Source organism: Mobula birostris, chromosome 1 (assembly GCF_030028105.1).
Source record: "Mobula birostris isolate sMobBir1 chromosome 1, sMobBir1.hap1, whole genome shotgun sequence".
NCBI lineage: Eukaryota > Metazoa > Chordata > Chondrichthyes > Myliobatiformes > Myliobatidae > Mobula > Mobula birostris.
This window is the reverse complement of record NC_092370.1, coordinates 89,476,892-89,598,787: the sequence shown is the minus strand read 5'-3', so window position 1 is coordinate 89,598,787 and position 121,896 is coordinate 89,476,892. Positions and strand designations below refer to the sequence as shown.

The window sequence follows — 121,896 nt, the reverse complement described above, 5'->3', positions numbered from 1 at the left end:
AGTTAGTCCTGACGAAGGGTCTCGGCCTGAAACGTCGACTGCACCTCTTCCTACAGATACTGCCTGGCCTGCTGCGTTCACCAGCAACTTTGATGTGTATATTCTCTTGGATTTGCTTATCTGACTCACGAGGATACTGCCTAGTTTAGAGAACATGTGCTTTCATTAGAGGCTGGACAAACTTGGGTTGTTTTCTCTCGAGCAGCAGAGGCTGCAGAGAGATCCAATAGGGGTTTATAAGATTATGAGAGGCATAGACAGAATAGACAGGGAGTATTCTTTTTCCAGGGTAGAAATTTTTAATATGAGAGGGCATGCAATAAAGGTGCGAGGGATAAGTTCAAAGGGGATGTGAGGGGTGCCTGGAATACGCTGCCTGGTGTGGCGGTGGAGGCAAATACATCACAGGCTTTTAAGAGATGTTTAGATAGGCACGTGTATATGAGAAAGATGAAGGGATATGGACATTGTGTAGGTAGGAGGGATTAGTGTTTTTGATTTTAAAATTTTATTTTTAGCTAGTTCGGCACAAGATTGTGGGCCGAAGGGCCTGTTCCTGCGTTGTACTGTTCTATGTTCTACATAAAGGTGCATACACTAGGATGCTCTTTATTGACTACAGCTTGGCATTCAAAACCATCATCTCCTCAAAACTAATCAATAAGCTTCAGTCCTTGACCTCAATACCTCCTTGTGCGTTTGGATCCTCTACTTCCTCACTTACAGATCCCAGTCACTATGGATTGGTAACATCTCCTCCTCGATCTCCATTAGCATAGGTGCTTAGCCCTCTGCTCTACTCGCTTTACACGTATGACTTTGTGGCTAAGCACTGCTCCAATGCCATATTCAAGTTTGTTGACGACACCACTGTTGTAAGCTGAATCAAAGATGGTGATGAATCAGCATTTCGCAGGGAGATTGAAAATCTGGCTGAGTGGTGCTATAACAACAACCTTTTATTCAATGTCAGCAAGACCAAGGGGCTGATTATTGACTTCAGAAGGAAGAAACCAGAGGTCCATGAGCCAGTTCTCAGCGATGGTTCAGAGCTGGAGAGGATCAGCAACTTAAATTCCTCGATTATGAAGAAAGGATGGCAGCACCTCTGCTTAGGAGTTTGCGAAGATTCAGCATGACATCGAAAACTCTGACAAACTTCTATAGGTGTGTGGTATGAGTACACTGACTGCATCACCATCTGGTTTTGTGGGGGGTGGGGGGGGCTACTGCACAGGATTGAAGTAAGCTGCAGAGAGTTTGTAAACTTAGTCAGACCCATCATGGGCACTAGCCTCCGTAGTATCCAGGTGATCTTCAGGGAACGATGTCTCGAGAAGGCAGTATCCATCATTCAGGACCCCCATCACCCAGGTCATGCCTTGTTCCCATTGCTCCCATACAGAAGCCTGAAGGCGCACACGTAATGATTCAGCTACAGCTTCTTCCCCTCTGCCATCTGGTTTCTGAGTGGACATTGAACCCATGAACACTACCTCACTTGCTCTTTATTTCTATTTTAGCACTACTTATTTAATTTGACTATTTAATATATGTACTTACTGTAATAATGGATTTTCTATTATTATGTATTGCAAAGACAACAAACTTCACGACTTATGCTGGTGATATTAAACTTGATTCTGATCCTGATTGTGGATGTGGCACAGTCCATCACGGGTGAAGCCCTCCCCACCATTGAGCACATCTAAATGAAGTGTTGTTGCAGCAAAGCAGCATCCATCGTCAGAGACCGCCACCACCCAGGACATGCTGTCACTGCTTAATTCAGGAAGGAGGTGCAGGAGCCTCAGAACTCACACCATCAGGTTCAGGAACAGTTATTATCCCTCAACCATCAGGTTCTTGATCCAGAAGGGATAGCTTCACTTGACTTCACTTGCCCCATCATTGAAATATCCTCATAACATAGGGACTCACTTTCAAGGACTCGTCATCTCATATTCTCGATATTTATTGCTTTTTTAGTTATTATTAGTGTTTCTTTATTTTTGTATTTGCACAGTTTGTTGTCTTTCGCATACTGGCTGAATGCCCAAGCTGGTGCACCTGCTTCATTGATTCTACTATGGTTTTAATTTTTATGTGGATTTTTTGATTATACCCACAAGAAGATGAATCTCAGGCTTGTATATGGTGGCGCAGACAGTATGTACTTTGATAATAAATTTACCTCAAACTTTAAAATTAAGCCCATTATCCTTGCTGAATTCCCTGACATCATCTCCCCTGTAAGTTTAATATTCAATGTAAGTTTAATTGGGCCAGTCCCATAAATACCACGGGTGTTAAGGTAGGCCTCCTTGCCATACTTGGCAAACTTCAAGTTAGGATTGTGTTAGCATATTTGTTTCCATGCAGGAATGCAGCTCCAAATATCCTGAAGTAGTCATATCACTATGCAGCAAGGAAATGGGCCGCTCAATCCATCAATTTCAGTCCAAGCGAAAGGCCCTCATCAATGTATGGCCCTGGGCCTGTATTCACTGGAATTCTGAAGAATGAGGGGTGACCTCACTGAAACCTATGGAATGGTGCAAGGCCTTGATAGAGTATATGAGGAGAAGATGTTTCCCAAGGTGGGAGAGTTAAAGATCAGAGGACTTTATAGAGTCCAGAATAGAGGGGTGTCCTTTTAGAACGGAGATGAGGAGGAATTTCTTTAGCCGGAGAGTGGTGAATATGTGGATTTTTTTGCCACAGACAGCTGTGGAGGCCAAATCTTTCTGTCTATTTAAGGCAGAGGTTCATAGATTCTTGATTGGTCAGGGCATGAAGGGATACGGGGAGAAAGCAGGAGATTGAGGAAATTAGAATCAGCCATGATGAATTGGCAGCACAGACTTGATGGGCCAAATAACCAGATTCTGCTCCTGTATCTTATGGTCTTATAGTCTTATAGAATATGGAACAGTACAGCACAGGGTCTGACCCTTCTGCCCACAATGTTGTGCTGAATTTATTGAATAAACAAATGGCTAACTAAATTAATCGCTACACAACGTTCATCTCCGTCCATTTCCCTCACATTCACGTGCCTGTCTAGCACCCTTAAAAATCCCTAATGTACTTGCCTCTACCACCACCCCAGGTGGTGCATTCCAGGCAAACAATTTACTCCTCAATCTCCTTTGGACTTACTCCTGTTCACTTTAAATGCATGCCCTCTGGCATTAGACAGTTTAGCCCTTGAAGCACAATACTGCCTGTCTATCCAACCTCCCTTCCCCTCTTCCTTCTTCTATTCCCCACTTGGCCTCTTACCTTTTCTCTTCACCTCACTTATCTATCAACTCCCTCTGGTGCCCCTCCTCTTCCTTTTTTCTCATGGTCTGTTCTCCTTTGTTATCAGATTCTTTCTTCTCCAGCCCTTTATCTTTCCACCCACCTGGCCTCACCTATCACCGTCCAGCTCGTTCTCCTTCCTCTCCTCTCACTTTTTTATTCTGGTGTCTTTCCCCTTCCCTTCCAGTTCTGAGGAAGGGTATTGGCCTGAAACATTGGTGTTTGTCCAACGCCTGTTATAGCACATGCCTTCTAACCAGGTTTACAACCTTTTCTGCACTTTTTCCCAAGCCTTAACATCCTTCCTATAATGGGGTTACCAGAGTTGTATGCAATACTCCAGATGTGGCTTAACTAGAGTTCTATAAAGCTGCAACATAACTTCTTGACTTTTTAACTCAGTGCTTTGACGAATAAAGGCATGTGCCTTCTTAATCACCCTATCAACCTTTTGGGAAACTGCAAATCTCGTTGGGAGTAGGTCACTGTTTGAAGTAACAAGTGACAGAGACATCTTTCAGGGCAGGAGCCTATTTGAAAACTGCGTGTCTCCTCAGGACTGAGTCACTGTTTGAAGTAGTGAGTGAGAGAGCGACGTCTACCAGGGTGGGAGCCATTTAAAATCTGCATGTCTTGTTGGGAGTGAGTCCTGCTTGAAGTAGTGAGTGGGAGAGCAACATCTTGCAGGGTGGCAGCCATTTGAAAACTGCAAGTCTAGCTGTGAGTCAGTCATTGTTTGAAAGAAGTTGGAAGTGGAGCTGCCACTGTTGGAGTGGGTTAATGTCAGAGTGGTCCAGCTTTAGCTCAACAGGCTTAAGCTAGAGAAGGTTAGGACAAGCACAGATGAGGCTCTAAGTGAGTTTCCAGTATGATTTTTTTCCTGTTAGTACATAACTAGTGCACTGAAAGTAGGTCCAGAGTTAGTGGTATGCTCCTTGTTTGAGATGTGGGAAATTTGGGAATCCAGTCTCCCAGATAACTACATATGCATTAAATACACCGAGCTGCAGCTCCTTAAAGGCTGCGTTAAGGGACTGCGTTAAAGGCTGCGTTAAGGGCAGCCTGATGACCTGTGGCTCATGAGGAGGTGAAAGATGGGAGCTACAGGGAAGGAGTCACCCCTAAGTCGCAGGATGCAGGTTCTTGGGTGACTGTCAGGAGAGGGAAAGGGAATAGACAGCCAGTGCAAAGTACCCTGTGGTTGTTCTCCTCAATAATAAGTATACTGCTTTGGATTCTGTTGGTGAGGGGGCGGGGGGGGGGTGTTGGTGACCTACCAGGGAGGAGCTGCAGTGGTCAGTACTCTGGCCCTGTGGCTCAGAAGGGAATAGTGGGGAGGAAGGGAGCTGAAGTGATAGCAGATTCATTGAAGAGGGAACAGAAAGGAGCTTCTGTGGATGACAACGAGATCCTTGGACGGGTTGTTGCTCCCTAGATGTCAGAGTCAGGAATATCTTAGATTGAGTTCACAGCATTTTTAAGTGGGAGGGTGAGCAGCCAGAGTTCATGGTCCACGTCGGTACCAATGTCATGGGGAGGATGGGTGATGGAGTGAGTTTGGGGAGTTAGATGACAGGATCTCCAGAGCTGTGATCTCAGGTTTCCTACCCACGCCACATGCTAGTGAGGCCAGAAATAAGATCATTCCATTTAACACATGGCTAAGGAGTTGGTGCAGGAGGGAGGGCTTCAGATTTTTGCATTGTTGGGCTCTCTTCCAGGAAGGTGTGACCTGTACAGAAGGGACAGTTTGCACCTGAACTGAAGGAGGACTAACATACTAGTGGGAAGGTTTGCTAGTGGTGCACATGGGTTTAAGCTAGAGTTGCAGGGACATGGGAACTAGAGTGTCTGAACATATAGTAGAATAGTATAGAGAAAGATGCTGTTAAGCCTACATTTAAGGTCAAGAGTCACAAGGCTGAGCACGGTAGGTCTAATGTTCTGAATTGTGTATATTTCAATGCAAAGAGTATTGTAGGAAGGGCAAATGAGCTTAGGGAATGGATCAGCATGTGGAATTATGACATTGTAGCCATTAGTGAGACTTGGTTGCAGGAGGGGCAGGACTGGGAGCTCAATGTTCCAGGGTTCCATTGTCTTAGATGTGATAGAGCGGGATTGATTAAAGGGGGAGGTGTTACTAGTCAGGGAAATTGTCACAACAGTGCTCAGTCAGGCTGGACTGGAAAGCTTGTCTAGTGAGGGTTTATGAGTAGAACTGAGGAATAAGAAATGTATGACCACATTAATAGGCTTTTTTTTTAGATTATGAGTACACTCAGACCTCATTTATTGTCATTTAGAAATTCATGCATTAAAAATGGTACAGTGTTCCTCCGGTATGATATCACAGAAACACAAGACAGACCAAGACTAAAACTGACAAAACCACATAATTATAACATATAGTTACAACAATGCAAAGCAATACCGTAATTTGATAATAGCAGACCATGGGCATGGTAAAAAGAAAAGTCTCAAAGTCCCGATAGCCCCAACATCTCACGCAGATGGTAGAAGGAAGAAACTCTCCCTGCCATGAGCTTCCAGCGCCGCAAACTTGCTGATGCAGCATCTGGTAGCACCCGACCACAGTCCGACTCTGAGTCCGTCCGAAAACTTCGAGCCTCTGACCAGCCCTCCGACACTGAGCACTGAGCACTGAGCACCATCTCTGCTGAGCACTTTGACCCCGGCCCCGGCCGCCATGCAACAGGCAAAGCTGAGGATTCGGGGCTTTCCCCTCTGGAGATTTCAGATCACACAATAGCAACGACAGCGAAGCAGGCATTTCAGAAGTTTCACCAGATGTTCCTCCGTGCTCTCACGTCTGCCTCCATCAAATCAGAATTGTGCATGGCATCCTACTTGACAGATTACAGATATTCATTACCGGCGAGGCCGCGCGCGCTATATGTTATAGAGCATCCAACAGTCCTCAGGAATTAGAGGAGCAAATTTATAGAGAGATTGCTGACTGTTGCAAGAAACATAAGATTGTGATAGTAGGTGATTTTAACTTTCCACGTATTGACTGAGACCCCCATGCTGTAAAAGGGTAAAATAGGAAAGAATTTGTCAAATGTGTTCAGGAAAGTTTCCTTATGCAGTACATAGAAGTCCCAATGAGAGAGTGTGACACTAGATCTCCTGTTAGGGAATGTGACAGGGCAGGTGACAGAAGTTTGTCTAGGATAAGTTTGCATCTAGTGATCATAATGCCATCAGTTTCAATGTAATTATGGAAAAGCATAGGTCTGGTCCTCTGGTTGAGATTCTAAATTAGAGAAAGGCCAGTTTTGGTCGTATCAGGAAGGATGGGATAGGTTGTTTTCTGGCTAAGGTGTACTTGATAAGTGGGAGGCCTTCCAAAGTAAAATATTGAGAGCACACATTTTGTTTGTTCCTGTTAGAATAAAAGGCAAGGATAGCAGGTTTATGGAACCTTGGTTTTCAAGAGATGTTGAGGCCCTGTTTAAGAAAAAGGAGGTGCATCACCGGTATAGGCAGGCAGGAACAAATGAGATGCTTGTAACAAGTGCAAGGGAATTGTGAGGAAACACAAGAAGACATGAAATTGCTCTAGCAGACAAGATAAAGGAGAATCCTAAGAGCTTCTACAGATATATTAAAAGCAAAGGATAGCAAGGGACAAAATTGGTCCTCTGGAAAATCAGAATGGTCATCTAAGCATGGTGCTGAAAGAGATGGGGGAGAAGTTAAGTTGATTTTTCTGAACCTGTGTTTATTTGGGAAATGGATACAGAGTTTATAGATGTGAGGAATGCAGCAACAAGATCATGGACTATATGTAAATTACAGAGGAGGTGCTTGCTGTCTTGAGGTAAATTAGATTAGATTATGAGGACACTCAGTCCTCATTTATTGTCATTTAGAAATGCATGCATTAAGAAATGATACAATGTTCTTCCAGAGTGATATTACAAAAAATCGGGACAAACCAAAGACTAACACTGACAAAACCACATAATTATAACATGAAAGATGAAGTAGTAAATTGGATTAGACATTGGCTTCATGGAAGAAGTCAGAAAGTAGTTGTAGATGGTTGCCTCTCTGACTGGAGGTCTGTGATTAGTGGTGTGCTGCAGGGATCGGTGCTGGGTCTGTTGTTGTTTGTCATCTACTGTGTATCAAAGATCTGGATGATAATATGGTAAACTGGATTAGCAATTTGCAAATAACACCAAGATTAGGAGTGCAATGGATAGCGAGGAAGACTATCAAAGTTTGCAGTGGAAACTGGACCTGCTGAAAAATGTGTTGAAAAATGGCAGATGGAATTTAATGCAGACAAGTGTGAGGGTTTGCACTTTGGGAGGACAAACCAGGGTAGATCTTACATGGTGAGAGGTAGGTACTGAGGAGTGTGGTAGAGCAAAGGGATCTGGGAATACAGGTCCATAATTCATTGAAAGTGGTGTCACAGGTAAATAGGGTCACAAAGAAAGCTTTTGGCACATTTGCGTTCATAAATCAAAGTATTGAGTACAGGAGATGGGATGTTATGTTGAAGTTATGAAATATGTTCCTAAAGCCTAAGTTGGAGTATTGTGTGCTGATTTGGTCACCTACCTGCAGGAAAGATGTCAATAAGATTGAAAGAGCACAGAAAAAATTAACAAGGATGTTGCTGGGACTTGAGGACCTGAGTTATAGGGTAAGGTTGAATAGGTTAGGACTTTATTTGCTAGAACATAGAAGATTGAGAGGAGGTTTGATGGAGGTATACAAAATTATGAATGGTATAGAAATGGTAAATAAAAGCAGGTTTTCTCCTCTGAGGTTGGATGAGACTAGAACTAGAGATTATGGGTTAAGAGTGAAAGGTGAAATGTTTAAGGGGAAGATGAAGGGGAGCTTCTTCACTCAGAAGGTGGTGGGAATATGGAACAAGCTGCCAGTGCAAGTGGTGGATGTTTATTGGATTTCAACATTTAAGAGAAATTTGGATAGGTACATGGATGAGTGGGAAATGGAGGGCTGTGGTCCATGGAGGGAACGTTGATGGGACTTGGCAGATTAATTTGTCTGGGACAGACTAGATGAGCCAAAGGGCCTGTTTCTGTGTTGTAGTGTTTTATGACAATAACCTGTGTTGCCTCTTTCAATGAGCAATGAACTTGGACCCCAAGCTCCCTCTGCTCGTCAACACTGTTAAGGATTTTGCCCTTAACAGTCTACTGTCTCTTTATATATAAACGGCCAGGGTGCAACATTTTACATTTGGCTGGGTTAAACTCCACTACCATTTCTCTGCCAATATACACAATTAATCTATATCTTAGTTGTATTCTTTGCAAATCTTCTCTGCTGTCCACATCACCACCAATCTTTATATCATCTGTAAACTTACTAACCCACCCATGTACATTTTCATCCATGTCATTTATGTACATCATAAACAGAAGAGATCCCCTGCAGAACACCACTAATCATTATTCTACAATCAAATAAATGATTCCAAGTAACTGAGCGCCCTCAGCCTCAGCCTGCTGTCACTAAAGCCGAACCATTCTAACACTGTCCCACTCCAACAATGGCTGCTCTGCTCATACCTCACTTCTTTTTATTGGTGTTTACCAAGAACCTAATTATCAATTATGACTGAAGGCTGCTGAAAAGTCCCAAAAGGCCCCAAGCTCTTTTTAAACCTCATGGCGCCTCTCTGACATGTGAGTACTTATGATAATTGAATGCCACTGAAAAATCCTGAATAAGCCCTGGGCTCTTGTCAAACCTTGCACCAACTCTCCCACAAATGAGTGCTTGTGATGTTTAGGATTCACTGAAAGGGATAAAGGATGAAATTGCATTATCTAGTAGGGAGGCTGTTCTAACCAAGGTATCAAAGACAATCTCTGATGATGTGTTTTAATTTGTCGATGGATGGCAGTACTTTGCTTGCAGCAACGTAAAGAGCATGGCATTACCCTCATCAAATAGACCTGCTGCAATAAATTACAGGATGCATGAATCTTCAAGCATCCTCCTCCCTTGAAAGCTGTCGGGTTTCCCCCAGTTAGAAATTTCAGTAAAAATCATGCCATACTTCACAGGAAAAGGAATACCAGATATCACGGTTTCCTGCAATGCTGACATATTGGTGAAATCCCTATGCTTCCAGGTTCAGGAAGGCGAACAAGATAATTAACTTTACAGCATCGACACAGGGTTACTGAAAATACTGCGGAAGGTTCCAATGCATCATAACGCCTAGATATCATAAAGCCTTGATATTATATTGATAGATATGGCTACTTGTTTTCTTTGGGATGCGCTACTCACAGTCAGTCTTCATATTCACCTTGGGCATCTTCTTGCCACTTGTTCGCAGTCCCAGGTAAAAGCATAAACCCTGCATCTGTTGTAGTTATTCTTATTGCTGTTTTATTTTAACCTGCTACTAATACAATGTACAATGCAACCACAAAGTGAGTGAGCATACTTAAAAATCATCTAATCTCACTACAATACACTTGGCTTCTGTCTTTTTTTCCTGATAGTGCCAATGTGATGACTGATAGATCATCTTTTGGAACTATTTATTATTAAGAATGGCCCAATTTATACTGTTTGCCTTCTACTGGTAGATACCCAATGGAAACCTTTAAAGGAAGGAAGTTCAGATCAATGATAAATTGATAGATTATCAAATCTGAGGTACAGTTTTCTCAATTTTAGCTGCAACAATTGGGAGGAGGTACTGAAAGATACTTCTTCACAAAGGATGAGAGGCAATAATTGATGAAAAATATTCTGCTGGCTGACCACACACATTTGCTGATTGTGATTTAACAACTGTGTTGTCACCATAATTATAATGTAAAATTTATAAATAAAATAAATTTACGATGAAATAGCCCAAATAAAACAAAATCCCATCTATGTGCTCAGAGATAGTTTACATAATATGCACTTGTAGTTGGGAGGGAGATTTGTACAAATCTATCAATTATATTTCTATGCAGGAATGCTGGTGGAGGGGTCAGGGTGGGGTTGTCTCTGACAGGTACAACAGGTAAATATAGGGAAAAGTTATCACTTCCAATTACCCACTAGCTGCTGTCTCCACATTCCACCTACCTGTATCTGCCTCTCACCCCCATCCTTACCTGGATCTAGTTACAGTCAGCTCTACCCCTCCTCTCACTCCTGATTCAGGGTCTCTACAAAAAACATTGATTATCCTTTTGCATCTACAGATGCAGCTCAACTCACTGAGTTCTTCCTGCAATTTTGCCTTTTATTGCAGATTCCTGCATCTGTAATTTCTTGTGTCCTTATTCAGTGGATTCTGGTTAACTGGTCCTTCGGTTAATCAGAGCAAACACTTATTTGAGACAACTCTTAAAGAACAAAAATTAGAGAATAGAGCCGGGATTCATTTATTTGGGACAAGAGACTTTCCGAATAGTTTCTAACTAGTGTCAGTTGCGTGCTCTTGTGTGGCCATTAGATACTACACCATGCTTAGGGCGAACTGTTTTTAAGCAGCATCAGTTATGTGTATTTGTGTTCAAAAACAGTGATTTCTGTCACTGATAGTTAAGCAGTAAGACAATTTAGAATTGTTTTGCTCATTGTGGTTTCCTGTATTAGGGCATGGAAATGCCAGAAATGAGCGGGAGTGAAAAGGAAACAATTTCCCTACTTCAACAAGTTAGGAACTATGAAAAATTTGAAGGTGTCAATAATTATCTTGAATGTTACAATGAAAATGAAGATATGCAGGATTGAATTGTCAAGAACATTGTGTGAAGGCAGTCCATTATTTTCACTAGATGTCTGTGCTAATTTACTTCATTTACAGTCAATCAAAAGAACACAGTAACATGTTCTCTGCTTGACATGTGTGAAACTTGAGTGGGAGAGTTTGTAAAGTGGAAAAGCCATTGCACTGGGACAGTTCCATTCTCTCGACCTCAGAAGTCCAGGTCCAGCGGTACGAATAATCATCACAAACTGGGGGGGGGGGGCGGGCTTTCTTGGTTGCCGTGGATAACCGTGACTTTTTGTATGGTTTATCATGTCCTTCACTCTTCATGAAGTGTTGCAGTATCGCCTTCTTGGCCATTGGATCTCACTTTTGATCTCATCCGCCCAGTCTGCTGGAGCTGACTTCACAGAGAAGTCCCTATTTTACTGGGGTATGAGGCCTGCCAGCTACCCTCACCTGGTTTAGCCCACCTTTTGAAGCGGTGTATCAGGGTGTGTCTGCTGTCACGTGTGAACAGCTACTTGGAACCACACTTTGGTGGGGACCAAAGGTGAGTGAGCTGCCCCAGAATGGACGTGACAAACTATTTCACCAAAGATGCTACCCCTCCCTGGACATCCCATATAATGGAGGAATTCCTCTGTCAATAACTAATAGGAACTAATACACAGTTTTATAATACTGTAGAAGCATTGGCAGTTCTAATTTTCTGTGTATTTTATTCAAATACATAATTTATTATTCAGTTAAACAGTACTTTGTTTTTTTTTATACCTTTTAACTATTTCCATGAAATCTCAGCTAATTGGAGCAGCCACTTAATTGGGCCAAAATGTACTGGTCCTGATGTGTCTGAATTAACTGGAATCCATTGTATTTTGTTTTCTTATATGGCAGCACCTTAAAACTCTTTGTTAAGAAAGTGGGCTGTGATTTCATTTTGCAGTTTTATTCAATGCAGATTAACATTATTCACTCCTACAAAGAGCCCATTAGCCGCTTCTAAAACTTGAAATAATTCATGACATTACATTATTTGGTATTTCATTGGATTAATACTGAGGCCATAATGCATCTTTTAAAATAAGCAGGTGTTTTCTCTCAACATGATACTGTGTGCATTTAAGAACAATTGTCAAGTACCTCAATTTAATTTGAAACTTTTTATATAAGGCAATAATAAACAGACAACTGTGTAAATCAAAATATGTTTAAACCACATTATAATGATTTAGTTATAATCTTATTGCTCAAATGCACTTTTGAAAAATGTGATTTTTAGAATATACATCAAGCATGTACAAAAAATTAATTATGCAAGAGGTTAAGAATACACTAGTAGAAACATCTGGTGCCTTAGAATATAAATAATGCCAAACCTACTTCTAGATTTTCAATAAGGCAACTGAAATCAAGTGCCACACAACATCCAGAGCAGAAACATTACTATTTTTATAGAAATTGGACAATTTTTACTCGTATCCTTATAAGAAAAAATAAAATGAAGAAGTAGTATTTTCAAAACTACCATACTTAACAAGTTTCTTTTTTCTTGCCATCATTTGTTTTTACAGCTCTAGAGTTTGCATGTTGAAACTTCTGATTTTAAATATACAAGTAATTTCTCAATTTTCTATTTAAAATTACCCTCCAGAGTTACCCAAAATACAGTCATCAGGAGGAGAATGCTGCAGATGACGTTACTTGGCAAACTATGTACATTTTTTACAGTGCGAGCTGGATAAAATCTTCCATCGTAATAAAGTGCTGTTACTGTGTGCAGTAGATGCTACTCGTTCCATGCCTGCAATTGACTGGAGGGAGTTCAAAGTGGAAAATTCATACTGACACCTTCAACAGAGGAACAGTATTTAGCCATTGAAGGGTGCCAAGTAAATAAACTGTCTGAATGAAGAAAGAAACTCTATTTACTGAGTTTTCCATTGAAGCCACAGACTGTGCTTAGCTGAAGACGTGCATAACCATGCAAATAAACAGTACTATTACAGCACCTGTAGAATGGTGATATCTCGCTGATCCATTGTTGGACTTTTTGCTTTGATTGCTACCATCCAATCCATCTACAGATACAGCACATTGGACTAAAGGAGCTTGATAAGATGTAGCCCTTTTCTCTGGTCTGTCTGGACTGGATCCATCACTAGGTCTCTGTCCATTGAAGAGCAGGTATCGACCTTTAGTATCCTGCTCCATCTTAAAGAGTTCGTATTCTGTATGGGGAAGACCTATCCCCAGGGCCACACAGCCATTGGTGTGTGTAACGTCTTGCTCTACTCCAATGTGCCATGATCCCTCAGCCCCACACGCATTGCCGCTAAAAACGTTCAAGAGTGATGCAGTAGCTGCGTCCATTGGAGTCACCTTCATGTGGTTCACTGAAACAAGATTTTAAATGGTTATGATGAACATTTACTATTGAACAATATCCCTCCATATTCACACCTGCCCATGTTACATTAGCTGGCAACTCTTCTCAGTGAAGACTTTTCAAATATGTGTTTTTGTGCTCATCAAAATACGGGATTTTAAGTAAGAATTGAAATTCTTTCCTTTACAGGCTGACTCAGTAATGAACATCTGACCTATAGACACCCCATACTTGTGATCAAGATCTTTTCATATCATTAACTTCAAAAATCTCATGTACATTCAATATTATGAATAGAAAACCTACTTTTCCCACACTCTACTTTTAGTAATTTTTCTTTCTTATCAGTCTTATGTGTTTTTGATGCCATTTCTTGCAAAATGTTGAGGTGTGGTTACCTTACAGAGTGATTTTTGTATATTGTTGACATACAGATGACCATCAAACATTTATATAAATGGAACCCATTCCTTACTGGGCTGCATTGAGTCAGCCTCAAGGAATACTATGATTCAGTTTTTGATTAAAATTTTATAGGCAACATCCTAATAATGGCAGTGAAGTGAGAATGCTTTAAATAGGAGGTTTCTCCCCCTCAGGAATGTACGTCCTTGTTCTACATGCAAAGGTCAAAGCAAATGATATTCTGCAGATGGCCAGGAATAAAGGACAGCAGAATGCCTGTCTTTTCAAGCACAGAATGAGCAAACATCTTGTTTTGCTTTTAGAAATATATTGCACTACAGGTAAATTTACGTTGTTAGATTGTGCATTCCTTAGCATTCCTGTGTGCAGACACTCATCAACTATTAAGACAATGACTGACACAGAACAAACTCAAAAGTTGGGAGATGAAATAACACATCTCGGGAGTGCATTAAGAACGTAAAACTTAACAATGCCAAATATAAAAATGGTGTCTTGCACAATTGGACACAAAATGATTTTTTCACTGTAAGTAGGAAAATGGATAAGTTAGTAGTAAAGAATATAAAAACCGCAAATACTGGAAATCTCAAATACAAACAGAGTGCTGAAAAAACAGCTGCTAAATCCATATCTCTGGACAGAGAAACAGTTAATGTTTCACCCAGTAATATTTCATCTCTCTCTCTCTCTTCCTTTCTTTCTTTTCAAGAGGAAGAACCCTGAACTCCCAGCCTCATCACTGTCCAGAAACCTGGGACAGTCCAAACATTCTTCTGAAAGATGTAACTTGGCTGGAACCATGCCTCCATGTTAAGACTAAGCACTTAAGGTCCTGCCCAATACTGGGAATGTTGTGATTGTCTACGTTCAGATAAAACAACAGTTGGCTAGCTGGGATGAATGTCCATGGAGTCTCGGTTTTCCTCTTCACCACAATCTTTTCATTACCTTGTTCAAGGATTCTATCAGAATTCCTCGTGATCTTGATTTTCCATTCAGGCCATCTCAAAAGATATCAATGGGTCCACCTTATTGATGTGTGGATATGGCATCAGCCTTTACAGAGATAGGTGTACTTTTATAAATCTCAGATATTTTCATGATCATCATTAGCTACACTTGTTATTTTACTCCTTTGATTTTTAGAATACCCTCTGCAATGGTTGGATATGAAGTCAAGATACAAAGCCAGTAACAACCAAACCACTCTGCTCCTGAATCCAGCAGAGTGGACCGTTCACCAATTTATAGAACCCAACCTATTTTGAATTGATTTTATGACAGATGGGAAACCAGTTAACTTGTAAAGTGGTAAAAATAAAAAAAACTTAAATCAAAATCTTGGAGGGTATTACTGAGACCTGCTGTTTTGTCTTTTTTCTTAAGTTCATGCAAAGACAGAGGCAAGAGAGCAATAGATGTCTGAAGTAAGTAACCCTGTCTTGGCTGACCTCTATCATCAGTTCAGGACTTTTACGGCCTTGTGTTTGCACATTATGAAGCAATTTAATTCACCAGATTTAGTTTCCTTAATCAAAAAAAATTGTTGCTAGTTATTCAGTTCTGCCTTGATATTTTTAAGTTATTTTAACCAGATCATAGCTGTTTTAATGAAAGATGGAGCAAATAATAACTACATCAAATTGTATATCAAGGATGGAATGGTGACAGCTGTGTCATGAATGGGGGTTCAATGGAATCCATCAATTTCACAGAGCTATCCAGCACAGCAGCAGGCTCTGCGGCCTAGCAGGTACAACCCGACCATCAACATTCATCAATACTAATCCATTCACCAGCACTTGATCCAAAGCCATCCATTCAAATGACAGCTCAAGTGCTTGTCTCAAACAGTTCTTAAGTATAATGAGAGTAGCTGCTTCAAATTACCTTTGAACACAAATTCTGTTCCTCCCATTACTTTTGTAGATGGAATTCCATGGCTGTATCGGCCTTTGGCATAGATGGTGAAAGTTGGGTGCTTGCACACGGGGTCTGAGAAATGATAATAATGTCCTTCCCATGTGTTGTTGTTGTCATGAAATATGAAGTGACGGGTGAGAAAGAGCACCTCAGGTCGCACCTCACAACGCTGACTCACCCAGTGGCCGTGTAGTCCCACAGGCAGGTCTGCCTTTTGGGGTAAGATAGGAGGGTGAAACTCATCTGATCGGTAAATTATGCGACAGGCCACACAGGTATGGTCGTGGTTCTGAGACAAGAGAGAAGCAGAAATGTCAGGCTGCACATTGCGGAACTGAATTATGTATATATTAAATTTCTGTGCACAAATGCAAACAGAAAAATCTGGTAATTTTGAAATAAATCTAAATAAAAAAGAGGGTAGTTAATACTATCCTTGAGACAAATATTGATTGTTTACTATTTGATAAATGCAGATGTTTTATTTCAACGGAATAGCTTTAGTTCATATATATCACATCCTGACAACAGTTCTCTGATATTTTCCAGTAAAAATACAGATAAGACAAGGTTTTTGTTTACTGGGTAGCCTGGGTGTCTACAGAGTATTTGTCCATCAGCTTGTCTTGCTGTAAGAATATACACATTTCAATTTAATCATAGACCCCATGTTTCATAGATGACAGAAGACCATTTGACCAATCAAAATTCTTGCTCTTGTAGCAATCCCAACCATTCTATTCATCCACCCATATCCCTGCAACTTATTCTCTCTCACATGCCACTCTGAATCTGTTGCTGCTCACTTACACCGGGGATAATATACAATAACCAAACTACCTACCAACCAGCTCAAATTTAGGATGGGTGCGTAAAGCAGAGCAGCCTGGGAAATGCATATGGTCTCATAGATAACTTGCAAACTCTATACAGGCAGCATGTTAATTACTGTGCTGCCCTAATGACACTAATGATCTAACAGGGGTTTCCAACCATTTTTATGCCATGGACCCCTACTATTAACCAATGGGTCCATAGACCCCAGGTTGGGAGCCCTGATAGGACAAAAACAAAGGCACAGTATAAAAGCAAAGTAGTCCAATTACAGGAAGCTTGAAATATGGGTATTGGTTTTGATTTATTATTGTCACATGTACCAAGGTTCATACAGCTTGAATACAGTGCATTGCGCAAGAAAAATGTAAAACAATAACAATACAGAATAAAGTGAAAAAGCTGCAGAGAAAGTGCAGTGCACTCAACAATAAAGTGCAAGATTATATTGAGGTTGATTGTGAGGCTAAGAGTCTATCTTATCATACAAGAGGTGTGTTCAAGAGTCAGATAACAGCGGGAGAGAAGCTGTCCTTGAGCCTGGTGGTATGTGCTTTCAGGCTTTTGTATCTATTGCCTGATGGGAGAGAGAAAACATTGGACAAACTTGGGTTCTTTTCTCTGGTCCAATGGAGGCTGTGGGGTGATCTAATAAATGTTTATAATATTATGATATTATAATATAATATGATGCATCGACAAGCAGGAAGGCAGAGGGGGTGGCATTGCTCTGTTCAAAAAATTTAAAACCAAATCATTAGAAAGAGGTGATATAGGGTCGGATGGTGTTGAATCATTGTAGGTAGAGCTAAGGAACAGCAAGGGTAAATAGACCCTGATGGGAGTTGTATACAGACCCCAAAGTAGTTGTAAGGATGTGGCCTACAAATAACAAAGGGAGATAGAAAATGCATGCCAGAAGGGCAATATTACATTAGTCAAGGGGGACTTCAATATGTAGGTAGATGAGAAAATCAGGTTGGTGCTGAATTACAGGAGGGGGAGTTTCTAGAGTACCTACGAGAAGGCTTTTTAGAGCAGCTCATAGTTGAACCCACTGGAGGATCAGCTATTATGGATTGGCTATTCTGCAATGAACCAGAATTGATGAGAGCTTAAGGTAAAAGCACCCTTAGGAGAAAGTGATCATAATATGATCAAATTCATCCTGAAATCTGAGAAGGAGAAGCTAAAGTCTGATGTATTTACAATGCAGTAAAGGGGTTTACAGAGGCATGAGAAAGGAGTTGGCCAGAATTGATTGGTAAAGAATGCTGGCAGGGATGTCAGCAGAGTAGCAATGGTTGGAATTGCTGGAAGCAATTTGAAAGGCACAGGATATATACATCCCAAAGAGGAAGAAGTATTCTAAGGGCAAGATGACACAATCGTGACTAACGAGAGAAGTCAAAGCCTACATAAAAGCCAAAGAGAGGGCATATGATAGAACAAAAATTACCGAGAAGTTAGAGGATGGGAAAGTTTTTAAAAACCAACAAAAGGCAACCAAGAAAGTTGGATAAAGATGGATATGAAAGTAAGCTAGCCAATATTATTAAAGAGGATGCCAAAAGTTTCTTCAAATACATAAAGTGTAAAAGAGAGGCAAGAGTGGATATTGGATTGCTGAAATATGATGCTGGAGAGGTAGTAATGGTGGACAATGAAATGGCAGATGAATTGGATAAGTATTTTGCATCATCTTCACTGTGGAAGACACTATCAGTATGGTAGAAGTTCCAGCTATTAGGGGAATGAAGTGTGTGAAGTTACCATAAGTAGACAGAAGGTTCTTGGGAAACGGAAAGGTCTGAAGGTAGATAAGTCACCTGGACCGGATGGTGTACACCCCAGAGAAATGTGGCTGGAGAGATCATGGAGGCATTAGTAGTGATCTTTGAAAAATCACTAAATGGTTCCGGAAAACTGGATAATTGCAAATGTCACTCTACTCATCAAGAAGGGAGAGAGGCAGAAGAAAGGAAACTATAGGGCAGTTAGTCTGACCTCAGTGGCTGGGAAGATGTTGGAGTTGATCATTAAGGATGTGCTCTCAGGGTACTTGGAGGCACATGATAAAATAGACCATAGTCAGCACGGTTTCCTCAAGGGAAAACCTTGCCTGACATATCTGTTGGAATTCTTTGAAGAAATAACAAGCAGGATAGACACAAGCAACACTCACAATCCAAAATGTCGACTATACTTTTTTCCATAGATGCTGCCTGGCCTGTAGAGTTCCTCCAGCATTTTTTGTGTGTTGCTTGGATTTCCAGCATCTGCAGATTTTCTCTTGTTTGTGAGCAGGATAGACAAGGGAGAATCGGACAATGTTGTGTATTTGGATTATTAGAAGGCCTTTGACAAGGTGCCACACATGAAGCTGCTTAACAAGCTATGAACCCATTGCATTACAGGAAAGATTCTAGAATAGATAAAGCAGGAGGCAAAGACTGGGAATGAAAGGATCCTTTTCTGGCTGCTGCTGGTGACTAGTGGTGTTCCACAGGGGTCTGTGTTGGGACTGATTCTTTGTAAGTTATATGTCAATGATTTAGATGATGGAATTGATGGCTTTGTTGCAAAGTTTGCGGACAATATGAAGATAGGTGGAGGGGCAGGTAGTTTTGAGGAACTAGAGGGGATACAGTACTTAGACAGATTAGGAGAATGGGCAAAGAAATGGCAGATGGAATACAGCGTTGGGAAGTGTATGGTCATGCACTTTGGTAAAAGAAATGAAAGGGTTGACTATTTTGTAAATGGAGAGAAAATACAAAAAACCGAGATGCAAAGGGACTTGGGAGTCCTTGAGCAGGATTCCCTAAAGGTTAATTTGCAGGTTGAGTCTGTGGCGAGGAAAGTAAATATAATGTTAGCACTCATTTCAAGAGCACAAGAATATAAAAGCAAGGATGTAATGTTGAAAGTTTATAAAGCACTGGTGAGGCCTCACTTGGAGTATTGTGAATGGGTTTGCGCACCTTATCTTAGAGAGGATGTTCTAAAAATGGAGAAGGTTCAAAGGAGGTTCATAAAAATGATTCCAGGATTAAACAGCTTGTCATATAAAGACTGTTTGATGGCTCTGGGCTATATTCACTAGAATTCAGAAGAATGAGGGGTGATCTCATTGAGACCTATCGAATGGTGCAAGGCCTTGATAGAGTGGATGTAGAGAGGATGTTTCCTATGGTGGGAGGGTCTAAGACCAGAGGACACAGCCTCAGAATAGAGGGGCGTCCTTTTAGAACATAGTTGAGGATAAATTTCTGTAGCCAGAAAGTGGTAAATCTGTGGAATTCTTTGCCTCAGGTAGCTATGGAGGATGTCTTTATGTATATTTAAGGCAGGGGTTGATAGATTCTTGTTTGGTCAGGGCATGAAGGGATAGGGGATAAGGCAGGAGATTGGGGCAGAGAGAAAAATTAGATCAGCCATGATGAAATGGCAGAACAGATGTGATGGGCCAAATGGCCTAATTCTAATTACTGTCTTATGAAAGGCATAGCCAGAATCTTTGTCCCAAGGCTGAAGTGTCTAAAAGCAAAGGGCATATATTTAAGGTGAGAGGGGGCAGTTTCAAAGGAGATGTGTATGGGGCAAATAGTGTTTTTACACCAAGTGGTGGGTGCCTGGAATGCACTGCCAAAGTTTGTACTGGAGGTAGATATGATGTTTTTAAGAGGTTCTTAGATAGATGAATATGCAGGGAATGGTGGGATAGAGACCATGTGCAAGCAAGAGTATTTAGTGTAATTAGGTGTCATTACCTTAGTTAGTTGGGCACAAGATTAAGGACTGGGGGGCCTGTTCCTGTGCGGTGCTCTTCTATGTTCTACGTCTAATGGCAGCTGGTCAGGCTCCTTCCCGAGCTCATCAGCTGTCAACGCCACCATTGAACGTTACAGATAATTAAAAACGTTGAAGCCAATGTTCCTCATTCATTTTTACATATCAGGTTTAACTTGGAACAGGCCCAGTGCAGCTTGTGAGCTGGAAAACCTGCCGAAGTCTATACTGACCCATGACCAGACCACATATGTAATGAATAAGGATCAAGTTTATTATCACTGACAATGTCATGACATTTGTTGTTTTGTTGCAGCAGTGCAGCACAAGACCTCAGAATTACTATCATTTACAATAAAAAAAATACATAGTGCACAAAATAAATGGTAAGTTAATGTTCATGAGTTCATGGACTGTTCAGAAATCTGCTGGTAGAGGGGAAAAAGCTGTTCCTAAAATACTGAATGTAGATCTTCAGGCTCCTGTACCACCTTCCTGATGTTAGTAATGACAAGCGGGCATGCCCCAGAATGTGAGGATCCTTAATGGCGGATACCGCCGTCCTGAGGCACTGCCATTTGAAGGTGTTCTTGATGGTGGGGAGGCTTACGCCCGTGACGGAGCTGGCTGAGATTACAAGCTTCTGCAGCCTCTGCGATCCTGTGCATTGGAGCCTCTGTTGCAGATGGTGGTGTGACACATCATAATGTTCTCTACTGTACATCTGTGGAATTTTACTAGTATCTTGGTGACATACCAAATCTCCTCAAACTCCTAATGAAGCACAGCTGCTGGCGTGCCTTCCTCATGACCGCCACAATGTGTAGGTCCCAGGGCAGCTCCTCTGAGATGTAATGCAGGAAAAGTTGGCAGGACGGGCGACAGCTCGGAAGATTGCGCCCATGCTTGAAACTGGGCTTCCCTTTAGGAAACGTGGGTGACACCCAGCATTAATTCTCGCATTGCAGAGGAAGACCCTTGGAAATCTGATTGTCCCTCGCCAATTGGAGCCATGATGTTTCCTCAGATACCTTACAAGCAAAGTTAAATACCAATGCAAAAAAAAAATTCCATCTGTTTTAATCTAATGATTCAAATTATCAGTTGAGGCTTTTCACTTAACAAAAGCTGACTTTGCTTAGAAATGTATCGCTGCTGATTGAACCAAACATATGAATGTGGGAGGCAGCTGTGTGAACCTGCCTCCAAAATTAATTTCTATTGAAATCTTTCTCAGCCTACGTACTAAGTGCCACTGCCTGGTTGGATGAATTTGGAGGCAAGTATAACAAACCTAGATGCTATTGAATCACCACCCAACCTCTTCACCCTTCTCCCCCACCCCCAATCTCCGATGTTAATAGACTGTGGGAAACAGCAAGAATCACTGGCTTTGAAGAGTTCTTTTCTTATCTAAGTTAAAGCCTTTTTCTTGGGCACTTATGTTTATAAGAAACATTTTATCACAGGGTCTGCAGTAAACTGGATCTGGGAATGTTAGCATTCCATGTCCATAAGTCACTCTGCTAAAGACCAGACTGACTAATGGCAGAACTTCAAAGTTGTGTGCCGGCAAATGTCAAAAGATTCACATGAGAATTTATGATGTCAGCTATACTTAATGCTCATCCTTTGATTAATTCAGGATTTCCCAAAAGTTTTACTCTTTCTTTATCCAGGTCATTTTCTTTCTATCAGTGAACTGATTGATAATTCAAGCTTATTTCTGAACTTCATTGCACAATGCCCAGTCCTCTGGCAGTTCACCAGATTCTTCTGTGAACGGAACAAAATAAAAATACAAGTAGTGCCACAAAGTCCAGGTTCTTTCACTCAATGAACACAAAGGTGAAAATTTTTACCCCCTAATGCCAGCCTTGTTTGGACCCTAGTATGAGAGCATCTCTAACAAGGCCAGAGTTTATTTCTCACCCTATTTGCTTAGTGAGGGTGCTGGTAGAGGTCACCCTGAATCCTGCAGTTCTGATGAGGCTACTTCCTCGTTATTAATGAAAACACTCAATTCTGGAAGCACTCAACAGGTTAGGTGACACCTGTGGAAAGAGAAAGAGTATTGATATTTCAGGTTGGAGATTCTTTGCTGAAATGACAGTTCTTCAACTTGAAGCCATAGCTCTTCTTTCACAGATGCTGCTTGACCTCCAGCTTTTTCTGTTTTTAGGTCGTCAAGTTTATTGCCATTTCGACCATAAGCTACTGGTACAGTACACAGTAAAAATGAAACAACGTTCATCCAGGACCCTAGTACTACATGAAACAGCACAAAACTACACTAGACTGTGTGAGACAGCACAAGGCTACACTAGACTACGTAAAACAACATAAAAACTGCACTAGACTACAGACCTGCACAGGACTACATAAAGTGCACAAAACAGTGCAGGGCAGTACAATAATTAATAAACAAGACAATAGGCACAGTAGAGGACAAATTACAATATAATAATAAATGATGTAGATGTCAGTCTAGACTCTGAGTATTGAGGAATCTGATGGCTTGGGGGAAGAAACTGTTGCACAGTCTGGTCATGAGAGCCCAGATGCTTTGCTACCTTTTGCCAGATGCCAGAAGGAGGAAGAGTTTGTATGAGGGGTGTATGGGGTCCTTCACAATACTGTTAGCTTTGTGGGTGCAGCGTGTGGTGTAAATGTCGGTAATGGCGGGAAGAGAGACCCCGATGATCTTCTTAGCTGACCTCACTATCCGCTGCAGGGTCTTGTGATCTGAAACAGTGCAATTCCTGAACCAGGCCATGATGCAGCTGCTCAGGATGCTCTCAATACAACCTCTGTAGAACGTGGTGAGGATGGGGGTGTGGGAGATGGACTTTTCTCAGCCTTCGCATAAAGTAGAAGAGACACTGCTGGGCTTTCTTTGCTATGGAGCTGGTGTTGAGGGACCAGGTGAGATTCTCCACCAGGTGAATACCAAGAAATTTGGTGCTCTTAACGATCTCAATAGAGGAGATGTCAATGTTCAGCAGAGAGTGGTCGCTCCATGCTCTCCTGAAGGCAACAACCATCTCTTTTGTTTTGTTCACATTCAGAGACAGGTTGTTGGCTCTGCACCAGTCCATTAGCCGTTGCACCTTCTCTCTGTATGCTGACTCATCGTTCTTGCTGATGAGACCCACCACGGTCGTGTCATCGGTGAACTTGATGATGTGGTTCGAGCTGTGTGTTGCAGCACAGTCGTGGGTCAGCAGAGTGAACAGCAGTGGACTGAGCACACAGCCCTGGGGGGGGCCCCCCGGGCTCAGTGTGGTGGTGTTGGAGATGCCGCTCCCGATCCGGACTGACTGAGGTTTCCCAGTCAGGAAGTCTAGGATCCAGCTGCAGAGGGAGGTGTTTAGGCCCATAGACACAGCTTTCCAATCAGTTTCTGAGGAATGATTGTGTTGAATGCTGAACTGAAGTCTATGAACAGCATTCGAACATACGTGTCTTTTTTGTCCAGGTGGGTGAGGGCCAGGTGTAGGGTACTGGCGATGGCATCGACTGTTGAGCAGTTGGGACGATAAGCGAACTGCAGGGGGTCCAGTGAGGGGGGCAGCAGGGTTTTGATGTGCCTCATGACGAGCCTCTCAAAACACTTCATGATGATGGATGTGAGTGCAATGGGATGGTAGTTATTGAGGCAGGACACTGAAGACTTCTTCGGCATGGGGATGATGGTGACGGCCTTGAAGCACGTTGGAACGACGGCGCTGCTCAGGGAGATGTTGACGATGTCAGTGAGAACATCTGCCAGCTGGTCTGCACATCCCCTGAGCACTCTGCCAGGAATATTGTCTGGTCCAGCAGCCTTCCGTGGGTTGACCCTGCATAGAGTTTTCCTCACATTGGCCACGGTAAGACACAGCACCTGGTCGTTTGGAGGAGGGGTGGTCTTCCTTGCTGCCACGTCATTTTCCGCCTCAAAACGAGCGTAGAAGCTGTTCAACGTATCTGGGAGGGAGGAATCACCAGCACAGTCAGGTGATGTAGTCCTGTAGTTGGTGATATCCTGAATGCCCTTCGACATGCGCCACGTGTCTCCACTGTCCTGGAAGTGGTTGTGGATTCACTGGGTGTGTGCACGCTTTGCCTCTCTGATGGCCCGGGACAGCTTGGCCCTCGCTGTTGTTAGGGCTGCCTTGTCGCCTGCTCTGAAGGTGGAGTCACGGGTCCTCAGCAGCGCACGCACCTCCATGGTCATCCATGGCTTCTGGTTAGCGCGCATAGTGATGGTCTTGGCCACGGTGACATCATCAATGCACTTGCTGATGTAGCTCATCACTGACGCCGTGTACTCCTCTAAGTTGGTAGAGTTGCCATCGGTTGCAGCCTCCCTGAACATGTGCCAGTCAGTGTGCTCAAAGCAGCCTTGAAGAGCAGAGATGGCTCCTGCTGGCCAGGTTTTCACCCGCTTCTGAGCTGGTCTGGAGCATCTGATGAGCGGTCTGTATGCTGGGATTAGCATAACAGAGATGTGGTCTGAGTACCCGAGGTGGGGGCAGGGCTTTGCCCGGTACACGTCGGGAATGTTTGTGTAAAAAGGTCCAACGCGTTCTCCCCTCTCGTCGCAAAGTCCACATACTGATGGAATCTGGGAAGCACTGACTTAAGGTTCGCGTGGTTAAAATTTCCGGTGACAATAAACAGTCCAGCAGTTCACAAATAGCCCCAAACATTTCACCGAGCATCTCCTTAGCATTAGCGCTGGGGGGAATGTACACACCAACTACAAGGACAGTGGTGAATTCCTGTGTTAAATAAAATGGTCTGCATCTAACAGTCACAAACTCCACTGGCGATGAGCAGTAACTAGAGACCAGCACAGAGTTCTTGCACCATTCTGTGTTGATGTAAATACACACGCCCCCACCACAAGTCTTACTGCAGGGAGTTGCATCTCTGTCAGCCTGAAACAAAGCGAGTTCGGCTAGCTGAATGGCGGTGTCCGGAACTCTGTCGCTAAGCCACATTTCGTGAAATTGAAAGCGCAGCAGACTCTGAACTCTCGCCGAGTAGTCTGCTGGAGTTGGATGTAGTCCAACTTATTGTCCAGGGAGCGGACATTGGAGAACAGGATGGACGGGAGAGCTGGCCGGCTAGGGTGTGTTTTTAGCCTAGCATGGACCCCTGCCCGCTTGCTGTGCTTCCGCTTCCTCGCACACCACTTACGACATCCCCACCCCGGCCACCGACATCAGGCGACACCGAGGACTGTAGGCTTGGTCCCCGAAGCAGGCCGAGGTCGCATAGCTTCTCCAGCAGATGCTCGTGAAGGTTTGTTGTTGGGCAATTTCTGTACCGTAGCAGTGTCTGGCAATGGTGGATATGAACACCGGTTGCTCCATTGTCCATGTGCAAATTAAAAAAAAATTGTGCCTTAGTTAATAAATAAACAAATAAATAAATAAAAGTAACACCAGGTCCAGAGAGGCTGTTGCTGCCGCCTGCTCGCTGCCTCATTATTTCAGATCTTTGGCATCTGTAGTGCCAGAAAGTACTGGTGTTGGACAAGGAATCCCAGAACGCAGTCAAGGTGTCGATGAAGGAACAGCAATATTATTACAAGTCCAGATGGTGTGTATGACTACAAGAGAGACGCACACATTATCTGTTGCTCCTGCCCTTCTAGGTGGGGAAGATCATGGGTCTGGAAGAATAAGGAAAGCAATGGATTTTGTTGATGATACACATTATAGCCAGGTAGGGTGGTGTGGGAGTGAACATTGTGCAAGACGAGTGAGTGAATGGAGAGGGACAGTAGTGTAAGCAGTAGAGCTTCTGCCTCATATCTCTAGTGATCCCAGGTTCAATCCGCACTCTGGTAGTGTTTATGTGGAATTCACCATTGTCCTTGTGACTATGTGTGCTCTACCCCCTCGCCCCCACACATCGCAAAGACTTGTGGGTTGGGAGAGGAACTAGTCATTTAAATTGTTCCTAATGTATAGGTAAGTGGTTGAATCTTGGGGAATCAATTAGAATCTGGTGGGAATAAAGGATTCATACAGGATTAATATAAATGGACGCTTGAATTCAATGTGCCAAAAGGCTGTATGGATGACTATATGAATTAGGAACAGGAATTGATCTCTCAAATCCTATGTTTGCCATTTAATGAACTCATGATTTATCTGATTATAATCTAAGGTCCACATTCCTGTAAACCATGATAATATTTCATCCTTGCTTTAAAAACAATCTATGTAACACTGCTTTAAAATATCTAAAGGCATTTGTATCCTCAGAGTTTCTTTTCTCGAGCAAAACTGTCAAATACCAGAGGGCATAGCTTGCAGGTGAGAGAGGAAGGTTTAAGGGAGATAAGCAGGCAAGTTCTTTTACACAAAGCAAAGTAATAATAGTAGTAGTAATGCCACATTCAGGCTTGCTGATGACACCACTGTCATCGGCCGAAGCAAAGGTAGTGACAAATCTGCATGTGGGGGGAGATTGAAAATCTGGATGAGTGGTGCCACAACAACAACCTCTCAGACAATGTCAGCAAGACCAAAGAGCTGATTATTGACTTCAGGAGGAGGAAACCGGAGGTCCAGGAGCCAGTCCTCATCAGGGGATCAGAGGTGGAGGGAGTCAGCAACTTTAAATTCCTTGGTGTTATTATTTCAGAGGACCAGTCTTGGACCCAGCATGTTAGGTCAATTACGAAGAAAGCAAGGTAGTACCTCTACCTCCTTAGAAGTTTGTGAAGATTTGGCATGACATCTAAAACTTTGACAAACTTTTTCAGATATGTGGTGGACAGTATAGTGCGTGGGTGCATCGCCGTCTCGTATGGAAACACCATTACCCTTGAATGGAAAAGCCTACAAAAAAAACAGTGGATACAGCCCAGCACGTCACGAGTAAAGCCCTCCCAACCATTGAGCACATCTGCATGGAGCACTGTTGCATGAAAGCAGCAACCATCAGCAGGGACTCTCTCTACCAAGGTCATGCTCTCTTCTCACTGCTGCCATCAGGAGGAAAGTACAGAAACCTTAGGACCCACACCACCAGATTCAAGAACAGTTATACTACCCCTCAACGATCAGGCTTTTGAACCAGAGGGGATAACTTCTCTCAGGCTATGTCCACACTACGCCGGATAATTTTGAAAACACCAGTTTTGAGTAAAAATGACAGGCGTACACACTAAGTGTTTTTCAAAATATCTCTGTCTACACTAACACAGATATTTGGGGAATCTCCTCTACTGGGCACGCGCAGGACACACAGAAAACAAGCGAAGAGGAATCGGTATACTTAGTGCACATTTGTCCAGTTACAGAGTAGAAAAACTTAAAAGGAATTGCTCTTGGCTCTCGCGCAGGAGGACTTAAAAGTAAAAAAAAACAAATACTGGAGCGTATGGAGGCAACCGACAGGGAGTTCATGATCCGGCTGACGACGAACATTGAAAAACTGACTAACTCTGTTGCATTAATAAAGCACCTTGTTAAATGTATAAAACATGTCTGCATCAGTGTTATCTTGTATTTCCATACAATGTTACATTAGGCTGTTACACATCTATTTTCAGAGAAGTACTTGCATAAGTAGGTAAACCACCTTCTAACAAGCAAGGACAGAAAACAGGGCAAAGTGAGTATACTTATTTATTCAGTAAGCTATGGGTCAAAGTATTTGGTGAGTACATTTCTAACTCTTCTGGCTTCAGTCTTGTTGCTGTCTGTTCTGAAATTGTTAGGTTCTGTGAAGCGCTGAATCAAATATCGCTGTGATGATTGTACGCTCTAGTATCGATTGTTTGGCGACAATATAGTAATAATAAGGAGAAAACAATGAAATGTCGCGCTGCCGCCATCTGTTCCAGCACGTCATGACAGTGGTTTTAAAAAGCTCCGGTTACGATGTCCACACTGCAACGGATATTAGGCATTTTCAGATTTATTCACTCTGGAGACAGTTTTTGAAAATCTCCATTTTTGGGGGCTGAAAATGCCATTTCAGTGTGGATGGAGGGTCAAAACGAAGAGAAAAAGCTTCGTTTTCAAAATTATCCGGCGTAGTGTGGATGTAGCCTCAATTTCACTCGCCCCATCACTGAACTATTCCCACAACCTATGGACTCACTTTCAAAGACTCTTCGTCTCATGTTCTTGATATTCATTGTTTATTTATTTATTATTATTCTTTCTATTTAGTATTTGCACAGTTTGTTGTCTTTTGCACGTTGGTTGCTTGGCTGACTAGTTGGTGCGGTCTTTCATTGAATCTATTATAATTCTTGGATTTACTGAGTATGCTGGCAAGAAAATGAATCTCAGGGCTGTGTATGGTGACATATGTACTTTGGTAATAAATTTACTTTGTGAATTTTGAAGTGGCTGGAATGCGCTGTCATGGATGGTGTAGGAAACAGAGATGATAGAGGTGTTTAACCAGACACATGAACATGAAGGAAAGGCAGGGATATGGATGATGTGCAGGTAGGTGGGATTAGTTTCATTCAATATTGCAGTCAGTGCAGACACTGTGGAATGAAGGGCCTGTTCCATGTCCTAAATTCCTAAATCACATCTCATTTCTATTTTAGCAACAACTTATTTTTAAATACTTACTCTTCATTCTGGCCATCCTCACAATATAAACCACCCTCTCTAGAATGACCCTGTTAAGCCCACTTGGGATCTCATGTGAGTAAATGAAGTCTCTTTACTTTTCTAAATTCTGCTGCTACAAGCCTAGCCATTATTGGTCAACCCTACTTCTCCAGGTGTTTGTCCCTTAGAACCACTTCCAAAGTATTAATATCCTTCTTTAAATAAATGGAACAATATTAAACCCAGTGCTCCTGAAGTGGTCTTATCAATGCACTATATAACTGAAGCTTAATCTTATTTTTGTGTTAATTTCCTCTAGCAATAAATAATAACATTTTGTTAGCTTTCCTCACTGCTTTCCGTAGCCTTTTGCAAATTATGCACCAGGACCCCAATGCCTCTGCATCTCTGAATTCTGCATTCTCTCATCACTTAGATAATATGCTGTTTTACTTTATAACTTATTTTTAAATTTTCATTTGGAATTTCACTTCTATACAAGTTCAGCTGTTGAAAATATGTGGTTTGGTAGCTTCTCTAAGATAACAGGGAGGAATGTTAAATGAAGATATTAGTTTTGGTCTCCCAATCCTTCGCACAGCATAATTTCAAAGCCACTTCTTCATATCTCTTGTAAGTAGAATTAAGAGCCATCACTGTTCACTTTGATGCGTTCACAATATCCTTCATGTACTGATATCCACATTCTTGTTCTTATTTATTTAGGCCTGGTGTGGAACTTTATCTCTTCAAAGCATCAGCGTTTCCTCTTTGATGTCTATGCTTTCCCTTAATTCTTAACTCCTCTGTATGTGAAGAGTATTGTTATATTTGGACAAGCTTCTGGGACACAGCTTGTCTACGGCATAGCGACTAGTCTATGCTTTCCTTAACTCTTAACTCCCCCCCATATGTGAAAAGTATTATTATTTTTGGAAAAGTTTCTGGGATACTGCTTGTCTACTAGAGCAGAGTTGTGCTTTGTTTGTGGGGAGTGTTATACCTTCTGTGCCATATCTATAAAAATATCTCTGAGCTGGCATAGACTTGATAGGCCAGATGTATACATAGCATATACATTACATATGGAAATATGGAACTTTGCTGCTTGTCCAGTTACCCAGCTCGTTATTGCATGTCTTTACATAGCAGTAAAGTTAAATGTAAATTTATTATCAAGGTACATATATGCCATCATATACAACCCTGAGATTCATTTTCTTGCCAGCATACTCAATAAATCCATAAATAGAATAATAACTATAACAGGATCAATGTAAGGCCACACAAATTTAGGCATTGAATCAGTATGCAAAGGACTACAAAGTGCAAACACAAAAAGAAAGAATAATAATAAATAAGCAATAAATATCGACACCATGAGAAAGAAAAGTCCTTCAAAGTGAGTTGGCAGGTTGTAGGAACATTTCAGTGATGGGGCAAGTAAAGTTGAGTGAAGTTATCCTCTTTGGATAACACCAACATTCCTATAGTCCTGATCGATAAGTTATGGAACCCGGGCCTCTGTACCTCCCTCTGCAATTGGATCCTAACTTTGTAACTGGAAGACCACAATCTATGTGTAGTAATATCTCCTTGCTGACGGTCAACACTGGTGCACCTCAGGGGTGTGTGCTTAGCCCACTGCTCTACTCTCTCTATACCCATGACTGTGTGGCTAAGCATAGCTCAAGTGCCATCTATAAATTTGCTGATGATACAACCATTATTCGCAGTATCTCAGATGGAAATGAGAGGGCATATGGGAGCGAGACATATCAGCTAGTTGAGTGGTGTCACAGCAATGACCTTGCACTCAGAGTCAGCAAGATCAAAGAGCTGATTGTGGACTTCAGGAGGGGGAAGACGAGGGAACACAAACCAATCCTCTCAGAGGGATCAGAAATGGAGAGGGTGAGCAATTTCAAGGTCCTGGGTGTTAAGATCTCTGAGGATGTAACCTGGTCCCAACAGATCAATTCAGCTATAAAGAAGGCAAGACAGTGGCTAACAACAGGAATTCTGCAGATGCTGGAAATTCAAGCAACACACATCAAAGTTGCTGGTGAACGCAGCAGGCCAGGCAGCATTTGTAGGAAGAGGTGCAGTCGACGTTTCAGGCCGAGACCCTTCGTCAGGACTAACTGAAGGAAGAGTGAGTAAGGGATTTGAAAGTTGGGGGGGGAGGGGGAGATCCAAAATGATAGGAGAAGACAGGAGGGGGAGGGATAGAGCCAAGAGCTGGACAGGTGATAGGCAAAAGGGGATACGAGAGGATCATGGGACAGGAGGTCCGGGAAGAAAGAAAAAGGGGGGGGGGGACCCAGAGGATGGGCAAGAGGTATATTCAGAGGGACAGAGGGAGAAAAAGGAGAGTGAGAGAAAGAATGTGTGCATAAAAATGAGTAACAGATGGGGTACGAGGGGGAGGTGGGGCCTTAGCGGAAGTTAGAGAAGTCGATGTTCATGCCATCAGGTTGGAGGCTACCCAGACGGAATATAAGGTGTTGTTCCTCCAACCTGAGTGTGGCTTCATCTTTACAGTAGAGGAGGCCGTGGATGGACATGTCAGAATGGGAATGGGATGTGGAATTAAAATGTGTGGCCACTGGGAGATCCTGCTTTCTCTGGCGGACAGAGCGTAGATGTTCAGCAAAGCGGTCTCCCAGTCTGTGTCGGGTCTCGCCAATATATAAAAGGCCACATCGGGAGCACCGGACCCAGTATATCACCCCAGTCGACTCACAGGTGAAGTATTGCCTCACCTGGAAGGGCTGTTTGGGGCCCTGAATGGTGGTAAGGGAGGAAGTGTAAGGGCATGTGTAGCACTTGTTCTGCTTACATGGATAAGTGCCAGGAGGGAGATCAGTGGGGAGGGATGGGGGGAACGAATGGACAAGGGAGTTGTGTAGGGAGTGATCCCTGCGGAATGCAGGGGGGGGGGGGAGGGAAAGATGTGCTTAGTGGTGGGATCCCGTTGGAGGTGGCGGAAGTTACGGAGAATAATATGTTGGACCCGGAGGCTGGTGGGGTGGTAGGTGAGGATCAGGGGAACCCTATTCCTAGTGGGGTGGCGGGAGGATGGAGTGAGAACAACTGTACGTGAAATGGGGGAGATGCGTTTAAGAGCAGAGTTAATGGTGGAGGAAGGGAAGCCCCTTTCTTTAAAAAATGAAGACATCTCCCTCGTCCTAGAATGAAAAGCCTCATCCTGAGAGCAGATGCAGCAGAGACGGAGGAATTGCGAGAAGGGGATGGCGTTTTTGCAAGAGACAGGGTGAGAAGAGGAATAGTCCAGATAGCTGTGAGAGTCAGTAGGTTTATAGTAGACATCAGTGGAAAAGACAGTGGCTAAATTTAATGAGGAGTTTGAAGACATTTGGTTTGTCACTTCAGACACTTGAAAACTTCTACAGAAGTACCATGGAGAGCATTCTGACAGGCTGCATCACTGTCTGGTATGGGGAGGGGCGGTTACTGCACAGGATTGAAAGAAGCTACAGAAAGTTGTAAAATTAGTCAGCTCCATCTTGGGTACTAGCTTCTGTAGTATTCAAGGCAGTGGCGTCCATCATTAAGGACCCACATCACCCAGGACATGCCCTCTTCTCATTGTTCCCGTCAGTACGAAAACTTGAGGCACACACTCAGAAATTCCCCAATGCCATCTGATTCCTAAATGGACATGGAACCCACCAATGCTACCTCACTTTTAAAAAACTATTATTTCTGTTTTTGCACTATTTAACTACTTTATATTATATATATAGTCATAGTCATACTTTATTGATCTCGGGGGAAATTGGTTTTCGTTACAGTTGCACCATAAATAATAAATAGTAATAGAACCATAAATAGTTAAATAGTAATATGTAAATTATGTCAGTAAATTATGAAATAAATCCAGGACCAGCCTATCGGCTCAGGGTGTCTGACCCTCCAAGGGAGGAGTTGTAAAGTTTGATGGCCACAGGCAGGAATGACTTCCTATGATGCTCTGTGCTGCATCTTGGAGGAATGAGTCTCTGGCTGAATGTACTCCTGTGCCCACCCAGTACATTATGTAGTGGATGGGAGACATTGACCAAGATGGCATGCAACTTGGACAGCATCCTCTTTTCAGACACCACCGTGAGAGAGTCCAGTTCCATCCCCACAACATCACTGGCCTTACGAATAAGTTTGTTGATTCTGTTGGTGTCTGCTACCCTCAGCCTGCTGCCCCAGCACACAACAGCAAACATGATCGCACTGGCCACCACAGACTCGTAGAACATCCTCAGCATCGTCTGGCAGATGTTAAAGGACCTCAGTCTCCTCAGGAAATAGAGACGGCTCTGACCCTTCTTGTAGACAGCCTCAGTGTTCTTAGACCAGTCCAGCTTATTGTCATTTCATATCCCTAGGTATTTGTAATCCTCCACCATGTCCACACTGACCCCCTGGATGGAAACAGGGGTCACCGGTCCCTTAGCTCTCCTCAGGTCTACCACCAGCTCCTTAGTCTTTTTCACATTAAGCTGCAGATAATTCTGCTCACACCATGTGACAAAATTTCCTACAGTAGCCCTGTACTCAACCCCATCTCCCTTGTTGATGCATCCAACTATGGCAGAGTCATCCGAAAACTTCTGAAGATGACAAGACTCTGTGCAGTAGTTGAAATCCGAGGTGTAAATGGTGAAGAGAAAGGGAGACAAGACAGTCCCCTGTGGAGCCCCAGTGCTGCTGATCACTCTGTCGGACACACTGTTGCAAGCACATGTACTGTGGTCTGCCAGTCAGGTAATCAAGAATCCATGACACCAGGGAAGCATCCACCTGCATCGCTGTCAGCTTCTCCCCCAGCAGAGCAGGGCGGATGGTGTTGAATGCACTGGAGAAGTCAAAAAACATGACCCTCACAGTGCTCGCTGGCTTGTCCAGGTGGACGTGGACACGGTTCAGCAGGAAGACAATGGCATCCTCAACTCCTAGTCGGGACTGGTAGGCGAACACACACATATATATATATATATATATATATATATATATATATATATATATATACACACACACATACATTTACTGCAACTTAATTTACTTATTTATTTTTCTATATTTTTCATGTATTGCATTGTACTGCTGCCACTAAATTAACAAATTTCGCAACATATGCCGGTGATATTAAATCTGATTCTGATTCTAGTCCAAGAGCCTGATGATTGAGGAGTAGTAACTGTTTCTGAACCTGGTGGTGTGAATCCTCAGCCTCCTGTACCTCTTCCTGATGGCAGCATCGGGAGGAGAGCTTGAACTGGATGGTGGGATCCCTGATGATGGATGCTGCTTTCATGTAGCAGCACTCTGTGAAAATGTGCTCAATGGTGAGGAGGGCTTTACCTGTGATGGACTGCCATATCCACAACTCTTTGTAGGATTTCCCATTGAAGAGCATTGGTGTTTCCATACCAGGCTGTAATGCAGCCAGTCAATATACTCTCTACTACACATTTATAGAAGTTATTCAAAGTTTTAGATGTTAATCAAATCTTTGCAAACTCATAAAGAAGTAGAGATGCTGTCATGCTTTCTTCATAATTGCATTAATGCGCTGAGTCCAGGACTGGTCCTCTGAAAGGATAACCTCGAAGAATTTATAGTTTCTAACCCTCTCCACCTCTGATCCTGTGACGAGGTCTGGTTCATGTACCTCAGATTTCCAAGCTGTTGAGGTTGTTTCATGATGCTTATAACTTGTGGCCTTGAAATACAATTTCTATTGTTGTGATCAATGGGCTGCATATTGAGATGTAGTACTGGGGAGAATGCATCATATGTAAAAAATACTTGCAGCAAATTTGCAATTGCTTTATTTTCATTCAGAAATGATCATTTGTGCAATTTGCTCCGGGTAAAGTCCAAATGGGACTGCCTACCCCTGCAAAAGAAATGGGCATTCAGTGATCCAGGTTTTGGGCTCATAGGGTTGACTATTTTTCTAAGTGGAGAGAAAATTCGAAAAACTGAGGTGCAAAGGGACTTCAAAGTCCTCGTTCGGGATTCCCTAAAGGTTAATTTGCAGGCTGAATCTGTGGTGAAGAAGGCAAATGCAATATTAGCTATCATTTCAAGAGGACTAGAATATAAAAGCAAGAGCGTAATGTTGAAAGTTTATAAAGCACTGGTGAGGCCTCACTTGGGAGTATTGTGAACAGGTTTGGACACCTTATCTTAGAAAGGATGTGTTAAAACTAGAGAGGCTTTGAAGGAAGTTCATGAAAATGATTCCAGGATTGAATGGCTTGTCATTTGAAGAGCTTTTAATGGCTCTGGGCCTGTATATACTAGAATTCAGGAGAATGAAGGGTGACCTCATTGAAACCTTTTGAATGGTGAAAGGCCTTGATAGAGTGGATGTGGAGAGGATGGTGGGAGTCCAAGACCAGAGGACACAGCCTCATAATAGAGGGGTTTCCTTTGAGAACGGAGATGAGGAGGAATTTCTTTAGCCAGAGAGTGGTAAATCCATGGAATTCTTTAACAAAAACAGCTGTGGAGGCCAAGTTTTTATGTATATTTAAGGCAGAGGTTGATAGATTCTTAATGGGGTCAGGGCATGAAGGGATACAGGGGTGAGGCAGGAGACTGGGGCTGAGAGGAAAATTGGATCAGCCATGATGAAATGGTGGAGCAGACTTGATGGTCTAATTCTGCTCCTTCATCTTCTGGTCTTATGGTTGCTTTCAGAGTAACTGTTCTCCAGTATATTCTTCTGCAGCGAACATGTAAATGGGAAGGATGAATCATTTTTGGGCATAGTTCCACAACCATTACCCTCTCCTACTAAACCTTCTTTAAGTGTGAAATTCAATGTTCTGTTCCACAGTGGAGAGGGACGGGTTTGAGTGGAGAAATGGCACATGTTTAATTCTGTCCTGACCGGATATCTGTAAGCATACATTTTCCATGGAGGTAATTAGACAATGCTTAGGAATGAGATGTCTAGTTATTTTCTAATACAAAATCCACAGCTTTGAAGTGTATCCAACTTAGAAGATAATGACAAGCGACCCGTGTATGTTTTCACTGCCAGGGACTTACCGAACAGATGATACATGGAGTCACCACATTCTGTTCTCTGATGTTAGTGGAATCAACTAGCTCATTGAAAAGATCTGAGCTTCTCATTCAATGTTTTGCTCATTATGACTCATAGAATGAATGGCTTTATGGAGGAGAAAATTTCCAATGATCACAAAGCATTTATACCATATGTATTTGTTCTGCTGAATTTGAAAATACCCGTTGCCATGGGGATAGCCTTTGTTTGAATTTTAAACAGAATGACTACAGGCAATGTGAATGCAGTACACCTGTTCACAGAGTGGAAAGAACCTACTTCCTTGAAAGCACTCATAATGTTTCATTTCCAATCTCTGGCCAACATCGGGGAGCTCGGATCTAATTAATGCCATGTCATGTTGATGCTGTTTTCAGATCAAACTTCTACAGTTTTAGGGGCTTTGTAAAACTTATCAGCATTGCAACCATTTATAGAGTCCTTATTCTAGAGTCATATTCCATGGAAACAAGCCCTTCAGCACACACTATTGCCACGATGGTTATCCATAAAACAGAAACAAACAAAGAAAGCAGCTCCAAAAGTGCAAGGAATTGTAGGAAGTTGTAAATAGAACCCACTCAATCACATAAACAAGGCTGCCCTCCATTTACTCCATCTAAACTACTTATGTATTGGGAAAACAGCCAACATAATTAAGGACCCTTTCCCACCCTGACCATTCCCTCTTCTACCCTCTCCTGTTGGGCAGTAGATACAAAATCCTGAAAGCACGAGCCGCTATCCTCAAGGACAGCTTCCATCCTGTTGTTATCAGACTCTTGAATGAACCTTTCATATGTTAGAAGGTGAAACCTTGATCTCCCTTCTACCTCTTCGTGATCCTTGCGCCTGCTTTGCGCTTTCTCTGTGTAAGGGTTTCTTCTTTTATGTTACTGCTAAGGTGAATAAAATGGCTTCTCTGTACTGTTAACTGCTGAGACAGTGGTTCTCTATAGCAGTATGTTTGGGTTATAATTATTGATAATGGGACTTGTATTCATTTGCTAACCAATTGGGATAAGTGTTATTCTTTCTGTCTGTGTGAAAGCTGTTAGTTTGCGCGGGCTATGGTGAGAAGGCGCGAAGAGGATGAAGAGAGAAGACGTGGCTTGAGGAGACAGTTACCGGACCCACTGGGCCTGGGCTCGGGGCGGGAGCCCAGGGGTCGACAACGAGCGAAGGAGGATCAGTGACAGGGAATCCGTGAGCTCCAACGTTTGTGCACTGGACATGTTTATGAGATTATTGGCACCTTTTATTCGTTTTCCTTTTCTTTTGTTTCTCTACTAACCCCATACTTAAATATAAAATCTTACTCGTTTAACCGTACATTGTGGACTGAATGTTATTTCAGGGTACTAATGTTACACAGGGGACACAACACACAGCATCCACCCAAACTTGATTACCCAGTTTGGCGGGGCCGAAGGCTGCTCTCCCCAGATGGAAGTGAGCTGAGCGAGCCTGAGGCTTATCAGGGGGCTACATCTGTAACAGCAACCTAACAGTCTGTATTCTGATTTATTTTAGAATCACAATGTATGGCATAAGTAGTCTGGATGGCACACAAAGCAAAGCCTTTTCACTGCATTTTGCTATACGCGGCAATAGTAGACAAATACCAGATTCTGAAAAGCAGTTCTGAGGACTGTGTAACATATAAACATTGGACGTTTGACTGGGAGTTCCAAAGAGAAAGGGCAATGTTTAAAAGCTCTGTCACCAAAGGTGGGGCAAAGGGTGCATCTGTCTAGATCTAGGAAAATTAAGCATGCAAGGAAGGGGTAAGAAGAGGTGGGACAAGGCTCCTTATTAAATATCCATAATAGGTCTCAAACTGAACAGCTTATTAGGCTGTGCTGTGCTGTGTGTCTAAGGTCACATATACGTATGTTATTCTGGGCAATGTAAGGGTAGCAGTTTCCATAAAGGACATGAATGAAGCAAATGGGCTTTGCACACCCACCTTTTAACTCCAGATTTAATTACATGAATTAAAATTCCCAGCTGTAGTGTAGGGTTCTAAGCTTACCTCTCTGGATCATCATTAGATATTTAGTATACTAATTTTATTGTAATGCTACCCTTCTGGGAGATCAAAGGGTTGATTGTTAATTGTAAATTAGTGTTTCAACTTCAGAACACTTCAGTAGATTATTTGTTGTCAAGGTGATTGTCAGTGAACAATTATACATATAACAGATAATTAGAAACAAGCTAGTCAGCCCAGGAGATCTCTGTCCCTCACCCAGACTGCCTGTAGATGACACCAGACCCTTAACAATGTGGTTGATTCTTATGTATTCTCTGAAATGGCTCTATTAGCCTCTCATTTTAAAAGACAGGCAATAAATGTCTGCTCGCATCCTATAAATTAATTATCACTCCCTTTAAAATAAGGACAAGGCAACTGCATTGGGACATGGAGCTTTGCTAAGGAAATCTCTTGGGGTCTTTAGTGTGTTAAAACATCATGTAGTGTCGTTAACTTGCTGGACTTCAATCAAGATAAAAGGCTTTGTATTAGTTTGAGATTCTACACTGGAATTGGAAGTCAGATGGCAGGAACATAATGTTTGAGTTTGCAGGAAATCCATAGGCCAAATCAAATATTCGTTATAGAGGTTCAAAGCAGAATTCTTGCTCAGTTGTTGCATGTATAACTGACCTCGACAGAAAGAATCCATAGATGTACTCGTCTCTTTATGTATCACACATTTCTAACAAGAGAAATATTAATGAGGAATCCCATATACTGTATTTCCCCAGTCTATTCAGCTATTCCCAAACAAACCCAGATTCAGCTTGATTATATGCCAGGCAAGGAAATTAGAATTTTCCTGTTCTGAAACAAAAGATGCTAAATATGCCCAGCAGGGCAGGCAGCATCTGTGGAGAAGGAAATGGAGTTCACATCTGAGATCCATGACCCTTCATCAGAACTGGATAGGTAAGAAAGCAAGCATACTTTAAGTTGCAGAGAGGGCGAGGGTGGAGGGAACAGAGGGATGCACAGGATAAGGCACTAAGTTACAATTGCTTTGAGAACGCAAACACGAGGAATTCTGCAGATGCTGGAAATTCAAGCAACACACATCAAAGTTGCTGGTGAACGCAGCAGGCCAGGCAGCATCTCTAGGAAGAGGTACAGTCGACGTTTCAGGCCGAGACCCTTTGTCAGGACTAACTAACCTCCCCCTCCCACTTTTATATCTCTTACTAGCTCATTCTTCAGTTAGTCTTGACGAAGGGTCTCGGCCTGAAACGTCAACTGTACCTCTTCCTAGAGATGCTGCCTGGCCTGCTGCGTTCACCAGCAACTTTGATGTGTGTTGCTTTGAAAACATTTCGTTAGGGGGCAGAAGAGATAAAAGCAACAAATTGATACAGAAGGTTACAGCCATGAAGAATGAGAAATAAAAATTCAAAAAGATGACCCTTTAAAACTTAGATGAGGAGGAATGTCTTTAGCCTGAGGGTAGTGAATCTGTGGAATTCATTGCCACAGAAGGATGTGGAGTCCAAGTCATTGGCTGTACTTACAGAGGCAGAGATTGATAGCTTCTTTTCTGGGAAGACTGTGAAGGGTTACAAGAAGATGGCGGAGAATGGGGCTGAAAAAAAATTAGCCATGATTGAATAGCAGTTCAGACTTAATGGGCTAAATCGCCTATTCCTGGTCCTCCATCTATAGCAGGCAAGAAAAAGTTTGCCTGAAATTGTTACATTCAAAATTGGATCCTGAAGGTATCAACATGCCCAGCTGAGAGTTGAGTTGTTGCTTCCCAAGTTCATGCTGGGCATTGCCACAGCCTCAACATAGGAGGCTGAAGAGAGGTCAGAGCAGAGGTAAGTGACAGAAGACTGGAAGCCCAATGCCACCTCTGGGGACCAAAAGGGAATGTCTAGTAAGTAAGTCAGCTACTCTGCTCACTCCAGGACCACTGAATGCAATACGTTTCTCCATAGACATCTTCCTCTTTCATTGTTCTGAGGGGACTGGCTGGTCCACTCACTCATCTCCACGCAGCACCTACCCCTCCAATTGCATATTGCGTTACACTGTGGCCTCCCCTGCACTGAAGGGCAGAGTGTGAATTCGATTACTACTTTGTAGAGTACCACTGTTTAGTCTGTGAAATTGGTCCTGGGCTTCCAGTCACCCATTTGAACTCCCTATTTGACCTTCTACAGTTTTAAGTGGTATCCAATATCAGTTCAAGGACCGCACATTATCTTCTATCTGGGCATGTTACAACGCTCATAAAAATTGCTGGTGAACGCAACAGGCCAGGCAGCATCTCTAGGAAGAGGTACAGTTGACATTTCGGGCCGAGACCCTTTGTCAGGACTAATTGAAAGAAGAGATAGTAAGAGATTTGAAAGTGGGAGGGGGAGGAAATCTCTTACTATCTTTTCTTTCAGTTAGTCCTGACGAAGGGTCTCGGCCTGAAACGTCGACCGTACCTCTTCCTAGAGATGCTGCCTGGCCTGCTGCGTTCACCAGCAACTTTGATGTGTGTTGCTTGAAATTCCAGCATCTGCAGAATTCTTCGTGTTTGCATGTTACAACGTTTGAGACTTAACAATAAATTTAACCATTTCAGATAACTACACTTTTCCTTGTCATCACAGTTGTGGCTGTGCTATTCTGCATCACTGATTACATCAACTTCTGTGTGGACTGCAATGTTCCAACAAGAACTGTCCTTTGTTATTCAAATAACAAGCCACGGGTAACAAAGGACATTAAGGACATCCTGAACGCTAAAAAGAGGGCGTTTAGAGATGGAAATAGGGAGGAGCTGAGGGCAATATAGAGGGACCTGAAAGCCAGGATCAGGGAGGCTAAAGACAGGTACAGGAGGAAGCTTGAGTGGAAACTCCAGCAGAACAACATGAGAGAGGTCTGGAGGGGGATAAGGACCATCACTGGGTTCCGGCAAACTAGCAACAGAGGAGCTGAAGGCAGTGTGGTCAGGGCCAACAAACTTAACCTGTTCTTTAACAGATTTGACATTGTGGCCCCTGCCCATCCCCCACGAGTCATCTGTTGTCGGCCCCCAACCAACACATATTCCACTCTCCCCTCCTACCCCTCCTCACAGTCCCCCATCCTGCTCTCATGACTATATCCCTTCCCCACACGAAACCACCACAGTGGGCTTCACAGCTGAACAGGTGAGAAGACAGCTGAAATGTCTCAACCCAAGCAAGGCTGCAGGACCGGATGGTGTCAGTACCAGGGTGCTCAAAGCCTGTGCCCCTCAGCTATGTAGAGTACTTCGCCATGTCTTCAACCTGAGCCTGAGGCTCTGGAGGGTTCCTGTGCTGTTGAAGACGTCCTGCCTCATCCCTGTGCCGAAGACACCGCGCCCCAGTGGCCTCAATGACTACAGACTGGTGGCATTGACCTCCCACATCATGAAGACCCTGGAGCTGCTCCGGCCTATGGTCAGGCCACACTTAGATCCCTTCCAGTTCGCCTACCAGCCCCAACTAGGAGTTGAGGATGCCATCGTCTACCTGTTGAACCGTGTCTACGCCCACCTGGACAAGCCAGCGAGCACTGTGAGGGTCATGTTTTTTGACCTCTCCAGTGCGTTCAACACCATCCACCCTGCTCTGCTGGGGGAGAAGCTGACAGTGATGCGGGTGGATGCTTCCCTGGTATCATGGATTCTTGATTACCTGACTGGCAGACCACAGTACGTGTGCTTGCAACACTGTGTGTCGGACAGAGTGATCAGCAGCACTGGGGCTCCATAGGGGACTGTCTTGTCTCCCTTTCTCTTCACCATTTACACCTCGGACTTCAACTACTGCACAGAGTCTTGTCATCTTCAGAAGTTTTTTGATGACCCTGCCACCGTTGGATGCATCAGCAGGGGAGATGTGGCTGAGTACAGGGCTACGGTAGGAAACTTTGTCACATGGTGTGAGCAGAATTATCTGCAGCTTAATGTGAAAAAGACTAAGGAGCTGGTGGTAGACCTGAGGAGAGCTAAGGTACTGGTGACCCCTGTTTCCATCCAGGGGGTCAGTGTGGACATGGTGGAGGATTACAAATACCTGGGGATACGAATGGACAATAAACTGGACTGGTCAAAGAACACTGAGGCTGTCTACAAGAAGGGTCAGAGCCGTCTCTATTTCCTGAGGAGACTGAGGTCCTTTAACATCTGCCGGACGATGCTGAGGATGTTCTACGAGTCTGTGGTGGCCAGTGCGATCGTGTTTGCTGTTGTGTGCTGGGGCAGCAGGCTGAGGGTAGCAGACACCAACAGAATCAACAAACTCATTCGTAAGGCCAGTGATGTTGTGGGGATGGAACTGGACTCTCTCACAGTGGTGTCTGAAAGGAGGATGCTGTCTAAGTTGCATGCCATCTTGGTCAATGTCTCCCATCCACTACATAATGTACTGGTTGGGCACAGGAGTACATTCAGCCAGAGACTCATTCCACCGAGATGCAACACAGAGCGTCATAGGAAGTCATTCCTGCCTGTGGCCATCAAACTTTACAACTCCTCCCTTGGAGGTTCAGACACCCTGAGCCAATAGGCTGGTCCTGGACTTATTTCCTGGCATAATTTACATATTACTATTTAATTATTTATGGTGCAACTGTAACGAAAAGTAATTTCCCCGGGGTCAATAAAGTATGACTATGACTATGACTATGTTATTTTTCCTCTTCTGTCTGTTCTGTTTATAAGTGTAATGTTACAACATTGGTCTACATCCAGTCACACACATTCTTCCTGCTGCCTCCCTTTCCTTCTCTGTAAATTAAAACATGCTTGCTGTTTTCCTTTCCAGTTCTGATGAATGATCTTTGACTTGTAATGTTGTCTCTGTTTTTCCCCACATTGATGCCTGATCCGAGTGTTTCTTTTACTTCCTATTTCTATTTTTTATAATTTCCAGCATCTGCAGTTTTTTGCTCCAACTTTCTTGCTCTATATGTCTCACGTAATGGATTTTTCCAATTCAATTATAGATTACAGGTGCCCCTGGAAATATCAGTAGCATCGAGATGCAGAAGGAGATCTGTGTTCTTGAAAGGCTGGAGTACTTGTGGTACGGCTGCTCTCACAGTACCATTTAGGCAGGTAGTTCCAGGATTTGACCCAGTGATGATTAGGGACCAGCAATACATTCCTAGGCAGGATAGAGTGTGATTGTGAGGTGGTGGTCTTCCCATGTACCTGCTGTCCTTACTGTAGGTGCTGGGAATCATGGGTCTGGGAGGTGCTTTCTGAGATGTTAATCTGGCCACAATTACAATTTACTGCTGTCCTTCGGCACCTGACATCTTAAAGGATTATTAGCATGGAAACTGACTAGCAAATGTCGAAATGCTTATTCATGTCAGCAGCAGAAATCCTTTGACTCATTTAACTGGTGATAGAATCTACATGATTAATGCTGCTGAACTTTAGTTAATATTTGCCTAATATGATCCTTAAACCACAATGCCTGTATTGAAGTAAAAGACTGGCACCACCTAACTGTTTAAGAATGGAAAAGTGAGTAAGGAATGTCCTTGTAGTGGAATGCTATACCCTGGGCCAAGACAGGCAAAGTTGGAAATGGAAAGATTCCTGATAATTCATTAGATTTATTTAATTGGCAACATTCGATGCATTATAAGGAAGCTAGAACTTACTGAAATAAATCAGAGACATTACAGTATTAACTAAGCACAAATCATTTGCACAAACACATCAGCTTTTGCCATATATTGAATATTTGGTCAGGGCAACAAATGGAATGTGCAGATGGAGCTGGGCGGTGATGGTGCCGGAAGGAGTATAAAGCAGAGAGGTCTGCAGCTACCTTTGAAAATACAGAAGATGCCTGACATGTGAAGGAAAGCTCAGTTCATGGAGACAGTCACTTTGTACTGGTGGATAAGACTGACTCATAATAGAACACCCACATTTTGTTACTGATTTTCTATTTTCCCCCACACCCTGCACTCCCTCAAATCCTTCCACCTCTTGTCCTCTTCATTTCCTGCCGTCCCCCACCCCCGCCTCCTCTCTCACTCCACTTCTGCCATGACCTCATGCTAATGAACGCCCGACACTTACCTCATGGTAATGCCATATTATAGCGTTCCAAATCTTCGCTCTGACTAATATTTAAAACTGAAGAAAAACGACTAAGGAAGCTAAATTTTCATGATGTATTTTGGAATCACTTTGAGACAGATTTATTTCTATCTTAGAGAGCTGGTTTCCAGCATTACCTGCTTTGAATGTTACCAGGAAGCGAGGTTTACCTTAGCATCCTGCAGTGGGGGCTGATAGCTGGAGGGTCGGCTGTACATCCTCTGCGACCAGTTAGTGTGGATGTCCCCCAGGAACAACTCTTGCACCACTTGCTCGGGATTGTGGTGGAGGTGCTGCTTTTCCACCCGAAGGAGCTGCAGTTCATGCATGGCGAAATTCAGAGCTCGGAAACAATCGCAGCCACCTTCCTCACCCTCCAGGTCATATCGCACGTTGGGCTCCCACGTCTTCTGTCCTGGCAAGAAACCCGGGCACGACCTGTTCAACCTCTGGCTCAGTTCCTCCGCCTTCTCTTTACTATGGCAGATGACCTGGACCCTGTGCAGATGGTAGTCTGCTTCGGTTGCCCCCCGAATGATCCAGGAAGCCTGGCGCAGTCGGAGATTTCCCATGATCACCAGTGTGTAGGTCGGTTGCGTACAGTGATTGTCTCCGTAATTAAACTGATAAGCTTTGAAGGTATTATTGGAGTAAAATCTGTAGGATCTGGTAATGAATTCAGGGCCAGGCCTTACCTCACAGCTGTAGAGAGAGATATTAATTAGCTTCACAATAAAGCTATAATATTTGATTTTGCAACACTAACATAGCTTTTTCCAATCTTTACAGCATGGGATATTTAGATAAAAGTTAGTAAGAAGTCACAAAAATCCTTTATCGGTGCCGTTCACATATACTCTGTTCTTATATCGTTACTTTCCAGCAAACAATCACCTGTTTGAGATGGTGGAAGTTCTGGAGAATTATGTGGTGGATGCGGAGGTTGTTGGGTTGGGTAGGTTAGGAAAAGAGGAGCCCTATCCCTGATAGGCTGGCAGGAGGATGGGGTAAGAGCAGACATGCATGAAATGGAAGAGTTGTGGTTGAGAGCAGCATCGATGGTGGAGGAAGGAAAACTTCTTTCTTTGAAGAAGGAGGACATCTCCTTCATTCTGGAATGAAAGGCCTCATCCTGAGAGCAAATGTGGAGGAAGTGAGAGAAGGGGATGTCGTTTTTACAAGTAACATAGTCCAGGTAGCTGTGAGAGTCTGTGGGTTTATAATAGACATCAGTAGATAAGCTGTCTCCAGAGATGGAGACAGTGAGATGAAAAAGTAGAGGGAGGTGTCAGAAATGGACCAGGTAAATTTGAGGGCAGGGTGAACATTGGAGGCAAAGTTAATGTAGTCGATGAGCTCTGCATGGATGCAGGAAACAGCACCAATGCAGTCATTGATGTAGCATAGGAAGAGTAGGCGATGGACACCAGTGTAGGCTTGGAACATAGACTGTTCCACGTAGCTCACAAAAAGGCAGGCATAGCTGCATAGGGGACCCAAGCGAGTGCCCATAGCTACACCTTTTGTTTGAAGGAAGTGGGAGGAGTCAAAGGAGAAATTATTAAGAGTGAGGACAAGTTCTGCTAGACAGTGGAGAGTGGTGGTGGAGGGGGACTGATTGGGTCTGGTGTCCAGAAAGAAATGGAGAGCTTTGAGGCCTTCCTCATGGAGATAGAGATATATACTGACCGGACATCCATAGTCTCCTTTATTTTCCTGTAGTGAAACATTCTAAGTTTTCTCTTTCCATAGTTCTAGGGTCACCTATTAGGTGCCTCAATTCTATTTCAATAACTCAAGTCATCACAGATTTACACAAGAACATTTTAATTGTTTCAATCAGAATTTCTGGATGCAACTTGTGGTCTGTTCGGAGGACTGTCAAGTTTATTAAGCTTTCTAACATTTTATGTAATTTATTATAATCTGCTTGGATATGGTTGACAAACCCACAGATGTCCCCAATGTGGTCATCAGTCAGTAAGGTTCTTCTAAACAAAGTGTCGCCCCATTGTAAAATTGCAACAGCCACTTTGCACACATCAGATTCCCACAAGCACCAAAAGCACCAGATGATCTGTTTTATTTCCAGTAGGGTTGACAGAGAACTTGTATTAAGCAGAACACCAGAGCTAACTCTCCAGTGTTTCAAAATGGTGCCTTGAGCTCATTCATCTACAAATACGTTTGATGCAAAATGTTGTTTCTGAGCATCGATAGTTTATATTTGTCTGCATTAAACTTGACTTTTGATTTTGCTTCCCACCTGCATATTTTACCAAATAAATTCTACACCCCCTCAGCAGTCCCTTCTGTCTCTTAATGGGTGGTGTTATGTAGCAAGGAGACTGACTTCTGTACTTGTACTTACTCAGGGAATTCTTTGTGTACTAGTAAAGTTGTCAATTGTACAGTTCGTTTCATTTTATTGATAACTGAAAATACCAGGGAACACAGAAAAGGGCAAACGCTATTGAAAGAACTTTTTTTATGTGGCCTTTATAAACATTTTCTTTCTCCATGAATTTGTAACTCTGCTGAGATAGGTCAGGGAGGAATTTGGTGACGGACAATTAAATGGTCCCACAAAGAAATAATTGACAGTTACTTCAACAGAAAGTATTTGGACTTATACTGTTAGAGTAGGATTTTAGTAAAAAATAAATAATAAGACATGCATTGACCAATCCAAAGCACCTCAAAGCCTGTGAATAATTTGTGTACACAGAATTGAAGTGCAATGAACGTAGTAGTCAATTTGCACACACTAATTACTTGAAAATGGCAAATCTGATAATATTGGCGTACTGTATAGCTACTGTATAATATGGGACTACTTTATGTTGTAGGGACACATCGTTGCATGCGCTATTCAGACTGCTGAATGGATCCTGACCCGGATCTGGGCCGTACCCCCCAAATATCTGGACCTGCCTCTCGTTTTTTTTTTGCACTACCTTACTTCCTATTTTTCTATTTTCTATTTATGATTTATAATTTAAATTTTTAATATTTACTAATTTTTACTATTTTTAATATATTTAATATTAAGTATTTGTAATCCAAGGAGTGGAAAGCGCAGAATCAAATATCGCTGTGATGATTGTACATTCTAGTATCAATTGTTTGGTGACAATAAAGTATAAAGTATTAGGCACGTATTGAGCATGCACTATTAGGCAAGTATTGATCTGTACGTGTGTGTTCAGTTCAGTTTCAGTCAGTAAAGAACCCTGTTAACTTAGCTCCCGTCTCCAGCGTTTTTATTTATAGCTTTATTGTGTAACCCGGCCATATACACAACAATTGGCATTGGCTAAGAGACAAATATTAACCAGGATATCTCACCCTCCATCTTCAAAATAGCAACTGGATATTTTATGTTCACCTGAGAGAGGAGACAAGTCCTTGCCTTAACAATTCAAATGAAGAAGGTGCAGTGCCTCCACAGCTTATGAATGCCTGGCTTTGTACAGCCTGTACACATACAGGTAAGCAAGCGTTTGAAAGACCAGCCGCTGTGGGGCTGCAGGCATCTTCTACCATGTAGGAAATTGGTGCAAGATCATGTTTCTGACTTGGGAACTCTTTGTGTTAATAAACATTTCTCACGAAGAGAGCCTTGCCCTAACTTGCAGTCGGCCTAGATTGCCAACAGAGAGCTGCCAGTCTAGATTTTTTGAGAGATGTCTGAAGAGATTTTAACTTAAAAAGCTTCTGAGTCAAGAGGGTTAAATCTGGCACAAACAACATAAATTCAGGTACAGGTAGCTTTGTATAACCTGAGCTGCACGATAAATAGTGAGTGATCCCATCAACTGAACATCCGTATAATGCTGGCCAGGTTCTAAGCTATTCTGAATTATTCTAAATTGGATGAAAGACTACGTGTCCAAATCAACAAGTTTGAAAGAATTAGTGCAAAATCTTCAAAAGCAGCATGTAATCTTAAGACTTAATTGACTGTAAAGGGTAAGAAAAACAGATGCTCAGCAGCTTAAGAGTATTGTAAATAAAGGAATAAGGAATATTAAAGGCAACATTTTGAGGGGATGCTAAAAGAGAGAGATACAATATATTTAGATATTTACAGGACCAGTGGAGGAAGTAATTGATGATAGAGATAATGAACAGTGCTTGGGGACAAGATTATGTTTTTGTTAATCCTCTAGAAATAAAATGGATCGTGAATGGAAAAGGACCACAATATTCATTCACTTAGTAGAAATACTTGATCATCAGATTTTCATATAAACATTATCAACTAGGGCTGTAATTGGTGTTTACTCACCTTGTGGAGACCCAGTGGCTCTCCACTTGGGGTGGCATTTGTACAGTGATCCTAGCTCCATTGTACAGGTGCTTTAACATATGGTGACATTGAAAATCTTTGCTAAACTTCCCAAGGATCTTCTCAATGGGTCTGTTGAGCACTTCCTCCGAGTAGTGTAAAGCTGAAGCATCATACAGTCCTGGAAAGAAACACAATACAATAGATCACAGAAGTGAACCCAGGATGAACATGGCAAATACCAACTTCTTGATTGAATTCTTTAACACACACTCCATGGGGAATCATGAGAGGAGATTCCAGGAATCAATTCAAGTTTACAAATTTAATAAAGAATGCCACAAGCTATTCACAAATAGAATGATTTGGTGCCATAATCTTCTTAATCTGGCCAATTTTCAAGATCTTCAGTTTCAAGTTGTATAAGATCCATTTTTTTTTACTCTAAACTGCTAGACTTTTAAAACGTGTTTAGAAATAAGAAAATAAGAAAAGATCATGATTGACCTTTTACCCCAGTAATACTTTCCTGCAGTTACTCATCTGTGCTGTAACCTTGTGGACTAGTCTATCATGCAGGACCTTGTCAAATGTCTTACTAGTAGAGACATCTCCCACCCTCCCTTCCTCATTCTTAGTTATCTCCCCAGAGAACTCAATCCCATTAGTAAGACATATATCCTTAATATCTTGCTTCATATAGGAGTTGGAAATTTAAAAAATGTATTAAAAGCTATAAAATTAAAATTCTGCTAGTTAGGTATATTCTTAAGAAAAATCTCTTTAGTTGACTCAATAAGCACTATAACAAAACTGATGCAAATATGAAATAAAAACAGAAAATACTGAAAATGCTCAACAAACCAGGCAGTTACTGTGAAAAAAAGAGAAACAGAGTTAACATTTCTGGTCCAATATGCTGGTTAGTCTGCTGAGTTTTATGTAACCTTTTATATATTATCTTTGCTTAGACATGAGCGTTGTTTGCAAGATCAGCATTTATTATCCACCCCTAATAACCCTTGGGAGAGTGATGGAACCACTGCATTCCTGACCCGATGACAAAGGACTGGCGATGGGATGCAGTTCACAGATTGATCTGCAGGTGGCAGCATTCCCATGAAGTCAAGTCAAGTCAAGTCACTTTTTATTGTCATTCTGAATATAACTGCTGGTACAGTACACAGTAAAAACGAGACAACGTTTTTCAGGACCATGGTGCTACATGAACAATACAAAACTACACTGAACTACGTAAAACAACACAAAACTACACTAGACTGCAGTCCTATCCAGGACTGCATAAAGTGCACAAAACAGTCCAGGCATTACAATAAATAATAAACAAGACAATAGGCACAGTAGGGGGCAGTAAGTTGGTGTCCGTCTAGACTCTGGGTATTGAGGAGTCTGATGGCTTGGGGGAAGAAACTGTTACATAGTCTGGTTGTGGGAGCCCGAGTACTTCGTTGCCTTTTGCCAGATGACAGGAGGGAGAAGAGTTTGTCTGAGGGGTGCGTGGGGTCCTTCATAATGCTGTTTGCTTTACGAATGCAGCGTGTGGTGTAAATGTCTGTAATGGCGGGAAGAGAGACCCCGATGATCTCAGCTGACTTCACTATCTGCTGCAGGGTCTTGCGATCAGAGATGGTGCAATTTCTGAACCAGGTCGTGATGCAGCTGCTCAGGATGATCTCAAACAAACTCTGTAGAATGTGGTGAGGATGGGGGAAGTGGGGGAGATGGACTTTTCTCAGCCTTCGCAGAAAGTAGAGACGCTGCTGGGCTTTCTTTGCTATGGAGCTGGTGTTGAGGGACCAGGTGAGATTCTCCGCCAGGTGAACACCAAGAAATTTGGTGCTCTTAACGATCTCTACGGAGTCGTCGTCGATGTTCAGTGGAGAGTGGTCTCTCTGTACTCTCTTGAAGTCAACAACTATCTCTTTTGTTTTGTTCACATTCAGAGACAGGTTGTTGGCTCTGCACCAGTCCATTAGCCGTTGCACCTCCTCTCTGTATGCTGACTCATCATTCTTGCTGATGAGACCCACCATGGTCATGTCATCGGCGAACTTGATGATGTGGTTCGAGCTGTGTGTTGCAGCACAGTCGTGGGTCAGCAGAGTGAACAGCAGTGGACTGAGCACACAGCCCTGCGGGGGGGGGGGGGGCCGTGCTCAGTGTGATGGTATTGGAGATGCTACTTCCAATCCGGACTGACTGAGGTCTCCCAGACAGGAAGCCTAGGATCCAGTTGCAGAGGGAGGAGTTCAGGCCAATTAGACTCAGCTTTCCAATCAGTTTCTGAGGAATGATTGTGTTGAATGCTGAACTGAAGTCTATGAACAGCATTCGAACGTATGTGTCTTTTTTGTCCAGGTGGGTTAGGGCCAGGTGGAGGGTGGTGGCGAAGGCGTCATCTGTTGAGCGGTTGGGATGGTGCGCGAACCGCAGGGGGTCCATTGAGGGGGGCAGCAGGGTCTTGATGTGCCTCATGACGAGCCTCTCGAAACACTTCATGATGATGGGTGTGAATACAACAGGACGGTAGTCGTTGAGGCAGGACACTGAAGACTTCTTCGGCATGGGGACGATGGTGGCGGCCTTGAAGCATGTAGGAATGACGGCGCTGCTCAGGGAGATGTTGAAAATGTCAGTGAGAATCTCTGCTAGCTGATCTGCACATCCTCTAAGCACTCTGCCAGGAATATTGTCTGGTCCAGCAGCCTTTCTTTTGTTAAGCCTGCACAGGGTTCTCCTCACATCGGCCACAGTAAGACACAGTATCTGGTTGTTTGGAGGAGGGGTGGTCTTCCTCACCGCCACGTCATTTTCTGCCTCAAAATGAGCATAGATGTTGTTCAACGCATCTTGGAGAGAGGCATCACCAGCACAGTCAGGTGATGTTGTCTTGTAGTTGGTGATGTCCTGAATGCCCTCCCACATGCGCCGCCTATCGCCACTGTCCTGGAAGTGGTTGTGGATTCACTGGGCATGTGCACGCTTTGCCTCTCTGATGGCCCGGGACAGTTTGGCTCTCGCTGTTGTTAGGGCTGCCTTGTCGCCTGCTCTGAAGGTGGAGTCACAGGTCCTCAGCAGCGCACGCACCTCCATGGTCATCCATGGCTTCTGGTTAGCGCGCATAGTGATGGTCTTGGCCACAGTGACATCATCAATGCACTTGCTGATGTAGCTCGTCACTGACGCCGTGTACTCCTCTAAGTTGGTAAAGTTGCCATCGGTTGCAGCCTCCCTGAACATGTGCCAGTCAGTGTGCTCAAAGCAGTCTTGAAGAGCAGAGATGGCTCCTGCTGGCCAGGTTTTCACCTGCTTCTGAGCTGGTCTGGAGCGTCTGACGAGCGGTCTGTATGCTGGGATTAGCATAACAGAGATGTGGTCTGAGTAACCGAGGTGGGGGCAGGGCTTCGCCCGGTACGCGTCGGGAATGTTTGTGTAAACAAGGTCCAGCGCGTTCTCCCCTCTCGCTGCAAAATCCACATACTGATGGAATTTGGGGAGCACTGACTGAAGGTTCATGTGGTTAAAATCTCTGGCGACAATAAACAGTCCATCAGGGTGTGCATTCTGCAGTTCGCTAATAGCCCCATACAGTTCGCAGAAGCTGTTCCTCTTGACCTTGTTGGTGGAAGAGCTGGGTTCAGTGTTGTGGGAGAAGCTTGGGCAAGTTACAGCAGTGCATCTTGTATATGGCACACACTGCAATCACTTTGCACCGGCAGTGACGGAAGTAATTGTTTGGTGTGATTGATGGGTTTGACAATCAGTGAGCTGCTTTATCCTGAAAGGTGGTGAGGACCTCAAAAAGAGAAACTGCTTGGGTTACATCAAATGGGATATCACAGTATCCCCCAATCACAATGAGCCTGGGAATGGAATTAATTTTTGATAGCTTAATTAACCACCTATTTCCACAATCCAGGACATGCCCTTCTCTCATTAGTGCCATCAGGGAAGAGGTGCAGGAGCCTGAAGACACACACCCCAATGTTTTAGGAGCATCTTCTTCCTGTCTGCCATCAGAATTCTGAAAGCTACCTTACGATTCTACTCTTATTTTACACTACCTATTTATTTATTATATACTTCTTAAATTAGCATAGTTTCTTTATGTCTTGCACTGTACTGCTGCTGCAACACAACAAATTTCATGACAAACGTCAGTGATAATAAGCCTGATTCTGGTTCTAGTAGCACAATTGCCTTCATCTGAGCTCAGAAAGGAAATGCTTTCTCCCCAGATGAACTTGCCTGTTGCTTCTTTTCTAAGTTACCATTGAAAGCACCCTGATAACTGATATCAGTCTCAATGCCTAACCTAATTATCCTCAGCTGACCTTTCCCCCAAACACCTCTGCAACACTGCCTGGCTAGTTCCTTAATGACCTACTTAACTGATTGCTTTCATTCTTCCCACAGGGAAATACTTGCCCCTAATCATTTCCTCAATATGGTAACATTCTGACCACTTTACACTACAACGGTTGGTCCAAGGACTGAATAGTTGAAGCAAGATAGCTGTTCCTGAAGCTGGTGGTGTGGAACGTTAAGCTTCTGTACCTCCTGCCTGATGGTAGCTGTGAGAAGATGGCATGACCCAGAAGGTGTGGATCATTGACGATGGATGTATCCCTCAATCACAGTAGGAAGAATTAACCTAACAACTTGCATGCCATTGGGCTGTGGGGGGAAAGCAAGGCACTTGGTGGAATTGGAATTGGAATTAGTTTATTCTCGTCACATGTACCGAGATACAGAGAAAAGCTTGTCTGGCATATTGTTTTACAGATCAGATCATTACACAGTGCATCGAAATACAACAAGGTAAAACAATAAGAATACAGAATAAAGTGTAACAGCTACAGAGGAAGTGCCACCAAACAATAAGGTGCAATATCATAATGAGATAGTTGTGAGGTCAAGATTCCAACTCATCATACTAGGGAACTGTTCAATAGTCTTATAACAGTAGGGAGAAGCTGTCCTCGAGCCTAGATCTACATTCTTTCACAAGCAAGAGAAAATACGCAGATGCGGAAGCCAAAGCAATACACATCAAATGCTGGAGGAACTCAGCAGGCCAGGCAGCACCTATGGAAAAGTCGACGTTTTGAGAAGGGTCTCGGCCCAAAACATTGACCATTTATTCTCTTTCCATAGATGCTGCCTGGCCTGCTGAATTCCCCAAGTCTCTTTAGTCTCTTGTGGTCCCAAACAGAGCAGTTGCAGACCAGCCATGATGCACCTAGGTAGGTGCTTTCTATGGTCAATCACTGGTAAGGAGTGGTAATACTCGAAAGGGATGTGCCAAATTTGTTTGGCCTCCTGGGGAAGTAGAGGCATTGGCGAACTGTCACAGACAAAGGGAGGGACGTGCAAACTCCACACAGATAATGCCTGCGATCTGGATCGAACCTGGAATGCTGGATCTGTGAGGCAGAACCTCTACCAGCTGTGTCACTGCTGCCTAAATGTGTCAAATGCATATGTCAGGACCTGGAGCGAGAATCAAGCAGCAGGAGCAGCTCAGTGGGTTCGGCAGCATCTCCGGAGGCATTATTGCAAGTTGAGATAATGAATCAGGATTCTTGATGGACTTTATTATTACACAAGTGTTTCAGCACAAGGGCGGATTGACTGAGAGGTTAAAATTGACCGCACTGACAGTGGCAAGGTCCTACTCACTTATTACAGCAGCTAGATTAAGATTACTTCAACTGTGTGATTTAAGTGAAGAAAAGAAAAAGGATTATAAATTTTTAACTGTTTGGAGATGCTCTGCGGCAGCAATGTGGCAATGCCTAATTTTGCAATAATATGTGCTGCCGTGTTTTCTGACAGCATGTAGTGAAATAATCTCAGCAGAATTTCACTCCAAATCCTGCCATACAATGGCTGTTCTGTTCAAGTCAAGTTATTTGATTGTGCGGGTTACTGGTGCATCACTGATGCCGTGGCACTTATTCTGAGCCAGCCAAGAAAAACTGGAGTATAATGGAAGGCAATTAACATTAACCCTTCATAGGCCACAGCGTTTCAAAGCAGTAGTGTAACTTGAGGCAGAAGTGCAAAATAATAAACTCCTTTTTTTCCAAATTCAACTACATAAATGATGTACAACATATTATAAATTGCATCCTACCCACAGGCTTGTCATCCAATTGAAACTAGCTGGTTGCCAGGTGAAGAAGTGAAGATAAAAACCCCCACAATGATTAAACAGGTCACTCAGGAATTTCCTCCATTGCTCCAATATGTTTAATGAAACTGAAGGGACAGGACCCCTCTGTCTCTGCCTCATTGATAGTGAAGGCCAGAGGGAAGAAGGTGATATCTGGTGGGCTGGGGCAGCAAGAGTCAAGCTGAATGATTTTCCGGTTCAAGAGGTTGAAATAATTTCCGCTGCTTTCCATTTGCCTGATCATTTCCTGACAGAGACATTCAAAGGCTTTTAGGAATTGTCGGGCTGATGCTTGAATTCTTGATCTCTCAACCTACCCTGTTATGGTCTTGCATTTCAGCTGTTTACCTGCACTGCACTTTGTAGCTACAATATTATATTTTGTTTTCTTTTTCAACCCTACACAGGACTTTATCCTTTTCCCTCGTCTGGCACAGTTAACGTTGAGAAAATTGATATTATTCTTGCTTCAATCACTAACACTGAGTTCCACAACCTTTGAGGCAATGATGTCTTTTCTGCTTTTTGCTCTAAGCCCCTTTTGGATCTGCTTGCTAAGTCTAGATTCTGAACAAGCAGAACCCCTCAGCTTCAATCAACCCTATCCCAACTATTCAGCATTTTAAACACGTGACAAATAGCCTTATGTTAAAGAGAACTAGCCTCATATTTCAATGTTGTTACTGAGTTATAAAGTTTAAGCAAAAAACAAGAGAAAATCTGCAGATGCTGGAAATCCGAGCAATACACAAAATGCTGGAGGAATTCACCAGGCCAGGCAGCATCTACGGAAAAGAGTACAGTTGAGGTTTCGGGCCAAGATGTCTACTGAACTCTTTTCCATAGATGCTGCCTGGCCTGCTGAGTTCCTCCAGCATTTAATGTATGTTCCTTTTTAACCAATTTATTGCTTATTTATTATTATTATTACTTTCTTTTTGTATTTGCACACTGGTTGTCTGCCCTATTGGTGGAGTCTTTCATTGATTTTATTATGGTTATTGGATTTACTGAGTATGCCTGCAAGAAAATGAATCTCACTGTTGTACTTTGATAATAAATTTAGCCCACCATGTCTATCCTGATATTTAAAGTACCCACTTCGACTAATTCAATTTGCCAGCACTTGCTTGTTTATTATGCCTTGCCAATTCGAGTGTTGTGAGTTTCAGTGCTGACAACCACACCCTGGGTTAAGCAATTATTTCTCAGCCTGCCTCATTTGTATCCTCTAGTTTTAGACCACTCATTAATGGAGTTATTTTTGTTTTCCTGATTACATTTGCTCACATTAGGCATCATCTTATTTATTCGTAGTGCCTTTATAACCTCAATAGCCCTCCACCAGTACTGAGTCTGATCCTGCTAAGAGTACTGTTGGCAAACGGTCTCAGTCTGAAACATCGACTGTACTTTTTTTCCCCCATAGATACTAACTGGTTTGCTGAGGTCCTCCACCATTTTGGATTTCCAGCATCTGCAGATTTTCTTTTGTTTGTGATTACAGTACTCTTGGCTCAAGTCTTGTACAAATTCATTGTTACATTTTGAACATAAGACTTTCCTGCTGGTAACGATGTCTTTAATGCTTTAATAGGAGTTCTCGAGTCAACATGCAAATTAACCTGATGCAATTATCAGAGGAATAAGAACCAAAGAATCTCTTTGGGCTGAGGGTGCAGGAGACATTTTAACTCATTAACTCAACATTAAAAGAAAATGCTAATGATACTCAGCAGGTTGGGTAGCAGCTGCTGGGTTTGTGGTTTGAGCATGTCATCAGAAATGAAAAAGTCATCGCCTAAAACTTTTAACTTCTTCCCTTCTCTTCAGATCTGCTGCTTTACTGAATATTTCTAGCATTCCATCAGGATTTCCAGCATCTTTGGTTGAATATAATTCTGATACTGAGGTGCCAAAAGGTGATATAGCCCTTAGTAATATTTACTCTGAGGCTTTGTAAACTGGGTCTTCAGCCCTTTGGTATCATAGTAATTCTCCCACTGCAGTGTTTCATACAATCCATAATGGGAACAAGGCAAGTCTTATCCTCAGTAATAATAATGTACCTCCACTCCCAAATGAAGAGGCCATCAACTAGATTGGTATTCAAACATGCAACAACAGCTCCAATATTCAATAAATAAGCCTATCAAACGATGAGTCATTTAGAAATTAATCAAATCTCCTGTTAATGAAGTAGCATGCAAACTGGGGTTCTATAGAGGGGTGGGAAGGACAGGTTCAGGACAAAAGCTGATGTTATTTGGGTTTATAAATTATTGCGTGATAATATGTTTATTTAGTTGAAAGCTATTAATCTCAATATGACTCATTGGAACTACTCTCACTGCTAGATTACTTTCAGTGAAGCTCAATTACATTGAATGAATCCTGAAAAAACTGCTTCTAAGTTCCTACCCACCTTCCACTCATTAGCTCTGTAATTGTTTGCAACTGCTCAATGCATTCGTTGAGATACGGTTAAAGTGCGAGTTTACCAATGCTGAACTTGCAGTCACAAGGTGGAGCATAGAGCAAAGTGAAATGAAATTCCCTGGAGACAGTAATCTCACACAGCTTTAGTTTGACATGCATGGGTTGTAAGTTCAGTGTAGCAGCAAACCGACTTATAAAGAGAATTAGAGGATCCACTAGAGCCTTGAGCAAAACTGAAACTTGCTTCACCTCACCTAAAATAATTGGAGAGAAGTGGCTGTCGGCTCTCTGCTTCTAAATATGATTGATGGGTATACGGGTTGTGGAAGTGTGAATTCTCTCTGGTGTATATGTGTCAGCTAGACTGAACTTATGTTAAACTGCAAGCATCAATTTCACATTTATTAAAAGGATTATCAAATATTTTATTCATAACCATGAAGGCAGTTGGCACAGAAGGAAATCATTCAGCTCTGTGTTTAGTTGCACTTTGATGGAATGATCCAAGACTAATTTCACTTCCCTGGCTCTCCCAGCAAAACATTCTGCCTCAGTATTTATCCTCTTCCCTAATGATTTCTGTCACAACCAACCTCCCACTGGTAGAGTATTGCAACAGCCCAAATAAAGACATCTCCCTCTTCCCTTTAGCAACACTGTTTTTGTGATGACTGCTTCATTGCTCCCTCCAGAGACAGAGAAAGAGGAATTATAGAGAGAGCATTATTTTGCTGAGTCTCAGTGCCTGAGGATTCTAATTCACCTGAAGTAATAACATGCATTGACAGTATTTACACTCAAGTATTTGATCAATTTTTGCTGTTTTGTTGGCATTTCCATGAAGTGCTTTGGGATTAACTTTTACTCAAAGTGTGCAACATAGAGCCTTAGAAAAATACAGTAGGAACCAGGCCCTTCAGCCCACCAAGTCCATGCTGACCATCAACCATCCACTTATGTAAAGCAATTCCATTCTTATTGTCTTCCCATCTCCTTCAACTCCCAGCAGGGTCTACCGCGATCTTACATACCAGGGATGTTTCACAGAGGCCAATTTATTTACTTTGGGATGTGGCTGAAAACACGAGTATCCAGAGGAGATCTCTGCGGACACAGACATCACTAAAGGCCACAATAGAACCCAGCTTCATCAGTGACTCTACCAGCTCTGATATTGCGCTGTCCAATATACATTTGAATTGTAGCAGAAGTTGTGAAAGCAAAGATCTGTGCTTGTGTTAAGGTGATATTCCCCGAATGGTGGATGTCAGTGGATGATCTGGATATGTGGAGCAGAAGACATGGCTGGGGACAGAATGGAGCCTGGCAGCATTAAGCACATATCACAACAGATGGCTCGAACCCATAAAAAAGCATCAGTATAGAGTCTCCCATCCCAATTCTTCTGAGGAGATACAAAAGAATGCAGATACTGGAAACTGGAGCAATCTACTCAGCAGGTCAGGTGAATTCTCTGGGATGAAAGTAACTGTCAACATCCCGGTTTGAAACCCCGCATTAGGACTTTGCTCCCATTTCTTCCATGGGCTAAACACCTTAGCAGAGATCACACACATTCTAAACCCCTATCTCATCATTCCCTCTCCTCAGTACTACCATCAGGGAGAAGGTGCAGGAACTCGAAGAGACACTCAATATTTTAAAAACAGTTTCTTCCCTCGGCATTCAGATTTCTGAATGGTCCATGGATGTTACCTTGCTATTCCTCTCTGCACCGTTTATTATTTTTTCATTGAAAGTTATGGTATTTAGTTATACCTACACTGTACTGCTGCTGCAAAACAACACATTTCTCGACGTATGTCAGTGATAGTAAACCTGATTCTGATTCTCAGGAGGCAACACCACGTACACACAGTCCTACTCTATTTTCACTCCATTCTCAAATTAAATCCACCCAAGACAGGAACAAATGGGGAGAAATGTAGGATGGAGTTAGAAGTGAGGGGTCTGGGAGATTGGTAACGGTGGATCAGTGCACTAGAGTCAGGTTTATATTAAAAAAAGATGCACTTATTTATGGAGATGGAGCAGGTCCCAGGAAATCTGTTCTGGCATTAGTCCAACTTCCTGATATCTGGTCAGGGACACCAGTGCACAAATAATCTGTCTAGGGACAAACAGCAGGGGACTGCCAACTGAACTGAAGACCTAATTAAAATTCAAGTGGTGGAGTTTACGAGAAACTGTTCATTGTTTTCCTTGCACAGCTAATATCATCTCACTGAAAGCCTTCTCATTTGCATCCATGTCAGAGATGATTATTCAATGAACTATTTTGCGCACTTGTGTACAATAACGTCAGTTCAATTTTACATAGAATCTAGGACAGGGATAGGCCACGGTGTTAGCGCCGAACATGATGTCAAATTAAGCTAAATCTGTCCTGCCTGCATATACTCCATATCCATATCTATCTGAAAGCAACTTAAAGCTATTATCCTATCTGTTTCCACCACTAACCCGGCAGCCCGTTCCAGGCACATGATAAAAAAAACTTATCCTGCACATCTTTAAACTTTCCACTGGGTGTTGGATTTACTTCGAATCATTAAAGGTACAGGACTGTTGCGTGGGATGCCTCGCCGCACCTTGCTCTTGGACCGAACGAACCAAGTCGGAAACTCTGCATTCTTTTCATCAACCTCAAGGTACAACGCTAGGTCGAGAGAGAGAGAGAGAAAGATGATTTATCATATCAAACAGATGAGGTCTGAACCTCAGTGATTCGCAGCTCCGGGCCGCTAATATCCCAGTAGAACTTTCAGTGCCCTGCATTGAAATCTGTCGTGTTTAGAGGGTTGTCTTTCATGGATGCCGCGGCGCTTGATTAAGTGAACGAAAGAGGCACGATATTGATAATCGGCCGCTGGGTAAAGTTACGGTGCGGTTTAACCAACAGATCTCCAACTTTTAAATTGCTAAATAAAATGTCGACTGTTTAGAACCTGCGCCTCAACATATTTAAATACATTTAAAAATAACTTCAGAAACAGGGTTATTACCACTGATATATGTCGTGAAATTTGCTAGTTGCCGCAGCACCGTGCAAGACATAAAATACTGTAAGTTACAGCAACAATAATAAACCTACAAATAAATAAATAATGCGTAAGAGTACTTCCTGAGTAACTTCATTTCAGCAGGGATTCGGAAAGGTAACATAAACTATATTTCTTTCAGAAACAAAGTCCCCGCACCAATGACCTTCACATTTATCCATGAATTTATTGACCTGCTCCTCGCCACTTGCCTGTCCAGCTTTGATGTTCAGCGCCGAGCTTTCCAATCAGCGCCCGCCGTGCGATCCTGACGATTGGGCCGGGCGCACTGAAACTCGCGGGTACTAATTCTAAGAGGAATGGTCCGTGAAGAAAGCACACGGGCCATTTGCCAAACGCGGTCACCACTTAGAACTACAACCACCTGTGATACAGCATTTCACTGAGAACTCTCAGCATCCCAATGCCACTGAATCCAATCGCACGTGGACAGAATATATAATCAAACCCTCAACGAATTATTATGATGAGGTTATTACAGCATTTTAAAAGAGTGTGCACCCGAAACGCCAACTGTCCACTCCCCTCATAAATCCTGCCAAGTTCCTCCAACAGCTTGCATCTTTTTGGGAAAAAAAGACAGGTGTCCTGTTGCACGGTCTTGACCCTGATTGCTGACGAATCCTTTACCCCCACAGATGCTGCTCGACCCGCTGAGTTCCTCCAGCATTTTGTTGCTCCAGATTCCAGCATCTGTAGTCTCTTGTTATCAACAGGTTTATTAATGTCGATGCACAGTGTTGAGCCATAAGTTTATATCTATGTGTGTAAACGCATTACACACACACACACACACACACACACACACACACACACACACACAGACGCGCGCGCCCGCGCGCGCGCACACGTCGGAGATTGATGGATAACTCACCAGGAAAAAATAGCGTCAGCACCAGGTAAGAGAAGACTGGTTTCAGGAGGTGTAAAGCCACCATTTCCCTTCGGACGCACACCGCAAACTCTGCCGAAACTCTTTCCACCCAACAGATTCAGTTCACGAATCAAGGCCCCGCTTTGAACCGCCTTGAGACAGACTCGTGAAGAGCAAGTTCAGTTCGCATCGGCGTGTGAAGCTAGCAGGCACCCAAGAAGAGGAAGAGAGAGTGGCTTATTCGTGACTTTCCCCTTCCCTTCTGCCCCCTTCCGCAGGCTGAATTTTAGCTTGTTTACTGCGATGATCACTTTCCAGTGGCGGCGCAGTTAAAAGTCCGCGCGAGTTCGTTGAGATAAGACTGTGCGGATGTTCAAAAGAAACAAGAGACGTTTCTGAGAAACTTTCTGTGTGTGATGCAGGATGATTAAAAACTCGCCCCACCCCCTTTGCTTTCTACAAAAGTGTCCTCGTTAAAGCACCACTTGCAGAGACACCGGGAGCCGTGCGAATTCTCCGCGGGCTCGCTGCTACACTCTGCTCAGCTGCCCAGAGTTTGTCAGCGAGTATGTCTGTCGTGGTGCGGGAGGCCTCTCTGTTCCCCAGCGCATCAACACTGGCTGAGGGTCGGGAGGTGGAGACTCGCTGCTTCTTCAGTGCCGCTTCAAAGAGATGCGTTTATGGCCCTCATTCCGGCGTCTCAGGAACAAATAAGAGTGTTCTTTTATTGGTTTTTAAGAGCTTCCAACCTCTGTCGGTACAGAGGAAGATCACGACCACGCCCCTCCCAAAACGTCCCCTCTAGGTACTTCTTGATAAATGAACCATCTCTTCAAAGCAAGTTTTCGCTTTAGATGGGGAAGGGAAATTAGTTTACAAGTCGCTGCCTTATACTTGCTCAGACAGCAGATTAAACTTGCTACTTTAACACATTCCGAATAAAACGAACAATGATCTGTTCACCTGATACTAAATTGCAGCGGCAAACTTACACTGATATCATTATATTTATTGTTCTCTGCGTTGGTATCAGCTTCATATCAACAATAAATGTCATGGTTCACGGAGCTAATAAACTCATCTGCGGCGTCTTTAACCGGCAACAACATGCGTCTCCAATCAATGAGCAGGAATGTACAAATTAATAAGAGGATGGCTACTAAAAGCTTGGCTAAAGAGGTTTAAAGAGTATCTTCAAGGAGCCGTGGTTGGAGGGAGCCCCAAAAACTTGGCAAGGAGCCAGTGGTAGAGCAATTATAACCATGATCAGGTCAGATTCAGAGGAGCAGATTTCAGTCAGGGTTGCAGGTCAGGGAGAGACAAGGAGGGGGTTGACAAGGACAGAGTTTTACAAGGGAGGCATTGTGTATTGGGGAGCCAGAGTACATGATTATAACTTCTTAGAGGATCAGATATAATAAAATGATTTCAGTTTAGTCTGTTAATACAATCCTTATTATCAACATGAGCATGAAAGACTGGATGGCACTGGTGTGCAAGGGTCAATTTCACCTGGTGTGATTTAGGACATAGTTATTCTGCTGCTGTTGATGGTCACCCATGAAGGTCAAAGTTCAAAATAAATTTACTATCAAAATATCACCATGAGATTCATTTTATTGTGGGCATTCTCAGCAATTCAAATAATGGAATCAAGGAAAGGCCTCAGCAGCTGTGCATAAACCAGTGTGCAAAAGGCAAGAAATTGCAAACACAAAAAGAAAGACATAATAACAATAAGTAAGCAATAAGTATTGAGAATATGAGATGAAGAGTCCTTGGGAACATTTTCAGTGATCCAGTGAGTGAAGATATCCCCTTCGGTTCCTGATGGTTGAAGCGTAATACAGTACTTACCCATAAGTGTTTTAATGGAAAACCCAGCATCATACAGGAGCCCATTCCTAATCTGACTCTAATCATACCTAACCAGGGGCAGCTAGTAGAGCCAGTCCCTTCCCACTTCAGTGACCCTGACTCAGCTCTGAGCATGGGTGCTGTCTGTGTGGTGCTTGCACGTTCTGTCTGTGACAGCACGGGCTTGCACTGGGTGCTGGGGTTTCCTTTCACGTCCAAAGCAAGTCCTGGTTGGAAGTTAATTGCCGCGGGTGTGAGGGCAAGAAAAGGAATCTGCAGTGCGTTGACGTGAATGTGGGGAGAATATGAATGGGGATTGAGGTGAATGGTTGGTTGGTGGACAATGTAGTCTCATTGAGCCAAAGGTTCGGTTTCAATGCTGTATCCCTCTGTAACTCCATGACTCTAAAAGCAGGGAATGAGGACCTTTGTTCTATGAAGCATCCTTACATTGGTTTGATTTATAATCTACCAAGTTAATTGCAAAGCTGCTGTACAAAGTTTCTGGAGCACATTGGAATATTCATTGCTTGGATACACAAGACGCATGTCAAGTCCATCAGGAGCTCCATCTGATGATGAATCATTTGCTGGGTGTGGGGATCCTGTCTGACATTAGGTATTGCCAAAGGAAATTTGTCCCAGGATCTCTCAGACCAGTGTTGTGGTGCTTTGTCTTTGGAGCTGCAGAGTAAACATACACTTGTAGAGCCCTTCACGTCCTCCAAACATACTTCGACTTCATTTATACCTTTGCATTGTCTCTAAGGCATGGTTGGTACTGGAGTTAAGTGTCTACCATTAAAGATTTAGATATTTTCTATTACTGGTCCTTCGCGTCCATCTAAGTCTGACACAATGGATCTGACTGACAGTCTTTTTCGGAAACTGCGCTAACAATTTTCAGGTGGTTTCTCAGGCCTTGGTGCTTAAAGCATAAAGTCGTAAAGTCATATAGCACAGAACCAGGCCATTCAGCCTATCATATCTATACAGACCATCAAGTACCCATCTGTACTAATCCCATCATCCAGCACTTGGTCTGTAGCCTTTTAATTCCCTGGCAATTCAAATATTCGTCTGGATGCTTGTTAAATGTTGTGAGAGTCTCTGCTCCCACAACCCTCTCAAGACGTGCACTACAAACTGCAGCCACTCTCTGGGTGAAAAAAAATCTTCTTTAATTCTGTTGTAAATTTGTTACTCCTTACAGATTCAGAGTCGGATTAGTTTACACCAGAGTGAAATGAAATTCCTTGCTTGCATGAAGTTCGGAGAGAAAGCAGGACGGATGGTAATAATAAATTAACAATAACCCCAGCAATGAGCACAAGAACATCAGAACGATGCAAATCTGAAGTAATGCTGAAAAAAATGTAAAAATAACAATAATGAAATAATAAAGGGTACCGACACTGTCCTCTGCCATGGGAAAAAGTTTTCCAGGACCTACCCCATTCTTAAGAATCCTCTTCAAGATTTCAAATCCCTTCATACTCCGAACCCCCTTTTTAAAACCTGCTCCAGTTTGAAATCACTGTGAAATAGCCGTATCTCTCTTGTTCTGGGCAGAGAATATTGATATTAACTGCTCTACATATATAGGCTGTGCCCTATGAAGAGAGCTCTGAAAATTTTGATGAGCTCAAAAAAAAATCAGTATCAAAATGTAACTGTTATATTTGAAGTAAGTGGATTATAATTCATTAAACTACAAATTTTTCAATTTGTTTTATTTTTCATGCAGCTTATTGATGGTTTTCATTTTCTGCCACAATCTTAAGAGTTCCTTTCTTTATTTAGCAGCTTTTTTACAGATTAAAATTGAAAATGGTCTTTTATCAAAGGATCAGTGAAAACTATGTTTTGTTTCCATGCTAGCTTGCTGTCTGGGAACATTCTTTAAAGTGGTTGACTGCTCAGTGAGTTTGAGGACATCTCTGGTGTTGGGTGCCAGGGATCCTGTTGAACATATGTCTGATGCAATTAGAAGCGAGTAAAGAGAATTTCACATTGCAGATCTTTGTGGGAAGCTTCCTTTGGGAGCTGTTGCTTAAACTCTTTACGGTCCTGTTTAAAGGAGTTCACTTGGCATTGATTAACTATCCTTTTATATGACACTCCAGCACAGGATCAAAATGTGATTGATAAGTTTGTGGCCTAAGGTAGAAGGAGTCAATTTTAGAAAACCTAGCACATTTATTTTTCAACATAGTCCCCTCCTACATGTACACACTTAGTCCAGCGATCGTGGAGCATACGGATCCCTCCTTTGTAGAAGTGGTCCACAGCAGGGGTGATTGATAAGTTCGAGACCTAAGGTAGAAGGAGATGAGTTATTAACTTCAAACTTTCTGCATTATCACTCAAAGAGTTGAACTACACGTGCATGTAACAAGAGCATCTTGGACCTCCAGGTGGCCCACAGCAGGGGTGATTGATAAGTTCGTGGCCTAAGGTAGAAGGTGATGAGTTATAGAGCTGTTGTTACATGAGCGTGCAGTTCAACTCTTTGAGCGAAAATGCAGAAATTTTGAAGTTTCTCCTTATCTCCTTCTACTTTAGGCCACAAACTTATCAATCATCCCTGCTGTGGACCACTTCTGGAGGTCCAAGACACCGACTTCTATAAAGAAAGGATCCGTATGCTCCATAACTGCTGGACTAGGTGTGTAAATGTAGGAAAAATAAATGTGCTAGGTTTTCTAAAATGGACTCCTTCTACCTTAGGCCACAAACTTATCAATCAGCCCTCATAGCTATAAAAAGCTGTGGAATATCCTGAGACCACAAAAAAGCTACACTTCAGGTATAAGCTAGAACACCACATATCAGTTCTCACTGATGGGTTAGAAATGGGGAGCGGTAGCCGCTTCAAATCCCAGGGAGTTAGCATCCCAGGCGACCTGACCTGGGTCTGGAACATTCATGCAATCATGAAGAAGGCATGCTATTGTCTCTGTTTACTGAGAACCTTCAGGAGAATTGGCATGTTATCAAATTCTCTAATAGATTCTGCAGATGAACTGCTGAAACTATCCTGACTGGTTGCAACATGGCCTGGTATGGCAATTCTAATACATAGGAACCCGGGAGGCTGCAGAAAGTAGTGGACTCAACCCATTCCTTTACAGGCATAGCCCTCTTCACCACTGAAAACAACCACAGCAGGCAATGCCCTCAAGAAGGTGGCATCTATCACCAAGGAATCCTACTCCCAGTGTTGCTGCTACCATCAGGCAGGAAGTACAAAACTCTGAAACCTCACAGCACTAGGTTCAGGAACAGCTACTTTTCTATCACCACCTGTTTCTTGAACTGACCTGCATAACCCTGGCCTACCTTAGAAATGGAATCCTACGAACTGCCTCTTACACTAACATGGACTGCCTCTGATTGTGTCGTTTTGCACTAAGGTCTTGGTTTTCAGTTTTTTTCCTTCACTATCATAAAGGACGCTCGTCACCCAGGACGTGCTCCCTTCTTACTGCTACCATCAGGGAGGAGGTAGTGCAGCCTGAAGACACGGTCTCAACATTTTAGGAACAGCTTCTTCCCCTCTGCCATCAGATTTATGAATCAACAATGAACCAACCTATGACACTACCTCACCACTTTTGCACCCTTTTTGCACTATTTAATTTAATTTAATTTAATTTAATTTAATTTTTAAAATATGTATATTTCTTAGTGTAATTTATAGTACTTTTTACGTATTGCATTGTTCTGCTGCTGCAAAGCAACACATTTCACAACATATGCCAGTGATGTTAAACCTGACGGATTCTGGTTCATTTATAATTTATGTTCTGTGTGCTGTCTGAATCTAAGTGCCTGTGATGCCACGGCAAACAAGCTTTTCATTGTCTCTGTGTCTCATCGTACTTTTGCACACATGACAACATATGCTCAGCAGCCACTTTATTAGGCACAAGTGTACAACTGCTTGTTAATGCAAATATCTAATCAGCCAATTATGTGGCAGCAACTCAATGCATTAAAGCATTCAGTCATGGTCAAGGGGTTCGGTTGTTGTTGGACCAAACATCAGAATGGGGAAGAAATGTGATCGAAGTGACTTTGACCATGAAATGTTTGTTGCAAGAGGGGGTGGCTTTGGTATTTTAGAAACTCCTGATCTCCAGGGATTTTCATGCATACCAGTCACTAGAGTTTACAGGGGATGGTGAAAGAAACGAAAATAATCTAGTGAGCTGTAATTCTGCGAGCAAAACTACCATGTAAATGAGAGAGGTCAGAAGAGAATGGCCAGACTGGTTCAAGCTGACAGGAAGAAGACAGTAACTCAATTAACCATGTGTTACAACAGTGGTGTGCAGAAGAGCCTCTCTGAATGCATGACCTTCACGCGGATGGCCTACAGCAGCAGAGGACCACGGATACTCCTAATAAAGTGACTACTGTGCGTACTGACCCTGAGCTGACTATTTAACAGCCAGTTACTCATATCGGTGCTGTCCGGGGCGTCAGCACTGGACTGCGAGGCGAGTGGCCCTGGGTTCAAATTTGCATGCTTTCCATTCATGCTGGGTTGAGCATTGAGCTAGCAACTTGGCCTCATAAAAACAAACAGACAATATGCTAAAGAAACAACAAGGTGCACCAGAAAGTATAGAGAGGTGAACATAATGTATTTCATATCGATAAATGTTTTAACATATTCTAATAGAAGAGATAGGCACACAAGGTGAAAGGTGGAAATTCTATTAATCCTGCTTTATCCATCCTGGATGCAATTACTCAAATGAATTCTACTCAAATCGAGAGTGGAACAACCTTTGAATACTCTTTAGCCATGTTCTCAGTTTTACTTGCACAATTTGTCTTTTGCACATTGATTGTTTGTTAGTCTTTGTTTATAAATAACTTTTCTTAAATTCTATAGTGTTTCTTTATTTTCCTGTAAATAACTTCAAGAAAATGAATGTCAAGGTACTGTATGGTAAAGTGCATGCACTTGGATAATAAATTTACTTTGCCTTTGACTTTGAACTACCTGCCCCCATAATATTGCTGTCATTAAAAAAAAACACTTGCATCAGTTTTATAAACATCACTCTCCAAAATTACAGCTTTTGTTTAATTCGCTTTTCCAAACAGACACTACTTTCCTCATCAGTCACATCAAGGGCTACCTCCGAGATATGATGCAAACTTTAGAATAGGAGGTTGAAGAAAGCTACAGGAAGGCGAGCCGCTGCCTCAGATCCCCCGCTGACCTGGGTTCGGCCCTAAGCCCTGGTGCTGCCAGTCTGGAGTTTGTATCTTCTCCCTGGGGGTGCATGGCCTTGCCCTGGGTGCTGCTGTTTCATCCCACATCCGAAAAGCATGAAGGTTGATGGGTTAATTGGTCAGTGTAAATTGCTGCTAGTTGGAATGAGTGATCGAATCTGGGAGGCTGGGCATTACTGGGATATAGGAGAATAAAAAGGGACAGCATTGAATAACAGTGTACGGGTTCAAGTTTTTTGTCATAGACATACAGTACATACACAGGGTATAAATGTGATGTTAATGAGCTTCTTGCTGCAACAGCAGAGTACAAACATAAGTTAACATAAACTTAATTTAACAGTAATTATACTTAATTTAGAATTAGTGTATTGGGTTCTGGATGGTTGGCACAAGCTCAGTGGCTCACACAGCCTGTTTGCGTTCAGTATTTCTTGATGATTAGTCTGTGACTAATTGAAATTCCTCTTTTTGATCATTTAACTGAAAAGGCCCGTTGGAGATACAGAGTAAAGAGAGAGGAGCTAACCGATTCTTATCAAAATAATGAGAAGGGTCGGGTAATTCATGCATGGGAATGGTAATCAGCTGAATTTCTTTCAGTAGAACAGTGAATTGACCTATTCAAGTTACCTTACTATTCATTTGTTGACATCTTTAAGTATCGAGCACATTTGACATCAAATGAAAACTCCAGGCAACGCTTGCAAGTTGGAACGAACAATCTGAAAAAGATGGACATGTTGTTAATGTATGAACGAAAATGACACATTCATATTTTAGGCATATTCCCAGTATCTTCTCATTCCACTTCAGATTTCAAGGACTTACTATGTTCTATTTATTTGAGATAAATAGGACTTCCTCACAGAACTAAGGAAGGAATTGTCTACAATTTACAATCTTTTAACACTTAAACTGTATTAATAGTAATTATTCTGATTTTTTTTTCTGCTTGAATGATTTCACTGTAAGTGACTGCTGGTTAAGGCTTTTCTTTTTGTGCATCACAGTGATACAACTAGTGGAGATGTTGCTTCAGTGCCTCAGTGCTACAGAACCAGTGTTAGTCCTGACCTGTGCCCTGTTGGCATGTAATTTGCTAACAGTACTTTTGGACAGGAGGTACAGAAGCCTGAAGTCTGACTGAGGTCGATCAGTCATCAATTTAGAGTGCTCATATGGTGATCCCATCACCAAAGAGAGTCGGAAGAAGGATGTCACATTAAGGTGATGTCCTCTACTCTCCCACCTCCACTGCTCAACACATTAATCAAAACCCACAATGACGGCCTGGAAAATACCAGTCACCTTCTCTATCCTGAGAGCCATTCCTCAGCTGGGTAGACATAGACAATGAAAGCCATTACTACATCCAGTGCACTAATATAACCTTTAGACAACCAAGAGAAAGAATTTCAAAGACGAGGAGCTCAGATTTCACACTATGGTCCTAGTGTACTAAGGAGCAACGACCCCTCTACAGTCGATACCAAGGCAATGGAGGAGAGGCCATGCAAATCCTCCCTATCTTTCGGCAGGATAGGCAAATGTGTCCACACGTTTCAGGCCAACATCCCAGCATTGAAACTTGATCACACTGAAATACTTCCAATAAGCAGGCTACATCATTAGTAGAATCAGGAACCAGATGCGCTAATCTGGAGCTTGATTCATTGCTCATTGTTTCGTACTTCATACTGTCCTTATGACAAATTATAAGGTTTTTCAGCCCATTGAGCCTATGCCAGATCTCAGAGCCATCCCATCAATCCTGGTCTCCCTCTTATTTCCCACCAACCCATTTTCTTCCACATGTCCAATTACTCCCTATGATTGTCTAGCTACTCACTCACATATAATACCAATTAACCAACCAGCATGACTTTGGGATGAGGGAAGAAACCAGGTCAGTTGGAAGGCTCCTATGTGGTCCCAAGGTAATTGTGAAAACTCCACGGCACGTAGATCTTCAGAGGTCATGGTAAGAGGTTTCCAGAAGGACAGAGAAAATGCTTTAAGGATTTCTCAAATCTTTTTGATTGAAATATAGCAAACTGAGTGACTCAAAGGAATCCCTGGTCCATCACTGCTCAGAATGGAGAAAGAAAATCCAGACCCGAAAACTTGAATTCAGAGCCCAAGAACCAACAATGGAAATAGTGCACAGTGTCCTAAACACCTACCCATCCCATGAAGCAGCACCTATTGTACCTAGATGAAACTTGGACCCACTGTGCCAGCTGCCAGTAGGGCAATCCCCACTCATGTTGTTGTAGCTCTGCAGCTTTGTCTCTCTCCCTCTCTCACACACACACATGCACGTGTGCATATACACATGCACACACATGGGAACATCTGCATGCACACGTACATATGTTCCTCACCTCCCTTTGGATTTTTTTTGCCACAGCTACCTTGCAATAGTGACTTAACTTACCAGTGGCACTATGGGATGTGGAGGAGAACCTGAACACTCGGCTGGAACCACACCATGACAGGGAGAGTGAGCAAGCTCCACACAGATCAGTGCCTTGCCCCCTGAGGTTTGGATTAAACCCTTGTTCTTGAAGCTGTGAACCAGTAACACTAAACCATTTGTACCACTGAACTGCCCACAGACTCAGAGCCCAAGAACAGGAGTGCAAGACCATCAACCCAAAGCACTACCGAAGAAAATTCCCCACAGGAAGTTTATGTGCTATTCTGTTCTGGCATTTCTTTAAATCTACCTTTGGGATGTGGACGTCATGGACAATGCCAGCATCTTTTCCCATTTCTAACTGCCCAGGAACTGACTGGCTACAGAAACCATTTCAGAATGACAATGATGGCTATTTTCCTCTGGAGTGGTGGAGGCTGAGGTGAGCTCTGATAGAGGTTTGTAAAATTATGAAAGTAGACAGCTGATATCTTTTTCCCAGGGTAGAAATGTTTATTGCTAGAGGGCATGCATTTAAGGTGAGAGGGGGAAAATTCAAAGAAGATGTTTGGGCCAGTTTTTTTTTACACAGAGAATGGCAGGTGCCTGGAATACACTGCCAGGATTGGCAGATCCTTTTAGGGGACTCTTAGATAGGCTTCTGAATCTGCGGACAATGTTGTGGGTGGGGGGATATGGGTCATGCATGAGCAGGATGGATTAGATTAATTAGGCTCATAGCTTGATTAGTTTGACACAGCATCACGTGTTGAAAGGTCTGTTCCCATTCTACTTTCTATGCTCTATGCAGTCACATTTGTACAGTACCTGGCCCATTAATTATGAAGGATTTCATAAAATTCCTTCTCTCAATAGGTAATGAATCCTTTTTGGGTAGAGGCTATATTAATAGAAATATTTAAGGTGGAGGTGGATAAATAATTGAAAGACTTTTTTTGAGAGTTAGGAGGTACTGGGGTGGAGGCCTGAAGCAAAGTGACTATGTTCATATTGAACAATGTAACAAGCTTGCTAGGCCTGGCGGCTTGTTGCTACTTTCTTGCGTCCTTGTGCGCTTTGTATTTCATCTTCAAGGGCATTAGTGAATTAAAATGATTATAGACAGTCCTATAATTTCTTGATCAGCATCATCACTCACAGCTTTTTCATTCCAGAATTAAACACGCTTAAATTTCCTGATTGCTCTATTGAGATTTGAACTTCAGCCACTCAGTCCTAAAGCAGTGATATTACTATGCTACTGTACCCCACAACTCATCTTATCTCTCTGTAGGTATAACGAGTCGATTTGACACAGTGGCAGCTCCGAATATGGTTGCTTTTATCAACATGGCAAGGAATGGGTAGAAATGCTATTTTCATAAATTGGCAGGAAAACTAAGTTGTGGAATATGTTCGTAACTCTACAAAGAAAACTTATCACAGCACTGTTGTTTGACAAGTTCTGTACTACAGCTGTAGAAGATCTGTGTATGGCAGATTTACAGTTGCTTGAAGGAAGAAATAGTTCTTGTCATGTTGTTTTCCCACCATCTAATAAATTTCAAGTCAGCATGAAGTAAGTGATTATTATTTTTATGTTCTGGGCCATATGAAACACCTCTGATGAAGATAATGCTGGAGTGTATGGAATGCAGAAAAAATAAACTGTGTGAAGAAATTTGTACGTGCAGCAACAATAAATTTTGTCTATGACTAAAATGACTTAATCTCTGTAAACCCAGGCTAGAGAAAGATATATGCAGAGTGTAGAGCAGAGCAGAAGACAGATTTATGTAATTGATGGGTAACGAAGAATATACTTAAGCTTCACTATAACACCTTTAACCTTCATCAGAGAGGATGGTGCAAAACAGGAGAAAAACGGACTTACTTCTTGTCTCAGTTTTTTATAAAGTAGATGGATAAGAATATTAACTTTTATCTAATGTGAATTCCACACATTTAAGTTAAGTTGGTAAATTGGTTTAGTCTTGTCACATTCACTGAGGTACAGCAACAGTCTTTGTTTTGCATGTCATCCATACTGATCATTTCATCATATTGGTGCATTGTGGTAGTACAGGGGAAAGACAAAACAGAATGCAGAATAAAGTGTTGCAGTTACAGAGAAAGTGCAGTGCAGGCAGACAATAGGTTCAAGGTTATAATGAAGTAGATTGTGAGGTCAAGACCACATCTCATCATGCTAAAGGACTGTTCAATAGTCTTATAACAATGGGATAGAAGCTGTCCTTCAGCTCGGTGGTATATGCTTTCAGTTTTTGTATCTGCTGCTCGATGGGAGGGGGGAGAAAAGAGAATGTTTGGAGTAGGTGTTGTCTTTAACTAAACTAAGCTGGGTTTTTTTTTTATCCAGGCACTATGAAATATAAACAGAATCTGTGGAGTGGAGGCTAGTTTCTGTGATGTGCTAACTTACGTTCACAGCTCACTGCAGTTTCTTGTGGTCTGTTGATATAACTCTGATTTTTTTCAGTTTAAAGCAGTACATTTTGGACATCATAGTAACCAAAGAATAAGAAGATGGAACAGTGATGAAGTGATAAGCAGTGATAATTCTCATTAAAATTTGAGCAGTCTCTAAGGGCTGTAGGCCATACTTATTTCTATAGTTCTCATATATTCTTAGACTCTAGAAAGAATATCTTTATGACATCATGAATAATTTAACTGTTGTGTTTATCTTTCATCAGACTGCTATGTATAATTGTAAGAATAGTTCAGTGGTAATCAAAAGCTCTGCTTCTATCTCCACAGGTACTGCCTAATCTGCTGACTATTTTAAGCATTCTCTGCTTTTATTCCTCATTAAAATATTATAACAAGAACATACAGCACAGTGGTTGTAAAGCAGAATGCAACGTCCTTTACATTTATGGGGATCTTATAATTCACTCCATTTACATTTTTCTCTCCTGAATTTCTCTGTAAGGATGTTGAATCTTTGCTTGGGTGGAGGAGGACTACCATGAGTGCTGTCTATTTGCTGTTTCCCACTGTCTTCATGGCCCTCAAAATAGTAAATTCTGGATCCCTATTTTCCATTGAGAATCTCTCCATGGGCTCAGTCAGTCTTGTGTTTATGCAGATTGTGGAGTGGCATGCTGGAAATGTTGGTAACTAAGAAAGAATGGAATAGGGTTGATAGAAACAGCAGACTTCCTGTCTCATTTAGCAACTTATCTAGGCTAATGGATACTGAGAAACAAATGATTTAGAATAAAGATCAAGGAAACTTTAGGCCAAATTTTGTCTCCTGTTAAAACTTTTCCCCCTACACTCTTCTACTAACTTGGTATAGGAGAAGGCTCCTATCTTCCTGATCCCAGAGTTAGAAGGTGAGATGCAATGATGACTGGGGTTTAGCTGGTGCATTGGGGCTTTACCAAGGATGGCAATAGAAGCCAAATCAATGGGAGCATTCATGAGCTTGTAGAGCAAGTGGACAAGAAGATAGAAGGTAAAGGGTATGGATAAAAACATTTAGAACTATGGATAAAAGCAATTAGAACTGATAGTTTCTGTGAATGCTAACTAGCTTGATTGGACTGACTAGGTTGCTTTTGTGCTTTTTTCATGTTCTGTTTACAAAGCCACATTCTATCTCAGGGACTGTCATCCTCAGCGTTCCTGTGTTCTTATACCCTCTACCAAGGCTCCTAAATTTTACAGGAAGCTATGGTGTCACTCACTTCCTGCATGATTGACCTCTTTCTGTCCTTTTTGAACTTTTCATATCAGTTAAAGCCTCAATATTATTTACCATACTGTGGCTTATCTCTTCAAATTATTCTCTTGATCCTCAGGGAATTTTGTGATGCTGTAAAAATACAAATTTATTTTGGATGTTTTGATGGCAGCTGTGAAGCTTGTGCCCTAACCCTTCCTCACTCCACTCCTCTCTTAGAGTACCATAGACAGAAATGGGCCCTTTAGTCCATTTAGACCATGTTAACATGATCTTCTGCCTTCTCCCATCTACCTGCACCCGGACCATAGCCTTCCATACCTCTCTCATACACGTACCTATCCAAACTTGTCTTAAATATTACAATTGAACCCGCATCTATCACTTCTGCAGGTAGCTCATTCCACACCCACACCAACCTCTGAGTGAAGAATTCCCCCTCAGATCCCTCTTAAGTATTTCACCCTAAACTCATGACATCTAGTTTTAGTCTAACCTGACCTGAGGGAAAAAGCCTGCATGCATTCATCTTATCTATGCTGTATATCTGATTATTTTGTACACGTCCCTAATTCTCATTCTCCTGTGCTTCAGGGAATAAAAGTCCTAACCTATTCAACATTTTCCTGTAATTCAGTTCCTCATGTCCTGGCAGCATCTTAGTAAATATTCTCTGCACTCTTTCAAGCTTATTGATAGCTTCTTTGAATTCACTTCTGGTAACATCTCTTTGACCGAACCCTTGGTCATCTGCTCTAATACCTTTATATGATTAGGTGTCAGATTTTGACTGGTAATTTTTCTGTGAAGTACCCCATGAAGCACTTCTGTTTAAGGGAGCTATTTAAATGAAAGATGATGCTGTTATTGTATGACCAGTGTACAAGAGAGCTTATTCTTCGTAACCACTGTTGTAAACTCTTGCTTTGTACTAATGCAAAGCACTTCAGAAGAATCAGAATCAGGTTATTATCATCGACATGTCATGAAATTTGTTGTTTTGTGGAAATAATTCAGTACAGGACAAAAATTACTATTAAGGTATAAAATTGTATAAATAAATAGTCCAAAAGAGGTAAGACCATAAGACCATAAGACAAAGGAGCAGAAGTCAGCCATTCGGCCCATCGAGTCTGCTCTGCTATTTAATCATGAGCTGATCCATTCTCCCATTTAGTCCCACTCCCCTGCCTTCTCACCATAATCTTTGATGCCCTGGCTACTCAGATACCCATCAATCTCTGCCTTAAATACACCCAATGACTTGGCCTCCACTGCTGCCCGTAGTAACAAATTCCATAGATTCACCACCATCTGGCTAAAAAAATTCCTTCGCATCTCTGTTCTGAATGGGCGCCCTTCAATCCTCAAGGCAGCCCTTTCGTACTAGACCCCCCCCCCATCATGGGAAACAACTTTGCCACATCCACTCTGTCCATGCCTTTCAACATTCAAAATGTTTCTATGAGGTCCCCCCTCATTCTTCTAAACTCCAAGGAATACAGTCCAAGAGTGGACAAACGTTCCTTATATGTTAACCCTCTCATTCCCGGAATCATTCTAGTGAATCTTCTCTGTACCCTTTCCAACGTCAGCAAATCCTTTCTTAAATAAGGAGACCAAAACTGCCCACCGTACTCCAAGTGAGGTCTCACCAGCACCTTATAGAGCCTCAACATCACATCCCTGCTTCTATACTCTATTCCTCTAGAAATGAATGCCAACATTGCATTCACCTTCTTCACCACCGACTCAACCTGGAGGTTAACCTTAAGGGTATCCTGTACGAGGACTCCCAAGTCCTGTTGCATCTCAGAACTTTGAATTCTCTCCCCATTTAAATAATAGTCTGCCCATTTATTTCTTCTGCCAAGGTGCATAACCATACACTATCCAACATCGTATTTCATTTGCCACTTCTTTGCCCATTCTTTCAATCTATCCAAGTCTCTCTGCAGACTTTGTTTCCTCAGCACTACTGGCCCCTCCACCTATCTTCGTATCATCAGCAAACTTAGCCACAAAGCCATCTATTTCATAATCCAAATCGTTGATGTACAATGTAAAAAGAAGTGGCCCTAACATGGACCCCTGTGGAACGCCACTGGTAACCGGCAGCCAACCAGAATAGGATCCCTTTATTCCCACTCTCTGTTTCCTGCCAATCAGCCAACGCTCTATCCACGTATGTAACTTTCCTGTAATTCCATGGGCTCTTATCTTGTTAAGTAGCCTCATGTGTGGCACCTTGTCAAAGGCCTTCTGAAAATCCAAATATACAACATCCACTGCATCTCCCTTGTATAGCCTACTTGTAATTTCTTCAAAAAAATTGTAACAGGTTTGTCAGGCAGGATTTTCCTTTAAAGAAACCATACTGAGTTCTGCCTATCTTGTTATATGCCTCCAGGTACTCTGTAACCTCATCCTTGACAATTGACTCCAACAACTTCCCAACCACTGATGTCAAGCTAACAGGTCTATAATTTCCTTTTTGCTTCCTTGCCCCTTTCTTAAATAGCAGAGTGACATTTGCAATCTTCCAATCCTTCGGAACCATGCCAGAATCTATCAACTTTTGAAAGATCATCGCTAATGCCTCCGCAATCTCCACAGCTACTTCCTTCAGAAAACGAGGGTGCATTCTATCTGGTCTGGGAGATTTATCTACCGTTAGACTATTCAGCTTCCTGAGTACCTTCTTTGTTGTAATTGTAGGAACAATGGGTTCATGAACAATTCAGAAATCTGATGGTAGAGGATAGAAACTGTTCCTAAAACATTGACTGCAGCTCTTCAGGCTCCTGTACCTCCTCCTTGATGGTAGTATTAAGAAGAGGGCTTGCCCCAGTGGTGAAGGTCCTTTATGATCGAGGATTCCTTCTTGAGGTACTGTTGGAGATGCACCTGAATTTCAACATAGACCTAAAGTTATATAAAAGTATTTTACAAATACAGCATAACAATTTATTAGCTCCAGACATATAAGCTACATTACATTACATGCTAATATGAAATTTTAATGCTTGAAGTAGCATGGAAGAAGATACTATGATGACTTTTAAGAAATATCTGCACGCAACCTTGAACAAGAGACAGGAGTTGTAGATAATACTTTCCACTGCTGCTGTTGTGTTATAGATGTTTAGATGGACACGCTAGGGGGAGCTGTGCACAGAATGTCTGCTCCTTGACTGCTGTACACTATGAAAATAAACTCACAATTTGACAAATGGACAATGAAAATTTGAGTACCTTCATTTATGCCATGCACAGTTATGTGGCAGTTTTGTAGAATATGTATTTATCCCTTTAAGGGTGCATAATTTAGGAAAGCATTTGAACAAATTCTTTTCAGGAGCAGTCAGTTTAAAAAAATAATTCCTAGCAGCCATGTTATATACTGCGGAAGTATTGCCGAGGCAGATCTGGTACTGTGGTAGTAAATAGCATGAAAGTTACAGCTGATGCATAACAAACTATTTCATGCTAATGTAAAATTTTAATGTTTGAAGTAGTGGTGGAAGAAGATACTATCATGACATTTAATAAATATCCAAACACATTCTTGAATTGTTAAGGTGTAGAATCTACAGATCTAAAGTGGTAAAAGGGATTCATGTAGATGTGTACTGCAGGTGACTGGACGTGGAAGAAGTGGATATTTTCCTGCTATACAACTCCATAACTCTATACATTCAGCAGAATGTGACTCAGTCAAAGTGAATGACGACTGAATGAAAATATTGTTCAACATTCTCATCATTCAGCTCCGCTGCCAGGGCAACAGAAGGTAACTTCTAGTGACAAAAGTTCATTAATGAAATTTGTTCTAGTATTGGCTGGATTGGAGCATTGTACCTATGGGAAGGATTGGATAGGCTGGGCTAATTTTCCCAGGAGAAGAGAGGCTGAGAGGTGAGCTGAGAGAAGTATGTAAAATTATGAGAGGCACTGGTAGGGTAGATGGTTCAAATCATTTTTCATGTATCAAAAACAATAGGGCACAATTTTAAGGTAGAGGAAGGAGTTTTAAAGGGAATCTGAGGAGAAAGAATTGTACACGGAGAGCGGTTGATATCTAGACCAGGTGCTGGAATCAGATAAAAACACTATGTTTCAGAGGCATTTAGACAGACAGGCTACATCCGGCTTCTGTTTATTAATTACAGTTCAGCTTTCAACACCATCATCCTTCAATACTTCAACAAGCTTCAGAACCTCGGCCTTTGTACCACCCTTTGCAACTGGATCTTTGACTTCCTCATCGGGAGACCACAGTCAGTGCAGATCAGAAATAACCTTGCTGACAGTCAACACGATGTGTGCTTAGCCCACTGCTCTACCCTCTCTACACTCATGACTGTGTGGCTAGGCACAGCTCAAACACCATCCATAAATTCACCAATGGTGTAAGATAGATCAGCTGGTTGAATGGCTTCATAACAACAACCTTGTACACAACATAAGCAAGACCAAAAAATTGACTGTGGGCTTCAGAAAGGGCTAATCGGGAGATAATCCAGCAGTTCTCATCAAGGGGTCAGCGGCGAAAAGGGTGAGCAGCTTTGGGTACCTGGCTGTCCACATGTCTGAAGATCTATTCTGGACTCAGCATACTGAGGTGATTACAAAAGAAGACACACCAGCAGCTACTTTTTACCTGGAGTTTGTGGATGTCACCTAATATTCTAACAAATTTCTACAGGTGTAGAGTGAAGAGCATTCTGATTGATTGTATCACTGAGGAGTGAATACACAGGATTGGGAAAAGCTGCAGAAAGTTGTAAACTCAGCTAGTTTCTTCATGGACACTAGATTCCCACCATCGAGGACATCTTCAAAAGGCGATGACTGAAGAAGATAGCATCCATCATGAAGGACCCTCACCATACACAACATGCCGTCTTCTCATTTCTATTATCAATGGGAGGTACAGGAGCCCGAAGATGCGCACTCATGACTTTTTATAAACAGCTTCTTCTTCTTGTTTAGTTATTCACTGTAACTCATAGTAACTTTTATATCTTGCTTTGTACTGCTGCCGCAAAACAAGAAGTTTCACGACATACTGTACGTCAGTGACAATAAACCTGATTCTGATGGTCCAGGCTTGATTACTAAAAGTTGGGAAGGTGGCAATAACTTGCAGTAAACAACAGGAGAGGTCAAAGATCAGAGAGGTACACTCAAAACATAATGAACATATCCACGAACATCCTGTAAATCTAATGTTGCCACATCTATTTTTGTCATGTAAATTATGTATAATTTGTGCTAATTTAACTAAATGTAACATATTTGTAATATACAATGCTGCTGCTGTAAAAAGCACGTGTTCACGGCACTTGTACTCTAGGTATGAATCAACTTGAACTTGTTCTGCACCCTTTATAAGACGTTGAGATTATTCTTGTAGTGCAGAGCCTAAATAAGTTAGCAAACTCTGGCTGTTAGTTCATTTGACTTTATAACCAACCTCCACGTTCATGCTGCAAACCTGGCACCTCTGGCCTCCCACTGGTGAGGCCCTGTGGTAATTACACAGAGTGGAGTTCACACAGGCAGCCTCCTTCTGAAACTTAGCCATGCATGTGTGTAATTGCAAACATAAGAACAAACTCAGAGGGCATAATTTTCGAATTCTCTATGATTACAGTTATGTCCTGTCCATTACTTATTGCCTGATAGGCTCATGGAAGAGTTAAAATAAATATGCTGCAGGAATTTATTTCTGGATCAACATGACAAAAGCAGATCATGTGGCCATAATCACGCTAATATTTGTTTGTGATTGCTGCACACAAGTGGGGGGGGGGGGGTACGTCATACAGTGATCAAACTTCAAAACAATTATTTGGCTCTATAATGCACCGTGACTTCCTGAGGTCAAGAAAGCTTTTCTTTTTTTGTCTCTAACTGACTGCTTAGGCCATTGTTCAGTGGTACTGCCCAGGAGGATGCCTTACCATAGACCTTCAACTATGTTTCAGGTGCTATATGTTTTGGACGCAAGATATTGGGTGTTGCCCTCATAACCTTCAGCTCGGAGCATAGTCTGAGGTAGCAGGATGTTGTGCTTCTGAGAAAGGCCTTGTAGAGTTTAGGAATTATATGTCCTGTATGCACATTATATCACTCATGGAAACAGGAACAATATAGTGGGGAAGTCTGAAGTATTGGGACAACCTCATTGCGGTTCTAAGGAAAAGAGAATATTATTGGAGATTAAATCTCTGTAACATGGCTGTTTGAATTGTAATTTAATACAAAGCTTAAACACAAGAAATTCTGCAGTTGCTGGAAATCCAGAGCCAACACACACAAAATGCTGAAGTAACTCAGCAGGTCAGGCAGCATCTACGGAAATGAACAAAACAGTTGATGTTTCAGGGCTGGAAAGGAAGGGGGAAATGCTAGAATAGAAAATGTGGGAGGAGGGGAAGGAGGACAGCTAGAAGGTGATAGGTGAAGCCAGGTGGTTGGGAAAGATAAAGAGGTGGAGGAGAAGGAATCTGATAGGAGAGGAGCGTGGACCATAGGAGAAAGGGAAGAAAGAGCGGCAATAGGCAGATGAGGAGAGGTAAGAGACAAAAGTGAGGAATAGGATAAGAAGGGAGGGGGAGGGAAAATTTTTTTGCCAGAAGGAGAAATGATATTCATGTTATCAGGATGGAGGCCACCCAGATGGAATATAAAGCGTTGCTTCTCCATCCTGAGGGTGGCACAAGAGGAGGCCATGGACCAACATGTCGGAACAGGAATGGGAATTGGAATTAAAACATTGGGACATCAGGAAATTCCACTTCCGGCTGATGCTGCTGGGCTCAAGAAAGATCATTGAATTTAAAAACCTGATCCGAAAAATTCCGTTCTCCCCAGTTTCCAGCAGTAATTTGTATGTAGGTACCACCCACTCCGTAACCAGACAATTATTAGTAAGGCAATTCATGCATGCTGTTTAGGATGGAATTTAAAACCATTACTTAACAAAATATTAGAAAAAAGTGACCAAAGATGTAGATTGATGTGTGGGGGTAGGGTGGTAGAGAGATAGAGAAATTTAGCAGTTGAACAGCTACAAGTTTAGGAAACCTTAAAATGTACTCTTTATATGTGGAGGACATAAAACTATAAGATCTCACATATCACCTGCCAGTTTGTACTCCCCCTGCACCCACCTCTTACTCTGCCTTCTGCCTTCTTCCTTTGGGTCTTGGCCCAAAGCATCAACTGCTGATTTCCCTCCATAGATGCTGCCTGACCTGTTGAGTTCCTTCAGCATTTTGTGCTTGTTACTCAAGATTTCCAGCATTTGCAGACTCCCTTGTGTCTAAACCATAAGAATGCTTTTCTTTGGTGAGAGGAATTTCAGATTTGTAATCTCTACACTGACACTGTTGACAAAATTAATGTAAATACAAGCAAAAAATGTTGGAATTGGTCTGTAGGTGAGGCAGCAGCTGCAGAGAGAGAAAGAAACAGACCTTTCAGTTCAATGATTATCTATTTGTTCTGAAAGGGAACCTGTCTAAAACATTAATGTTACACACTGTCCTTTAGTGAATATATTATTCCAATGTAAGCACCTTACTATGTAGCAAATCTATGCCACTTTTTCTATATTAAAACTTTAAAAACATTTCAAAAGCACATAAATGGCTGTAAAACATATTGCAATATTTTGGGATTTTGAAAGGTGTGGTGTAATTTTAGAGTTTTCTGTGGGAAAGTAAGTCAAATAGTTCTATTAAAGGCTAGTTATTAAAGAGATTGCTTATTTACAGAATCAAGGGAAGGCCACGGCTTGGAAAACAGCCACTTGCCCCAGTAGGTTCATGCCAACTCTATCTATGAGCAATTCAACTAGCCCACTCTTCCAACCTCTGTTCACAATGTTTGAAACAGTTTTCTTTCAAGTATTTATCCAATTCCCTTTTGCATCTGCCTCTGAAATGGAGAGTTTTAATTACAAGCAGAGATTGAATAAGCTAGGGATGTTCTCACTGTAGCACAGGACTTTGAGGGTCAATCTTATATAGCTTCATAAAATGACAAGGAACACAGAACATAGCACTCTTCAGCATAGTCTAGGTCCTACAGCGACAATGCTGTGCCAACTCCAAGGTCAATCTAACCATTCCCTCTCATATGGCCCTCCATTTTTTTTAGCTAGGGTAGATAGCCACAAGATAGTCACTGTCTTTTTCCAAGTGTATGGGTGTATAACAGGCATTAACTTAAGGCAAGAACTAAAAGATTTAAAAGGGAACTAAGGGGCAAGTTTTCACACTGGGGTTGGTGGGAACATGGAACAAGCTGCCAGAGGAAATGGTAGAGGCAAGTCCAAAGACAGAATTTAAAAAAAATTGCCTATCCAGGTAAATAAACTCTTTTATCCATGGAATCTTAATAGCAAATCTTTTCTGCGACTCGCTATCCTGAAGGGTGGTGACTAGAACTGGATATTGTACTTCTGATACAGCGGAAACAATGTTTTGTAAAGGTTCCTAGCTCGTGTCCATAGCTTCAAGGTGTTTTTTAAAACTTCTTCCTTGAGGTACCTGCCTTTTTAAGGACACTGCTAGATCCCGATGTTCCTTTCATCTTTATATTTGCTTTGTAATTCCTTGTTATTGGAAATTCAGAGAACTAATAGGAAAATGTGTTGGTTGTCCATCGATTTTGACAATGATTTTGTGCATCTCATCTGATGTGTGTTTGGAGGTGACTGTACAGACCAACTCTTCAACAGCATAAGTATTCACAGTGGGGACGAGGGAGCTGTCCTACTTCCATAGGCATAGCTGTTCTTGGTGCTTTCCTCTTCTGACACGTGGTCTCCAGGGCCTTGTGATGCTTGTCTGATAAGTTGCTGTGAGCAAGTTTACCCAACGCACGACAACCAGTTTTGTTTCATGCCCAATGTTCCAAATGCCGGGGAGTAAGCCCACTCTAAGCAATGCTGGCTTCCACACAGTCTTTATACCTCTTATGTACGAGGTCTACCACAGTCTCTGCTTCCCTGTGATAACTGGTCATACAGCAGCTGCTTAGGGAGTCTGGAGACCTCCATGCATATAACATGTCCGGTCCAATGAAGCTGTCCTTTCAGGATCATAGCTTCAATACTGGTCGTCATTGCCCTATCGAGGACTTAGGAGTTTGAGATATGATCATGCCAGCGAATACCAATGGTGGACGTAAGGGTGTTCCAGCAGTTTGAGTTCCCTTTTGTAAATGGTCCATGGTTCACAACCTCACAGGAAGCCAGTGAGGACAACAGCCTTGTACAAGTTGATCGTAGTGGACATCTGGATATTGTGCTGGCTTAGCACACGTGATCGCAGGTGGCCCAGGCTATGACTAGCCTTGCAAATCCTGGCATTGAGTTCTTTATCTGAGGAGCCATCACTGGAGAAGACAGTGCTGAGGACTTTAAATTCCTTTACTACCCTCAGTGTTGTGCCTTCAATGGTGATGGAAGGCAGTGCAGCAATGGCTTCAGGAGCAGGCTGAAATAAGGCCTGTTTTGTCTTGGCTGATGGCGAGGTTTCTGTGAACCTGTCAATAACGAGTTGCAGATCGGACTCTGTGTGGCCTGTAGAGAGCAGTCACTTGCATAGAGTGCTTCGTGTTCAATTCTGCACTCAGGGACCTTGGACGTGGGGTGTGTTTACAGTACAGATTTGATGGATCATTGTTTGATCTGTGTTCCTAAAAGCCAAATCTAAGCTGGTTAAAAGAATCATCCTCAGAGCACGCTAAAAGGAAAACATGTGCTTCCTTTAAAACACAGTCATTAATCTTTTTATATATTTGGTAGTAAAAATGTACAACTATACAAAATGCTCATAACAAAATATCAGATATCATGCCTCATAGTCAATAACATAGATAGAAAGCGGGAAGCTACAATGGCCACGCCTCTGGCACAGAGTCTGTCCCTGTGGCTCAGAAGGGTAGGGAAAGGAAGAAGGCAGCAGTAATAAGGGACTCTATAGTTAGAGGGTTAGACAAGCGATTCTGTGGATGCAGGAAAGAAATGCAGATGGTAGTTTGCCTCCCAGGTGCCAGGGTCTGGGATGTTTCTGATCACGTCCGTGATATCCTGAAGTCGGAAGGTGAACGGCCAGAGGTCGTGGTACATATTGGTACCAACAACATAGGTAGGAAAAGGGAGGAGGTCCTGATAGCAGACTACAGGAAGTTAGGAAGGAAGTTGAGAAGCAGGACCTCAAAGGTAGTAATCTCGGGATTACTGCCTGTGTCATGTGACAATGAGTATAGGAATAGAATGAGGTAGAGGATAAATGCGTGGCTGAGGGATTGGAGCAAGGGGCAGGGATTCAGATTTCTGGATTACTGGGACCTCTTTTGGGGCAGGCGGGACCTGTACAATAAGGATGGGTTGCACTTGAATCCCAAGGGGACCAATATCCTGGCAGGGAGGTTTGCTATTGGGGAGAGTTTAAACTAGAATTGCTGGGGGTGGGAACCAAACTGAAGAGATGGTGGAAGGGGCGGTTGGCTCACATTTAGAAAAAGCTTGGAAACATTGCGAGAGGGAGGATAGACAGGTGAAGGAGAAGGGATATGCTCAGACCAATGGTTTAAGATGTATCTATTTTAATGCAAGATGCATCATGAACGGAGTGGACAAGCTTTGAGCGTGGATCAGTACTTGGAGCTATGATGTTGTGGCCATTACAGAGACTTGGATGGCTCAGGGGCAGGACCGGTTAATTCAAGTGCCAGGCTTTAGATGTTTCAGAAAGGACAGGGAGGGAGGCAAAAGAAGTGGGTGGTGTGGCATTGTTGATCAGAGATAGTGTCACGGCTGCAGAAAAGGAGGAAGTCATGGAGGGATTGTCTACTGAGACTCTGTGGGTGGAAGTTAGAAACAGGAAGGGGTCAATAACTCTACTGGGTGTTTTTTATAGACCACCCAATAGTAGCAGGGACATCGAGGAGCAAATAGGGAGACAGATTCTGGAAAGGTGTGATAAAAACAGGGTTGTTGTGGTGGGAGCTTTTAATTTCCCAAATATTAAATGGCATCTCCCTTGAGCAAGTGGTTTAGAAGGGGTGGGGTTGGTTAGGTGTGTTCAGGAAGGTTTCCTGACACAATATGTAGATAAGCCTACAAGAGGAGAGGCTGTACTTGATCTGGTATTGGTAAATGAACCTGGTCAGGTGTCAGGTCTCTCAGCGGGAGAGCATTTTGGAGATAGTGATCACAATTCTATCTCCTTTCCAATAGCATTGGAGAGGGATAGGAACAGACAAGATGGGAAAGTGTTTAATTGAAGTAAGGGAAATATGAAACTAATAGGCAGGAACAGATGTTCTCAGGGAAATGTATGGCATAAAATGTGGCAAATGTTCAGGGGATATTTGCGTGGCATTTTGCATAGCTAAGTTCCAATGAGACAGGGAAAGGATGGTAGGGTAAAGGAACCGTGGTGTACAAAGGCTGTTGAAAATCTAGTCAAGAAGAAAAAAAAAGCTTACAAAAGGTTAAAAATCTAGGTAATGATAGAGATCTAGAAGATTATAAGGCTAGCAGGAAGAAGCTTAAGAATGAAATTAGGAGAGCCAGAAGGGGCCATGAGAAGGCCTTGGCAGATAGGATTAAGGAAAACCCCAAGGCATTCTACAAGTGTGTGAAGAGCAAAAGGATAAGACATGAGAGAATAGTACCAGTCAAGTGTGACAGTAGAAGAGTGTGTATGGAACTGGAGGAGATGGCAGAGGTACTTAATGAATACTTTGCTTCAGTATTCACTATGGAAAAGGATCCTGGTGATTGTAGGGATGACTTACAGCAGAATAAAAAGCTTGAGTTTATAGACATTAAGGATGTGCAGGAGCTTTTGGAAATGATCAAGTTGGGTAAGTCACCGGGACCGGACGAGATGTACCCCAGGCTACAGTGGGAGGTGAGGGAGGAGAATGCTGAGCCTCTGGTGATGATCTTTGCATCATCAATGGGTACAGAGAAAGTTCTGGAGGATTGGAGGGTTGCAGATGTTGTTCCCTTATTCAAGAAACGCAGTAGAGATAACCCAGGAAATTATAGACCAGTGAGTCTTATTTCAGTTGTTGGTAAATTGATGGAAAAGATCCTGAGAGGCAGGATTTATGAACATTTGGAGAGGCATAATAGGATTAGGAATAGTCGGCATGGCTTTGTCAAAGGCAGGTTGTGCCTTATGAGCCTGATTGAATTTTTTGAAGATGTGACTAAACACGTTGATGAAGGTAGAGCAGTAAATGTAGTGTATATGGATTTCAACAAGGCATTTGATAAGGTACCCCATGCAAGACTTATTGAGAAAGTAAGGAGGCATGGGAACCAAGGGAACATTGCTTTTTAGATCCAGAACTGGCTTGCCCACAGAAGCCAAAGAGTGGTTGTAGACGGGTCATATTCTGGATGGAGGTCGGTGACCAGTGGTGTGCCTCAGGGATCTGTTCTGGGAACCCTACTCTTCATGACCTGGATTAGGAAGTGGAGGGATGGATTAGTAAATTTGCTGATGACACAAAGGTTGGGGGTGTTGTGGATAGCGTGGAGGGCTGTCAGAGGTTACAGCGGGACATTGATAGGATGCAAAGCTGGGCTGAGAAGTGGCAGATGGAGTTCAACCCAGATAAGTGTGAGGTGGTTCATTTTGGTAGGTCAAATATGATGGCAGAATGGTAAGACTCTTGGCAGCGTGGAGGATCAGAGGGGTTTTGGGGTCTGAGTCTATAGGACACTCAAAGCTGCTATGCAGGTTGTCTCTGTGGTTAAGAAGGCATACGCTACATTTGCCTTCATCAACCATGGGATTAAGTTTAAGAGCTGAGAGGTAACATTACAGTATATAGAACCCTGGTCAGACCCCACTTGGAGTACTGTGTTCAATTCTGGCCACCTCACTGCAGGAAGGATGTGGAAACTATAGAAAGGGTGCAGAGGAGATTTACAAGTATGTTTCCTGGATTGGGGAGCATGCCTTACGAGAATAGATTGAGTGAACCTGGCCTTTTCGCCTTGGAGTGATGGAGGATGAGAGGTGACCTTATAGAGGTGTATAAGATGATGAGAGGCATTGATCATGTGGATAGTCAGAGACTTTTTTCCAGGGCTGAATTGGCTATCATGAAAGGGTACAGTTTTAAGGTGTTTGGAAGTAGGTACAGAGGAGATGTCAGGGGTAAGTTTTTTACGCAGAGAGTGGTGAGTGTGTGGAATGGGCTGCTGGCGACGGTGGTGGAGGCGGAAACGATAGGGTCTTTTAAGAGACTCCTGGATAGGTACATGGAGCTAAGAAAAATAGAGGGCTATGTGTAACCCTAGGTAATTTCTAAAGTAAGCACATGTTTGGCACAGCCTTGTGGGCCGAAGGGCCTGTATTGTGCTAGAGGTTTCCTGTGTTGCTATGTTCCTAAGTCCTATGCGGAGAGTATAGTGAGATAGGGAAAAGGCCAAAGAGCAGTAACGTGTGCCATTCAGAACAGGAATAGGATGATAGTACAGATGGAAGAGTGGCCGAGGAAGCGGTGCAAGGGGCAAGATTTCAGGATTCTGGATCATCGGGATCTCTTCCTGGAATGAGAAGAGATCCTGTACAAAAAGGACGGGTTACACCTGAAAACAAGGGGTCGCATATCCTTGCGGGCAGGTTCGTCAGAGATGTTAGGGAGAGTTTAAACTAATTTGGCAGGGGGATGATACCCAGAATGATAGTGCTGAGGATAGGGCAGTTGACGTACAAGTAGACGCAGTGTGTGGTGAGGCAGTGAGGAAGGACAGGCTGATGATAGGGCAACATTACAGTCAGTGCGATGAGTTGAAATGTAACGTGGGAGCAAAATAGAAAAGAATGACAAATGCAGGACTGAATGTGTTATATTTGAATGCACACAATATTTGGAATAAGGGAGGTGATCTTGTAGCGCAGTTAGAGATTGGTAGGTATGATGTGTGGGCATCACTGAATCATGGCTGACAGAAGATCATAGTTGGGAGCTTAATGTTCAAGGATACACATTGTATCAAAAGAACAGTTAGGTAGGCAGAGGGGCTGGGGTGGCTCTGTTGGCGAAAAATGAAATCAAATCCTTAGAAAGAGATAACATAGGGTCAGAAGTTGTAGAATCCCCTTGTGGGTAGAGTTAAGGAGCTGCAAGGGATGAGAGTTACGTATATACAGGCCTCCGAATAGTAGCCAGGATGTAGGATCTAAATTAAATAGGAGATAGAAAAGGCATGTGATAAGGGCAATGATATGATAGTCATGTGGCATTTCAGTATGCAGGTAGATTGGGAAAATCAGGTTGGTGTTGGATCCCATGAGAGGGAATTTGTAGGATGCCTACAAGATGGCTTTTTAGAGCAGCTTGTAGTTGAGCTCCCCACACCCCCGTCCTCTCCTTTGCCATTCCACATCCCATCCTCTTTTCCCTCTCTCACCTTGTCTCCTTGCTTGCTCATTGCCTCCCTCTATTGCTGCTCCCCTCTTTTCTTTCTTCTGTCCTCTTCTGCCAGACACTCCCTTCTCCAGCCCTGTATCTCTTTCACCAGTTGGCTTCCCAGCTCTTTACTTCATCCTTCCCCCTCTCCCGGTTTCACCTGTCACCTTGTGTTTATCTTTCCCCTCCCCCCACCTTTTCAATCTACTCCTCACCTTTTTTACTCCGGTCCTGCTGAAGGGTCTCGGCCTGAAATGTTGACTGTGCTTTTTTGTTTAGATGCTGCCTGGCCTGCTGAGTTCCTCCAGCATTTTGTGTGTGTGCTTGGATTTCCAGCATCGGCAGATTTTCGCTCGTTTGCAGTTGAGCTCACTAGGCGAAAGGCAATTTTGGATTGGGTGTTGTGTAATGAAGCAGATTAGATTAAGAATTAAAGGAAAATAAAAAAGTAAATGCTAGGCCAGCAGGCCATTAACTAAACCTCTCAAACTGAAACCTAACGCTGATACTATGGTTTGGAAGCAGTAACTTAATACTATATAAGTGCTGCTCCTTTAGTCAAAACAGTAGTCTTTCTTCCCGGAATAAGGATAAATGTACATGGAGAACGTTGACATTGATGTGCTGAAGGTCAAGTTTCAACAAGACTGCAGCGAGAGGGGGGGAGTTAAATACAATCAGAATTAAATTCAAATCGGCTGGAATGTGCAAACTCATGAGAATGATTGTGACCCCTTTCTGCAGTCAGCCTGCAAGTGCTCTCAGGCCCCATGGCAGAGACCATGATTGTGACGCGTTAGGAGGCTGTGATCATAATATGATAGAATTCACTCTGCAGTTTCAGGGAGAAGATAAAATCAGATGTATCTGTATTAAAGTGGACTAAAGGGAATTACAGAGGCATGAGAGAGGAGCAGGTCAAAATTGATTGGAAGTGGGCTCGAGCAGGGATGACAGCAGATCAGCAACAGCTGGAGTTTCTGGGAGCAATTCGGAAGGCACAGGATAGATACATCCCAGTGATGAAGAAGTATTCTAAAGGGAGGATGAGGCAACCGTGGCTGACAAGGGAAGTCAAAGATGTGCCAGCATTGGAGAAGGTCCAGAGGAGATTCACGAGAATGATTCTGGGAATGAAAAGGTTAAGGTATGAGTAGAGTTTGATGGTTCTGGAACTGTACTTGCTGAAGTTTAGGAGGATCTCATTGAAACCTATTGAATGTTGAAAGACTTAGAGTGGATAATGAGAGGATGCTTCCTATAGTAGGTGAGTCTAGGGAACCAGAGGGCACAGCCTCAGAATAGAAAGATGTCCCTTTAGAACAAAGATGAGGGTGGATTTTGTTAGCCAGTGCAGCTGGAGCAACCCAGAGTAGGCCCAAAGCCTTTGTATTCAGTTCATCATATTAACAGGGCAAATTGCCGCAAAGTTTGCAGTCACAAAGCACAGCAGTCTCACAGCCTTAGCATCATGAAGAAAGGAGCCCCCAGGATCTCTGGGCAGGTGTTTATATAGCCTAAACAGTGGATCATATCTCTCAGTAAGACCCAGGCACCGCTGCTGCGAATCACTCCAGGCCTAGATTTCGCTGCTGAAGAAGCTGTTCTTGACCACTCCAAATTGAGTTGGCACTTCGAGCAATCCACCTTTGCACCTGGGTTAGTTGGATGGGCATCAGACCTCCTCTGCCTCACCTTCTCCTCTCTGAGTCATTGACTCCAACCAGCATGGCTCATCTCCAAATGCGTTGATTTTGCAGTGCACCAGCAGGGCACATCTTGCAAATTCAATTTGTCTTCACTCACCTCCTCATTGTTTGCGGTGATAGTTTACCACAATTTACTTCAATAGAAGTGTTATTAGTAATGTTTTTAGTCAAATTCCTTTGTTTGCGAATGACCAGCAACCTGTAGCACCTCTTCAATATTGCCTTCTTAAACCAGAAGTGCATCCCAGATGGTGTGGGTTAATTATCACAGAAACTGCTGACGTCCTGGGATTTTCATGCACAACAGTCTCTAGAGTTTACAGAGAATGGTGCAAAATACACAAAAAAAATCTAGTGAGTGGCAGTTCTGTGGGTGAAAATGCTTTGTTAATGAGAAAGGCCAGAGGACAATGGCCAGACTGGTTCAAGCTGGCAGGAGGGCGACAGTAACTCAAATAACAACACATTACAGCCCTTGTGTGCAGAAACAGATCTCTGAATGTACAACAAGTTGAACCTTAAAGTGAATGGTCTACAGCAACAGACTATGAACATACACTCAGTGGTCACTTTATTAGGTACAGGACGTATGTAAATAATATGAATTGTTAAACTCCAAGGCTAAAAATCAGACCAATATATACATTAAAAGAAATTAGTCCAGGGCCATATCTACTTAAACATATTAAAGTACATTTTATAATCCTCCTCCAGTCTTTCAATTTTTGCACTATATTGTTATGAAGAACATACTGTTGAACTGTTAAAATATTTAGTGTATCTCATTTTCACCTCCTGTATTAAGTGCTATTAGCAGGAAAGTGGCCAAATAAATCCATTCTACACTTCTATATTAAAATTTGTATCTAGCATATGCCTGATTTCCAAGTGTTCAATTTTGTGTTGAAAATATTATAATGGGAAATAATATCTATTTTGCTTGTCAAATGAAGTTCAATGGCTCTTGCAGTTGATAAACTGAGCATACCAGTTTGCAGTGACAATTACCTGGATTTGTCTATTTAGACGATGCTATTTAGCAGGTTAACTGCTAGCTATACTGCCATATTTTACATTAAGTACCTTGCATGTGGAAATGGGGCTCGGCTAATTGCTTACTTGATGTACAACATTTTTGTCCACATATTATTGGGAATGAGATTACACTGAGTTTTATAATACAGAATTACTTCATAATGGTGAGCTCTCACTTGCTGTGTCTAAGGACAATCCCTGTTGCTGGGAAATGTCATGTATTTTTGCTGCCTCTTAAAGCACAGAATAGGGAAGACAATAAACAATAGAATGGATATCTGCCTGTCTGCAAGATCCTAAGCAGAAAGCAAGGATAAAGATATAGAGCAGAAGGTGAGATTCCACAAACTGGTTTTCTTAGCGGATTGTTTTAATTCTTTAAAATTTGGAATCAAAAACAAGGTTTTAAAAATATGGAAATGGCGCAAAACTGTGAGAGAAGATTATCAACACTGAAAAGACAAAGTATAAGAAACAATTGGTTCCACAGAATGTGCATATACTGTACTTTATTTGGCTAATGCAAGTTAAGGGTGTGAAATGCTAAAATTCAGAAAATAAAGGACTGCATATAATGGAGAATAAGGATCTAACTGGGGTAATCTAAAATGGAATCAGAGAGTCCAAGTATACAAATCAACTGCGGTCACAGCACATATTAATCAAGCCAGGAAACTGAACCCAATACTTAGAAAATTAAAAAAAAAGACTGCAGGTGCTGGCAATTAATAGTCAAAGGGTCAATAGGTCAATAAGTACATTTAGTGTCAGAGAAATGTATACAATATACATCCTGAAATTCTTTTTCTTTACAAACATCCACAAAACAGAGGAGTGCTCCAAGGAATGAATGACAGTTAAACCCCAAAGCCCCCCAGCTCCCCCCTCCCATGCACAAGCAGCAGCAAGGCAACAACCCCCTGCACCAGCAAAAAAGTGTCAGCACTCTCCACCAAGCACTCAAGCGTGCAGCAAAGCATCAATAAAGGCACAGACTTGCAGTACTCCAAATCTACTCGTTCACCCGGTCACTCGACATACCACAGGCTCTTTCTCTCTCCCTAATAAGGGAAAAAGAGGTGTCCCCATTTCACAGCGAGAGGGGAGACATAACAAACAACTCGCTGGTTTACAATGTTAAAAGTCTGTGCGCGCTTTTTCCGAGCTCTGCACCCAGAACGTCGGCACCAAAAAGGTGCAGCTCTCCAGGTACACAACTCCCAGCAACTGACCCACTGCTCTCGATGTTCCGTGTTCTCTCATGACGCTTCAGTCAGGGGCACCGGCCTAGAATCAGCACGTCCCCAGAGACACAGAACCATGAAAGGTGTGATCGCCTTCCAGGCCGCATTCTTGGGATATCAAAACACATTTGGTTGTGAGGCCCTGAGAGCGGGTCCTATTCCCACAAAAAACCAAAGTCAGAGTGTAACTCCAGGTCAGGGTTCAAAAGAATCTTGAAAAGGAAAAAAAGAGAGATCAAAGATAGAGATAGAGCTGTTTCTGAAGATGCAAGCAAAGTAGTTGTCATTTAGTGCCATCTTGACTTTGCCCCACTCCTCAAGGACCCCAGATGCCTGGATCTTCTCTCTACTTCCCCTCCTGCAGGAGAGAAGTACCAAAGGCTGAAAGCATGTACCACCAGGCTCGAGGATAGCTTTGACTCTACTGCTATCAAATGCATGAATGGATGATAGCATACAATAAGATGGATTCTTGACCTCACAATCTACTTCGTTATGTTCTTGTACTTTATTATTTACCTGCACTGCACTTTCGCTGCAGCTTTTACATTTTATTCTGTGTTGTTATTTGTTTTGCCTTCTTCTACCTCAGCACACTACGTAATGATTCGATCGATATAAGCAGTATGCAGGACAAGCTTTTCACTCTACCTTGGTATATGGCAGTAATATACCAATATGAAACTAAGGCTAGCCACAAGCATCTATTACAAGCCCACAGACTCCCACGAGTATCTTGACAATACTTACTTCCTCCATTCCATTCTCTCAGTTCATCTGTCTCCATTGCGTTGCCATGACGATGTGGTCTCTCGCAAAGTGTCTGCTCCATAGTGCTGTATTCACTCTATGAGAAATGGCAATTAACTATCTGTCTTGATATTGTGGTCTCTAGCACTGAACTTGAATTCTTAACTTTCTCACCAGACGTGGGGTGACATTACTTATTGACCATTTCAAAAACAGAGCCAATGATTACGCCTCTGAATTATCAGCAGCTTAATATAATAGAGATGAAAATATGTAACGTAGAAGAGTCACAGTGCCACTATGAAAGCAGATAATGAATATAGACAAAAATAACAACTGTGTTTGACAGAAGTGGAGTCTTTATCAACTAACAGAAGTCCTTGCTAAGTCCATTTAGAAATGAAAACACATGATGCTAGTTTACATTCTGTAAGGATTGAACACAGTTGGAAATGTAGACTCAGGAGACTGCAGATGCTGGAATCCAGTGCAAGAAAAAAACTATTACAGGAACTCATTGATTCAAGCGGCGTCAGTGGTGGAAGGGGAATTGTCGACATTTTGGGTCAAAACCCTGCATCAAGTCCTTGTTTAGGAAAAGCTCTCACTGAAGAAACTGCCAAGTCAGATTGAATGAGAGCAGCATCGTGATCTGTTGCCTGATACAAATGAAAGTGCTGCAACTTGTTTTAGAACACAGGGAGGCATAAAGTGAAACCAGTAATGAAACAATGGTGCTACTAGCAGAGCTGCTACTTCACAGCTCCGGTGGCCTGTGTTCGATCCTGATATCAGGTACTGTCGACGTGGAGTTTACTGTGAATTTCTGAGTACTCCTGCTTGCTCCCACATTCCAGAATGTCTGGGTTAGTCATTCTGAGTTACTTCTAGTATGTACGTAAGTGATAGAATCCGGGTGAAGTTGACGCAAGTGTGAGGAAACAAAAATGGATGAGTAAAGGAATCTTAAAAGGCTATTGATGGTTAGTATGAACTTAGTGGATGGAAGTGTATGTTTCTCTGCTGTGTAACTCTGTGACAATACGTATCATTGCTAATACATTTTAATTTTTAAAAAATCCAAAGGCTGGATCAATTGGAATGGAGTATCATGATTTTTAGTTAGCTAAAAGAAAACTACTGGAGAAACTCAGTTGGTCAGGAAATCTGGTATAAGGTCTTAACCTGAAACCTCAGTCATCCCTCTGCCTCCATAGATGCTGCCTGGCCCACTGAGCATCTTCAGCAGTTTGAGTTTTGCTCCAGATTTCAGCATCTGCAGAATCTTGTGCTTTAGTTAGACTCATTCATTTTCCGATATCAGAACCATTTGTCCTAAAATTGGTGGAAGCTGATAATGGTCACTGAGGGGAGCAAAATGTCTGATTTGGGTGAACAATGAGACAAAGATGTTGAAAATAAAGAACTGTGAAATAAGCTGGGGGAGGACTGAGATGGAGGTCGAATTACACTGAGTGAATTCATTGACAAATCAGGCACAGAAAGAGTAATAAGGAGAACGAAAGAAGATTAAGAAAGGATAGATGAATGTAATATAAACATACGATATTTTAAAAAATTAATGAGTTCTAAACAATTCATAACCCAGAGAGTTAGGGCCGTTAGTCTGGGTAACAACTTCTTGCCCCAGACTGTGAGTCTTCTAAACATCCTGCTACCACCAGTACACCTTAGTAGGACACTGACGTCCTGATGAAGGGTCTTGGCCTGAAACGTCGACTGTACTTCTTCCTAGAGATGCTGCATGGCCTGCTGCGTTCACCAGCATTTTTTTATGTGTGTTGCTTGTATCACCTACTGTTACCTTTGTCAAGCGTATTAAAAATATGATGTACTTTTGAGTTTGTGAGTCCTTACTATGTGTGTCTCTATAATGTTCACTTGTTGTGCTAAATAAAGACTTCTATCGCAGCATTTTCAGTCTCTCCCCAGCGACTTTGTTCACAGTTACAACAGTACTGAAGTGATGCTGTAATTACCGAATAAACTTGTTTTAGAAAATAGGAAAAAATAAGATTACTGGGACTCTAGCCGTTTACATCATGAGAAAAATACATAGAGTTGTTAAAAATAATCCCCTCATTAAGAGAGTACTAAGGCTGATAATCTCCATCCTTATCTATCTGGCATTGAGTTTAGAGGGCAAGTTATGCTCAAAGTTATGAAAATCACAGAAAGGCTGAGGACAAAATGATATCTGAGATGGGCAGCTTGAGTAGATTGTGTATTTTTTCTCCCTTTTAAGAACACAAGAAATAGGAGCAGGAGTAGGCCATCCGGGCCATCAAGCCTGCCCCACCATTCAATAAGATCATGGCTGATCTGTTCGTAAACTCAGCTCCATCTACCTGCCTTTTCCCCATAACCCTTAATTCCCTTACTTTGTAAAAACCTATCTAACTGTATCTTAAATGTATTTAGTTAAGAAGCCTCAATGGCTTCCCTGGGCAGAGAATTCCACAGATTCACCACTCTGTGGGAAAAACAGTTTCTCCTCATCTCCGTCTTAAATCTTCTCCCCTGAATCTTGAGGCAATGTCCCCTGGTTCTAGTCTCACCTACCAATGGAAACAACTTTCCTACTTCTATCTTATCTATCCCTTTCAAAATTTTATATGTTTCTATAAGATCCCCTCTCATTCTTCTGAATTCCAGAGAGTGTAGTACCAGGCGACTCAACCTCTCCTCATAGGTTAACCCCTTCGTCCCTGGAATCAACCTGGTGAACCTCCTCTGTACTGCCTCCAAAGCCAGTTTGCTCGGTTGCTGTTTCATTTGTTCGTTAATTAAGACCTTCATTGTTCAATTACTGGATTTTATTTTCATCAAGATATCGACATTATTAAGAAGCCTTTGATTATGAGCCAAATGATGACAAATTATGAGGCACTCATGTGGGATGCCATGGCAGTGTAGCGGTTAGCACGATGCTATTACAGCTAGGGGCGTCAGAGATCAGAGTTCAGTTCCAGTGTCTCCTGTAAGCAAGTTTGTAATTTCCTTCCTGTGGTCGCATAGTATCCCTCTCACTGTCCAAAGGTGTACTGGCTAGAAGTGGTAATGTAATAGTCATTGCAAATTGTCCTGTGATTAATGTTAGGGAAATTTATTTGCTAATGAAATTCGATTAAAGTTGATTGCAAGTAAATTAGACATGGACTTCGAAGTAAAGGGAGCTTTATTCACGATATCATGTGGAGTGGAACCTCTAACAGTGGGTTTCGAATTCCAAATAGTAGATAGATAGATACAGAGAGCACGGTTCCTTTTATGCATGTAGAAATCAATAGCAAAAGCAAAGGCTGTTCGATTAACCTTGTGAATTAGAAAAGATAAGCTCGGTTCACATGCAGTTCTCTTGTGATCAACTATACCCACAGCAACAGCCAAAAATTGAGAATTCATTCCTGTGTACAACTTTGTATTAGCAAACAGTTCGTCTCATATCCTTGATTCTAATTCTTACAAGATAAGCAACTGCAAGAATTTATTCTAAGAGTCGCCTCTGCTGAAAGCCAAGGCCATATCTATGACAAACTAAGCTGCGTTGGTTTCCATACTTAAAAAGTCAATATTAACCCTTTGTCTATTAAAATCTTTAACTCACAATATTTTCCTCCACAATTAGGCGAGGGTTAAATTGGTGGGTTTCTGGGTGGTGAGGCTCAGTGGGCTGGAAGGGCTTATTCTGTGCTGTATCTTTAAATAGAAATTATTATGACATTTGAAAAGAAATACATTCTGAATGCAGAATCAGCAACAAATAGGCTTACTCTGCATGTCTGGTGTTAACTTTCAAATAAAATGTTTGTCAGAGCTCAAACATAGAACAGTGCAGGCAGGGACAGACTCTATCACCCACCAGCTTTATACCAAATGTAATGCCACTTTAACTTTTCTTATCTGACTGCATATGCTCCCGACCCTTCTATTTCCTGTCTGTTCATGTATCTGCCTAAATGCCTCTTAAATGTTGCTATTGTATCTGCTCCCTTGGCAGCGAGCTCCGGGCACTATTCCAGCTGAAACAGCTTGTGGTGTAAAGAATTTAACCTGTTCCTGATCAAGTGGTTAGCTGCAATAAAGACATGATAGAATCTCAATAGTCTCTTTTGGCCTATAAAATACAAACGAATAAGCTACATTTTTCCTTTCCTTTTAATATTAGGGCTTGGGTGTAATTAAGATTAGAATTTGCCATAAGCTTTTGTTCAAAATAATCTTTGTAAGTAAAATATGGCTCTGCACTTTAATCATACCACCACTGTATGTGCTATGTATCAACCAGGAAGACTCCAGGATGATTGCAGGTCAATGCTGTATTAGTTAATTCCACTTGTGGATGGCACACCTAATGAGCCTGAATGCTGCTGTGTTTGAGAGGGTAAAAACTGTGAGATTTCCTCTGATTGCTGTCTGTACAATGATCCCTACCAGAACGTATGTGAGTTTGGGGTAGGGTCACATTAGACTTGAATATGATACAGTGCAGTGGGAAATAGTCACTGATAGTCATCACACAACACCATATATGAAGAATGGTTGATAGAATCAGAATCAAAATCAGAATCCGGTTTAATATCAGGGGCTTACATTGTGAAGTTTGTTAGCTTTATGGCAACAGTACAGTGAAATACATGATAAATAAATACAGAGAAAAAATGAATTATATTAAGTTTATATATGACTTTTAAATAGGCAAAATAAGCAGTGCAAAAACAGAAATAAAAAAGTAGTGAGGTAGTGTTCATGGGTTCAATGTCCATTCAGAAATCAGATGGCAGAAGGGAAGAAGCTGTTCCTGAATCGCTGAGTGTGTGCTTTCAGGCTTCTGTACCTCCTACCTGATGGTAACAGTCTGAAGTGGGCATATCCTGGGTGACGGGAATCCTTAATGATGGACGCTTCCCAGGGCACCGCTCCTTGAAGATGAATTTTATACTACGGAGGCTAGTACCCATGTTGGAGAGACCCAATTTTCACAAGTTTCTGCAACTTACTTCGATCTTGTACAGTAGCACCCACCCCCCCACCCCCATGCGAGACAGTGATGCAGCAGTCAGAATGCTCTCCAGGATACACTTGTAGAAGTTATCAAGTGTTTTAAATGACAAACCAAATTTCCTCAAACTCCTAATGAGATATAGCCACCATCTTGCCTTCATTACAGCTGCATCAATATGTTGTGCCCAGGTTAGGTCCTCAGAAATAATGACACCCAGGAACTTGAAATTGCTCACTCTTTCCAGTTCTGATCCCTCTGTGAGGATTGGTTTGTGTTCACTCATCTTACCCTTCTTTAGTCCACAATCAGCTCTTCGGTCTTACTGATGTTGAGTGCAAGGTTGTTGCTGTGACACAACTCAGCTACTGGTATATCTTGCTCACAATGTGTAAAACACTTGTGCGTTGTAGGTGATAATGGAATCATTTCCCAACATGAGTCCCACTATCATAAGTGGCAAATAGGGAGGAAGGGTGAAAGAGAGGGAAGAAGAAATAGAAGAGGATGCAAGAGCATAAGATAAAGCAGTAGAGTAGGTCGATTGGCCAACTCTGCTCCACCAATCAATCAATGCTGATTTTGTGCCTTAACCGCATTCTTCTTCCTTTTCCCTGTAACCTGAACTCCATTACCACCCAACAACCAAAGCTCCTGTGGGAGGCGAGGGAGGAGATTGCTGAGCCTCTAGCAATGTTCTTTGCATTATCAATGGGAACAGGAGAGGTTCCGGAGGATTGGAGGGTTGCAGATGTTGTTTCATTATTCAAGAAAAAATGTAGAGATAGCCCAGGAAATTATAGACCAGTGAGACTTACTTCAGTAGTTGGTAAGTTGATGGAGAAGATCCTGAGGGGAAGGATATATGAACATTTGGAGAGGTATAATATGATTAGGTATAGTCAGCATGCCTTTGTGAAAGGCAGGTCGTGACTTGCAAGCCTGATTGAATTTTTTGAGGATGTGACTAAACACGTTGATGAAGGAAGAGCAGTAGATGTAGTGTATATGGATTTCAGCAAGGCATTTGACAAGGTACCCTATACAAGGCTTATTGAGAAAGTAAGGAGGCATGGGATCCAAGGGGACATTGTTTTGTGGATCCAGAACTGGCTTGCCCACAGAAGGTAAAGAGTGGTTGTGGATGGGTCATATTCTGCATGGAGGTCGGTGACCAGTGGTGTGCCTCAGGGATCTGTTCTGGGACCCTTACTCTTTGTGATTTTTATAAACGACCTGGATGAAGAAGTGGAGAGATGGGTTAGTAATTTTGCTGATGACACAAATGTTGGGGATGTGTGGATAGTGTGGAGGGTTGTGAGAGGTTACAGTGGGACATTGATAGGATACAAAACTAGGCTGAGAAGTGGCAGATGGAGTTCAACCCAGATAAGTGTGAGGTAGTTTATTCTGGTAGGTCAAATATGATGGCAGAATATAGTATTAATGGTAAAACTCTTGGCAGTATGAAGGATCAGAGGGATCTTGGGGTCCGAATCCATAGGACACTTAAAGCTGGTGCGCAGGTTGTCTCTGTGGTTAAGAAAGCATACGGTGCATTGTCCTTCATCAATCGTGGGATTGAGTTTAGGAGCCGAGAGGCAATGTTAGACAATAGACAATGGACAATAGGTGCAGGAGTAGGCCATTCAGCCCTTCAAGCCAGCACCACCATTCACTGTGATCATGGCTGATCATCCACAATCAGTACCCTGTTCCTGCCTTCTCCCCATATCCCTTGACTCCACTATCATTAAGAGCTCTATCTAACTCTTTCTTGAAAGCATCCAGAGAATTGGCCTCCACTGCCTTCTGAGGCAGAGCATTCCACAGATCCACAGCTCTCTGGGTGAAAAAGTTTTTCCTCAACTCCATTCTAAATGGCCTACCGCTTATTCTCAAATTGTAGCCTCTGGTTCTGGACTCCCCTAACATCAGGAACATGTTTCCTGCCTCTAGCATGTCCAATCCCTTAATAATCTTATATGTTTCAATAAGATCCCCTCTCATCCTTCTAAATTTCAGTGTATACAAACCCAGTCGCTCCAATCTTTCAACATATGACAGTCCCGCCATCCCGGGAATTAACCTCGTGAACCTCCACTGCACTCCCTCAATAGCAAGAATGTCCTTCCTCAAATTTGGAGACCAAACCTGTACACAATACTCCAGGTGTGGTCTCACCAGGGCCCTGTACAACAGCAGAAGAACCTCTTTGCTCCTATACTCAACTCCCCTTGTTATGAAGGCCAACATGCCATTAGCTTTCTTTGTTGCAGCTATATAGAACCCTGGTCAGACCCCACTTGGAGTACTGTGCTCAGTTCTGTTCGCCTCACTGTAGGAAGGATATGGAAACCATAGAAAGGGTACAGAGGAGATTTACAAGGATGTTGCCTGGATTGGAAAGCATGCCTATGAGAATAGGTTGAGTGAACTCTGCCTTTTTTCCTTGGAGCGATGGAGGATGAGAGGAGACCTGATGGAGGTGTATAAGATGATGAGAAGCATTGATCGTGTGGATAATCAGAGACTTTTTCCCAGGGCTGAAATGGCTAGTATGAGAGGGCACAGTTTTAAGGTGCTTGGAAGTAGGTGCAGAGGAGATGTCAGGGGTAAGTTTTTTACGCTGAGAGTGGTGAGTGCGTGGAATGGGCTGCCAGCGACTGTGGTGGAGGCAGATACGATAGGGTCTTTTAAGAGACTCCTGGACAGGTACATGTAGCTCAGAAAAAAAGAGGGCTATGGATAACCCTAGGTAATTTCTAAGGTAAGGACATGTTCGGCACAGCTTTGTGGGCCGAAGGGCCTGTATTGTGCTGTAGGTTTTCTATGCTTCTATTTCTATTCTATGAGCGGTAAATGGAGCTAAGCAAGCGTTACTACTAAAATGGAATAAAACTTCAGCAACTACTGTCCACTGTGTATGTGATATGAGGCAGAGGGTCAGGAATGGAGAAGTCTACATTTCCATTTAACACCATATTGAGAGGGTAGTGGAAATATGGTCTGATATTGGAAACAGGTGGACCAAATATATAGCGACTTGGATAGCTAAAAGAATTTAACAGAGATGAATGCAAGATATTAAGATTGGGAATGAAAATAATCAGAATTTTATGCTGGGAGAGTTGCTGAATCCAAAAGCAAAATTGGAATCAGAACCAGAAAGCAAAATCTGGAGCTATTTAGCTAGAAGTAACAGAAAGTCACTTGATATCATAAACACACGGGATTCTGCATATGCTGGAAATCCAGAGTAACACATACAAAGTGCTGGAGGAATTCAGTAGGTTGGGCAGCATCAATGGAAAGGAATAAACAGTTAAATTCTTGGCCCAAGGCCCTTTATCAGGACCTGAAACTGCCCGACCCGCTGAGTTCCTCCAGCATTTTGTATGGTTCCTTTGCTATGATAATGTGTTTGAAAATACACGTATATGTCTGCACCTACAGTAAGAGATATAATCCTGCACAGAGAATTGCAAAGGAGGAGATAAACAGAATGGGAAATATTAACAGACTGATGCCTAGCTTAACAACACTCAAAGAAGAGATTGAAGCCTTCAGTGTGTATTGTTTTGAAAAGAAGCATCAGCAAATACAGTACATTTATCATTATTTTAAGCTTTAATAGTCTGGGTTCATTGAAACCCAGTTACAGAGAAAACAGACATTCTTGAAACAGAGATCTGAGGCTTTGAGGAATGAAAGTCGAGAATGTGTGGAATGTAAATCAAATAGCGTAGAACTTGATAGATTATTTAGGAAGAGAAAATCTGCAGATGCTGGAAATCCAAGCAACACACACAAAATGCTGGAGGAACTCAGCAGGCCAGGCAGCATCTATGGAAAAGAGTAAACAGTCGACACAGGACAAATCCAATCCAATCCACTGTCCAATCAATCTATTCTCAATCATCATCAAAATGATGGAAATGACTCATCAACAGGGAAATCAAATGGACATACTCACCAATAACCAAATATATCAGGATTACACTGCTTGCAGACCGAATCACAGCCTTGGTTCAAACGTAGACCTGGGAACTAAAGTCCAGAGGTGATGTGAGGGTGACTGCCCTTGACATCAAAGAAGTACTTCACAGTGTGTGGCATCTTGAAAGCCTAGACTGAAGTCAGTGGGCGCCATGGATAAACACTCCAATGAATGGAGTCATATCACACACAGAGGAAAGTGGTTGTGTTTAATAGAGGTAAGTCATTCCAGCCGCTGGACATCATTGCAGGAGTGCCTTAGGATGTTGTCCTAGATTCAGCTGTTCCACTACCGACATTTCTTTTATCATAAAATCAGAATTAGGGATATTAGCTGGTGCTTTTGTTCAGTTCTATCCCCAACTTCTCAATAAATGAAACAGCCACTGTCTGAATGCAACATGACCAAGACAGTCTCTCCTAGAATGTGTGCAAGACTAGACAAACTCAGGCATGGGATGATAAGTGTCAAGTGACCGTCTTCAAGAGTGAGCCCAGCCACTTGTCATCTTCAGTTACCATGAAGCAAATGGATCAACCACATAAATCCTTCTCAGCCACTAAAGAAAATCTGCTTCTCCTCTGGTCTTGTGAGTTTTGAGCTCATAGAGTCATAGAACATTACAACACAGAAACAGGGCCTTCTGCCCATCCAATCTGTGCAGAACCATTATTCTACCTAGTCCCATCGAACTGCATCTGGACTATAGCCCTTCATACTCCTCCCATCCATGTACCTTATCCAAATTTCAATTAGATATTGAAATCGACCCTGCATCCAACACCTGCGCTGGCAGCTCACTCCACACTCTCACCATTCTCTGAAGAAGCTCCCCCTCATGTTCCCCTTAAACATTTCACCTTTCACCCTTAACCTATGACCTCTAGTCGTCGTCTCAGTGGAAAAAGGCTGCTTGTATTTACCCTATCTATTCCCCTCATAATTTTGTATACCCTGTCAAATCTCCCCTCAGTCTTCCACATTTTAGGGAATAAGGTCCTCAAGTCCTGGCAACATCCTTGTACGTATTCACTACACTCTTTCAATCTTATTTACACCTTTCTTGTAGGTAGGTGACCAAAACTGCACACAATACTTCTACCCTGGTTGGTTTTCCCAAAGTGCAATGCCCATACTTGCCTGCATTAAATTCTATCTGCCATTTTTCAGTTGGTGCAGATCCCACTGCAAGCTTTGATAGCCTTGCTCGCTGTCTACAACACTCCCAATTTAAGGGTCATCTGTGAATTTTCTGATCCAGTTAACTACATTATCATCCAGATCATAGATACAGATGACAAGCAACAATGGACCCAGCACTGATCCTGTGGCACTCCACTAGTCACAGGCCTCCAGTCAGAGAGGCAACCATTTACTACAGCTATGACTGGCAGCACCTTCAGGCTGGGAATTTATATGGTGCTGCTGGAACACCAGTCTCCCCTTCTCCCACCACCCCTCTGCAATCCCGGGTCTCTCAGGTCTCACCGTCAACTCTTGGGTCCTCGGAGACTCCACCTTCCTCTCACCCCACCTTCCCTGAACATCCCAACCCTCCCCCTCCTCTGACACCATCAACCCCCTTCCCCCACCTCTTCTCACAGCTCTCATCCGGGTTGGTCTTCACCATCTCCTCTGACCTTCCCCTCTTTGAGGCAGAACATTCTGTCCTCAGTAAGGGCCTTACCTTACTGTCCCCCGTGCCCACATCTCAGTGAGTTTCTTGGCCACCACAATGCTGAGCTCTTCTTCTACGACCTCTGTCTCTGAACCTTCTTCTTTGGCAAGGACTCTCCACCCTGCACTGATGACCCCTTCTCCTACCTTCAACCCTTCTTCTCTTCCCGGACACCCAGCTCTGGTTTTCTGCCTGCTCTGGATCTTTTCATTGCTAACAGCTGTTGAGACATCAACAGTCTTGACTTCGCCATTCTTCTCTCCATTTCTAACCTCACTCCTTCCGAATGCACTGCTCTCCACTCTCCCTGCACTAATACTAGCCTCACCGTCAAACTCGCAGATAAGAGGGGGGCTGTACTAGTCTGGCAGACCAACCTCTACCAGGTGACAACTGTCAGACAACCCCTCTTACTTATCCCTCGAACAGGACCCCACTAAGGAGGACCAGGCCATTGTCTCCCACAGCATTACCAACCTTACCTCTGGGGATCTCCCATCCACCCCCACCAACCTCATAGTTCCCTCACCTCGCACTTCCCTTTTCTACCTCCTACCCAAGATCGATAAACCTGCCTGTCTAGGTAGACCTATTATTTCTGCTTGTTCCTGCCCCACCAAACTTATATCATCATACCTCAACTCAGTTTTGATCCCCCCCACCCCCCCAACATTTCAGTCCCTTTCTACCAACATCTGAGATACTTCACACACTCTTGATCTTTTCAGTGATTTCAAGTTCCCTGGCCCCAATCATCTTATTTTCACCATGGATGTCCAGTCCTTATACACCTCCATCCCCCACCAGGAAGGCCTTAAAGCTCTCCATTTCTTTCTGGACACCAGACCCAACCAGTTCCCCTCCACTGCCACTCTCTTCCGTCTGGTGGAACTGGACCTTACTCTCAATAATTTCTCATTTGTCTCCTCCCACTTCCTTTAAATAGAAGGTGTAGCTATAGGCACCTGCATGGGTCCCAGCTATGCCTGCCTTTTGGGTGGCTACGTGGAAAAGTCACTCCCCAACTTTTCCTCTGCTACATTGACAACTGCATTGGTGCTGCTTCCTGCGCCCATGTAGAACTCGTCGACTTAATCAACATTACTTCCAACTTCCACCCTGCCCTCAAATTTACCTAGTCCATTTCCAACACCTCCTTCCCCTTTCTCGATCTCTCTGCCTCTATCTCTGGAAAGAGCTTATCTACGGATATCTTTTATAATCTCCCTGATCCTCACAGTTACCTGGACTATGCCTTTTCCGATCCTGTTACTTGTAAAAATGCCATTCACTTCTTTCAATTCTTTCAATTCCTCCATCTCTGCTGCATTGGCTCTCAGGATGAGGCTTTTTATTCTAGAACTAAGGAGATTTACTCCTTCTTCAAAGAAAGGGGCTTCCCTTCCTCCACCCTCAACACTGCCTTCACCTACATTTCTTCCATTTTACACATGTCTGCACTCACCCTGTTGCCACCCTGCCAGAGATGGGGTTTCTCTTGTCCTCGCCTACCACATCACCAGTCCTGATGAAGGGTCTCGGCCCAATATGTTGACTGTTTACTCTTTTCCATAGTTGCTGCCTGGCCTGCTGAGCTCCTCCAGCATTTTATGTGTTTTGCTTGGATTTGCAGCGTCTGTAGATTTTTTCTTGTTTGTGATCTACTGGCCCGCTCTGGCTTCTCCTGTAAAGCCAATGTCTAATCCAATTTACTACCTCATTTTGAATGCAAAGCGACTGAACCTTCTTGACCAGCCTCCCATGCGGGACCTTGTCAAGTGCCTTGCTAAAGTGCATGTAGACAACATCCACTGGCTTCCCTTCGTCCACGTTCCTGGTAACTTACTCGAAAAACTCCATAAGATTGGTTAGATGTGACTTACCAAAACCATGTTGACTATCTCTAATCAGTCCCTATCTATCCAAATATAGGTTTCCCCTGCCATCCGAAGGTACAGTGTTCCTATGAAACGGTTCGTAAGCCGAAATGTCGTAAAGCGAAGAAGCAATTACCATTTAATTATATGGGAAAATTTTGTGAGCGTTTGCAGACCCAAAAATAACGTACCAAATCATGCCAAATAACACATAAAACCTAAAATAGCAGTAACACATAGTAAAAGCAGGAATGATATGATAAGTACACAGCCTATATAAAGTAGAAATACTTTTCCACAATCATTGCCTGAACTGTTCTCCGTAGCGAAAATCTCACGCAAGCACCGTTGGCAGAATATCTCACGCAAGCGCTGTTGGCAAGGACACTCTTTCCAGTAACCTTTAAGATATGAAGTTGCCAAATCATACCAAATAACACGTAAAAATACACAGCCTGTATAAAGTAGAAATAATGCATGTACAGTGTAGTATCACTTACGGGAATCGGGAAGATAACTTGCCGAGAACACTGGTGATGGTGTGTTAGACTGAGTCGGAGTTTGGGTGGTGCAGTGGCCCCCACCCTCCAGGCTGCTGAGTGATACATTGCCGCGAAGCACACAGGGCTCCAGTGGTAGCCGGGAAGCACACAGCACATCTTTAAGAAAAAAGCCGAAATAAACACGCTAATTAATTAGGTGCCGCCCGACACGTAATTGTCGGCCCAGATCAGTGCCAATTTCCGATTGCATCGCCTCTGATCTGGGCTGGCAATTACGTGTCGGCGGCACCTAATTAATTAGCATGTTTATTTTGGCTTTTTTCTTAAAGATGTGCTGTGTGCCTCCTTGCTACTGCTGCATTCTCCGCGAATCGGTATCTGTCCGTGGCCTGGGGGTTGGGGTGGTGGGACACTGGAGTGTCATCTCTTCGTCTGTCTCCATCAGGCAGGCAGCTCATCTTCTCCTATGACTGCTCGCCTCGATGTCGAAGGTCGAGGTTCGTCGTCTGCTGTGGCTGATGTGGAAGGCTTGCTTGACTGCTGAGCCTCGTGCATTTTTCTGTCACACAGTTCTTTAATAAGGACTCAAACCATCCTGCAAATATCTCCTAAACTGACGTACCCTTACAAAATTAAAGTCGTACTTTATCATTACTCATTCGGTTTCGATTGTTATCCTTTTTTCTTCCAATTGCATCAGCTCTTCGTTTGTCAGTTCTTGGTCATGGGATGCCAAAACCTCTTCAACATCATGTTCGTCAGCTTCCGCAAGCCAAACTCACTTTGTCCTTACTTCGTTCACCACAATCAAAACGCTTAATTATGTCTAGTTTTACGTTAAGTGTAACACCCTTACCAGCTCTTTCAGGCTTTTCCGATACCATAGAACTCATCTTGCAAACAACTGCGCACAGGCTTGTGTTTAAGCAATGCCGGCGAGAATGCAGTTCTGAATCCGGGGGAGAGCGGCTGCTCGGGGCGCGCACTGCCTTTTATCGTGCGCTGATTTTTTTCGCGCACTGAATTTTTTTTCATAACAGTGAACACACCTTCTGTTAGCGAAAAAAGGGTACTAATGTAGGTCTTTCGTAACAGTGAGGTTTCGTAAAGCGAACGTTCGAAAAGCGGGGGACACCTGTACTTATATATCTGATCCCTTGGAATACCTTCCAAAAACACTCCCATTCCTGATGTCAGGTTCATCAGCCTATAATTTCCTGGCTTCTTCTTAAAGCCTTTCTTAAACAATGGAATAACATTAATTATTCTCCAATCCTCTAGCACCTCAATTATGGCTAAGGATGTTTTAAATATTTCTGCTAGGGCCCGTGAAATTTCTGCACTGGTCTCCCACAGGGTCTGAGAGAACTCCTTGTTCAGGCCCTGAGGATTTTCCCCCCCTAACTTGCCTCAGAATGGCAAACACCTCCTCCTCTGTAACCTGTATAGGGTCCATACCTCACTGCGGCATTGCCTCTCATCCATAGACTCTCTGTCCATCTCCTGAGTTAATACAGATGTGAATAATTTATTTAAAATATCCCCCATCTCTTTTGGCTCCAGAGGACTAATTTTGTCATGTTATCCTTTTGCTCTTAATATACAGTATTGTGCAAAAGTCTTAGGCGCATATATATAGCTAGGGTATTGTCCACACAAAAAGCAATGCATAAAGTTACTATAATACTGTGCAAAAGTCTGAGACATCCTAGCTATGTACATGTACCTAAAACTTTTGTACAGTACCCTTCACCTTGTTTGCGAGAGCAATTTCATGTCTTCTCTTAGCACTCCTGATTTCCTTCTTAAGTGTTCTCTTGCATTTCTTATACTCTTCAATTACCTAATTTGTTCCTGGCTGCCTATACCTGTTCTGCACCTCCTCCTTTTTCTTAATCAAGCCCTCAGTATCTCTTGAAAGCCAAGGTTCTCTAAACCTTTAACCTTGCCTTTCATTTTGACGGGAACATACAAGACTCTCTTCTCTCAAAATTTCACCTTTGAAGGCCTGATGCTTACCAATTACATCTTCACCAGAAACCAACCTGTCCCAATCCACACTTGCCAGACCATTTCTGATACCATCAAAATTGTCCTCTCTCCAATTTAGAATCTCAAACCCAGGACCAGATTTATCCTTTTCCATAATTACCATGAAACTAATGCATTATGATCACTAGGTGCAATGTGTTCCTGACACATGCTTCTGTCACCCACCCTATCTCATTCCCTAATCTTGTAATTCTAAATCCTCACACTCCCTATGCAGGAACAATGTGTGAGAGCCTTAACCTAAAGGTTGAAAAGATTACCTTGGTATCAATTTCTCATAGGCATTTAGGGATGGGCATTAACTACTGGCCATATCACTAACTCTCACATCTCCAAAAATAACGTATAAAAAAGCAAGAAGCTCCTCTTATTCAGGACACTATGCAGAACAAGCTGCGTTATAGTGTAGTGGTTAGTGGAATGATTGACAGTACCAGCAATGAGGGTTCAATTCTCACCATTATCTGTAGGAAGTTTTATGTTTTCCTTGTGACCACATGGGTTTTGTTGGGATGTTCCGATTTCCTCCCACATTCAGGTTAGGGTTAGTAAGTTGTGGGCATGCTATGTTGGCATTGGAAGCAGAGCGACAACTTTGAGATGCGCCCTGCACATCCTCTGACTGTGTTGGTCATAGAGGAAAACAACACGTTTTACAGTACACTTTGATGTTTCGATGTATAATAGTTATAATACATTTAAACTTGTCCCGTAATGCAGGCCACTTAATGTGTAAGGGCGTTGAAATGAAATACAGTACATGACTTAGCAGAAAATAGCTTCTTTAGATGGTTTAATTTAATTGCAATTGCCCAAGAAGATGGTAGAGGTAGGTACACTCCCAACATTTAAGAAGGATGTGGACAAGTACTAGAATGGCCAGGGCATAGTACGAGAAATACTGAGTACTGGTAAGTAGAATTAGTATAGATGGATACTCAATGGTCAGCATAGATACAGTGGGCCAAAGGGCCTGTTTCTGTGCTGTATGACTCTGTGTCAAGATAATACATACAAAAAGGGATTGAAAAGATTCTGGTAATTCCAGACTTCTTCATTCTAACTTGTTTGATTGTCAGTTGCTTGTGGGAGTCATCAGCCTTTTTAAAAAGCATCATCTACCACTATTTCTGAAAGAAATAATAGAGGTAAGTTAATGTTGTAATCTAGGCTGGCTCTGTTATAGGAGTCAAACTGGACACACTGGGGTCTGTGGTAGAACAAAGGACCCTATGGTAAAACCTGGCAATTCTGGACAATGTTACTCATTCTTTGCGAGCTGCCTTGGTCGAACAGGGGAGCACTTTCAGTAATAGACTCAGACACCCATATTGCCAAAGAGCGTCGTATGAGGTTGTTCTTAACCTTGGTCATTAGGCTTTATAATGAGTCAACCTATAGATGGGGAGGTGATGACCCCCTCCTGTTACACTGTTAGAGGTAATTTTTAAAAATTCTTTCTTACTTCTCTTCTAACATTTGTTTATTTGTATATCTGTGCACTTGTAATGCTACTGGACACTGTAATTTCCTTTGGGATCAATAAAGTATCTATCCATCTAGGAAAATAATTTTGGTTTACCCAGAGGTAGGGCTGTCTTGATAACAAGAAGTGGAAATGGTTTAGTCTATCCCCTTAAATATCAAGTCATCAATTTACTGGGCTGGTCTTTGGCTCATTGTCAATTTGGTTAGAAATATAATGAATTGAGCTCTAGAAGGGCTTTACATTCATCCACTTCATGACTGTGAGCAGGAAAAGGAAGAATAATACTTCCAAGTAACACACACAAAATGCTGGAAGAACTCAGCAGGCCAGGCAGCACCTATGGAAAAAGGAACAGTTGACGATTTGGGTCAAGGCCCTTCAGCAGGACTGGTGGGAAAAAAGATGAGGAGTAGCTTTAAAAGGTGGGGGAGGGGAGAGAAGAAAATCTGCAGATGCTGGAAATCCAAGCAACACACACAAAATGCCGGAGGAACTCAGCAGGCCAGGCAGCATCTTTGGAAAAAGGTACAGTTGATGTTTTGGGTTGAGAGAAAATCTGCAGATGCTGGAAGTCCAAGCAATACACATATTGTTGTGTACATACATCTATTGATGCTTCTGGACACATCTTCAGTGATGTTCCTGGAATCATCGGGTGTTTCGGGTCTTTCAACATCATACAACCTCCTCCAGGTGACCCAGCCGGGGCTGATTAGACCCCAGCTTGTGTCCAGATGGCTAGCTACTTATGACTCCATGGCTCCCCTCTTTTGAGCCACAGCCATCTTGAGGCCCTCTCTGCCGCATCGGTGGTACTGCGGATGGCTCTCCTCTTCCTCTCTCCCTCGATGCCCAAAATGCTGAAGGCTCTAACTAAAGAACGGGCTATGAATCCCCTACAACCAACCTCCACTGGGAAGATGTTTTGGAGCCTTCCTTCTCCTCTTCTCCAAACCATTCCGCTGCGATACTGACAATAATTGTTGTCATGGTTTGCAGCTTCCTATCAACTCCTCCCTTTGCCGTTGCCTCCAGTATTTGGTTAACATCTTCATCAATCTTCATCAAACAGTGAAGTCATGTTAGCTGCAGGCCATTTGATCTGCCTCCTGTTAGACTTCATGTTCGAGCGATTAGCTTGCAACACTTGGAGGTTCTGGGCACTACGGGGTGACTCCGGGCCTGGCCCCTCCTTCGTCTCACCAGGTTGGACACCTGCGCGTTGTGCTGCTGCTGCTCCCGCCAAACATTTCATCCTCGCTTGGTGGATCTTCAAGCTGCGATCGTTCTTGCAGATTTTGCCACATGCACACTGCTTCCTCATCGTCGTTTGTTCATTGCCTGGGTCTGATGTCGTTGTGTCCATCCGACTGAGGTGCTCATCCTCCCCCCCCACCCCTCGGGCACCCCTGGGGGTATCTTTTCCTTAGATTCTTTGTGGCTTCTGTGGGGGTCCTCCTTTCAGAGGACACAGATTGGGTTGCCAGCCTGTTCTGCCCTGGTTGCCGTCTCTCCGGGCTGTCACTGACTCTCCAGTATCACCACTCTTTTCGTTAATAATACTTCAGTCAAGCAATACGCATATTGTTAATAATACTTCCACTAGCCTTTCAGTTGGGAGATTTGGGGAGGTGGGGAAGAAAATACTTTACGAATTTAGATGAAGAAATGAAAAAGTGTCTCTGTAAGTATAGGGAAGGTGGAACAGATTGTCACGTAAAAAAACTGCACAGGGAAAATGAAGTGTGTTCCAATGTCGAGAAATGAGTAATATGGTAATGTTCATGGTTTCATGATCCATTCAGAAATCCAATGGTGGAGGGAAGTGTGGGTCTTCAGGATCCTGTACCTCCTCCCTGGGTGTAGTGAAGAGCAGGGGACATGGCCTTGATGGTGTGGGTCCTCAGCAATGGATGCCACCTTCTTGTGGTACAGCCTCTTGATGGCATCCTTGATGGTGGAGGGTGGAGTGAGTTGTGCACTTGACAGAGGTAGCAGAGTCTATAATCCTGCACATTGGAGCATCCATACCATGCTGTAAAACTCTTCACCATACATCTGTAGAGATTTCTAAGAGTCTTTGGTGACATACTGAAACTGCTCAAACTTCTAGCTCCTAACAAATGCACCATCATTGTACTTCTCAGTAAATTTAGCAAGACATGGACTAAGTTCAGGCATGTCCTAATGGTGAATGTAAGGTTGGTGGGTGTCAAGCTGGATTCAGCCCATTAATATAAATACTAACAGTTAACACAGCTTGATGTCCCATCAATAATACAGAACCTCTGAATAAACACAACTGATTACCCAGCACCTCTTAGGGAGATGGCTCAGGAGCGATTTCATGTAGGTCAACACTGAGAATTTTTATGTAGTTACCAATGGTGATAAAAAAAAGCAAACAATGATGGAATGGAATTTCTTAAAAAAATAAAATCATAGATTTATGCCTAATTATCAGTATGAATTTAATCAACATATACCATTCTTTCCATTGTGTGGTAATCTGACTGAAATCAATTTAGGAACTTCAAATTATAATTCACATGAGGCCGGGAGACTTGTAGGTTTGAGATCTATTTTAAAAGTGAATAAAATAAAGATTCAAACAGCTTAAATTAAGAAATCAGCAAATGGTCTGCATATTTTATAATCAGCCTGGATTAACAATGCAATTTTCCAATTTCTTTTTAGAAACTCATTAGATAGTTGCGCCTACCAGTGCGCTTTTGAATTCTCTACAAGAGATTTGTTCTAGCCTAATTGAGGAGTTTTCTTTGTCCCATTCAGCTGAGAGTATCTGTGAACATGAAACATATTTATCTGCAGATATAAATCGGGATTTTCCTGCTCTGTGACAACATGCATTTCTCTGGCTGGAATGAACAATCTGTATAACAAATGGAAAAGTTTTGGAAAATGATTATTTATTGTCAAATATAGCTTCAAGAAGGGAGGATATTTCCAACTCTATCTTCCTGCTATCCATCATTCTTACTTAGAGGATGAAATGAAACTTAAACCATTTGTCAGAGACTCCTTTGACATGCCCTTGTCAGCAAAGGACAACTGTGCTCAGGTCAAAAAATATTTTCTGGTTACAATTAGTATTAAATGTCGGTCTGGAATGTTATCAAAGGGTTTCGCTCAGTAAAAACCATTAAAAGTTTCAGAAAATGTGAGCTTTCTCCCTCTTCTGATGTCACAACCTTACACTCTTGTTTATTCTATTCTGTTGCTTCTAATCCAGAACTTTGCAGTTATTTAATCACTTTTAGACCACACACACCAATTGTATCTTGAAAGGAATCAGATAGACGTTCACATTTAACTCCAAACATTTCTTCAGGTTTGCTTTTCTTGTTTGAATTCAAATCAGGATCAAGGATCCTAAAATATAACAGAAAAAATAATGTTTCCTAGAATCAAATAATAGAATACATAACTTACTTGGACTTATTTTTGAAGGTTTCATATTCAGCATGCAGATGCTAGGTGTAATTGCCACCTCTATTGTATGATTTCATGGTCATCTGACCTCACATCTCCACATATTCCAGCCACTTGAACATTCCTTTCCACCAAGACCTCCATTTTTAAAAACTTGTTTTCAAACAGGTTAAAAATGTGATTTAAGATGAGTTTTATTTGTCGCATGAACAGTAAACTGCATTGTTTGCAGCACATCAAATCAATGAGGATTGTGTTAGGAGCAGCTTGCGGGTGTCACCATGCTTTTGATGCCAACATTGCAACTCACTAACCTTAACCTGTACTTCTTTGAAATGAGAACACCTACAGTAAACACATGTGGTGATGGGGAGAATATGCAATCTCCTATAGATAACCGTGTCCTTTTATTATTTTGTTCTAGCTGCTCAGTTTATCTTTATTACCTGCAGACTCATATGCTGCTGCAAACTTCAAGTACAGGATGAGATCAAAACACTGCTTCCAGAAGATCTCTAGGACTTTGTGACGAGTCTGGAACAGCATACAGATATGCAGTTGAAAGATCTGACTGGTTGCATCAAAACTTGTTACGGAAACTCTAATGCACAGGAATGCAAGAGGCCTCAAAGAGTAGTGGACTCAGCTAGTCCCATCACTGGTACAACTCTCTCCTCTCGCTGTGAAAAGGGGACATCTCTTTTTCCTTTATTAAAGGGAGAGAGAGAGAGAGCCTGTGGTATGTCAAGTTACCAGGTGAACGAGTAGTCATTGGGGTATTGTAAGTCTGTGTCTTTATTGATCCTTTGCTGCACGCTTGAGTGCTCAGTGGAGGGCGCTGATGCTCTTTTGCTGGTGGGGATGGTGTGGGGGGTGTGGTCATCGATTGCTGTTGGGAGAGAGGAGCTCTGGGGGGGCTTTGGGTTCTAACATTTATCTGTCATTCATTCTTTGGGGCACTTCTCTGTTTTCGTGGATGGTTGCAAAGAAAAAGAATTTCAGGATGTATATTGCATACATCTCTCTGACATTAAATGTACCTATTGACCCTACTGGGCTATTGAGGACATCTATAAGAGGCAAGGTCTCAGAAAAGCAACAGCAGGGAGCCCCACCATCCAGGCTGTGCCCTCTTCTTGATACTGCCTTCAAGAAGGAGATACAGGACCCTGAAGACACACACCTCAATAACAACTTCTTCCTCACAGTCTTGCTTCCTCAGAGTTTTTTTTTCACTCTCAAATTTCACTAATGATGTTATTTTTATTTTGTCATGTAAGTTATGTATAATTTATATTAATTTAAGTTTATGTAAGTTATGTTTGTCATATTTGTACTGTTAGGTACTGTGCTGCTGCTGCAAAATGCTAATTTTCATAACATTATACCTTGGGTAAGTATGACTGTGACAATAAAACTGAAGATAAACTTGAAAGGTGTCTAAGTTTCCTTGAATGAATGTTGTGCAACATATACATCTCTGACCAAACAGAACCAGAAATGTCAAACCATGTTCAGCTTGGTGGACACTTTCCATTCTTTATGGGCATGCCTCCTTCCAGAGGTGTGCATCTCAGACTTTAAGAATAACATCTGAGGCTTGCTTCTGCTGATCCCTTATTTTCACTTCAACTCAGACCAATACAGGCTGCTTGAAAGATGGAATACCCCATCCCCCATACGGAGGAGTTGAGGTGGGGTTGACAATTGACTCCTGATGATACTTGCATCAGGTAGGGCACATTACTCCTTCCAATGCAGGGTGAAAAATCCTAAATCAAAATGGTTCTTCCCACTTTCCAGAACTTGTTTGAATCAGTTAAGCCTGACCCATTCTAAAATCATTTGACATAATGGTTGTGTATCTGATTTCCTAATTAGTTAGGTGGGTACAATGTTTGAAGTTCTTGATTCTTCATTGCTGGATCTTGGGTTAGAATGTAGTTGACTCCTTGGTGATAATTTAAATATATACATGACTACCTTGACGATCACTGTTTTAGAAACATAGAAACATAGAAAATAGGTGCAGGAGTAGGCCATTCGGCCCTTCGAGCCTGCACCGCCATTCAGTATGATCATGGCTGATCATCCAACTCAGAACCCTGCACCAGCCTTCCCTCCATACCCCCTGATCCCTTTAGCCACAAGGGCCATATCTAACTCAGTTATGAGACATTTGATTCCCCTCATTGGTGCAGAGGTGAATTTCTGTTAGTTTCAGAATCAAGATCAGGTTTACTATCATTGGTATGCAGTTTGTTGTGAAAATTGTTTGCAGCAGCAGTACAATGCAGGACATAACAATTACTGAAAGTTACAGAAATAAATAGATAGTGCAAAAGAGGAATAGGGAGGTGGTGCTCATGGGTTTATGGATCACTCAGACATCTCATGACAGACAGGAAGAAGCTGTACTTAAAATGCTGAGTGTGGGACTTCAGGCTCCTGTACCTCCTCCTTAATGGAGGTAATGAGAAAAGGTCATGTTCCAGATGGTGATGGAATCTGCCCCCTTGAGCTTCTTGAAAACGTCCTTGATGGTGGGAATGGTCATGCCATTAAGAAGCTGACTAAGTGGTATTCCGCAGGGGTCGGTGTTGGGGCCGCTTCTTTTTACGATGTATATTGATGACTTGGATTATGGATTACGTGGTTTTGTGGCTAAGTTTGCGGATGACACCAAGATAGGTGGAGGAGCAGGAGGTGTTGAAGAAACGGAAAGGTTGCAGAGAGACTTAGTCAGTTTAGGAGAGTGGGCAAAGAAATGGCAGATGAGATACAACGTTGACAAATGTACGGTTGTACATTTCGGAAGAAGAAATAATCGGGCAGATTATTATTTAGATGGGGAGAAAATTCAAAAATCGGAAGTGCAAAGGGCCTTGGGGGTCCTCGTGCAGGATACCCTAAAGGTTAACCACCAAGTTGGATCGGCGCTAAGGAAAGCGAATGCTATGTTGGCATTCATTTCAAGAGGAATAGTGTATAAGAGTAAGGAGATGTTGATGAGGCTCTATGGGGCATTAGTGAGACCTCATTTGGAATACTGTGTGCAGTTTTGGGCCCCCTTTCTTAGAAAGGATGTACTCATGTTGGAGAGAGTTCAGAGAAGATTTACGAGGATGCTTCCTGGAATGCAGGGGCTAACATATGAGGAGCGTCTGTCGGCTCTTGGACTGTATTCATTATAGAAGAATGAGAGGGGATCTTATAGAAACATTTTGAATGTTGAAAGGGTTGGACAGAGTAGATGTGGAAAGATTGTTTCCCTTGGTGAGTGAGTCCAGGACAAGAGGCCATAGTCTTAGAATTAGAGGGTACCCAGTTAAAACAGAGATGAGGAGAAATTTTTTTAGGCAGAGGGTCGTGGATTTGTGGAATTCGTTGCCACATATGGCTGTGGAGGCCCGATCATTGAGGGTGTTTAAGGAGGAGATTGACAGATATCTAATTAGTCAGGGTATCAAGGGATATGGGGAAAAAGCCGGAAATTGGAACTAGATGGGTGAATAGTTTAGCTCATGGGGGAGCTACGGAGCAGACTCGATGGGCCGAATGGCCTACTTCTGCTCCTTTGTCTTGTGATCTTATGAAGTCTATAACCCTCTACAGACACTTCTGATTCTATGCATTGGAGGCTCCATACAAGACAGAATGCACTCCATTGTACTTCTGTAGAAATTAGAAACAGTTTTTTGTGATATACCAAATCTCTTCAAACACCTAATAAAGTTGTTGGTATCACTTCCTCATGATTGCATTAAAATGTTGGACATGCGATGGATCCTCTGAAGTATTGACACCCAGGAAGCTGAAACGGCTCTCCCTTTCCACCTCCGACCTGTCAATGAGCACTGATGTGTGTTCTCCCAACTTCTCCTATCTGATTGCTACTGGTCCAATGGTGAGTTATTGTTTTAATACCATAGATCTGATGTGAATTTCTCTCTGTTACAGAGGTAACTTTTTGTGTGATTCTAGTTGTAGGTTTGTGACTTTTTATCAGAATATAGAACATAGAATAGCACAGGAACACACCCTCTCTACCATACTTACGGCATCTATATCACAACCATGGATTCGGCAGTGCAGTAGATATGGCAACTGCGCTTGTGAATTTGCACATGTCAACTAATTATTATTTAATTATGGTAGTATTTAACTCCATACTTGTCATTGTAGTGCTTGTCGAGATTTGGACAGAGCACAGCAATGCTTCGCTGCTGTTTTGCATTTGGCCTTCCCTGAGATGTTGGACTTTCAAGTCAACTGACTCTGAAGACTAGCAGTATTCGTTTAATGTTTAGATGTTCTTTTCAGCCATAGTTTAGGCTTCGTTTTCCTTTTGAGAGGTTTAGTTAATGGCCCTGTTTGGCGTAGTGTTTATTGTTTTATTTTCCCCTTAACACCATTCGTATTAAAGTCTGCGAACTATCGACCTGCTTCAGTGTGTCTCACTCTGCACTTGGGCCATATTTGAACCTGATAACTATCTGATTGTGTGGCATATACAATCATGGTAAACATAATTTTATGTTCTTCCACATGGTCTTCCTCAGCCTCTGATGTTCCAGAGAAAGTTGATCCTCATCAGTCATCTTCATTACCTCCTCAAAAATCACATTCCAATTTGTGATACAGGATGTCCCACACACAAAGCCATATTGATTATCCCTAATGTCCATGCTTTGCTTCTCCAAATATAAGGTAAATATTATCACTAAGAATCTTGTCCAATGACTGATGTAGAGATCACTAGCCTATAATTTCCTGGATTATCTCTGTTGCCCTTCTTAAACAAGTGAACAACACTAGCTATTCTCCAGTCTTTTATGACCTTACCCTTGGAAATAGAAGGTAAAAGATCTCTGTGAAAGCACTAGAGATTGTCCCAATTTGCGCCCCCCCCCGCCCAATATTTCTCATCAGGTCCTGGGGACCGATCCTCCCTAATGTTTTTCAAATTACCCCACAACTCCTCCTTTTTAATGTGGACATGCTCTAATATCAACATATTGACCTTGCCTTCTTCTTGGTGAATACCCAATTATGCCAATGTTAAGTAATGAAGGCATTTTGCTCAGTTAGACTTATGTTCTCTTGAGAACAGAAAAATAAAGAGTGGTTCAATTTAGCAACTGAAGTTTAAACAGAGAGAAACTATTGTGTGTTAATGTTGTGGAATCTAGAATCAGCCCTAAAGCCAAAGCTGATCATTCAATTGTGATATTAGGTGGCACTTTTTAAGATGATGGGTAGAGGAAGCAACTGAAAGTGTTGAACCAATTGAAAACTGTGACCAAGAGGTTTTTGTTGGGGAAGGATACTAAGAATTATAGGATAAACCGTATGTCACCACTATTCTTGTCCAGGTGGACCAAGAAAGAGTATCTCAGTTCTTGGGTCCTCTATCGGGTGACCAACTTTGCATTCAAATTCTTTTGTGTGGCATATATAAATATGGAAAACATGGTACTACTTAATAGAAGTTCTTGGCTTGAATGTTCCTGCTAAAATATAAGTGGGTCATGAAGATATGTATAAGAACAGAAGAAGTCTGCGCTACCCAATTGAAGTTCACCACGGATTCTTATGGCTTAAATAAATGACATACAATCACTCTGCATGGATTTGTTGTTAGGGTGGGCAGTCAAAGTAAGTACCTTGTGTGCTGTAGCTTCCAAAAGGAAGCATATGTTATGATTGAATGCAAAATATTCTCACATGTATATTCTCCACATTAAACATACACATGCTCAGTGACGTGGATAAATACATCAAACTGACTGAGAAAGAGTTGGCTATTCCAGCCAACTTAGATTTGTAAAGGGTAGCTCATCATGTAACAGAATATACTTGAGGCTATCAAGTACAGATAAAGTGATACTAGATGGCACTTGGACTTTCCGAAAACAAAAACAAAATTAACTGATAAGAGAAGAGGAAATCTGCAGATGCTGGAAATCTAGGCAACACACACAGAATGCTGGAGGAACTCAGCGGGCCAGGCAGCAGTAAACAGTTGATGACAGCAGTCAAGAAGGTCACCATTAAGTAGAATAAGGCAGCCTGATTGATTGGTATCCCCATCTACCTAACACTACAACTCACCAGCCTCTCCCAAACCCATGACTGCATCTAGGTTTGAGGAAGCACCAGCACCTCCAAGTCACAGGCTGATGTGATTATTTATCCTATCACCACTGGGTTTAAGTTTGGCAGCTTCTTACCATTGCAAGATCTTTAGCACACGGATTTCTGTGGTTCAGAAAAGTGGTGCTAGTACCTAAAGTCAGGGCCAGTATAGGGAGAGCTTTACTCCAAATTGAGCTAGTAGATTACTTCACTTGGAAATGATTAATGGGGCTTTGGTCTAAGTATTCCGTAGCAAATCTTTGTTTGACAAACATAAAATTCAAAAACAAAATTTCCAGTGCAAAATGTACTATCCTCGTTATAGCCTGGTGTACAGTACATTAACAAAGTTAAACAAAAAAGTTGCTTAAAATAAACTTCAGAGTACTTTATTAAATAGTAAACACAATAATGTTGTGGGTAGTGTCATAAACTGAATGACAACTGTGTGTCAAACAGTCCTTTCCAACATTTGATTCCCTGAGCAAAACTGTTTTTTAATTTAATTAATTTTAATTTAATTAGTGATATAATTGTGTTAAAAATGATGTGTACACCTTATTTTATGTTAGCTAGGCTGAGGCTTTGAACACTGAGAATTTTACAGGTAAGTAGAATGTGAAGCTTCACGGAAATTGACTGAACATTTCCAAGATCCACAGAATCTGGAATAAGCCCAGAGTTCCGTGAAAACCAATCCAGAAACACATGCAGTTACTTACTGCTGTTGTAGTTGTGATAGACCAACATCCTGTAATAATTCATATTATTTATTGTGAAGACATATAACCAGCCTGTTCTGCTGTTATACCAGGACCAAAGGGAACAGTTTAATAGTTAGCAGGGGTTCATGGAGGAAGTATTGGTTGGAACACTGAATTTTAATCTGATGAAATACTTTCACTCTGGAGAATGATTTCACTTTGATCCCATTGATCCAAAATGTCAATCTGCCCACTGTTCACACTTAACTTTGCCTGAAACCGGATGAATGGTGAAACAAGCTGAGTGTCAAAACTGTCATGTGTACTGAGTCACAAATGTAGCAAAGTTTTAAACTGCTCCATTCTCTCCAAATCACCTTTAATTTGCATTTGTTTTAATCTAACAATAAGAGATTGTGTTGTAATCACAACTAGCAAGCAGATTCAACAAATGTTATTTGCAAGTGTTCATGACATTGTAACAGTTCAGTTCTGACAATTAGTGTACCCTAGTATTAACTCCTGCATGGTTATTTTTCATTGCGCGAGATTGCTTGATATAGATGTTAAAAGTTCTAAATAGTATTCAATTCTTTAAAATTATTAACAGGGTACTTGTTGCCAGCTGTAGGTAGCTGTCTTGCTTTAGAATCAGAAGCTTGTAGGTTCAAATCCTGCCCCAGAGGTGAGGCTCTCACACTAGTCCAATGCGGAGTGAGTAAGCAAGTTGGAGATCCTGTGTTATGACTGAAATGTTAAACTGAGGTGTTGAACCATAACGCCTCACCTTGGCTTGGACAAGATTCCTGCTAGTTTGGAGGATATCTACAAGGCAAATAAGAAAATGTTCAAATAATGTTGCCTGCACTCTAGACCAGGTTCATCCCCAAGATCCATTGTTGAGCTGCAGTGTGGTGGCAATGCTTGAAGATGCATATCTTTGGAAGTTGGCCTCCAAGTCATATTCCAACTCTTATGTCAGAATGCTGTTCATTGATTTTAGTTCGGCACTCAATATTGTGATTCCCTCCAAGCTGATCGCCAAACTTTGCTAGCTTGGTATCAGCTCATCCCTCTGCAATTGGACCTTGGACTTTCTGACGGGCTGTGTGCTGAGCCCTCTTCTGTACTCCCTTTTCACCTATGACTGCGTTCCTGTACATGGTTCTAACTCCACAATCAAGTTTGCAGACGACACCACAGTGGTTGGCCTGATCAAAGGGGATGATGAGATGGCCTACAGGGTCGAGGTCCAGCAACAACCAACAACAACCTGGCCCTTAACACCCAGAAGACCAAGGAGATCATTGTAGACTTCAGGCAGGCCAGGAGCCACACTCATGTCCCCATCTACATCAACAGAGCTGTAGTGGAGTGTGTATCAAGCTTCAAATTCCTTGGTGTCCACATTTCTGATGATCTTA

General features: G+C 42.4%; 1 protein-coding gene across 1 annotated transcript; it reads right to left on the bottom strand.

Annotated features, from left to right (window-relative positions):
* Nucleotides 1–12,270: 12,270 nt before the first annotated feature.
* On the bottom strand, nt 12,271–61,685 carry LOC140201873 (protein APCDD1). The gene is made up of 5 exons (XM_072266664.1): nt 61,111–61,685; nt 48,516–48,696; nt 44,395–44,926; nt 15,759–16,080; nt 12,271–13,446 (listed from the first exon to the last, which is right to left on the bottom strand). Exons 1-5 carry the CDS (start codon nt 61,172–61,174, stop codon nt 13,013–13,015), a joined length of 1,533 nt encoding a protein of 510 aa, XP_072122765.1. The 5' UTR covers nt 61,175–61,685; the 3' UTR covers nt 12,271–13,012.
* Nucleotides 61,686–121,896: the final 60,211 nt, after the last annotated feature.

Coding starts and splice junctions, on each gene's coding strand:
- LOC140201873 (XM_072266664.1), bottom strand. CDS start 61,174: ATGGTGGCTTTACACCTCCTGAAACCAGTCTTCTCTTACCTGGTGCTG. Junction 16,081..44,394: donor CCCCACTGCAGGATGCTAAG/GTAAACCTCGCT, acceptor CTCTTGTCTCAG/AACCACGACCATACCTGTGT. Junction 13,447..15,758: donor AACAGAATTTGTGTTCAAAG/GTAATTTGAAGC, acceptor ATCTTGTTTCAG/TGAACCACATGAAGGTGACT.